The sequence below is a fragment of the Anolis sagrei genome, chromosome 2 (assembly GCF_037176765.1).
Source record: "Anolis sagrei isolate rAnoSag1 chromosome 2, rAnoSag1.mat, whole genome shotgun sequence".
Lineage (NCBI taxonomy): Eukaryota > Metazoa > Chordata > Lepidosauria > Squamata > Dactyloidae > Anolis > Anolis sagrei.
The window spans coordinates 154,646,623-154,768,518 of NC_090022.1; the positions used below are offsets into that span (position 1 = coordinate 154,646,623).

A 121,896-nucleotide genomic window follows, 5' to 3' on the forward strand; every position below is an offset into this window, starting at 1 on the left:
CTTCTCTTTAGCCAGACTGGAGAATGATACATTTGGGATCCAAGTCACATTGGCAACAGCAAGACTTACACACACACACAAAAAACCCATAATACTATCTGGTGAACGCTGCCCATGATTTTAATGATGTTACAAGAGAGGTTCAAAAAGAGCTGCCCTCAAGGCTATAAGAAACATAAAGCTTTAAAATAAAAAGATATAAATGATCCAGCATAATTTAGAAATCAATAGAACTCAGATATAAATGTTCTGGGGGAAAATCGTTTTACACATGTTACTATATAAAACCAGTGCTGTGATACTGTAATCTAGTAGATGAAAACAATCTAGGCAATATGGAGTTATGGTTGACTGGTGCTTCAATTTATGGTTGACTGGTGTTATGGTTGACTGGTGCTTCAGTTTTGAATAATGTTCACCCTCTGAGGATGCTTGCCGTAGAGGAAGGTGAAACTTCAGGAGACAATGCCTCCAGAACATGGCCATATAGCCCAAAAAAACCTACAACAACGCAGTGATTCCGGCCATGAAAGCCATCCACAATACAATATTCTTTCAATACTTTCTCCCGAAGTGATTAGCAGTAAGCAGAACTGATTGCTGATTACTTGCAGGATGGGAACTGTATGGTGTCTACACATTTTACATATGTTAATAGATGAGTGTAGATCCAACTGTCTCCTGTTTTGCTAGTGAAATACCACATTTATTCGAGTATAATGCACCATCAAAAATCATGTGCACCTCAATTTTGATGGAACACATTACAAAAATGGATTTGACCTCAAATGCAATGTGCCTAACAGCACAGTATTGCTGTCGAGTCAGGTGTCCCCCATTCTGTATCTTTGCATTTCATTTTTTCTGCCTAAGTGGGGTATCTTGCATTTGTCCCTCTTGAATCATTTTGTTAGTTTTGGCCCATATCTCTAATCTGTTAAAGTAGTTTTGAATTCTACTCCTGTCTTCTGGAATATTGGCTATCCCTCCCAATAAATCTTAAACAGTTCTGTGTCTAGGTTGGTTCATCGAGTGCTCTGCTATGGCTGACTTCTCTGGTTGAAGTAATCTGCAGTGCCTTTCATGTTCCTTGATTCGTGTTTGGGCAATGCTGCGTTTGGTGGTCCCTATGTAGACTTGTCCACAGCTGCATGGTAGACTCCTGCAGAGGTGAGAGGATCCCTCTTGTCCTTTGCTGAACGGTGGGTCTGTAGATAGTTTTCTTGGTGGGTCTGTAGATAGTTTGTAGGTTGTGTTTCCTCATCAGCTTCCCTATGCGGTCAGTGGTTACTTTGATGTATGGCAAGAACACTTTTCCTCTGGGTGGATCTTTGTCTTTACTCTCATGGTTTGTTCTTGATCTTGCAGCTCTTCTGATGTCTGTGGTAGAGTATCCATTGGCCTGTAAAGCCCAGTTTAAGTGGTTCAAATCATCTTGGAGGAAGTGGGGTTTGCAGATTCTTTTTGCCACCATGGCTCTTGGATGTTTGCTCTGGTGTGTGGCTAGCCTGACCACTGACCTGTCAAAACTTCATCTTGAAATATTTTCTTGCTAGGGAGCCCTTTTTTACACTACACAATTACAGCACTATGATTCCATTTTTAACTGTCATGGAGGAATCCTATGAAATCCTTGGGTAGGAAGTCAGAGAAGTTGTGTCAAATTCTTAGCCAGAGAGCTACCATGGTGAACCAATAAACTACAAACTCACCAGCAGATGTCATGTGCTCAAGCATATTATTATATGCAGTGTTGTTATTTCCAAATATGAATGTTTTTTATTTGGAAGAAGGAATACTGTTTCCTCTATAGGTAAATATGAAAAAGGTCAGTAGAATGCAAATCACAAGACCAGGAGGCAAGTAAGTGTGACTTAACTGAGCTGAGGAGCTCAAGAGCATCTCCACTTCTGCAGTCAAACTAAAATTGCTTTGCACAATGCCTCATGAATTTTTAAAAGTATAATTCTATCTCATTTTTACTCCCTGAAAGGTATTTACAGAACTTATTTCCATTCTCACTCATTGCCTTGCACTAGAAAGATAACCTCTTCTCTTTATCCCTGTCCTTCTTGGTTGGTCATCCAGGAAGTTGATGCTTTTACTATACATACTCTGGCTTATGCATGAGTTTGGAGGCCAAAATTGTGGCTTTTGGTGTGACTCATGGCTTAGGTTATTCAGCAAAGTGGGGGAAATGCCCAGTTACTGTATTCAAAAGGGGATTTATTTATTATTTATTTATTTACAGTATTTCTATTCCGTCCTTCTCACCCCACAGGGGACTCAGGGCAGATTACAATGTACATATACATGGTAAACATTCAATGCCATAGACACACAACACATATAGACAGACAGTCAGAAGTTATTTAACATTCCAATTTTCTCTGGCCACCAGGGGAGCTGTTGCTTTACCATCCATCTATGACAGTGACAAAGTACTTCCTCATTCCCCTCATGCTTTTGCTGGAGATTTTTTTTATGGCCTCGTAAATTAGTTAATTTAGTTAATTAGTTAACTTAGGGATTCATTCCTGGGCTCCCTGTGAATAGTGAAAATCACAGATAATAGTGAACCCTACTAAACGAATACTTTTCAGCTGAAGTATATCATATACTGCAAGATCTACTGCAAAACTGTCTGGAAAGGACATATCTTGTCAAATGCAGGTGAACGAACCTGCAAGAGGCAATCCCATGGACAAAAGAGTTATTGTGCATGTGTCAAATATCAACATGTAATGGGAGAAAATGGAGAGTGTCGACAAAACTGGACAGAGGTGAGTTAAATTACAACACCAGCTTGTCATCTAACCTGCCAACTCTAGTTGACTCAACAGCTTGGTCATTTCTTTGCAGTAAGAGAAATGTTGGAGTAGGACTAGGCATAGAGATACATATTCCCATTTCTACTGAGCCATAAAACTCAATAAGTGGTCTTGGGCTGGTCATTCTCTCCCAACCCAACTTACCACATAAGGTTGTAGCAGTGAAGATAACAGTGAGAAGAAAGAATCCACGTAGCTTCATGAGAGGAAGCCCAGGATATATATGATAAATAAATATATTTGTCTAATGTGCTATAGTCTGGTTGCTATCGACACAATAAATAAATACGTGCTATAGTGGTTTGAGTGCAGGATTCCTTGAAAGCAGGGTTTCCACATAGTCATGGAAAACCACCAGATGACTTTGGGCAAGTCACATTCTCAACCTCAGAGGAGAAGAAAGGCAACAACCTCCTGAACAAATCTCAACAAGAATGCCTAAGGTAGCATTTCTCAATGGGGGGGGGGGCGAGACCCCTCAGGTGGGGTCACGAAGGGGTTTCAGAAGGGTCACCAAAGACCATCAGAAAACACATATTTCTGATGGCCTCGGACAGGCCCCAACTCTGGCAGTCTTCATGAGGAGCTTGAAGATGTGGCTGTTCCAGTGTGCCTTCCCGGAATAATGATCCCATAGCACTTTGTCCTCCAAGCACTTTACATTTTTTTTTAGGTCTGCCCGTATGCCCTTCCACAAACATCACTATCACCTTTTTGTTCATGTCCCAGCATTACTTCCAATTTTAATTTTACATTTAGCCTTCCCACTGTTTTTAATTGTGTGTTGTCTTATTGATAATGTTGTATATTTTATTGTCTATGTTTTTTATTTTAATTGCTTGTATTGTTGTTTATTGCTTGTATTGTTGTATTTGGGCTTGGCCTCATGTAAGCCGCAGCGAGTCCCTTGGGGAGATGGTAGTGGAGTACAAATAAAGTGTAGTTGTTATTATTATTATTATTATTATTATTATTATTAACCCTTTTGGCAGCGAAGGCTGAAGATCTCTCTGCCTGTCCTTCTCTTTCTTTTTGGAAACAGACGGCGAATCCTCTCACCAAATGCCCTCCTCCTGCTGTTATTGGCCTGCCCCCCCCCCCCCACCACCACCACCAGTATTCAATGTTGGCCATGTAGGTAGTGTGCCAAGTTTAGTGCAGATCCGTTGTGGGTTGGGTTCAGAGTGCTCTTTGAGTGAAGGTTAACTGTAAATCTCAGCAACTATAACTCTTAAATGACAAAATCATTTCTCCTTCTAATACCACCAGTATCCACATTCTGGCATATCAGGTATTTGTGCCAAATTTGTTCCAAATCCATTGTAGTTTGGGTTCACAGAGCTCTTCAGATGTAGGAGAACGACATCTCCCCTAAATCACTGTCAATTCCTCCCAAATCCTTCCAGTATTTTTTGGTCATCGGGGTTCTGTGTGGGAAGTTTGGCCCAATTCTAGATTGCAGCTGAACTATAAATCCCAGCAACTACAACTCCCAAATGACAAAATCAACCCCCTTCCCCCAAACCCCACCAGTATTCCAATTTGGGTGTATCGGGTATTTGTGCAAAATTTGATCCAGTGAATGAAAATACATCTTGCATATCAGATATTTACATTACAATTCATAACAGTGGCAAAATTGCAGTTCTAAAGTAGCAATGAAAATAATTTTATGGTTGAGGGTCACCACAACACGAGGAACTGTATTAAGGGGTCGCAGCATTAGGAAGGTTGAGAACCATTGGCCTAAGGTGATAGGGTCATCTTAGGCTCTTCTACACTGTCATATAAAATCCAGATTATCTGCTTTGAACTGGATTATATGACAGTGTAGACTCATATAATCCAGTCCAAACAGAAAATGTGGATTATCTGAATTGATATTCTGGATTATATGGCAGTGTAGTTGGGGCCCCAGGTTGACATAAGATGGAAACAACTTGAAATAAACATTTCATTTGGTTCTTACAGAGGTATGATATTCTAGAATCCAAGTTTCAGACTGAGGCTTATTTTCAGCCTGAAAGATGCCGAATTTGCATTTCCTCCAGGCAGCAGGCTCTCCCCGCTTTCGTGCTTTCACCAACAAAACCTGGGACCTTTCAAACCACCATGATAAATACAGAGAATTATTTATAAATCATTTGAAAATAAACGCTAGGGAAATAATTGCACTGGCTGCTTCACAGTCTTTTCAAATATTACCAACACACCCAAGAGACTTGAGCTTTTGTGCCATTGTGATTCAAAATAACTTCAGTTCAGAGAGCGCTTGGCAGCGACAATGCAGAGTGGGCTTCCCATATGAAAATTAATAGCTGAACATTATGTGTTTCTTTGGCTTTTTTTTTTCCAGAGCCGGATTACATTGAATAATTGCTTCAATGTTCAGACTGACGTGACAAAACTTAAGAAGTATCCTGAACAACAGAGCCCTTGGTACGGTTTTTAAATGAATTCTTCAATCACCTCATAGACTGCGGACTGTAAATACATTACCGGGATGAAATTGGATTACTTAAGGGTAAAGAGGTTTCAGGAATCTGGATGGCATTTAATACCCCAATGGCTGCAAGGGTGGCATTTGCAACAATTCTGTTTGCCTCAGAAGATGTGATGCCAAGACCCAACATCACAAAGCCGAAATTTTCTGTGGATCTGAAACAAAGAACAAAATGAGGGGCCTTCCCAAGCCAGCATTTAAAACCATTTTTTGCACTGCTTTTGTACACTGAACTCTGTTTTCACCGATTGAACTAAGCCGAGTATGTCATCAAAAAATCGACCTCCTTACCAAAAAAAAAAATTAAACCATTATTTCTATTAAATACTAGCCGTTCCCTGCCATGTGTTGCTGTGGCCCAGTCTGTGTATATGTGCTTTGTGTGTGTATATTTTTGTTTATATGTGTATATGTGTATATATGAAGAGGCGGCCCTAGGTAATTTTCAACGGTAAGCAAACAGTATTTGTCCCCCCTAACCAATCACTGATATATATTTTCTGTTCGTCGTGGGAGTTCTGTGTGCGATATTTGGTTCAATTCCATCATTGGTGGAGTTCAGAATGCTCTTTGATTGTAGGTGAACTATAAATCCCAGTAACTACAACTTGCATATGTCAAGGTCTATTTTCCCCAAGAGCGCCTCAAGAGTGCCCCTGGACAAAATCAACTATACTGCAAGTGGTTACTTTGCGTAATGGGTTGAGCCGCCCCTGTATATATGTGTGTTTGCATATACGTGTGTGTGTGGTTTTGCACATGCGTTGTAATGTGGGGTTTTCTTTTGCTTTTTAAGTCTCTTCTGTGTTTTTCAGTGTTTTCATGAGTGACGGGTCATTCATTGGCCTAATATGTGTATTGTGACCAAATTTGGTGTCAATTCGTCCTGTGGTTTTTTAGTTATGTTAATCCCACAAACCAACATTACATTTTTATTTATATAGATTATTTGAGGGTGAATAAGATAACTGTGAAGATTTGAGTGTCTGATCTTGCACAAAAACTCATCTCCAAAACTGCCCAGAGCCAAGAAACTCCTAAAAGATTGAGCTAATTGGTTGCCAAGCCCAAAAAGCCCCACAGAAGTGGAAGGGGAATGTTCCTCAGACAATAGGCTAACCCCAAATTCCATCTTCTGGAGAGTTTCACCATAACTCTGAGCCTTCTCTTATGCCTGGATTCATGGATTTGTTTAATTGATGGTGAATGAACAAGAGGGATCCACATATATGTGCAATGGGGATTGGGATGTAGAATCATGGAGTTGGAAGAGACCTTGTGGGCCATCCAGTCCAACTAAGAAGCAGGAAAATTGCATTCAATGTACCCCTGACAAATGCCCATCCAACCTCTGTTTAAAAGCCTCAAAAGAAGGATCCTCTACCGGAGCAGAGAGTTCCACTGCTGAACAGCTCTCACAGTTAGGAAGTTCTTCCTCATGTTCATGTGGAATCACCTTTCCAGTGCTGCAAGATAAATGAACAAAAGGGGATTCACATATACGTGCAATAGGGATTAAGGTGTGCTAGTAGAGGGCAGTCACAGACATGTTCCAGGGCACCCACAAAGTCTTAACATTATATAGTGCATGTGTTTGTGAAACTATTGGGGTATATACATCTGGGAAGCCAGTCTGGTATTCAGCTAGGAGGAAATCCCCTCAGCAAATAGGAAAAGATCCTCTTTAAAGATGCAATTAAGATCAGGTTCCAGGAGAGCATCCAGATGTTTCGGAAATATCAGATGTAAACTGCTCCTCAATGGGATTTGTATTATTCTGTATGCTTTCCATTCAGCTAACTATATTTACATAAGCCTTCCCGTTGTATCAAAGATGCTCCTTTTGTGGACTCATATAAGCCCATGATACCATTTTGATGGCCAAAAGTGAGGAGGAGCTGAGGAGCCTTCTAACCAAGGTGAAAGAAGAAAGTGCAAAAGCTGGGTTGCAGTTAAACATTAAAAAAAAAAACCAAGATTGTGGCAACCAGACTGATTGATAACATGGAGGCCGTGACAGACTTTGAATTTCTAGGTGCAAAGATTACTGCAGACAAAGACTGCAGCCAGGAAATCAGGAGACATTTACTTCTTGGGAGGAGAGCAATGACCACTCTTGATAAAATAGTGAAGAGTAGAGACATCCCACTGGCAACGAATATCCGCATAAAACAATGGTATTCCCCGTAGTTATCTATAGATGTGAGAGCTGGACCATAAGGAAGGCTAAGTGATGGAAGACAAATGCTTTTGAACTGTGGTGCTGGAGGAAAGTTCTGAGAGTGCCTTGGACTGCGAGAAGATCCAACCAGTCCATACTTCAGGAAATAAAGCCCAACAGCTCATTGGAGGGAAGAATAGTAGAGGCAAAGATGAAGTACTTTGGGCACATAATGAGAAGACAGGAAAGCTTAGAGAAGACACGCCGCTCTGAGTCGCCTTCGGGCTGATATGAGCGGGGTAGAAATAATGCAAATAAATAAATAAGACAATGATGCTGAGAAAAATGGAAGGAAAAAGGAAGAGGGGCCGACCAAGGGCAAGATGGATGGATTGCATTCTTGAAGTGACTAGCCTGACTCTGAAGGAGCTGGGGGTGGCCACAGCCGACAGAGAGCTCTGACATGGGCTGGTCCATGAAGTCACGAAGAGTCGGAAGCAACTGAATGAATAAACAACCACAAACACTTTGCCTCCTGGAAGGACCTTCCTAATGGCTGCAGCTTCAAATGAACAAATAGCAGTTCCTCATTTTTTTTCTGCTACAAAGGGGACTCTGACCACCTCTAATATCACAGGGAGTCCCCAGTCAATGACAGCTTGGATCCTGGTTTGGCCATTTTTATTGGACATAGTGTTCTGTGTGTGAGCTTCTTAATATGTGGGTCCCAACAGCAAATGGGGTCCCCTTGACTCAATATTGGGGCCCTGGAAAGTATTGAAACACTAAAAGTTTCCTGAATATCGCCTAGTGGTTGTTTTAGATATTACACAAAACTGTTGGCAATGGCAACAATGTGCAGGTGGTTGCCGTGGCCTCAGCAGAAGATGCTTCAGGTATACTGTACAAAAATCAGCTTATTTATCAAGCCTTGGAAACGCTGATTTGTAATCAGTAAAAGTTTGATTTGCATACCTTTTTTATACCTTTATACTCAGAGTCACGGAAAAAATTCCTCTGGCCTAAAGGCATCCAGATTAGAAATGTTTAAGAAGCCCTGCTTAGGACACAATCCTCCCTTGTCCACCTTCAACATTTTACCCAATTGCTTTTACCTGAAGTACATTTTATCTCTGCCTATCATATGTTGCTGACTCATTTGCCACAGGCAGTTGAAAGACAGCAGACTACCACCAGAAAAAGAGTGTAAATAAATATGCATGTGGACCTGTGCCCTACAACCTTTGCAGTGAGCTGAGGTATAACTATTCCCTGTGAAAACAGTCTGTTGCTAACAAAGCACAAAAGAGCCAGGAATTTTAAAAATATATATTCCCATTAAGCAATTCACTGCGCTTCAACAGAGAAGCAAGGTCTCAAAACTGTTAGCCAATGATTTTAAAATTGGGCTGGCATTTCTCTCCACCTGCAAACAAGGCAGCATATGGCAGATGCAGTGCTTTGAAGACTTTTCAACCAACCTTTGACAAGGGAGTCCCTGCCAGCAGCGGACACCCCATTTCAGAGCCAACTGAAAAGGCATCACTTCTTAAGCTGCAGGGATTACTAAGGTATTCCTGTTTCACTTGACCAGCTGCCACGTAAATAGCACCTATGAGAGCTTTGTCAAACTATCTATCATTTAGATGAAACATTATCTACACAACCCACAAAAAATGATTTTTCTGTTAAAACCATGTTCATCTCCTTCTTCTGCATTCTTTTAATTGAATTCATTTAGTCCAAGAACCAAATGAATTTAGTTAATGCAGTTTGACACCACTTTAACTGCCATGGCACGATGCTGTGGAATCCTAGAATTTGTACTCTGGTGAGGCACCAGCACTCTTTGCCAGAGAAGGCTAAGTCTATACACACACACACACACATGTACAGGTATGGAAGATTAGATTAAGATATACAAGGGCAGTTAACATAACGGAAAACTGGTACAAGGTATTCTATCGTTGGTACTTAACACCTGTCCAGTTATCCAAATTTTACCAAAAAAAATACAATAATCAATGCTGGAAATGCGGGAAAGAAATAGGAACCTATTTCCAGCTATGGTGGGGATGTAAAATAATAAAGAAATACTGGATTTCAATCCATAAACACACTCAAAAATTATTATGGTCAAATATGACTTGAAACCTGAATATTATTTATTAAATTTAATAAATTTCGAGTTGGGGAAGAACGAGGAGAAGATCTTGTTCTATTTGACAGCTGCGGCGAGAATTTTGGTAGCCCAGACATGGAAAAGAAAAGACTCACCCTTAATAGAAGACTGGCTAGCTAAAACTATAGAATATATGAATATGGACAAACTATCACAATTAATGGAAAATACGAATAAAAGAAACCATATCAAGTGGGAAGCTTTGAAAAAATACTTGCAGGAAGAAATGAAGCTTCAAATTTAACAATAATAAGATGGAAAGGACTATAACAAGAAGTCAGCATATTACGGAAGACTTTTTTTGTTTACTTAAAAGACTATATCTCTGCGGATCGCACTGGAAGTACCCCATTGCACTCCACTTTCCAGTTCTATCCCACTTACCCCTTCTACCAGACCTCTTTTCGCCTTTTCCACTTTCCTCCCCAGTACCAAACTATCCCAACCCATTCACTCCAAGACCCTTTACCCCTATGTTTTTTTTCTTTTTCTTTCCTTTTTTCTTTCTTCTTTCTTTGATAAAATAAACTGTTCACCCTCTTTCACTGTAGAATGGAAAACGTGAATAAAGATAATTTTTAAAAAGTTCTCACTTCCATCCCAAGAATGAGGCATTAAGCACATTCCATCATTGTGCCTTCCACATTTTGAAAAAAAATGTCTCTAGCATCTTTATCCTGAGTGAAACTAAGCACACAAACAAAGAAACAAACAAACATAGATGAAACAGACAAGCAGGTTGCTCACAAAAATGCAATCAAACTGTACAATGTGTCTATTTTGAATCGTCTGTGTGACAAGACAGCAATTATCATGTTTTTAATGTTTTCAAACTTACCAGAGTATGCAAAACTTGGTCTAGCAAATGTATATATTGTCTCTGGAAAAAATTCCTTGCCACTCCACAATAAACAACAAAAAACTGCATTCTGATTTGGTGGGTGAGAACAATTCAAATAGGCTTTACAGCTATGTGTTTCTATATGTCTTTAAGTTGCCTGCCAAACTTTGGAGACTCCTTGAATTCCACAAGGTTTCTTAGGTAAGGAATACTTAGAGGTGGGTTTACCAATTCCTTCCTCTGAAATATAGCCTTCAGCACCTGGTATTTGCTGGCAGTCTCCAAACCAAATTCTAATCATCAATTTCAAACACTGAATGCCATGGGATGACCCCAACGGGTAGAAAATGCAGTATGACTCTGACCCATGATTTCCCCCACTGTCCTCCATCTTCTCTGGCTCAATGTGATGAGGCCCTAAGTCTCTCCTTGCTGTCTTGACCACTGAGCAGCCGCTGCCACATCATAATATGCATCCATACGTTGACATGTTATCTGATTCTGTGTTAGTTGTGATCCTCTACATTACAGGAGTCCTATTTGACTAATGTGTTGAATTCAGAAAGCAGAAATAACAGTTGGAAGGCTGATAAACAGAGTCAAAATAACAGAAGTCAAAATAACAGAAGTCAAATTCACAGAGACAGAAAGTGAGACGAAATCTTCTCGAAAGGGGCACATACATCAAAACAAAAACTATAGGGATGTTAACCCTTTCTTGTGCTATCCAGAGATAGATAGATAGATAGATAGATAGATAGATAGATAGATAGATAGATAGATTGATTGATTTAGGGCTGGGCTTACACTTAAAATATACCTCTTCTGATTTATATACAAATTCAACTTAAGAACAAACTTACACAACCTATCTTGGTTGTACCTGTTCTCGATCCCACCACTATCGCAAACACGGTTGATGGGGATGAGAGACAGGGCCTTCCCAGCAGTGGCCCCCTGCCTATGGAACGCTCCTAGAGATATCAGATTGGCCACCTCCCTCTTGTCTTTTAGAAGGAAAATCAAGACCTGGTTATGGGACCAAGCATTTGATCAGTAAGCAGCAAGTGGAAGAAGACCACACAACTTATGGCAATGAATTGACCCGGACTGTTTTTTTGGATTTCGATTTTAATGGATGTGTCTTAATTAATTGTTTTAATTGTTTTAATTTTTAATATTTTGATTGTACTGTGGTTGTTTTTATGATGGTAGCATCGTACGATGCTTTTGTTAGACCGCCCTGAGTCCCCCTTCGAGGGGTATAAATATAGGAAATAAATAAATAAAATAAATACCTTGGGGACTGCCTGGAGTATAAAAAACTGGCTGCACTTTCTTATTTGTATCTCTATCGTCTGGCTGAAGAGTGGCTGTATCTCACGCTAGAAATCTGGGCAACTTAATAATAAGCTATCATTGTTGAATTACTAGTGGGTGGAGAAATCAATAGGCATCTATTATCAACTTAGACATGGGAAGAATTAAGAATTAAAGGAATCAATCTGTTTTATGAGAAATGTGTTCTTGAGTACGGACAACTAACAGAAAAAAGAAAGGGGGATGCTGAGCCTGTTCAGTAAGATTTGTAAGTACCAGTAGTTCTCAGTATCAGATGAGAACACTAAAGTCATGCAATTGATGATAGCTATTCCAAAGAGAAACGCTATGTAATGTTGGGGTGGGGGGGGGGGGAGGCCTAAACAATCTACTCCATTTCAGCTTATGGTACAAAGCTAAACTTTGAACTGCTGCACTAGACATGATAGTTCCCCGCAATCATGACATGAAGGTTAGTCTCCAAAATTGTAGGCAGGGTTCACCAGCATTATCAAACCAGTTCTAGCAGTTTCTATTTCTACCTGCAGCAGGTCTTTTGTAAAGTGAATGGGCCTTAACCGTCTAGCCAAGAATAACCCCCCAAAAAGTATTTAGCATTGCAACTGGAGTAGCTTGCATCAATTTATTATTGAGGGGAAAATCATTCTCACTGCCACCACTCTACCTTTACCACTGTGAGTTTCACATATAAAAGAGAAATAAGTTTGACGAGGAGTTAGTGAGGGCAGAACAGGTTAGTTGGAAGTGAGCTTTCCCACCAGAAAATGGTTCTTTCCCAGGGTTAAAATTTAATTTGTTTGTTTGTTTGAGAAGGTATATATGTGTGATGTCATTTGCATATTGTGCAGTTGGGTCCTCATACCAGTGTGGATCACAGAGAGAAGTGGGAAGGTTGTAAATGGGTTGAGGGACTGGCACTGTTGGCAGGACCTGGAAGGGCAGGCAGAGGGGCAGTGATAGGCATGGGTGAGAAGATTGTACAAGATGAACTGCAGTTACAAACTCACAGAGAACCCCGTGAAAGAGAAACTTGTGCATACGGGGAGGGGAGCAAAGTGTATATCAGGTTTAGGATCTCATCAGACGGGCAGGGGAAAAATGGGGGAAAGCAGGGGGAAGTGAAGGGAACCCCCTTTTTCATTCCCTATTATCTTTCCCTGTCTTCTGTGATGATATTTGTCAGTGGTATCTCCGCACAGCAAGGCAAGGAAACACATCAATCACAGTCTCCTTTAGGCAATTAACTAATTTATTGTACATCTATTTACATTAGAAGCTAAGCACATTGTAAAACTGCTTCTTCTCCATCCGGCGGCTACATCATGAACACAGAACTCATTGTTATCAATATTAGTCCACACCTCCTACATTCCAGAGTGACATATGACGTATGACGCACTACGCTTTGTCCATGGCTCTCTGCACTAAGATTTATGACCTCTCTAGGAATGCTGATCCCTTCATGGTTCAGTTAACTCTTTCCACACAGGAATTACACTCGGCACATAGCATTGCATTTTCAACATAGAAACACAAATACACACTTTGAAATCGACATTATACATTTTCAAAACACATTAACAGATATTCCATCAGAAGTGGTTTCCTGTCCTTTCCTCACTCCAATTAAAGTCAAGTTACACCCGGGGGGGGGGGGGTGTTATATCAATGGTATATAAAATTATCAAAATGTCAGAAAAAACTTAATGCAAAATACTGGAAATGAAAGAGGTACATTCCACCATATGTGGCGGGGATGCGAGAAAGCTAGGCAATATTGGAAAGAAATTCATAGAATGTCTCAAGAAATCCTTCAAGTAAAACTTCAATAATTTCTACTAGGAATTATTGACTTTAATTTTGATAGAGAGAAGGATATCCTATTTAACTATATAATAGCAGTGGCTAGAATAGTTTTCACCCGATACTGGAAAGGAAAAGAAACCCCAAATTTAAAGGAATGGTTAATTAAGATGTTGAAAGTTAGAAGTATGGACAGCCTAGCACAGCAACGCAGAAATAGACAAGAATTCAGTGGCAGATTGGAATTTAGTAATGAAGTATATGGAACATGAAAAAATGGAAATATGAATATAAACATTAACATTAACAGGAGAAGGGTGGGCAGTCCCTAAGCTTTCTAAGAAGAGGATGGACGTACAAAGAAGAGAGAGAAACAGAAGATAGATCTGGGTTGTTGTAGGTTTTTCCGGGCTATATGGCCATGTTCTTGAGGCAATTTTTCTCCTGACATTTCGCCTGCATCTATGGCAGGCATCCTCAGAGGTAGTGAGGTCTGAAGATAGAAGATAGATCCCATGAAAGAGAAGATGGAAAGCCAATCAACCCCTTATCCTCCCCTTAAACTTCCCTCCCTTTTCTAACCCTATCCCTCCCTTCCCCCTTCGTTTTTAACCCATAAGCATCACCCAGATACTAAATTACCCAACTTACACACCCTTCCCACCCTTTCCCCATCTCTAACTTCCTGAGATACCCTCCCCTTTTTCCTTATCTTACTATTTTATGCTACTATGAAAAACTTTTCCATAAAGATATATTCTTTTTAAAAGTTACACCCAACTCCTTCAAAGGCACTTGGCTTGATTTTTCTGCTCTGCCAAAGCCCCAGTGTTGCTTATGGAACGCAGGATAGTTTCTGTGTTGGCAGCATCCCACCACGCTGCCACCACAGTTTACCGACAAGAGTCCCTCCAGAAGTTGTCCTGCTTCATGTGATGGGCTCTGTGGGACTCAGTTTTGGCAGCATGGAGAAATGGGGAGAAGACACAGTGAAGACCCCCACTTAGCAGGAAAGAAGTAGATTTTCATTCATGACAGTTGGAAATCGGAGTGGCCACATGGCCTAAAATAATGTTAAGGATTGTTGGTTGTCCAATTACACTCAGGTGAGTTTGCCATGAAAAAAATGTGTGGACAGTTATGGCAATCTCACCATGATTTGTGTCATGTATACGGTGTTAGCAGTGTCACTGCTGAGTTAATGTAGACTGTCAAAATAGGGTGTGCAACAGATTTTTTTTTCATCTGTGTAACCAGACATCCTCAAACTGTGGCCCTTCAGCTGTTCATTTCAAATTTTTTAGGCTATTTTGAATGTTGCCATTGAGGAAATCTTTTGTAAGTATTTAATTTAACTGTTGGATGTTCTTGCTGGTATTTCTTTTTTTCGAAATATTTGCTGCACAGCTCTTATAACAATCAGAGAAACAAAAATTAATGACATGTTACATTATAAATAAATGGATTTTGGGGGGTATAGGATGGGGGAAGGGGGGTTGAAAAGGAAGCAGATTGGTATTAGGGGGTTCAATTTCCTGTTCAATTTCCTCTTCTTTTTTTCTTTTCCTTTTCCTATTGTCCTTAATCTTTAATTATTATTCATGCATACTTAAAAATTCAATAAACACAATTTTAAAAATATAAATAAATATTCAAAACAGAAAGGCATCTCTTTGCTATTTCAGTGTTGCAAAACAAAGATAGACCCCTCATATTTTTCAACATGTGATCCTGCATATTTTTAATGCTACAGAATGTACAGGATTTGGGACAGAATGGCTGCGTAAGCATATGTTTATATAAAGCACCCACAGACATATAACGTTAAATTAGAACAAAAATGTGAAGCCCAAAGGAGAGATCAAAGGCTAGACATTATTAAAGTTAATCTTTCCAAAGACAGCTCAGTTATATAAAATTTAACTGAAATTCAGTTTAATGATTCAGAGATTTCAATTTTTTAACAGCATTAAAAAACGCATCCCAGAAATGGAGGCATTGGCTCACGAGATTCAGTCTCAAAAGATTCATCAGCTGATCGAGATCAAAGGCACCCAGATGCACAATGACACACTAGATTGCAAACTGAGCTGTCAGATTCCATGGCATTAAAGCCTATTTTATTCCAATGGGTTTTTTATTGCTTCACTAGCAGAATGCCCAGTGTTATGATGGGCAAGGGCAGGCATATCACTGGAAGCATCCTGGGGACAGGAGTAGTTTTATATGTGAGCTCACTGCAGATAGAGGCACAATAGAGCCTTAACAGATTCATTCAAGGCTTGGGACAATGACCCTTTTTGCACTACATCTCCCATCATCTCACTACCAGTATAGCCATTGCTGCCGCTAAACCCAACACAACAGAGGACCTACGGTAAATCTGCCATTTTTCTCCCAAGTATAAGCCATACCCAGGAGTCAAAGGCTCTTGGATTCGACTCCCAGTACTCTTCAGCTTTTGCCATGCTGGTTGATGGGATTTTCAGTCTAAAATTGTTGGAGCTTCCCAGGGTGTTATGCCTTTGCAGAAACTAAAGTCTAAAACTGTTAAAAGTAGCCTTTGTTTAGAAAGGAAGTAAAATTTGGCTCAGTTTTTCTGTTGCTTTCCTGAGTTCCCTTAGATTCCAAAACAAACAAAGTAGGCAGTTCCAGGTTACAATTATTTAATGTTTGTTTTTTAATGTTTACTAACATTTGTTAGTAGGTTTGTATTTGAGACAGCAATTACTATTATTTATTATTATTTACAGCATTTATATACCGCTTATCTCACTCCTAGGGGGACTCAATGTGATGCAGAAGTTTAAAAGCCAATGGGATTTTGAGCTGTATCAAAAGGAGTATAGTACGGTATCTAGATCAGTGGTTCTCTACCTGTGGGTTCCCAGATATTTTGGCCTTCAACTCCCAGAAATTGTAACAACTGGTAAACTGGCAGGGATTTCTGGGGATTGTAGGCCAAAACACCCGGGGACCCACAGATTGAGAACCACTGATCTAGATTAAGAAAATTCATGGTGCCTCTCTATTCTGCTTTTGTTAGACATCAACTGGAATACTATGCCCAGTTCTGGGCACCACAATTCAAGAGGGATTTTGACAAGCTAGAAGGTTTCCAGAGGAAGGCAACTAAAATGATTAAAGGTCTGGAGACCATGTCTTATGAAGAGCAGCTTCAAGAGCTGGGAATGTTTAGCTTGCAGAGGAGGCATGATTGCCATGTTTAAATATTTGAAAGGCTATCATAAGGAAGAAGGAGCAGACTTATTTTCTGCTGAACTGGAGACTATAACTCGAAACAATGGGTTCAAATGACAGGAAAGGAGATTCCACCTGAACATTAGGAAGAACTTCCTGACCATACAAGCTGTTCAGCAGTGGAACTCTCTGCCCTGGATTATGGCGGAAGCTCCTTCCTTGGAGGCTTTTAAACAGAGGCTGGATGGCCATCTGTCGGGTATACTTTGATTGTGCTTTTCCTGCATGGCAGAATGGGGTTGGACTGCATGGTTCTCTTCCAACTCTATGATTCTATACACGTACATAGGGGGTCTGTGTTCTAGTTAATGAAAACATTAGGTCAGTGTTTCTCAACCTTCCTAATGCCACGACCCCTTAATACAGTTCCTCATATTGTGGTGACCCCAATCATAAAATTATTTTCGTGCTACTTCATAACTGTAGTTTTGCTACTGTTATGAATCATAATGTAAATATCTGATATGCAGGATGCATTTTTATTCACTGGATCAAATTTGGTACAAATGCCTGATACTCCCAAAATTGAATACAGGTGAGATTGGGGGGGGGGGGCTTGATTTTGTCATTTGGAAGTTGTAGTTGTTGGGATTTATAGTTCACCTACAATCAAAGAGCATTCTGAACTCCACCAACAATGGAATTGAACTAAACTTGGCACGCAGAACTCCCACGACCAACAGAAAATACTGGAAGGGTTTGGTGGGCACTGACCTTGAGTTTTGAAGTTGCAGTTCACCTACATTCAGAGAGCACTGTGGACTCAGACAATGATAGATCTGGACCAAACTTGGCATGAATACTCAATATACCCACATGTGAGCACTGGTGGAGTTTGGGGGAAATAGATTTTGACATTTGGGAGTTGCTGGGATGTATAGTTCACATATAATCAAAGAGCATTCTGAACCCCACCAACAATAGAATTAGGCCAAACTTCCCACACGGAACCCTCACAACCAACAGAAAATACTGTATTTTCTGATTGCCTTTGGTGACCCCTCTGACACCCCTTCGTGACCCCCCCCCCCAGGGGTCCAGATCCCCTGATTGAGAAACACAGCATTAGGTAGTCTTCTTAACTCAACCACTTTCAAGGAAGGAAGGAATCATGGCTGAAGGTTAGGAGAGAAGCAGAGAGAGAGATGAATGAATGAATGAAAGGCTTGTGAGACTCTTTATTCCAGTATCAGCAAATGTGCCTGTTTTAGGATGATGAGTTTAAAGAACCAATATAGCAAACAGAAAATAAGTTTAGAATCCTCAACAGGAGGAACAGTTATTAAATACATTTCTGGATAGAAGCAGCCTGATCCTTCCTAAACAAATCTAAAAGAGAAAAGGATAGGAGGGAGAAGTGTTTCATCATGCTTTCCTTCTCAAAGAGCAGGGACAGAGATATGGGAGATTATCACACAAATCTGCATTGGAGGCTCCCTAGAGATGAATAAATCGTTTACTCCTGCAGAACCTCATCCCAAACCAAGCTTCAAATCATGACAAAGTTGTAATAAATGCAAATACCATCGTTTTTCTCCATCTTTCAGCTTCTGAATGCACTTTCAAACAGCTTGAGAAAGCCTATTTTACAATGTAGTAAGAAAAATCCACTTTAGCTACTAGTTTTGAGGGGTGCGATGTTTATTATGTGCTTCCCTTCTTGGTTGCAAAGCAAGGACTTAACCTTTTCACCCCTTAATCATCCCAATCACTTATTTTTTTAAAAGAAATTAATGAAGGAACTGTGATGGTCCTTGCCTACACCACACCTCTACTATGAATTTCCCTGTTAACAACAATATTTTCCAGAACTTACCCCTTATACACTTGTGTTGAATAAACATAATGCAAAAAGTATCTTAATTAATGGGAAGTTGCTGCCAGCTGTGAGAGAAATAAGATTGAACACTGTGAAAGCTACCCACTATATGGCTATCAACCTCCTCCCAGTAGACTTCAATCAAGGAAAAGTTCCATGAGAACCACCATGCCTCTAAATGTTCCTCCAGCAACAGCAAGAATATCCCTGTGGGCAGCAAAATCAGGTATTCCCAAATGGGTGGCTCCCCATGAGGGTCTTCCTCCAGGGACAAACCAAGAATGAGCAACTTGGAAGTCCCTGAACAGACTCAGAAGTGGATTTGGCAGATCAAAAGACAACCTGGTAAAATGGCACTAACTAGAAGAATCCCCCGCCTTGTGCGACTGTGGAGAAGAACAAAAAACTCCACATCTGTATGCATGCTCACAATGTCCTGCCTCATGCACAAAGAACTGTTTAAAACTATAGACACTGCAGTCACTTTTGCCCATTTTTGGTCAAAACGTATTTAACTGCTTGTGCTCCCTTTATTTTATCACTTTTATACTTATTTATTTATGCAGTGATTTTGATACCCTTAAGATTCATACTTCATGCCCAGCTCATCTGGACGACATTGAGGAATCTTAAGCACATTCAAACCAGTCCTTTGGCATCAAGAGGAAGACTTTGTGCCTTCAATATAGGCGATTGGACTGGGGCTGTGAGTGTTTCGACCTCATAGCCATTGAGAAAGAGGGAACTTAGAAGCTACTCAACTGGAAAACTCCTTGGACCCAAGACAACCAGAGACTGTAATGTATATTTTCTTTACCCCTTTTGGAACATTACGTTTAATGCCTCAGAAACTCTTTGTGAACAATAAAACCTATTTCAAGTTATCGATAGTGTCTTGTTGATCCTCGAGAGTTCCAGTTCTCTAAAGGAAGGCAAGAAGCAATCCCCTGGGGAAAAGTTGCCACGTCCTTGTTTTTTCACTAAGTACTATAGATCCCCAGGCAACGACGGCACACCCACTGTGCGTTGGATCTTGGCAATCTTCACAGCTTGTTGCCACTTCTGGTAGGGATTGCACAATACATTGGGTTAATCCCTGGTTTAGCCCTGCATTAAGAAAAGTGAAGTGACGCTCTGGAATTTGTTCAGTTTGAGGTTTTAACACAGTACACACAACAAGATCAGGTCTTACTTGGTCCGGTCTACTGTACACGCAAGCCAATGCTGCCATCCCCCATTCTCTGAGGTTATAAGAGCAGGGAAAGGGGGATACATCAGACCATCACCATCACAAGCCTACTCAATCTTCCTCATCATGTGGGTACCTCTGCTGATGACAGCACAGTGCACCTATGATGGCCAGAAGTTCTCATGGACGGTTGTGGCCATCAAGGAATGGTGACACAAACAGTGAGGTGATAGACCAGTGGCACCAAAGCTCTACTGGACCGTCTGGGACTCCAATTTGATCTACGTTCGGAAGGGTAGATGTAGAATTTCTGCTCCAGTCTGGCCTTGGATTAACCTGCCAGTGTAGATGAGACCTAAATAATGAAGAATGGCTAAAGGGATAGCAGAGAGGGATGAAAGCAAAAAAAATGCTCTTTAAAAAAATGTGTGTTTGGGGAAAGTACATATACTCCTTGGAGGACTTTTATTGTGTTCAAAGTGTTCAGAGCAGAACATTCCACCCGTCCACAGAGGCAGCCATTACAATATAAACACTGTAACAAATGAAAAGGAACAAATGTATATTTAAATGGATTTGGAATTGTTCTTAAAAAGCTCATCCATCAACATTTCTTCCAAACAAGAATCTGTCCTTCACAAACTCTCTTTTTCCCTCCCTCATATTTCAAGCTAGTGCTACTATGATGATTAATTGCAGCACATTACCATAGAGATCTTCTGCTTGGGAAGACATGCGCCTGTTGCATTCGGTTACACAACATCAACCAACTTTTCTTCTTCTATTAGGAAGAGAGAACAAATCAGCTGCTTGGCCTAATGGCTCGCTTGCCTGCCTGCCTTTTTCTTCTGCATTTTAGGTTCATTGAAGGCTTTTAAGCTTTAAAAGGTCACATGGCTCACATTTCCATGCAGATCCAGAAGTTTCCATTGTTGGAAAGAGATTTTAGCAAGGGCACACCCGTATCCACAGTGCTAGAGCCAAAAATGTGACAATAACACTATAAAACATGGTTTTTGTTCCTAGATTATCATTGTCATTTCCTAATTGATTCTATCATCAACTGGAAAACGTTTATTAACTTGCAATAACTTTATTTTTGCAGGACACCCTACAGTACATTTTGCTATAGGTTTTCTATGAATATCTCACCAAGTCTCAACCAGACAATAAGACAATAATGAAGTTATTGTCTTATTACTTACTTAGGTGATCCCTCATTGTCTGAGTAGGATTGTTTTCCAAGATTAGTGTACTGGTGGTGGGTCCGTAGGTAACTTTGGAGCCCTATTCTTGATCCGCATGTTCTTTCTCCTGCAGTGAGGGCATTGGTTTCCAGGTGGAAGGTGGTCCTGGTTGGGATTGGCTTGATGCGCTTTCCTCTTGGCACATTTCTCTCTTTCACCCTCCATTCGTGCCTCTTCAAATTCTACAGCACTGCTGGTCACAGCTGACCTCCAGCTGGAGCTCTCAAGGGCCAGGGCTTCCCAGTTCTCAGTGTCTACGCCAGAGTTTTTTCTGTTCTTGAGTTCGGAGTAGAGCAACTGCTTTGGGAGACAGTGGTCAGGCATCCGGACAACGTGGCCGGTCCAGCGGAGTTGATGGCGGAGAACCATCGCTTCAATGCTGGTTGTCTTTGCTTCTTCCAGCATGCTGATATTTGTCCGCTTGTCTTCCCAAGAGATTTGCAGGACTTTTTGGAGGCAACACTGATGGAATCATACTAGGAGTTGCATGTGACGTCTGTAGATAGTCCACGTCTCACAGGCAGGGTTGGGAGGTCAATAGCTTTATAAACAAGCACCTTGGTATCCCTATGGATGTCCCAGTCCTCAAACACTCTCTGCTTCATTTGGAAAAATGCTGCACTCACGTTAGTCCACTGACCATATCAATAGTAAAGATAAAATGAAAAAGCACACAGACACTAATCACTATCATAAGACTCCTGTAATAGTGAACTAACATACATCAGAACCTGATTAAGTTAAAAGTTAAAAGTAATTAATAATATCATCATTAAAATGTCAGGTAAAATTTCATACCACAACAATTAAAATTGAAGGTTAAAACAAAGATTAAAATAGACCACCTATTACACAATCCAAATCCAGTTCAAATATCTGTGTCACCCCTACAGTTTACCCCAATTGCCTCCAAATATGCAGTTCTCAGCTGTGTTGCTTTATGCAGAAAAAGGGCTGTTTGGTGTGTTATCTTAGCATTCTGGCCAGCCAATAAGAATGTAGTTTTGATATGAGGATCCCTGTGAGTTTTCTGTGTAATCCAAGTCTTGACCAATTAAACATAGTTTGTGACAACCACAAAAACAAAGATTATGGAGTATAACAACTACTTTCAAAGTACCACACAATTAAACAGAAATAACATTTTCATACCAGGAACATAATTTTTTTTTTCAAATTTTGTTGCATAGTGTAATTGTTTCATTCAGAAATACACCCAACATCTGTGATATGGGCAGCGGTTTTTAACTCATTTCTTCAATTCACTTTGCTATCTCAATCACTTTTAGAGTATTTATTATTTATTTATTTATTTCGAGGTTTTATATACTGACCCTCTCACCTTCAAAGAGGGATTCGGACCGGTTCACAACATGTGTTAACATACAAAGAATATACAATAACAACACAATGCCACTTCATAACACGATTAAAATATCAGCACTATACACATTAAAACATTATCATCACAGTTAAAAGAGCCAAATCGTCCGACATTCATCAGTTAGACCAGGGGTCCTCAAACTATGGCCCAGCGGCAGGATATGGCCCTCCAAGGTCATTTACCCGGCCCTCACTCAGGGTCAACCTAAGTCTGAAATGACTTAAAGCACACAACGACAACAACAATCCTATCTCATCAGCCAAAAGCAGGTCCACACTTCCCACTGAAATACTAATAAGTTTATATTTGTTGAAATTGTTCTTCATTTTAATTATTATATTGTTTTTAAGTGTTTTTTGAACTACAAATAAGATATGTACTGTGTTCATAGGATTTCATTATTTTTTTTTCAAATTATAATCCGGCCCTCCAACAGTTTGAGGGACTGTGACCTGGCCCCCTGTTTAAAAAGTTTGAGAACCCCTGAATTAGACCATTTTCATCCCACAAAGCTATTGCCTCAACGATATATGCTTCAGCTATCAGACTTCAAAAATTGTATTTACATTCTGCAAACCAAATAGTAAAGAAGGGTGGGCAACTGCTAACTGCATTGGCCTCCCACAAGACCTTGGAGAGCTCCGCACACAGGGTGTATATACACCCAATTTTTTAATATTATTGAAATATTTTTTAAAGTCACTGAAAACCATTTTCTTCTCCTGTCATGTTTGAGGGCCTTCCTAAGCCCAGGAGAATATATTCTCACAACGAATTAAAGCCAAAATCACCTTTTGCAAAAGAGGTTGTTTCCCTAGCACTGAAATAAAACAGGGCATACTTATACAATGTACATAAATGACAAAATATATGTGTTTTATCAGAGGGCCTTAACAATGGGTTGTAAAATTCATAGTACCAGCTCTGGGAGCGTCTCTCTTTCAAGATCCTTGTAGGCCACAAGGAACTCCTGAAGCCACCATTTAAGGCAACCAGAAGAGATAACACTGGCCAACACACCTTTTGGTGCCCCTAACTTTAGACCTTTTTCTGGGTATATTTGACCTTCTGATTCCAAAAATTGCATTGATTTTCCTCTATCAGTTCTAGTGTTTGAGATACAGAACATATGCCATGTAATAATTTTCACTCTGCTCACTCATTAAAAAACCAAGACTTTTTAATGTAGTGTTCAAATTAATGTATTTTAAGCATGAAGGAAACATAATAAAAATTTGAAAAGCATACTACATGAAAACCTAATTTCATACCAAAAGTACAGATGTATAATACAAATTTTCCAGTCATTCGACATACCATATTTAAGAAACTAGAACTGATATGGTCTATCCAATGCAATTTTCTGATCGGCACCCCAAATAACTTCAGGAACAGTCTCAAAAACCAAGGCCCTAAAATGTTGTTGTTGTTGTTGTTGGACGGTGTAGTCTATCATTCCTAGTTCCTTTTAGAGATATTTGAGTGAGTGCATTTTTGGCTGTTAATGGGTGGAGGTGTTTCCAAGCAAACATTACTGTTTTCTTTTTTTCAGCCGAAAACTATAGTTTTTAACTGAAAATCTTGGAGGGTATAGAATGCCCGAAGTTATAAGGGACCCAAAGCCTAAGTGAAAACCCTCTCTCCCCGCCCCCAGACTTTACACGGGTCTTTGGCTTCATGCTTCAGCTTCCAACCCTACTTTAGATCTTATCAGAGCACATTTCACTGTGTGATGTGGAAGGAAAAGAAAGATTTCAGCATAGAGGTGCTATTTCTGATGGTAGCCCCACTTTCTGCCATCTTGCTCTTTCATTTTCAAAAACCACAAAAGGAAGCAAGCAATGGAGGTAATATCCCTGATATTTAAACAACGTGGCTTAAAAAACAAAATACATCCCTGGAGTTGAGAGACGGATGAAATCCATTATAAAAGAGCAAAGGGCAAATACAAAGTGGCTTTCGTTTTGCTTTGGTATAGTTTACCTTTCAATGTACACAAAGCCAAAAAAAACATTAAGGCTTTCAGCAAAAAAAGAGGGGATTATCTGGGTCAAAACATAACTTAGAGTGCTGTACTATGCTTCCGAGCACATCATGTGCCAGCCTATAGCAAGAGGAGAAATAAAGTAAGTCTTCAGACATAAGCTGACCTTTTGATCTGGTTACATTATAGATGCATGAGGAACAAAATTTCCCTTGGATGAGTTCCTTATGCAGCATCTAATTGAGTCTCCTCTTCCTGAATGCATTTTCCTTCCTCTGTGTGCATATGTTTCCCTCTCTTATCTCCAAAAATAAAATACAGTCAATCCTCCACATTTGCTGGGATTAGGTGTGCAAGATTCCTCCAAAAGTGGGAAGACTTAGATATGCCTAGAGAAGTGTTGTCTCTAAGTACCTCTAAGTCCTCCACCATGACTTCATTTTAAACTTCCAGGTGAAGTTGATCCTAAAGTCACATTGTAGGATGTAGAGATTCCTAGAAAGAATTTTTCAGTCAAATCCACAAATAATTAATAATAATAATAATAATAATAATAATAATCAACTTTATTTATACCCCTCCACCATCTCCCCAAAGGAGACTCGGGGCGGCTTACATGAGGCCAAGCCCAGTAATGTATTACAACAGAATAAAACCAAAAACACAGGGGGGAAAATCACAATAAAATAAATAAAACATAAGAATACAATAAAACAGTTCAGAAATACAGTGAGAGATAAATCACAATCACAATGAACTGGCCACATGTACAAGATAAAATGATAAAACCTCAGGATGAGATAGAAATGAAACAGAAATAATAATCATCATCATCATCATCATCATCATCGTCGTCATCTTTATTTGTACCCTGCCACCATCTCCTCATGTAAGCTGGACTCAGGGCAGCTTACATGAGGCCAAGCCCAACAACACAATACAATAAATGAAATCAAAACACAAACAACAGCATAATAAATTACATAAAACATAAACCATAAGAATACAGCAAACAGTATAAAATTACAATAAAATCATTCATAACACAGAACAGTGAACAGAATAAGGCTAAAAACACAGGGTGAGGTAACAATGGAGTAGATTATTTGTTAGGGAAAAACTCTTCCAGGATGGGGTGAAGAAGGAGCTTCATACAGAGAGGGAGGAGATATGCACTAAAGACTGATGTTGAGGATTAATAGCAATTAGAGATTGTATGGTTAATCTCCAAAAGCGCAGCGGAAGAGCCAAGTTTTGAGATTCTTCTTAAAACTCTCTAATGTGGGGGCTCACCTAATCTCACTGGACAATGTATTCCATAGTCAGGGGGCCACTGAGGAAAAGACTCTCTCCCTCGTACCCACAAGGTGGGCCTGAGATAATGGGAAAAAAGCCTCTCCCAAGAATCGGAGGGATCGGGCAGGTTCATGAAGGGAGGGAGGTCACAAACCATTAAGGGCTTTATAGGTGATGACCTGTACCTTGAATTGGGACTGGAAAATAAATGGCAGCCAATGGAGCTCCTTAAACAGGGGGGCTGACTGCTCCTGTAATTTGCCTCCGTTTTTAATCTGGCTGCCAAACGTTGGACAAGTTGTAGTTTCTGGGCCGTCTTCAAGGCTGGCCCCACATAGAGCACATTGCAGTAATCCAATCTAGAAGTAACGAAGGCATGGACCACCGTGGTCAAGTCTGACTACACGAGGTATGGTCGCAGTTGTCGCACAAGTTTTAATTGTGCGAAGGCCTTTCTGGCCACCACCAACACCTGTGCATCAAGTCTTAGCAATGAGTCCAGGAGGACTTGTGACTTCAGGGGGAGTGCAACCTTGTCCAGCACAGGTTGCCACTCAATACCCCGATCAGGTGAGCGACTGACCTGGAGGACCTCTGTCTTGTCAGGATTAATCTTCAGCTTGTTCATTCTCATCCAGATCGACACAGAAACCAGGCACTGATCCAGTATCCGAGGGGCTTCCTTGGAATATAGTGGAAAAGAGTAGTGGAGTTGGGTGTCATCTGCGTAGAGATGGCACCCTACTCCAAAACTCCGGATGACCTCTTCCAGCGGTTTCATGTAGATGTTAAATAGCATGGGGGACAAAATAGATCCTTGCAGGACCCCACAGGTCAACGGCCCAGGGTCTGAGCAGGTGTCCCCCTGCTTCACCAACTGGGAACGACCCTCTAGGAAGGACCGGAGTCACAGTAAAACCGTACCCCCAAGTCCCATCCCAGAGAGTCTTCCCAGAAGGATACCATGGTCGATGGTATTGAAAGCCGCTGAGATGTCCAAGAGAACCAGCAGGGCCACCCTCCCCCTGTCCAGCTCCCTGCGGAGGTCATCCCCCAAGGCGACCAAAGCCATCTCGGTACTGTGCCCAGGTTTGAAGCCAGACTGTGAACGATCCAGGAAAAAAATATGTATGAGGGAGAAACTCATTGGAAACAGAGTAGTGGAGACAGGCCTTCAAACAGGCAGGGGGAAGTACAGTATGGGCACAAACATTTTGGGGGAGCGAACAAAAGGAGATGTAATGTCACTCTCCAAAGGCGCAATGGAAGAGCCAGGTTTTGAGATCCTTCTGGAAGGTAGCTAGAGTAAGTGCTTGCCTAATCTCACCAGGCAGTGATAATCAGATCTTCAAAATCAAACCTGCAAATGTGGAGAGCCGACTGTACTAATTTCCTTTCAGAACATCATTCGATTCCTTTTCCCCAAGACAGAAAATTCTTTTAATAGATTTTGCACCTAGCTCAAGTATTTTTCAGGAGAATAAGGATGAAGGAGAAAGCCCTCTTCTTTAATTGCTCACCCTACTTAAACCTTGATGGCTAAGTTACTTGAGAAGGTTTTTTTTCCACTATTGCTTTAGGCATCACTGTGAGAATGACAGACCTGAGCTCTTTTAATGTGGCTCCATAGCTAGCTAAACACTAGGTCATGAGTGGGGGAAACTTCAATCCTCCAGATATTGTCAACGGTCCAGATTTGTTAAGGCTGAGAGGAACTGGGGCTCAGAAACATTTGGAAATCACAGCTTCCAAAGCAACAAAACTGACTTGTCAAATGGATCAAAATGTGTTTCTATTCAAAAGTAAGCTCTAGTGAACTCTACGGTGCTTAGGAACCTGGGCCCATCTTGTCTCCTGCATATGTCATCAGTTGGGGACCCCTGGCCAATGTTGTCCAGACCCAAAGATGCAGATGGAGGTTGTTGTTCATTCGTTCAGTCGTCTCCGACTCTTCATGACCTCATGGACCAGCCCACACCAGAGCTCCCTGTCGGCCGTCACCACCCCCAGCTCCTTCAAGGTCAGTCCAGTCACTTCAAGGATGCCATCCATCCATCTTGCCCTTGGTCAGATGGAGGAGATAACACAAAATCCTCACAAAGGATTTCCTTAGTGAAGAATTCCCAAGTCTGCAATGTATTATGAACTTAAGCCTAAACAGCCTTAAAAGTTTTCAGAAAAGGGTTGGCTCATGGTGCTGTAAATCATGGCTGTGCATTAGCTCTATCTTTCTTGCTCTCTATGGATGAAAAAGAATTAATTGGAAAGGGGAACTTTGCAGATCACTTGCTAAAAGCTCATTTTAGCACATGCTGCAAGAGAATGCTAAACTCTTGCGGGACAACACTGTGTTCTTATCCCCTTTCTACTTTTGGAAGCCTACCAAAAAATGAAATACAGAAGCCAACTGGAAAAATGAACTAATCTCATAGAGATCCACACAAATCACATTAAATTACATTTTAAGCATATGGGGGAGGGGGAGGAACCATATGGGAATAAAGTGGCAGATTCATTAAAGGCAATTCAGTCACCTGGGAAGCCAAGAAATGTTCCTAACTAGTACTGAAGAACAAGACTGGGAGGGGACCTTTAGGAAACATTTGTACATTACATGCCATGCCATTTTGCACAGACTTTTTACACCCACACACAAAGAAGGGCAAGAAGGATGTTGTTTTATCATCGCCTGTTCTACATTTTGGAGCTCTCCCTGGTCTCTCTACGGGAGAATGTGGATAATTGTTCTTTTCAATTGGAAATGTTTTTTGGACGTTTGAACAACTCCAACTGATCTACAGGTTTCATTTACAGTATGGCGCTTCTATCCTCCTAAGCACAATAGTGAATTGTCTCTGCCTCTATTCCCACACACCTTCCTTTTGTATTATTGTTGCATCTGCAAAAAAGGGGGGTCTAAATAACCTACAAACACCAGATCTGGTCTAATCTTGGAAATTAAGTAGGATCAGCCCTCATTAGTACTTGGATGGAAGATTACATATTAATCCCAGGTTCTGTAGGCTACATTTCAAAGAGAGAACCTGGCAAAACAACCTCTGAAAATTCCTTGACTAAGAAAATCTGACAAAATTCCAGGGTAAGGACAGCTTCCTTGGCTTTAGGTGGAAACGAGTAGTAGAGTTGGGTGTCATCTGCATATAGCTGGTACCTTACTCCAAAACTCTGGATGGCCTCTCCTAGTGGTTTCATATATATGTTAAACAGCATGGGGTTCCGGAGAAAATAAAATCTGAGCTCTCCCTAGAAGCCAAGATGAATAAACTGAGACTGTCTTATTTTGGACATATCATGAGAAGACATGACTCACAAAAAGGTGATACTTTTTATTATTTTTTATTTTTATTTTAATTTTTAAAAAGAGAGAGAATACACACACAGGTGCGCGCACACAGGCGCACACACATATATATACATATAAAGAGAAGAGAAGGGAAAAGAAATAGATATACAAAAAAGAAAAGAAAAGGTACGGGGGAGTGTATGGGGGGGGGGGGCAGTGGGAAAGGGGTGGCGGGCAAGTGAAGGTAAAGAGTGTAAATAAAAGGCAAGGAAAAGGGGAGAAAGAGAAAAAGGACCAAAAAAGAAAGAAAAATAGAAAAAGAGATTTCACTTCCGAGGTTCTTTTTTTCTTTTTCTTCTTTCCTCACTGTCCCTCTCTTCTTTCCTTCTTTTCTCCCCCTCTTCTTTACTCTCTGTTGGGTGGTGATAAATGCTTGATAAGATAGAAGGCAATAAGAAAAGAGGAAGATCCATTATAGAGGCATAGACTCTGTGGGATCTGAGCAAGGCTGTTGGTGAGGGGATGACATGGTGATCATTTCTTCATAAGTCAAAATCAACTGGATGGCAATTAATAACAACAATATTAAGCTTGGGCAGTTTGACCAAGCAGCATTGATGGGTAAAGAAAGTACTAGGTCTGTGTATGTAAAGCAGTGGTTCTCAACCTGTGGGTCCCCAGATGTTTTGGTCTTCAACTCCCAGAAATCCTAACAGCTGGTAAAATGGAGGCAAGCAAGAAGAAAAACAAGGTTGTCATACCACCACTTGGCAAAATGAGTTGGTCACCCTTGAGTGTAGATGCGGAGAGGTAAGGGAGGGACAGCGACAGCAGCCACACTGGCTTTCTTCTTTCATTCCTTACCTTCTGTTGAAGAACAGATCTATGAATTTCCATTAAGCCTGTCCTTTGACAAAAGCATACCTTAGCCCAGTGGTTCTCAACCTGGGGTCCCCAGATGTTTTTGGCCTTCAACTCCCAGGAAACCTAACAACTGGTAAACTGGCTGGGATTTCTGGGAGTTGTAGGCCAAAAACATCTGGGGACCCCAGGTTGAGAACCATTGCCTTAGCCTCTTAGAAGTACAGTCAACACACTGTATCCATGGATTCTGTATCCACAGATTCAACTGTCCGTGACTTGAAAATATTTCCACCCAAATTTCCAAAAAAGGGAAATCTTGATTTTGTCATTTTATATAAGGGACACCATGTTACTACTCAACGATATATAATGGGACATAAGCATCTCTGGCAGGTCCCGGAAACCACCCTCAGTGGATACCAAGATCTCACTGTATGAGCATATCATTTGGCCAAGGCACATATATTGTTGGGAGATCATAACATGCTTTGGATACAGAAGACCTTCCAATTGAGGAAAGACAAAAAGGGTAGAAGATTTGGTAGTTGCAACTCCCCCTCACCACCACCCTTCCTCCAAAGCTAGCAAAGTACTCAATTATGCAAAACAAATCTTCAAGCAGAAATTATTCAAAGTAAAAAAAAAATCACAGAGAAAAAAAATCCAGAGTTTTTCGTCTATTAAAATGGGTTGCCATGGTAGAGGATATTGTTTTGTCCAATAGAGATAGGAAGTGACGGTGAGGGCACAGCTCTTAAGAGCTCAAGGGCAAAGCATGACTCAAGACCAACAATTAAAACAATACTTTCTCTGTTCGCAGCAGTTACTCTAAGTGCATATGGTCCAGTCTGGATGCTTCGTAAAAGCCTGAAGCATAACCTGGCAATCTTAGCCACTAATTAGGATGGTTTTTCAGAATAGGAGTAGAAGAAATCATCATGGATAAAACTCCCAATAGCAACTAATCACAATAGCTAAATATACCACTTTCAGTCTCAAAAACAGTATGGTTCTCTGATTACCACTAACTAGGGACCATGTGTGGGAGGAGATATTATCCTGCTTCTGGGGAACAGAATGCCAGACTAGATGAGCAGGAACCAGGCTGTCTGGCTTTATGTCGGGGAGAGCAGTTTAGGGCTTGCCTGATTTGCCCCCTGGGGCTGCAACGCCCACCATGCACGGCAACAACCATTAGGGGAAAAAGACTTAAAGCAACCACTTTCCTTGTTGTAAATGGCTTGCAGCATGCTGCAGCTGAATTTCATAGCAAACCATTTTAAGTCATGGAAAGCAAGCAAAATGTACTTTTTACTGTTTATTTTACTAGACAGTTATAGCAGGTGTAAACATACCACTTTAACTGCAGTAGTTTTGTCCTATGGATTCCTGGAATTTATATTTTGGTAAGGATCTTAAAATGGCCTCCTTGAAAAGGCTAGTACACACTCATAGAATCAGAGAGTTGGAAGAGACCTCCTGGGCCACCCAGTCCAACCCCGTCAAGAAGCAGGAAAACCACGTTCAAATCACCCCCAATAGATGGCCATCCAGCCTCTCCAAAGAAAGAGCCTCCACCACACTCTGGAGCAAAGAGTTCCTCTGCTGAACAGCTCTCACTGTTAGGAAGTTCTTCCTAATGTTCAGGTGGAATCTTCAAGTCTCTTGAAATAAAGTACCCTACAAAGCCCTGAACGGTTTGGGACCCGCCTACCTGTGTGACCGCATTTCCATCTATGAACCTACGTGATCTCTTAGATCTTCCGGAGAGGCCCTTCTCTCGTTCCCGTCCCCATCACAAGTGCGACTAGTGGGGACGAGGGAGAGGGCCTTATATGGCAGTGTAGAAGTGTGTGCAACTTGACCCAAGTCATCCAGTGGCGAAGCAGGGATTTCATCCCTGTTCTCCAGAGAGTTTTAGTCCAACATTCAAAACAATATGCCATGTTGACACATTCAGGACAAAAATCATGCTTTCAAAGCTCTAATGTGTTCTGATGCCATTTAGTCATAACAAATGGTTCACCAATCAAATTCATCTACTCATTTTGAACCCTCTTCGCTTGTCAACAATTGTTATCATGTATCAACCCTCAGGGGAACGTGCTTGCTCCATCCATGTTCAACATTTGCACAAATGACCAGCTATTGCCAGAAAGGACAGAGAGTTTCATCTATGCTGATGATCATGCCATTACCACTCAAGCAGGGAGCTTTGAGATGGTTGAACAGAAGCTCTCTGAAGCTCTAGGTGCTCTTACTGCCTATTACAGGGAAAACCAACTGATCCCTAATCCATCTAAAACACAGACATGTGCTTTTCATCTTAAGAACAGACAAGCATCCTGAGCTCTGAGGATTACCCGGGAAGGAATCCCACTGGAGCATTGCAACACACCCAAATACTTGGGAGTCACTCTGGACTGTGCTCTTACCTACAAGAAGCACTGCCTGAATATCAAGCAAAAGTGGGTGCTAGAAACAATATCATACAAAAGTTGACTGGCACAACCTGAAGATCACAACCAGACACAGTGAAGACATCTGCCCTTGTGCTATGCTACTCTGCTGCTGAGTATGCATGCCCAGTGTGGAACACATCTCACCACGCTAAAACAGTAGATGTGGCTCTTAATGAAATATGCCGCATTATCACGGGGTGTCTGCGCCTACACCACTGGAGAAATTACATTGTTTAGCTGGTATTGCACCACCTGACATCCGCTGGGAAGTAGCAACCAATAGTGAAAGAACCAAGGCAGTGACATCTCCGGCCCACCCCGTTTGGGTATCAGCCAGTATGCCAATGACTTAAATCAAGAAATAGTTTTCTAAGGATGGAAAAATGTTTTTCTCAATTGCCATCTTGTAGTCTACTTTGAAAAATGCAGGGAAATTTATTGAAGCTAAATCAGCATTAAGATGTCATAGAATAGAAATTACACCCTTCCTTGTTCAGTTAATTTAATTGGGTGTGATTCAGAGTCACTAAAATAGCTTGATTTGTGGGTGACTGCAGACGTACAGACAAAGCAGAATTGCATGCAGGAAAAAAAAAACATTCCGTGCTTCTGTACAATTTTACAATCTAATAATGAAGCAAGACAAAAGAAAACATCTTAGAAGCGGAAAGGATAATGCATCTAGATTTAAAGATGCCGGGTATTGAATTCCACGTATCTTTATTATATAGCTTGCCATAGCAGACCAAGCATGTCCTCTAATCCCAGGCCAAGTGGGTATTATCAGTAGCCTAATGGCGCCACCATTTGGTGAAATTGAGCATTGTTATACTATCAAGGTCTGGATGCAGAGATTCCTAAAAACCATGTTGTGTCCAATCACATGCATCCACCTTTCTGTGCCAGTTGGAAGTGTCCCAGATGGATCTTTTCTGCTTGTTCATACAATAAGGTAAGGATACCTTAGGAAACTCGGAACCACCAAAACTATCAGGAGCTGTAGTCCTATCTCTCGGCTCTGACTGTTCACACCAAATGCTATGATAGGGCAATATAGTAACACTCTCTACGTGGGGTTGCCTTTGAAGACTGCTCAGAAGCTCCACTGGCTGCCAGTTTGCTACCGGGCACAATTCAAAGTGCTGGCGTTAGCCTATAAAGCCCTAAACGGTTCTGGCCCTACTTACCTCTCCGAACGCATCTCCTCCTATAAACCAGCTATGACACTAAGATAATCTGGGGAGACCCTGCTCTCTGTCCCGCCTGCATCACAGGCGCGCTTGGCGGGGACAAGAGTCAGGGCCTTCTCAGTGGTGGCCCCTCGGCTGTGGAATGCTCTGTGTGCAGATATCAGATCGGCCCCATCCCTGCTGGTGTTTCGGAGGAAAGTGAAGACCTGCCTGTTTGAACAAGCATTTGATTGAACAGTGTAATTGAACATAGGAATACGGAATAATGGATGATGAGACTGGATTCTGATTTTACTGTTGAGGCATTAATGATTGTTATACGGATGTTTAATGATTTATGTTACAATTGTTTTTAATTGCCCTATACTTGTCTCATGATGTTTTGTATTGATGTTGTTCACCACTTTGAGTCGCCTGAGGGCTGAGAAAAGCGGTATATAAATAAAGTAAATAAATAAGTAAATAAATAATAGTAGGCCCTTGGTATCTGCTGAAGTTTGGTTCCAGGACCCTCATGGATACTTAAATCTGTAGTTGCTCAAGCCCCATTGTATGCAATGGCGTAATAAAACAGAGTCCGTTGTACAAAATTGCTTTGGGAATTTTTTAATGGAATGTTTTCAATCTGTGGATGATTACATCTGTGGGTACAGAATCTGTGGATGTGGAGGATTGGTTGTCTTACTGAGCCACCTTTCAGTTTAGGGCTTAGCAGATTAAGATCTTGGAGCTCCATAGGCTACCTTTGTGGAGTCCAATCACTGGGACCACCTTTTTTTTTTTTTTTGCCTCTTCTGCATGTTTCCTGAAAATTTGATCTACCTTTTGAATGATCTAGAGCAGCGGTACTTCACAGGGGGTCCACACTCCACCCTGCATATTAAGCTCGTGGCCTGGGAAGCCCCACAGCCTGCGTAGGCCCCCCACTGTGGCCGCACAGGATATGGGGCCTCCCCAAAGCAATTTGTACTAGAGTTTCATCACACACAGCAGGGCCAACTCCTATTTTGGGCAAATTGAGACAGTTGTCTCGGGCAGTAGATGAGGCAGTAGATGAGAGAGAGTGGCATCCATGCATTGGAGGGAAGAATTGTGTATCATGCAGCTTGGCATACAAAGGCCCACGAAGCTAGCCTGCAATGTTGAAGGAACTCTTATCTGCTAGCTCATAGACACAGATCTATGAAGTTAGCCTACGGTGTTGAAGGAAGCCTTATCTGCCAGCTCTGTTGACCTTTTACATGAAATGTGCATGAAGATTGGCTTGTTCTTCCCCTCAGGAAAGGAAATGTCTTGTACAACTTTCCTAAAAAGTAATTTTGGTTAGCAACAGTGCAGAACGCCTATTACGGTATTCCTTAACCTGGGCATCGGGATCCCTGGGAGGGGGTTGCAAGGGGGTGTCAGAGGGGTTGCCAAAGACTATCAGAAAACACAGTATTTTCTGTTGGTCATGGAGGTTCTGTGTGGGAAGTTTGACCCAATTCTATTGTTGGTGGGGTTCAGAATGATTGTAGGTGAACTATACATCCCAGCAACCACAACTCTCAAATGTCAAGGTCTATTTTCCCCAAACTCCACCAGTATTCACAATTGAGCATATTGAGTATTTGTGCCAAGTTTGGTCCAGATCCATCACCGTACTCTCTGAATGTAGGTGAACTACAACTCCAAAACTCAAGGTCAATGCCCACCAAACCCTTCCGGTATTTTCTGTGGGTCATGGGAGTTCTGTGTGCCAAGTTTGGTTCAATTCCATCGTTGGTGGAGTTCACAATGGTCTGAGTTCACAACTACAAAATCACCCCCACCCCAACACCCCCCATCCTACCAGTATTCAAATTTGGACTATCCGATATTTGTGCCAAATTTGGTCCAGTGAATGAAAATACATCCTGCATATCAGATATTTACATGACAATTCATAACAGTAGCAAAATTACAGTTATGAAGTAGCAACGAAAATAATGTTATGGTTGGGGGTCACCCCAACATGAGGAACTGTATAAGGAAGGTTGGGGACCACTGACCTAGTAGTTCCCAATGCCTCAAAAACTATATTCCACTATGTTTCTTGTAGTCAGTCACATTAAGTTGCAATTTTTTCAGGTCAGGGTTCCAAAATCATTCAGTACATTGTCCTTCTCTGAGCTGTCATCTATATAAATAAAAATGTAATGTTCGTTTGTGATATTCACAGAACTCAAAAACCACTGGGGGAATTGACACCAAATTTGGACACGGTACACCTAACAACCCAATGTATGTTCTTCACTCAAAAAAATTGATGTTGTCATTTGGAAGTTGTAGTTGCTGGGATTTATAATTCACCTACAATGAAAGAGCATTCTGAACCCCACCAACGATGGAATTGAACCAAAATTGGCACACAGTTCTCCCATAACTAACAGAAAATACTGGAAGGGTTTGGTGGGCAGTGTCCTTTGGTTTTGGAGTTGTAGTTGACCTATATCCAGAGAGCACTGTGGACTCAAACAATTGTGGATCTGGACTCTACACGAATACTCAATATGCCCAAATGTAAACACTGGTGGAGTTTGGGGAAAATAGAATCTTGACATTTGGGAGTTGTAGTTGCTGGGATTTATAGTTCACCTACAATCACAGAGCATTCTGAACCTCACCAATGATGGAATTGAACCAAACTAAACACACAGTTCTCCCATGACCAACTGAAAATACTGGAAGGGTTTGGTGGACAGTGTCCTTTAGTTTTGGAGTTGTAGTTCGCCTACATCCAGCGATCATTGTGGACTCAAACAATGATGGATCTGGACCAAACTCTACATGAATACTCAATATGCCCAAATGTGAACACTGGTGGAGTTTGGGGGAAATAGAATCTTGACATTTGGGAGTTGTAGTTGCTGGGATTTATAGTTCACCAACAATCAAAGAGCATTCTAAACCCCACCAACAATAGAAATGGGCCAAACCTCCCATACAAAATCCCCATGTGGGCCACAGCAACACATGGCAGGGGACGGCTAGTGGTAAATAAACTTCTGGTTCTAGCAACCATTAGTGTGGGTCTTTCTGACTTATATCTGGATTTTGCTCTCACTTCTCAAGCTCTGAGGTTTGCTCATAGCCCAGCATCACAATAATGGCCATGCTGGCTGTGGGATTCTGGAGAATGGAGCTCCAACACATAACGCCTCTGAGTTCTAGCTGAGCTGTGCAAGACCTGGGTAGGAGTCGGGGTCCAGTAGCATGACTTCACAAGGCAATTGGAGGACAGGATAAATTGATGCTTCCTTTACATTTGGAAGGTACACTGACTCAACGGGCCAGAAAACCTTATCAAATAATTTGTTGGGAGACATCAGGAGTGTTGAAGTACACTAACATTTGGAGAACCAGACAGTTTTCATGCTTGTCTCAGAGTTCAGAGCTTGAACGTAAGGAGTTACAATCTGATGACTTTGGAGGTTAAGTAGGGTTGACTTTGATATGTTCTGAAAGCACTCTAACAGGAGCCATGTTGCTTCATTAGTTATAATGAGTCCCTTTCTAGCGATTTTGAAAAATCCATTTTGACCAGCTTTGTGCCATTCTCTTCTCAAGCTTAAGATTTTATTTTTCCTACTGCAACACGAAACCAAAGTAATGGGGGAAAGAAGGAATAGCATAACAAGGAAGACAACCGTTTTTCATCATTATAATGAATGACCATGAGCACCAATGTGGAGCAATGCTTTGAGTACTGGAGACTAGGACTCTGGGAGATGAGACTACAAATCCCCATTTGACCATAGAAACCACAGAAATGGAAATCCGCCTCTGAATAAATCTTGCTAAAGCTAAGAAAACTTTAGGATAGGCTCACTTTAGGATCCCTGTAAGCCAGCAACAACTTGAAGGCACACAGCAATGGTGAGTAACTGGAAAGGGAAACTTTTAAAACAAGTTAAAGAACTTTCTGAGCTCTGTTTAAAATCCTTTTTACTCTTCTGTACAAGACAGAGCAAGATGGGGAGATGCTGGTGACTGCAGTTCTGACAACCTTGTGTTCTGTGGAGAGAGAAGGAAGATGTCTTTATCTTGGCATGTTTTTTTTTCGTGTCAGAAACGACTTGAGAAACTGCACGTTGCTACTGGTGTGAAAGAATTGGCCATCTGCAAGCACGTTGCCCAGGGGACGCCCAGCTGTTTTGATGTTTTACCATCTTTGTGGGATGCTTCTCTCATGTCCCCGCAATGGAGAGCTGGAGCTGACAAAGGGAGCTCACCCACTCCCCTCCCTGGATTTGAACCTCCGACCTGTTGGTCTTCACTCCTGCCAGCACAAGGGTTTAACCCATTGTGCCACCGGGGGCTCCCATCTCTGCAGGTGAGGGTCACTAGAGCTTCTACACCAGCAGTTCTCAACCTTCCTAATGCCGCGACCCCTTAATACAGTTCCTCATGTTGTGATGACCCCCCAACCATAACATTATTCTCCTTGCTACTTCATAACTGTAATTTTGCTACTGTTATGAATTGTAATGTAAACATTTGATATACAGGATGTATTTTCATTCACTGGACCAAATTTGGCACAAATACCCAATATGCACCGGGACTGTGGAGCAACTGACTGGGTGTCAGTTGCATTAAGATCACTACTGACCGAAGGTCATGCGTTCGAAGCCAGCCCAGGTCGGAGTGAGCTTCCAACCAATTTTGTGTAGTTTGTTGTCGACCTTTGCAACCCGAAAGACAACTGCATCTGTCAAGTAGGAAATTTAGGTACCACTTTGTGGGGAAGCTAATTTAACTAATTTATGAGGCCATAAAATGTCTCCAACAAGCATGTGGGGAATGAGGAAGTAATTCATCAGTGTCGCAGATGGATGGTGAAGTGACAGCTCCCCTGGTGGCCAGAAAAAGTTAGAATGTTAAATAGCCTCTGACTGTCTGTCTATATGTGTCGTGTGTCTATGGCATTGAATGTTTGCCATGTATATGTACATTGTAATCCACCCCGAGTTCTCTGTGGAGTGAGAAGGGTGGAATATAAATACTTTAAATAAATAAATAAATATGCCCAAATTTGAATACTGGTGGAGTTAAGTGGGGGGGGGGGGAGTTGATTTTGTCATTTGGGAGTTGTAGTTGCTGGGATTTATAATTCACCTACAGTCAAAGAGCTTTCTGAACTCCACCAACGATGGAATTGAACCAAACTTGGCACACAGAGCTCCCATGACCAACAGAAAATACTGGAAGAACCTGGTGGCATTGACCTTGAGTTTGGGAGTTATAGTTTGCCTACATCCAAAGAGCACTGTTACTGTGAACTCAAACAATGATGGCTCTGGACCATACTTGGCATGAATACTCAATATGCCCAAACATGAACAGTGGTGGAGTTGGGGAAAATAGACTTTGACATTTGAGTGTTGTTTTTGCTAGGATTTATAGTTCACCAACGATCAAATTGCACTCTGTACCCCACCAATGATAGAATTGAGTTTGAAATGATCTAATGCCAAATAAGCGTCCTTTGCATGCAGTGCTGGAATCTCAAGGATCTGGGAGAAAAACAGAAGTAGACCCCACATGCCTGAAGTCTCTCTTCCCATAAAGCAACAGCACCACTTACTGGCAGTATATAAAATAGCAAAACAGAATTCCAAAGGCTTGGAAGGTGAATGTGGGTTTGATTTAATTTAGGTCCCTTCCACATCACTGTATAAAATCCACATTGACCTGGATTATATGACAGTGTGGACTCAGATAACCCAGGTCAAAGCAGATATTGTGCATTATCTGCCTTGATATTCTGGGTTATATGGCTGTGTGGAAGGGCCCTTAGTTTTTTAATGTATTCTGCACTTTTCCCCACTTCAGATATCTTAACAGCCATATGCTTGGTTGAAGGGAAATCTATTAGCAAATTAAAAACACACACATCTTCAACTTGAAAGTATTCTCACAAGATCAACTCTTCTAGGTGATTACCAATCCTTTTCAGTAGTTAGTTCATCTCTAAACAAAGGCATGAGTTTATTCACTCAAGTTCCCCCCAAAAGAAAACACACATACTAGGTAGTTAAATTTTTGTATTGATTTTCAGAATGGTTTGCAGACAATGTACAATGGATTAAATTCAACCTCCCATGGGTACAATTCTATTTACAAGACCTCCGGTGCAAAGCGTTAAACCAGTGGTTCTCAACTTTCCTAATGTCACGACCCCTTAATACAGTTCCTCATGTTGTGGTGACCCCCAACCATAGCATTATTTTCGTTCCTACTTCATAACTATAACTTTGCAACTGTTATGAATTGTAATGTAAATATCTGATATGCAGGATGTATTTTCATTCACTGGACCAAATTGGGCACAAATTCCCAATACACCCACATTTGAATACTGATAGGGTGGGGTACGGATTGATTTTTTGTGGTTGCTGGGATTTATAGTTAACCTACAAACAAAGAGCATTCTGAACTCCACCAACGATGGAATTGAACCATACTTGGCACACAGAACTCCCATGACCAACAGAAAATATTGGAAGGGTTTGGTAGGCATTGAACTTGCATTTAGGAGTTGTAGTTCACCTGCAACCAGAGAGCCCTATGGACTCAAACAATGATGGATATAGACCAAACTAGACATGGATACTCAATAGGTCCAAATGTGAACACTCACCCATATTGTGTTTTTAGTAGTTATATTTGTATTTTTAATGTACCAAACATGCCAGGTTTGTCTGGAAATGTGACACTATTTCCTGTGCTGGTCAATGACCAAAATAAATATTTTGAATTTGCATTTGAACACTGGTAGAGTTTGGGGAAAACAGGCCTTGACATTTGGGAGTTGTAGTTGCTGGGATTTATAGTTCACCTACAATTAAAGCGTATTCTGAACCCCACCAAAGATAGAATTGGGCCAAACTTCCCATACAAAACCCCCATGACCAACAGAAAATACTGTGTTTTCTGATGGTCTTTGGTGACCCCTCTGACACCCCCTCACAACCCCCCCCCCCCCCCCGGGGCCCCGACCCCCAGAAACACTGCGTTAAACCTTTGTGCTGGTAGGACTTGTCAAATAACAGATTGGCGGTTCAAATCCGGGGAACAGGGTCAAGCTCTAGCTTCTCATTCGGGGATATGAGAGAAGCCTCCCACAGGTTGGTAAAGCATCAATCATATGGGCGTTCCCTGGGCAACATCCTTGCAGACAGCCAATTCTCTAACACCAGAAGCAATGTGCAGTTTCTCAAGTTGCTTCTGACATGAAAAAACTTTCCATAATAAAAGTAACTACAAACATTATTTTTAAAATGAAATACTAAATAACTTTCCACAATTGGTCATGCTGATAAAGGACTATAGAAAATGCAGCCATATCTGGAAGTCAACAGGTTTGGGAAGTGTGACATAAAACAATGGTTGCAGAATTTAAGAATGTACTTGGAACTCTTAAAAGGTCTCGGGGGAGGAGGAGAGAGAGAAAGAGAGAGATTGAGAGACAGAGAGACAGACAGAGAGAGAGAGAAAGGGAGAGCGAGCAAGGGAGAGAGATAATTTTCACCATCTCCCAAAAGACAACATGAAAGCTTCTCAAGCAGAGTTCCACACAGCATAAAACAAGTCCCAATGACATGTACAGATCTGTCAAAGCTGTGAGTGTTACAAGACCTGGCTCTGAATTTGTGGCACAGTTTCCTTTGAACTTGTGACTAGAGGAGGATCTCTCACATTTCCCTATGGAATATAAGGCCTCCCTATTTGATGATGATGATGAAGATGATGATGAAGATGATGATGATGATGATGATGATTATTATTATTATTATTATTTGAAACACAACAAGATGAGTCCACAGCAGACACTCTGCTGGCTCTTGTATTGGATCACATGTGAGACACTTCCCAAGTGTCTAGGACTGTGTGATGTATCGGCAAATTAGGTGTGCAGATCCCAGTAAGGTGGCCTTTTGCAGTTGACCGATGGTAATTTTGTCAGCGTCAATTGTGTTTAAGTGCAGACCAAAGTCTTTAGGCACTGCACCCAATGTGCCGATTACAACTGGGATCACCTTTACTGGCTGGTGCCAGTGTCTTTGCAATTCGATCTTTAAATCCTAATATCATGTCAGCTTTTCCAGTTGTTTCTCTTCAATCCTGCTGTCACCTGGGATCGCAACATTGATGATCCATACTTTGGTTTTTAACACAATCGTGAGGTATGAAGTATTGTGCTCCAAAACTCTGTCAATTCGGAAGTCCCAGAGTAGTCTGAAGTGTTCATTCTCTGTAACTTTTTCCGGCTTGTGATCCCACCAGTTCTTTGTCACAGGTAGATGGTATTTGTGGCACAAGTTCCAATGAATCATCTGAGCAACAGTGTTATGCCTCTGCTTGTAGTCTGTCTGTGCGATCTTCTTGCAGCAGCTGAGGATGTGATCTATTGTTTCATCTGCTTCCTTGCAGAGTCTACATTTGGGATCTGTCGCCGACTTTTCAATTCTGGCTTTGATGGCATTGGTTCTAATGGCTTGTTCTTGGGCTGCCAGAATCAGGCCCTTCGGCTCCTTTTTTCAAAGTTTCATTTGTGAGCCACTGCCATGTTTTCTCTTTGTCAATTTGGCTCTCAATTTTTCCCAGGAATTGTCCATGGAGAGCCTTTATTCACCGGTTTTCTCTTCTGCTCTGCATTGTATTTTTATGGTATTTACTCTTTGTCTTTTGCACTTGAAGCAGTTTACTACTATTGACTTCAATCGATGTTGGTCCTTGACTGCCTTTCACATAATCTGCCAGTGCATGTTTCTCTTCTTCTACCATTTGTTTTACTTGCAGAAGCTCTCTACCTCCTGATTTTCTGGGCAGGTAAAGTCTGTCGACATCACTACGCGGGTGTAATGAGTAGTTGATTGTCATCAGTTTTCTTGTTTTTCTGCTTGTGTCCAGTTCACAATTCCAGCAGTCTATCTGATGATGGGGATGTCCCAGGTGTTGATAGTCTTGGTCATACGTTTGCCAATAAATTTGCTCTTCAAAATCTTTCTTACCCTTTGGACATATTCTTTGGTGACCACATTTTTCACATGCCCATGTTATTATTATGATTATTATGATTATTATGATTATTATGATTTTACTGACACAAAAGCACAGTATGCCACAGCAAACGAGATCTATATGCTGGATTTCGTATCACAAAATCACAAGTCAAACACTTCCCAAGCGTCTAGAACTGTGTGATGTATTTTCGAATGATCCACGCAGATCCAAGTAAGGTGGCCTTTTGCAATTGACATCATCATCATTATTATTATTATTATTATTATTATTATTATTATTATTATTATTTCTTACCCACCTCTCCTCGTGACTCAAGGCAGGCTACAACATAGTTAAAACACAACCATTGTAAGCATTCTATAAAATACACATGTTAATATGTATATATGTATTTCTATACAATACACATATAAAAATGTAATTAAAACACAGGATGCAAATTTAAAATTCATGATTAAAACTAGCAGGGTAGGCCTGCCAGAAGATATAGGTCTTCAGATGTGTATAAGTTCTGTCAGCACATTTAGCTGTTAGATCTCTTCTGGCAAGTCGTTTCACAGTCTAGGGGCAGCCAATGAAAAGGTTCTCTGGGTGACAATTGCCAATAGGGTTCTGGCAGGCTAGAATAGCGGCACTCCAGAGGATCTAAGTGTTCAGGATGGATTGTATGGAAGAAGGCAATCTTATAGGTAACCTGGACCATGTATTTGTGCCAGTTGCTGCTGGGATGAGGGTTTTATGTATATTATTAGGGTTATATTTTATTGTCTTCAACTTTGATAGTATACCTTTCATGTTATTCCCTTTGGTGGAAAGGACGTTATAACACACATTATTACGTAATAATAATATAATAATAATAAGCTTTATTTATATCCCACCCCCTCTCCAACTGGACTCGGGGCAGCTTAAAAAAATAAATACAAGACCAAAACAAGAATAAAAACATAATACATAATGACAGAAATCAAAGCACATAGCAAACTAAAAATAGCAATATCATAGTAAAATACACAGATACAGTTTTTGCTGTATTTAAAAACATATTGTGCACTAGGGAAAAACCAGTTCAAGACAGTTGGTGTTTGCACAGCTTTAAAAAACCACCATCATGATAAGTTATAATTAGCTTTTCCAAACGCAAGTTCCACGTCCATGTTTTCGATTCTTTCCTGAAGGTAGCTAGAGAGGGGGGCTGTCCGATTTCTTTGGGAAGGGCATTCCAGACCCGGGGAGCCACTACCAAGAAGGTCCTTTCCCGCGTTCCTACCAGCCATGCTTGTGAGGGTGGTGGGACCTTGAAAAAGGCTTCCCCAGAGGACTTAAGGCCCAAATGGGTTCATAAGGGGAGATGTGATTACGTAAATAGGTCGGACCCAAACCATAGGGGGCTTGAATTGAGTAGTTTTGCAACTTCCATATTCACCTGGGAGCTGCTATGATGTTACAACATATGGGCATTTACTGCACAATAGTAACAAGTGGACTCTATTGTGCCATGGCCCAATGTGAAATGATCTCTGATGCAATTCCGATTTTCACAGGAAAAAAGTGCCCAATGCTCAGTGGAGCAATCTTGGAAGTCACTGCCAGATATTTGCAAGTCATTATCAGAGTTTCAGGAGCTGGTGGCGCAGTGGATTAAAGTGCTGAGCTGCTGAATTTGCTGACCGAATGGTTGCAGGTTCGAATCCGTGAGTTTCAATGCAATATGATCATGAATCCACAATGTTATAAAATATGCACTGTAATGCAGAATCACAGCCAAAGTTTTTAGAGGTTGAGGTTGTCTTTAGAGGTTGAACGAAACACTTTCAGCAAAACAGCAAAAGCTACAGAAAAACAGCAACTTAAAGAAATTATAGAATTTTAAAAAGTAAATTTTTAACTACAATTCCAAGTATCTCCCAGTCAGGATGGCCAAGTTTCTTTTTCCAGGACCTGGCCTTCCAGTATCAAAGGAAATACACAAAAGTCTGGTGGCCAATTTGTGTCACACTGGCTCTTGTGTGTAAATTGGCAGGATGAAAGAAACTGTCCTATACAAAGGACAAAATCTCAAAACAGCCTCATCTACAGATATGATTTCAATTTCTTTCAAATTATTTTGTTTTTAACAGACTTTTAAACTTAATTATTTAGTTTGCTTTTAATTGTTTTAAAATAATGTTTATTATTCTGGTAGCTTTAAATGTCAGATTGGTTTTATTGCATGCATCATGGGATAACTGGATAGAAGGAAAGATATAAATATTGAAAGGAGGGAAGACAAATCAGAACAGTAAAGTGGCTCGAATGTGCCAGAACTGCTGAAAATTGGCACCAGACTGAGGAAAACACGCACAATCAAGTTCTCCTCCTTCACTTTAGTGCTTGGCATTATAGCCACTCTCTAGACTGTTGAGATGTTTGAAATTGTTTTCTAATGTACAATACTATCGATTCAAGCTTTATGGTTTCACTTACCCACACTCCAAAAATTATTTCCCATCCACCCCAGAAGTGTTTGTGGGCCTCTCTAGATATTCCAGTGAGAGCCTATGGTATGTTTCCAACCCAAGCATAGTCAAAATATATAGGTATCCACTAGGCTTGGTTGATCCAAAAAAATGGTTCAAAACTCGTTTCGGATGTAGGGGGCACTGGTGGTTCAATCCTAAAGTCAATTCCGATTTTCACAGGAAAAAAAAATTCAAAACGTTTTGAAACTTCCGAGACTTCCAAATCTTTTGGTTAATGGTTTGAAAGTGTTATTTCCTGTTTCATTGGGTGGTCTTTACTTTGAAAGTAGTTGAGCTGAGGCCAGGGACCAGAAGCAGGGAAAAGCAAATTCCTTCCTTTTCTGGTTTAAAACTGGCTTCTTTGGCTTGAGTCGAGGCCAGAGACCAAAAGCGGAGAAAAGCAAGTGGAGGAAATTCCTTCCTTCTCGGGTTTAAAACTGGCTTCTCTGGCTTTAAAAATGGCTTCTCTGGCTTGAGTCGAGGCCGGGGACCAAAAGCGGAGAAAAGCAAACAGAGGAAATTCCTCCCTTCTCTGGTTTAAAACTGGCTTCTCTGGCTTTAAAAGTGGCTTCTCTGGCTTGAGCCGAGGATAGGAAATTCCTTTTCCGGTTTAAAAGTGGCTTCTCTGGCTTGAGCCGAGGCCAGGGACCAGAAGCAGGGAAAAGCTGAATAATTTCCGAATCACTTCCTGAGTTGTAACAAAAATGGCGGAAAAAGCTTCAGAAGGGCAAAGGGACTTCCGTTTTTTAAAAAAGCTTCAATATCCCTTCAAAAAGGTAATTTTAACAAAATTATTATGAGCAACAAGTTATCCTAACCAACACGACTCTATCCATGCCTAATATCCACAGTGGGTCTTGGAAAGTATACCCTGCAGATATGGGGGTTGACCTATATTGTTGTTTAATTGTGCAGGCCCAACCTAGGTCATGTTGATTTATCCTTCCTCAGGCCTGGTATGTGCTCCCTGATGAATAAGCCCACCCCCTGGATATTCCTCATCTAAGAAAACCTCTTTATGAAATTCATGGGGTTGCCATGTCAATGGATGACTTGAAGACACAGATCATGGAAAGGTTGTGGAAGAGGTTATGTGTGCAATAAAGGAAATGTGTGACAAGGGAGTGACAGGACCATGGGCATTAAGGAGAAAATGAGAAATATTACAACACAAGCTTGCAGATTTACTCCGTTTGCATAATTTATATAGATTGCAAAATTCAGGTGCACTCAGCAAGAAATGTAAGCATCATTCATTTTTCTCAGGAAGTCAGTCTCTGGCTGTTTGGGATCTCGAATTGTTTTGGTACATTGAGGATGAATTGTGGAAACCAACACAATACAAACAGCTGCATGGGCCTTCACAATTTCTACATTAAAAAATGATTCTGCACTGCAGTGCTTTGAGGTGTTGTTTTTAAACACAGGATCTCCTTCAGTTAAAGCTTATGGTGGCATTAAGAGACTGGCCATTAAAATAAAAGGTGAGCCAGAATCTTCACAGACAGCAATTATTTTTACATTGCAAACCAAAAAGACCTACCTCACTGTAGAAAACTGGACTGAAGTCCTTGTTAGCATCGTAGCCTAATGTTAACAGCTTAGAAGTGTTAACAGCAGTGTCCTTAAAGAGTTGACTTGTATTTCTGATCTTCTTGGGTACTTTTCTGTTTGAGGATGGGAACAGGTATCATGGCTAGGAACAGATGAAGGAATGAATTGTTCTCTTCCCATGCCAGTTGTAGTCTTCACAGCTATTGGGGGGGGGGGCGCAAGATGGGTCATGCTTGTACACTGTAATGGTCGTTGCCCAACTTGCCTCACCTTGAGGGTTCATCCTAGCCAAAGCTCCATTTATGTCCAGCAACTGGGATTTAATTTCCAGCTGTGGGAAATTGCATAATTTGTCTGTGTGTTATTCGTCTGGAGGCTCAGTTCTAGTATTGACCATAAGGGGATGCTGGCCTCCATCAGCAAAAAAACTGGAATTCTCTGTATTATGATATCCCATTCTCCTCCAGGGGTAGGACAGAGGTGAAGGTTGCCATCTTGGTGGTATTGGGCTTCAAACTTCTCATGCAAAATAATAATAATAAAGGAGTAGCCTTATAAGGTCTCTGTTCACATCATGGTGCCAGAACATCCTCACTATGTATTTGTATGCCCTATTCATAGAGGGCCTCCATGAGGCCAAGTTTTCTGCTAGCTTTTCCAAGTACCCATAGTTTCTCAAGAGCAGCGTTTAAAAAGCCATGTGCGAATCTGGAGCCACTCCAGATTTGGTCTGGTTGGTAGACTGTCAACTGCCAGACTAACTATTTTGAAGTACCATGGCCATGTGGATGCTTTGGTTCTCAGCTTTCTCAGCAGCCTGGTTAGGAGGACTGTTTTAATTTGACAAGAACCAGGTTTGACATATATGTCCCCCTTTCTTTGCCTCACTTTGACCTTACCCTCCACTTGCATGTAAACTTTGGTACTCAAGAGGATATCTAAATAAATGAAGGTGTGATGGCTAGAATGTCTGCTAACAGTTTATTTTTGCAGCATACATATCCAAGACATTTACATTATAGAATAACGTTTTAGTTCTTAGCCAGTCATTGTAAATGGTCTCCTCAGGCACTGAAATGCTAAGGCAGTAGTGGAGTATTGATCAATATTTCAACTAGTAGTCTTTCCACTTAAGGGTAAGTGTACATGGACCCATCTCATTCAGCTAGCCTGCTGCAATGCAACCTGAGCCCCGCCACATGCACAATGGAGGGCCTTCTTGTGGCAACACCAGAGGCACTCCAAGTGGCCAGCTACTGGTCAAAGGACATTTAATCAACTACCAAGCTTGCAAACTTTGTGGTTTGTTTGTTTGTTTAAAAATGCAATGCAACTGTCTGGTCTGCCCCTGACACAATAAATAAATAAATTCAGCTAGCCATTACTATTTGGTATCAAACCAATATAAGAATATGTGCTAACCTGTATTGAAAATTGAAAAACGGAAAAGAACCGACAGGGTTTTTTTGGCTTTTATTACAAGCATATAATATTAATTGGCAGAACACTGAATACAAGCTTCACTATCATAAAATCAAAACATTAAGCAATAACCCCCCAAAGGCTTATTCAGACAAAAACTTGCCACCAAAAGTACAAAAGTTACACAGCAACACAAAGCATTAAAAAAAACTTTTAATGTAAACTTTCAAATGAAACCAAGCCAAAAACATGATTTTTTTTTAATACGGCAAGAATGTTCAGTAATGTTATTATGCCATATAGTGAGGATAAAGGCTTAAACAGCTGCACTGGCTTATTGTTCCATAACCCTAAATGTATCTGTTGCAAATGAATTGTATTCCTGACCTTTGTCCTGTCATTTGGCTGTTATAATTTGAAACAGGACTTTTCTGCAGCAACCCATACCCAGTGCATCTTGCTTGATTTTCCTCGTACAATAAATAGGCTTGTTCGTGTAAAGCATAATGAGGCTGCATATGCATCTTTGATAGGTTCAGTGTTCATGGATATCAACAGAAATCTAGACAGATGCATTTGGCCACATTACACAGTCAGCAACAGACCAAGGCATCTACCAAACCCTGATCTGGGAACCCAGTTATTCAGTTAAGAACATCTAAACACTGGGATAAAGGGTAAAAGAGAGGCAGCCAAGACAGAGAGCCCTTAATATTTCTCCTACCATATTTTCTTTGCAATCTCCCATCCCCATTCAAAACAGAGTAAGGAGGGAGGTGATTGTGAAGTGCCTCTCACGTCTTCCAATGCAAAATGCTATCCTTCAGAGCCAGGTCTGCTGCCAATTGTGTAGATACAGCCTTTCTAAGCCATACTCAGCTTGCGCTTAGCAAAGATGAAAGAACTTCAAGCTCGAATGACATCTGCCAATTTTAGGGTTAGAAACAAATTCCTGGAGAATGTGTATTCTGCCGTCACTTTCCACTACCATAGGAAAGTGTGGTTCCAAGCCAACTGTGTGTATTTTAAGAAAAATGTTGTGTTCCCTGTGCACATTTTGACTACAAGGTGAATATATCCACTTGCAATTCTGACATGCAATGGTCTGCTAGTGTGCCCCATCTTTTCACATTTTAAATCTGAGGTCACACACATACACACAAATATATGAGAAGTTAAGGTATCGTGTGAAGTGTTTAAAACCAGAGCAATTACCTGAGGAAATACAGAAACACGGTTTTTCTGTCAAATACAGTTTTAACCGTTTGCAGGAAATGCATTTCTTACCTACTGGTTAAAGTATAAAGTTATCAAAGAGTCATAGTCTAGATGTACAAACGGGTTGGCTTTCTCCTGTTGCATTTAAACATACAGCTCAGTTTCAAATAACTGCAAATAGGCTAAGTTTGCAAATAGATTTGTCATCCATTGGAAAAGAAACAGGAGTGTGAATCTCCCAAGACTGATTAGATTGTTATGAAAACAGTAAGAGCCGGGCAGGGTTTCAAAGGCCCAAATAGTGTAGAGGAAACAAAAATTAGCACCATCATAGTTTGTAGTCTGATATTTTTAAAACTATTTGTACTTTTCTTCCCCCGGAGGTTAAATGTTTGCATCTGGAGCATTGCACAACCACTAAGAAATAAATATTTCCAGGTTTAATGGTATACAAAGAGAGAGAAATACCAGACATACCAATGGCACACACATACATTTCTGATAGGCTGCAAGCCTTGCCAATTACATTTCACATTTAAGAGTTCTTGCCAAACCATCTTTAAAATATTGCTGACAGGTAATCCTTGCACACAGACAGAACTCCCAAATGTCATTCTTTAAAATAACATTTTAAAAAACCAGGAAGGTGGGAAGGGGGAAATGTGGTTAGTAGATGCTACATTTATCATTTAAAATGTATGCCTAACAAAAGCATGTTTCAAACCTATTGCACAAAAAGCATAAAGTAATGCTCTTTATCCATACAAAATAAAAACATACCAAAAAAATCGATCAAGGCCAAACTAAATGTTGCCCTATATAAGTAGCTGCCACCAAATGCAAAAATGGTTGCATGTTCACCTTTACTCTAGTATATCTTACCCAGGTCTCATGTTATATCATCCTCAATGTTTCTGTTCCTCAACAGCGTTTGCCACAGGAAGAGGATAAAGAGATGCAAAATGTCAGGACATCAAACCAGAGATAATTTACAGTGTGGGGCAGAGAGCTAGACACATGACTTTTAGTAACAGCCACTCATGTAGTGCAACATCTGATTTGGCCTTCACAAAAAAAAAAAGAAGCTTGTAAAAAACATCTCACAATTTCATTTTATATGCCCATAAATAAAGCTGGACCATAGAAACAAAAAATACTTAGATGGTAAAAAGTATGATAGAAGGCTTAAAATAGAATAAATAATTTTATAAAGTTAACTTTCAACCCCCCAACCTTATTTAAAATTCAATATTATATATTCTGATTTCTCTATTTTAAAAGAAAATTATATCAAGCGAGACCATAAACCTGTGTTGTTATGCTCACCTCTTTGTTGCTGAGGATAATGCAACAAGACAATTTTACTGCATTTATTTACCAGCGGTAAGCAGTCCAAAAGAAAAAGAAACCAAGAAATAAAAAAATTTAAAAAATGACTTCACAGTTATTTTATATATCATTTTAATCAACCAACACAAACTCAGTGGCGACCGGAGGAGGCCCAAGCCACTTGAGTGGAATACGATTTGAAGACCTTAAGCCAGAAAGATCAACAGAATGCTTTGCCAACATAACCATTGTGAAACCTGTCCCTTAAAAACTTCACAGAAGAGAGACAATTTCTATCACAAGGATCTGCTCTGTTGGTATTCACTGTAGGTTTTTTTTTCCTGATAAGACAAGCCAGCTAGGTCTTTGAAACAAACACACCTCAAGGGACACAGTTTCCATAGAAAAAGAAGTATTCTGAGAAGCTGTTTTGAAAAAGAAAGAAAAAAAACCAAGTATTTTCTGTCAAGGATGTTTTCATCAGGTTGTTATAAAAGCAGAGATAAATACTCATTTAAGAGCAACAAAGCCAGCAGGGGTGACAAGTGCTGGCTTTGGTTTCAATGCACCTGACTAGATATATATTTAAATATATTTATATAGCACCGTATCAAATTCAAGTGATTCAAAAATTTGCTAGAAACTTAGCAATACAGATTCTGTAGACTGTTGCAGTCAAGAGTTGCGGGGTTGTAGTCTGCATCATGATACTATTTAATCCCTCAGCCCAAGGTACACAGGATGCTGTCTGTATTCAGTATTTCAAGATGGCATTGATCGTACAGTTCATCTGTGTATCTAGTCTGAGGTAGAATGGATAGTTGGATATGGGCATTAAGCACTTCAAATGCTCAACTGAACCAAGGGAGTATTAGACAGGGTCACCAAGTTTAAGGCTCACTAAGACGTGTTAGCCAGGATGTTTGCACATAGCACCACGCGGCCGGTGAACTGGGGCAGAAGCAATCCTTACATTTAAGACTCTGCGACTAAATGTGTTCCGTAGAGCTCCAAATTCTATGACGCTGCAGTTTTTCATTAAACTTTTTTTTTAAGATACTTTCTGAACATTACTTTCTCCTGACATAAACCACCATTTATTATAAAAAGATGATGTAAGAGCTAGAAATATTTTAAGGGCACTTTCTAGTGGAACACTGTCCAGCACATACCGTGCTGAAATGAATGGGATCACAACAGTGCAATTGCACTAATCACATTCATTGAGAAATCACTGTCCCATAAAAGATGGGTAAACACCCGAGGCATTTAATGTACTATTTCCAACTTCCATTAATTTCACCAGGACAGTCCAGAGCACCCTATGTCTGTGTTTCCCCCTTGAATGTTCATCCCAACATTTTGAACTTGCTGCTATTTGGCCCTCCGCTTGACTTCCTCAATTTTCACTTATTTACGTTTGCCTGTATGGAATTAAACATAAAGAAGTCACAGAACTCACCTTGGACACAAATGCTACCAGCGGACACATGTGCTGACAGGAGGAGCCAGAGAAGCAAGCTTAAAGGGTGGTGACACTTGGGAAAGGGTTGATAATGATTCTTTACTCTTGGAGATGCAATGGGAAAAAAGGACTAAGAAGAGAAACCCTTGTATAAGGGAAAAATAAAACACAAGTGTATGTAAGGGTACATGCAGCAGTGAGTGGGCCTATGCACATTCTTGGCTGTAGTTCATGCTGGACCAAATAATAGATTAAATAAAGGAAAGGGGGTGTTGTAGAACTTTTGAAGAACTAATCCCTTTTTAAAAAATCTCAAATTGCTTAAAGTAAAACAGCATTTATCTCTTTAAGTTATTTAGTCCTCTGTTGGATGACCACTTAAAAAGCTCAGGCTTGGTCATGTGTCCCTAGAAAGCTGGATTTTTATTATTATTATTATTAATACCGCTTTTCGATTGGAGATAAGGCTGAGAATTCAGATCCTAAATAAATAATCAGGCAAACATAAAATTATAATTCAGGGAAACCTAGAAAACAGCAGAAAGGTCAACCTGTTAATGCACATCACAGAAAGTGTGGTGCAGCATTAGCATAGTGTGTTTTTCAAAGGAACACTACTGGAATTCAGGTGATTAAGGCTGCCTCCAACATATTTCATTTACTGAAAGGCAAATTCCCCAATCTAATAGCTCCCTCAGCTCTGTAAGCCGCATATATCCTAAATGAAGGTTCCTTCTTAATGCTCAGCACTTTTATGTGAGCTGATAAAAACTGCAACAGAACAGAATGAGCTAAAACTCTTCCAATAACCTCAGTCAGATGAACCTGCAGAAGAATACAAGAGCATAATCCAGAATAGCGTCATGCAGCAAAATCACTGCCAACTATTAGATCTTTGTCAATGTAAATATTCTACAGAGGGCTAACTAACAGACAAGAAGGCTATGAGGTATAACAAACAGAAAACCTTGCAAAAATATGCCACATCTAAGTTGTGAAGCAATCTAACCGTTGTTTGGTGACAAACAATCTTAAACAATATCTTAATCTTAAACAATCTTCTTCACATCTTAAGTCTATTTTATATCTTTGCAAGATGATGACCATGAACTAAGGTTCACATGAGAAGCCATGAAGCGTTTTCAGTGTCTGTAAACTTCATGCTGGTAGCGTCCTCTCAAATTACAATTTCCATTTTTGTTTTTTGGTAGAAAAAAAGTATAAATATTTTTCTATCCAGAAAGTTAGGTTAATGCATCCCTCAGAGAAAGATTCAAGATGGCTGACCGGGCGAGCACAGCTTTTTTCAGGAATGGATTCTGCTGGTCTGTGTCTTGGGTGAACTGTGTGATGCACTAAGAAGGTGCCCAATGATAGTCTCTGCAAAAAACTGTCCAGAAGGACAAAACAGTTCTTACAGCAAGTCCATTTTGGGTCTGTAATGTAACAGTAGAGGTGCTTTCTGAAAGATAAAATAACATTCCTGGTTGAGGAAATCGCTATTTCAATCACGGCAGTTTAGAGAAGATAAGAAACATAGGACAGTGCATGTATTAAACATGACAATAACTTAAAAACTACTGATGGCCAATGTCTTTAGTATGAGAAGCAAAATTATTTGTAACCTGGAGTACCCCCACAATGTTTATATCTCCAAAGTATCTGTCTGGGAACAGGTCTGAACTCTCCAGCCTGGAAATTGGCAAGTACTCTGCCACTTTATGCCCAACATGAAGATAAAGAAAAAACTTCACATTATCACAATGTGTCTGGAGACTCTTCTCCATTTTCACTAGGTAGAAGATGTGCCAAGTTACACAACCCAGAAAAATTCACACAGGCAAGGAGATATGACAGTCCCAAGAAACCAAAGCCAATGCAGTCCTTGGGCCATCAACTGGTTATCCCTGATAAGAATGACAAAATAAAAATCTAAAACTCAAGCTAAGATGTAAAGTTCATCAATCAATCAGCAATGTTGCCAATTAGTTTCTGGACAAAATAAAAAGTATTGGTTTTGACCTTTAAAGCCCTACGTGGTTTGGGTCCAGGTTACCTACTGGATCACCTTCTCCCATACAATCCACAGCTTAAGACACTGAGGCCCTCTGGGAGGTGTCTACTCCAGCCTCCAGAAACCGACTAGCCACCATCACTCAGAGGACCTTTTCATTGGCCACCCAAAGAAGAGTGTGGGATGACCTGCCAGAGCCCCAACAACTAAATCAACTGTTGAAATTTAAGACACAGCCGAAGACCCATCTCTTCCAGCAGGCCTGCCCGGTCGATTCTAAGTTCAGAGTGTTAATCTGCACTTCATCAGTGGATTTTAACATATTTTAAGTCTGTGTATCTTGTTGTATGCATTTTAATAATATTTTAACAATGATGTAACCCACCTCGAGCCGCAGGGAGAGGTGATAATATATTATTATTATTATTATTATTATTATTATTATTATTATTATTTTACTTACCTTAAATCTCCATCTTGTAACAACTACAAATTTGAGAGTGTGGTCCTTGCCCAGAATTTCTTCATTGCATAATATATCCAGCTAACAAAAACAAAAAGTATTTAGTTCTTTGATCAAACAGTTCAGTTTAACACTTCCACATTATGACATGATTAAGAAAAAATGGCAGCCTAAAGACAAAATTGTTGATATCACCAAATTCCCTTGCAGGCAAAGTACACGTGTCTCCTCAAAGAATCCTACAAGGTTCCTATGGATACAAATCAGAAATCTTTTAAAGTACAGTAAACTCATCAAGAGTGAAACCTCCAAATAACAGGAGGACTTAATATAACAAAGCTGGCAGATACACAATACTTATATCCTACCACAGAAGTAGCAGTTGTATGGAGTAAGACTTCCAGACTTAAATGGGGTTGTTCAGACTTGCTTCGGGATTTGTAGAACTTTAGTTTCACTCTTTTCTGCTGATGTGCAGAAAAAATAATTGTTTGCTTGCGATCTGTCTACAATAGGTGCATGTCTTCATCTTTATGGAAAATAATACCTGCACCTGTTTTTTTTTATTTTATTAAACTGAGTTATATGCTCATAGCATGCCTGCTGAAATGATCTTGGAAAAAAGGAATGAGGGAATGACTTATTAAAACACTTGAGTATTAGTGGGTTTACAGATAGGGTTGAGTATGAAAAAAGGAACCAATAAAGATTTAACTGCATATAGGATAAACACTACACGGCTCCCTTCTAGGTATCCAACACAGCAAGAACAAAAAGACACTCACCGAACAAACACAGTACAATAATCATTTGTGACAAAATTCATAATTAGTTCTCTGATGCTTAGCTTTGAACTAGTTTGAAAATAGTTGTCTAGATTTTTGATTACTATTATCCTCAACAATGCAATGTATGGTCCCAAAATACTCTGCATTTCAGACATCTTGTCTAACTGAAAGCTATTTGTACCTTTATCTACTATTTTTGCTGCAGTAGTTAATTCTACCTGACCTGGATTATACTGGCAGGTCACAACCCGAAGGTGCTGCACTACAATGTGCAAGAGTTAAATCATCCTGTAGTCCCCTTCTCAAAATAGTGACAGGAGTCACTTCTCCACACCATTTTATGAGGGACTTTATAGGGGGAAACAGAAATATCTGGGCTTATGGAGGGGTGGGAGTGGCCTTGGAGGGCTGGGGAAAGTGGCCCTTACCCTCTCATGCAGTTGTTTTACATTGCCCTATCTCCCAGTGTTTTGAAAATTTAATCCTTGAATTTGGCCCTGCCCATGATGATCATTCTTAATGTCGTAATGTTTTGACTTTTTATTGTTGTGTCACTTGTATACATTGGTTTTGTATTTTAGGTTATTTTTTATTTTTGTTGTGTTTTTGTGTTATATTTTGTATATTGTATTGATGGGTGTGGCCTCATATAAGCTGCCCCGAGTCCCCTTGGGGAGATGGTGGTAGGGTATAAATAAATTATTATTATTATTCACCTCAGTTCTAACGGAAAGGTATCTTACTTCCACTATTAAAGGTACATCTGACCAAGGAGTGCCCTCTCTTCTCGGCACACCAACCCAGCTGAGTTGCTCTGCCGAGAGGAGAAGCTGCATGCCTTCCTCTTCTTCCCTCTCAGCACATTTGCTGCACTTCCCACCCTAGGCTTATACTCGAGTCAATAAGTTTCCCATTTTTTTGTGGTAAAATTGGGTGCCTCGGCTTATATTTGGGTCAGCTTATAATCGAGTATATACGGTAGTACTGCAATATAATAACAAGTATTATCATCATCATCATCATCATGCAAATTAGTAACCTTTGAGATCTAATTTAAAGTTCATATCTCATTTCATTCCAATCCATAAAACTCATCCTTAAAAATGAGTGTTACTAGTAGAATGCCAGATGGCTTACTGAAACCAGATAAGACCTTTTTAAAAAATACATAGGTTATCAAATTAGTCGGATGAAAAATAGGGGGCACAAAACAGAACACCAATCCATAAAATACAAACAGATTGTGTGATTATGTCCAGGAATTATTTCAATTAATGGCAAAGAATTTTTCAGTGGACACACATTATGACAGAGATTATTTTTGAACCATATGCTTTGAAACTCTGTTTGTGTGTGTTGGTGATCACAAATCCTCTGGACTCTAATACAAAATAAAACACTTGACATCAAGCAGTTGGTGTGCTGTAGTTTTTTTTCAAAGCAGGTTTCTTCAGATACAGAGAAAAGCCTGAAGGTACCATGCTTGTTTAGAAGATTTCAGTAGTTGGGGGGAATTACTACCACCTACTCGAGGTCCCCTCACAACCACGTGAGGCACAACCAGAAATGCTTCAACTGGAAACTGAAGATGAAGGAAGCACAGAAAGGTACATTTTTATTCTTATAGATTGTTTCACTGAGTGACAATATATAGCAGGCTAACAATATTTTATTAAAAACAACAACTGACACCTTTAAGGGGATGTTTAATGCACAATCATTTCCTATTAGGTGGGTAGTAAACTATTGAAATTTCAGAAGAAAAAGAAAACCAACAAAATCGTTAAAAGCCTCAGTGAACATTTTTCTTTAGAAAATGTTTTTGAGTGAGTTTAGTCTCATGAATTACCTCATTAAATGAAGAAAGATTAAGTTTTTTGGCAATGAACTTCTTTAGATGCAAGACTGTAGCTTGTGCAGAGCAGCGAATCCATTTTCTCTTTAGTCCACGTAATTTGCTGCTGTTGCATTCCAAGCAGATGCTTACCTTTAGAAGAAAGTAAATAGCCAATATTTGTTAAAATGCACCCCCTTTGAGTCCTCCATTTGCAACAGCAAAATCAGAATGAAGAGCAGTGTGCACTAAACAAGGGTTTGTTTTATGTAAAAAGCAGAACACTATCTTTGAACACAAAACTAAAGACTCAATCTCTGACACCTTTAGTAACAAAAGGGGGGAGGGGGTGAGAGAGGTCTCTCTACCTTGAGACTAGTGCAAGGAAGCATACACACACTAGATGAATGAATAGACTAATGGCAGTATAATGAATCATCCTGTGTTCCTATGGTAAACACTTCCACATGGCTAAGACACAAACTGATGTTTACTGCATAACTATAGTATGTAATTTGAACTCCCCACAATCCCTTCAAAACTATATAGTTTCCTACAATGATTGTGGTCTATAGTAAGTTCAGCTGATCCCTCAACTGAAGTTTCAGGTTCTTTCAAAGAAACTAAAGAATTGTATTGTCGAAGGCTTTCACAACCAGAATCACCTGGGTATTGTGTGGTTTCTAGCAGCAATTCCTCCTGACATTTCATCTACATCTGTGGCTGGCATCTTCAGAGAATCCACAGATGTAGGTGAAATGTCAAGAGAAAATGCTGCTAGAATATGACCATACAACCCGGAAACTACACAACACCCCAACTAAAGAGTTGTCCATGCTGGAAGCTACCTATCAATTCTAGGGCCATTTCCCCCAATAGTTCCTGACAATCTGGATCTAAAGAATCTCTTATACTGCCTTTTTAGCACCTTCTGTGATCCATGAATGTAAAAAGATGAATAACAACTGAAAGTTATACATGTCATGGTATTAGTTATGCCCAATTCCAAATATCATAGAGATCACTTCACATAGTAGCTACTTCAAACCCTAATATTACCAACTGGACACTCAAACAAAAATAGAAAGTATTTCATCTTATTAATAAAAAGTGTAAAAAAAAAACTATTTGGAGATAAATACTTTAAATAAATAAATAAATAAATCATTTTTGAAAAGTGTAAATTAGAGGTGGAGTAGCAAATTCCCTCTGGCGGCTACATTTTCGTGGCTGCTGAAGCCAGATTTCAAACGAGCTGGCAAGAACAAATTATACACATAGAAAAAGGCCTAAGAAAGAAAACCTACTACTCCAAGGCAAACAAAGAGCACACACATATACAATGCTTCTATTTAGGAAGGGAGTGCAGAACTTTTGTCCTATTAAGGCCCACATGATCATTTGCTTTGAATTAAAGCATAAGGTCGCATGTGACTGACTGTTCCCACCTTAAGGGATGGAATGAAAAATGCCTAAAATTATTGACCACAAAAATTTTCCATAGGTACCCACACTAGAAGGACTGCCACCTCCAAGGTGTCACATTCAATAAGCATCATGAGTTTTTCAAAACACATGACATGAATGTATGTCTTAAAAACAAATAACCCCATGGTGCCACTTCCAAAAACGTACACTTTGGGGGGAAAAAAACAATATTATCTCTGAACTCATCCTGCCACTCATGCTGTTGTTGCTGTTGTTGTTGTTAAGAATTCAAATGTCATTTTTATTACCTGTTCATCACTTCTGTGATAATCATTATCTTCTTCCTGTTTCTCTTCTGACGTTTCCTTGTTTGTATTCTCGTCTGCTTTTGTTTCCCCTTATGAAAAAAGCACAGAGCATCTGTGATGAAGTGGAAGTCTCTAAAGATACAAATTCACGTATGAAATAAAATGCAATCAAAACCCACAGCTCTTTAAAGGAGTCAGCTACATAGATTTCAAATCAAAAGCATAATATTGAGGATAATGCAAGCTAAACTGGTGAGATGCATTATGCCGGAGGTATTTTGCAAGAAACTTAGTGTCATAGAATCCAAACTTTGGGAGGATTACTAATTTATGGAGTTAAATAATTTTGCATAAACCACCAACAAATCAACTGGGTTTTCACTGTTTTTAATGTACAACAGTTAATCTGATGTGTTTAAGTATAACCCACTAAATCCATGGCAGTTGTAGGCAGATGCATCTAAAGGGTGCCAGGTGCAGTAAGACTGATATAATCTGTTTACTAGCAAACTACCAAAGCTCACATTTCTCTTTCCAACATGCTTTCATGGCTATTCCTTTTCACAACACCCACCATATTTCAAAATATGGCTGAAAGCTATACAGCAGTTTTCAAGCTGAAAGCTATGCAACACATAACTAATTTCCTGATTTGAACTGAAACATATGGACAATTAACATTTCTCTAAGAACAAGATAAGTAGACACCCCAAGATAAATCAAGGTTTCTTTTCCCATAAATCTCATGCACTTCCCACCTCTACAGATGCACAGTGCACACCTGAGTCATATGAAGAATGGACAAAAGGTCCCTTATCTGCTAAAACAAAGGCTGTATTAAAGATTCTCTCTCATGTACCAAAGCATCTTACTTTTCCTGCAAGCAAGGGAAGACACAGGCATCTGGCGTGAGCAGCTAGGAAGACTCCAGCAAGAATTCGAGGTTTTTCAGCTTTTCACAACAGGGTACAGAGGACTACTGAGCACCCTGTCATTCTCATGACTTGTGGAGGTACACATCAGAGACAAAACCTATACTATAAGTTTGTCACCCCTTGTCCAGTTCATTAAAAATCAATTATCAGTTTGGACTCTATATAATTAATATTTAAAGATTCAATATACTGAAATCCAACTCCAATATTCTGGTTATTATTTTATAAGAAAAATCAATTAAAAAAATCTTGCAACTTAGAGTATGACAAAGCTGATTATGAGACAAAGTTATGCTGATTTATCTCCTTGTCAAGCTTCTTGCAACATTGGTATTGGGCTTTGACAGACTGCTATGGCAGAACTCAATTCAATCAATCCCTCACACACAGTCAATTTTAGGATTAGGCCTGGCATTTATTTTAGAGCTTCCTCATATGGAAAAGTTTTGTTGAAGTGACACAACCAGTTATTGGTATGGTTCTCAATAATGCAAGATCACATTCCTAGCCAGTGGGACACAATCAACTTGGTTTGATGGGTAGGAAGTTCCTACGCACATAATATACGGCAAAGATTTGATTTCACAAAATGGCCTGCAGAGTAACACATGAAGTAAACTGCGAAAGGAACCTGCCTTTTCTAAACTTTTTTCATGTGTGTAAACTGCAAGTCACTTCTGGTGTGAGACAATTGGCCGTCTGCAAGAAGTACACCCAGGGGACACCCAGATATTTTACCATCCTGTGGGAGGCTTCTCTCATGTCCCCGCATGAGAAGCTGGAGCATTCCAATAGCCAACCTTTCGTCAGCAGTCCTGCCAACACAAGGGGGCTCATTGCACCACCGGGGGCTCTGACATCTAAATTGATGTCAGAGCTCTACATAGTTATACTGAATAACGAATACCACCGGCACAAAAAAAAACCTCTCACACAAGCAATAGCAGTGACATTAGGATACCACTTGTCTTCTTTAACTAGTTATAGGATCTTCACTCTGTAGTCAAAGAGAGATTGCCTCCGCTGAAGCAGGCTCTTCCCACAATATGTCACTTAAGTATTACAGCATTCCTTCTGGAATTGCAAGGAGACAAACATTGCTGGAATTTGCTTTGCTGCTGCAGTTCTCAGCACTGGGTTATTGACAACGAGGTCTATTACATGAGAGTCATTTCATCATTTCATTGGCAAGAGCTATCATTCTGAGACAGACTCACTGAGGCTCCAAAAACTCAAAACCACTTATTGATCCAGAAACCTTTGTCAAACCTGGCTTCTGCGAAGACTGAATGTCTACACCTAACAATATATGCCTATGAAAATGGTGGGGCCAATTCCTATACTACAGAAGCAGAAGGCCAAGAACTAGTAATGGAGAGGGAAATTATGAAGATTGTGATAAAGATAAATTTTGTTACAAGTACACAGCTCAGGAGGTTTTTAAATATAGTATCAAGCAGATAATCATGTATTCATAGTGAAGAAGAATTTTCACCACAAACAGAGGTGTATATTTTGTTTAATAAACAAAACATAGGACAAGGTTGGGGATTTTGTGACCCTCCAAATACTGCTTAATTGCAGTTCCAAGTTTTCTTCACCAGTAGCTAAGCTTGCTGGGTACTGATTGGAAACACAACGCCCACTCTTGATACAGAGTGATCAAAAAACACCACCAAAACATTCCAATTGACAAGAAACAAAATATGTTATCTTTCAGGAACATAATAATTCAGTGATACAGAAAACACAAGCAGTATCTACTTACCATTCCGATGGGCTTCTAAATGTTGCTTGGCTGAGCACATCTCCCCTTTGATGTCACCCGGCACTTCCATGCCCAGTTTGTGGTAAAAATCCCTCTGCTTTTTCATTTCCGCTGTTTAATATTTCAAAATAGTGTCTTTAGCTAAGATCAGATGTATCAACTCAAAGAAACAAATCTCTTAATTCTTTCAGAAAATGTATCAAGAGCACCCCCTAATGTCCAGCTGCTTTTCTGTAGTCATCTCATTATGAGACTTTGTTCTCCACCTTTATGAACTTCTAAAAGCTCTTTGGATCTTGTTTTAAAATACTTTCATTCTGTTTTGCATATCTGATAAGCTGCACATAGCAAGTCTAAGAACTGGGGGGGGGGGGGGGGGACTTAACATTTTTGTAAATATTTTATCCTCGACATAATGTTTGGAATGCAATTGTGTAATATATCTTTAGAGCAAATAAGCCTAAATATTAGGTTTTGTAGAAGGTTCTCTTTTTATCAAAAATGCATCACAATGGAAAAAATTGCAGAACTTATATTTAGTAGCAATTCTCTAGATTCAGGAAGTATACTGATAAATTATAAAAATATTTGCATCAAAAGATTTGTTTCTAATATGTATTCAATTGATTACTATGAACCACTTGTATAATAAGGATAACATCTGGACATTTTCTGAAGATTTATGTAGTTTAACGTTTACAGGATAAATATTAAGAATGTCCTACATTTCTCCCTGGAATTTTAAAAGTTTTAAGAATTGTATAAACATCAGAACTTCCCATAACTGTAATACTGTGTTATATTCAGCACCATGTGAGCCATCAGGCATTATGAATGTTTTTATGAACCAAATACACATTATGTTGGTCCGTATTCAGAGCAACAAGATCACATCTCCTTAGGAGGAAGAGATAAACATTATTCCCTCAATAAACTCATCTCTTCAAAAAGTGATCTGTAGCACAGGGAAAGGGGTTTGGCAGAGGGTTGGAACATCACCATCAGTGTATATTATAAGCATATTCCAAAGCAACCAAAACCTGACACTATGTTGTACTATTCATTGTTACTTATAATAATATAAAAAGTAGAACTATGTCTCCACAACTACACATTGAAGTGTTGAAATGAGGAATGAGCATTTATTAATAGAGCATAATATTAACCTACCAGCTTGAAGATCTGGAACAAGTTTGTAAACAATATCTTGCATTGTTCTGTCATGACTGGAAAATGTTAAAAAGACAGGTTAAAGAGCTGCCACAAAGAATTCCTGTGCTGAAACTTTATTATCAGTACTGAATAACATCTACCTGAAGCCACTGGGAGAAATTATCAGGAGTTTTGGGTTTCAGTATCATCTGTATGCAGATGATACCCAACTCTACTATTCCTTTTCACCTGATGTCAAGGAAGCAGTTCTGCACCTGTACTGCTATCTGGGGGCGGTGATGGACTGGATGAGGGTGAACAAGCTGAAACTCAATCCAGACAAGACTGAGGTGCTACTAGTGTCTCAGAAAATGGACCAGGGAACGGCATTTCAACCTGAGCTGAATGGGATTAAACGCCCCCTGAAATCTCAGGTCCACAGTTTGAAGGTCATCCTAGACTCCACTTTAAACCTGGAAGTCTAGATAGCAGTGGTGACTAGGTCGGCCTTTGCACAGCTAAATCTTGTGCACCAACTGCGCCAGTTCCTGGAGACATCAGACTTGGCCAGAGTGGTACATGCTATGGTTACATCCAGATTGGACTATTCCCATATGTTCTACATAGGTCTGGCCTTTAAAAGTATCCAGAAATTACAGTTCGTACAAAGAGCTGCGGCCAGGCTTCTAACGAGATAGGCATACTACGCGTATCTTGAAGCAGCATCACTGGCTGCCTGTCCATTTCCAGGCTCAATTCATTGTGCTGGTTACCATATACGGCTTCGGTCCGAACTACCTGGAACACTGTGTCCCCCAATACATACCAGGGTGTGCACTGAGATGTAATGGGGAGACACACATTGCCGCACGAGCCCCTACTGGTATGTGTTTACGCATTACCAGAGAAGGTGCCTTCTCATGTGCAGCACCAGCCCCCTGGAACTCCCTCCCAGAAGAATTAAGAGTGGTACCATTCGTACTAAGCTTTCGTAGGGGGGTCAAGACCTTTCTATTCAAGAAGGCTTTTATTGAAACACAGTAAAATATCTGGGAATTTCAAAATCTGTGTATAGTGGGGAATCTATGGAGGAGGAGATCACATATTTTATTTATTTATTTTATTGATCTCTGGCTGTTGTTTTGCCATGACTTTATTGTTGTACATATATTTTAACTGTTGGAATTTATTTGTTTTTATGCCGTGAACCACCTTGAGTAATTGGAGAAAGGCAGGATAGACATTTCCTAAATTAATCAGTAACAACAATAACAACAATAACAACAACAACAACAACAACAATAATAATAATAAATGAAGACAAAAACTTATAAAAATGTAGCTTTAACAGGACAAATGGGTAGTGTTTAAATCAATTTTATTGGGCTGAACAATCGTGATGAGAAATAACTTCTATGCATGCACTTATGAATCATCCGCTGTTTAGCAAGTAATTCCTAGCAGACCTCTATGCATATTACCTTTAACAGTATACTTACCCAATATATTGTAGTGGATGGCTCTGGTGTATAACTATCCTGCACGTGGGACAGGTATTATTTTCCTCCAAATATTTTACCAAGCAACTCCTGCAGACTGTTTACAGAAATATTTATAGTTAATATGATTCCAACAAAAAGGAAATGTTTTTACTCACCATTCAATTACTTGCAAAATTGCTTCATCAATTGCTAAATTAAATCCTATGTTTCAATGTATTCCATTTCAAATTTTAATGAGCACAGCAATACTTAACCGATACTCTAGCTTAATTTCTAGCACTCTCATCCCTTTTCATCTGAGATATGAATTCCTCTTCAGATTATGCCACCACATTGGTAAGATCTGAGAAATGTTAATATAAATCCTTAGAAAATGAAAAGTTGTTTTAAAAAAGCTGATGTGAGTTTGACTGGAACTCTACTTAAAATTAAGAAGAGTCATTCACTTGGTGGCAATCTCTTCAATGCAAAAAACCAACTTAAATTTGCTGTCTGATTATGAAAGAGCAATACCATTCTAAATTTATAGTCAATCTGAGATAATATTCAACAGTTCGCTATAATTGGTTTAGGGCTATATGTAGTCACAACCAAGATGGTTTTTTAAACTGTTAGATTCTGATAATAAACAACAAGCTAAAGGCTATTCAATTTCATTATGTTAACACTTCATTCATGCTTTGATAAACATTTAATAAATGTTTTTATAATTGCTAACAATTTTGACCCTAACTCAAACACTGCCTCCTTCCATAATTGGAAATACTGCAACCCCTTTAAAAAGTTCATAGTACTGAAGTCTGGCTACCACAATTCAATGGGGTAATATATACCTCACAAAATTATACACATTTTAGAATATAAGGTGCACCCCAGTCAAAAGCACATCTTGGGATGCTATTTCATGACAGCTTTGATAAAACACCTCAAGCCTACAAAGAAGCTTGAGGATGGGGGTGCAAAGAAAATGAGAACCAGTTGGCAAAAAACCAAAACAACCCCACATATTGCCTAACTTTCCTATTGCATCATGAACCAAAATATCAGAGTGAAGGTATTCATGAAAGTATTTATTATTTGCCAGTTTAGAGCAGATCAACCATTGTCTCATAGTGAACAGGGATAGGCAGTAAGGGAATGTGCATAAGCCATAGAGAGAATAGGGAAAGTGGACTGCAATTCACATCAGTACTAGCAAGCTCATCCAAAGGTAATGGAAACTGAGATTCAAGAATATTTGGTGGATATCATATTCCACATCCCATCACTGATTTAAACATATTTCTTTACTACTACATACGAAGTCTTCGCATCTTGGTGGCAAAGAGAAGACTTGTATCCATAAGAGAGCTAGCTCCTGGCTTAGATAGATCCTTCCTGGGGTTCTTCTCACAGAAAGTAACATGGGATCAACCAACTGATAGATTTTACATATATAGGCAGTTCCCAGATTCTGTAGGTTCTTTGTTAGGTTAAATTTATATGCAAGTCAAAACAGGTACATTTGTATCTAAGTCAGAACAGGCGCTGCTGGCTGGCGCGTGAGGAGAATGCCATAATCCCCAGGGTGTAATGAGCAATGGCAAAAAGTGCAACCTTTGTAATTTGACCAAAAATGTGAATTACAGTTGCTGCTTACTTAGGGCCCTTTCACACAGCCATATAACCCAGAATATCAAGGCAGATAATCCACAATATCTGTTTTGAATTAGGTTATCTGAGTCCACACTGCCATATAATCCAGTTCAATGTGGATTTTATACAGCTGTGTGGAGGGGGCTTCCACCAATGGAAAGAAAAACCAGAGAAATGGGTAGCCCTTCCCTCAAGGAGCCTCTCCTGTTTATCCTGCCTAAACTTCCTTAGTGCACAACGAATGCAGCTTGATGTCGCTTTAACTGCCCTAGCTCAATGCTAAGGAATCCGGGAGGCTGTAGATTTATACGGTTTTTAGCATTTTCTGCCAAAGAACACTGCTGTCTCACCAAACTACAAATCCCAGGTTGTATAGCACTGAGCCACAGTAATTAAAGTGGTATCAGAGAGAAGGAAAAGAAATTGGGGGCAGGGGGAGAGCATACAGATACCAAGGAAAGGAAAGAGGTGACGAAAGATACAGTCACGCTTTGGCTCAGCACTAAGGATTTGTGGGAGGGAGGGATGGAGAGAAGTCTATTCATAACTAGTAGTCGTACGTTGAGTCGGATGTTAATAACTGGCGAACTGCCTGTAGTATGAATTTTTCCACATTTATGATCTATCCCTAGGTGGGAACCAGAGGAGAAATGGTGCCCACTATTTCGCTCAGCCAAACATGACAAAGCCAGAACAAGAGAACAGAGGGGAAATACACGACGCAAGGCAGACCACATTTATATTCGAATGCCAGACTTAAATTGAAACTAACATTGTTATGTACTAAGATTCATTTACACAAATCAATCTTAACAAAAATAAATAAGGTCCAAATCCAATGCACTTCAAATTACTCAGTTATTGGACACAGTTGTTTTCATACTCACAGGTATGTAAGCATTCCGTTACAGTGGTAGCGTCAATAAGATAACCATTGCAAAGACGGCAGGTTATATGGGCATTGATGTCCCAAAGCTTAATCTTCCTTGTCAGCATCTTTGGTGTCTGTAAGAAAATTGGTTAATTTAGATATTTGACTCCCACAATAAACCTGTGAAATAGTAAAAGACAAGTGTTCTTGCTAACAAGATATTCATTAACAGGAGAATCCAGAATAATGAAGGCATGTAACTACGCAACCTGAAATCTAACTACAAAATAAACTCCATATTTAGTGTTTTGGACCTAATCCAGCACAATTACTTTGCAACAACATTTGCAGCGTTCTATGCAACCAGATTTAAACAAAGATTAGTTCTCAAAAATAGCAGATTAAGTGAATGAACTGTATCACTTCAGACAGTAGGTGGAAGCGGTGATGTAAACTGTAACCGCTTCCAGAAAATGTTTGCGCTGCTATCATTTTTGACACAAAATGTATCATTTTCGAAATCTGACTTTTCAGATGACTATATAAATGCACCTGAGTTAAGTTTCAAGTGCTTTCCGGGGGTTTTCTGACACTAAGAATGTATGAATGTATGTTCTATTGGCGTGCTTAGAAATATTTTAGAAATATTTAGAAATGTAATTAAGAAGCAAAACTTTAAATACACATAGTTAAAACTACAAGGAATGCCCCTTATTTCTCTTTCCAGAACAATATACCAGTAGAATTCCTTGTTCCATCTAAGGGGAAAATTGGGATTGTGGACTATTTTGATCTATTTAAATAAGATGAAAGATTGATATGCTGTTTTCCAGAAAAGCTTCTAAAAAGGTTCCAAATTCAAAACAAAAAACCAAACCTTCATGTAGGCCAAGAGCCTACATGAAGATTTTTTCTTATCCACCCCAGATCACCATTTTACAGTTGTAGCCCTCCACCCCATGCCAATGTACACACACAGAGACCATCACCCAGCCATTCAGTGACAGAAAGAGGGTAGCTGGATTAGGAAAGCACCTTGCTACACACCAAGAATCAGAAGCAGACTGAAGACATCATTTGCTAAGATATGCCAGAGTCAAGATGATACAATCATTGTGTATCTAAGTATGAGGATATGGCCAAACACAGCTATGATCTTGACCCTCTGCAACTGCCACTGAATGGATGGGATGGTTGGTGGGGGGGGGGGGGCTGCAGTAATTAACCAATAAGCCAGAGGAACAGGACTTTGTAATTGTTAAGAGAAGAAAATATAAACTTTGGACTTATGCTGAAACAGTACACTTTAGAAACAGGTTCACCACAAATTTTGCCTTTTGTAAGAATGAGGCCAAAAATCCAGTTTTTTCAAAGGTCAATTCAAATAAGTTTTGAAATGCCTACATATTACTCCCACAACACAGTAAGCAAACATAATCCCAGTATAATTTCTAGCATATAAAACATTTTGTTTTAGTGTAAGAGTATTGTATTAATCATGCAATAAATGAATAGAAATTGACCTTCACTTATGTACCATGTAAATACTATTTATTTATTTATTTGCGACATTTATGTCGCCCTTCTCACCCTGAAGGGGACTCAGAGCGGCTTACAAGATATATATACATACAATATATAATATTATTAGCATAGTACAATATCAGTATTATATATTACTATATTGTACTATACCATTGTATTGTAATGTTATTAGTAATATTACATGTAATATAAAATATATAATTATAATATATTATTAGTAGTATTATATTGCATTACACTATAATATTATAAATATTATATGGATATAAAATATATTATATTTATATTATTAGCATAGCACAGGAGACAATACTAAATACTAAACACATTCTAAAATCTGGTATGTTCCACTAGTTTAGAAAATAACCTACATGTGATCACTTTCAGCCAAAATCCTCTTCCCTAAAGATGGGGAGTAGGGGTGGGGATGAGATTTTGAGAGAGAGAGAGAGAGAGAGCAGATGCCATGATCCCATGCAATCTAGTCCATTCCTGTATATCCACATACAATTGTTTGGTCAAAGAACATTCAGAAGGCATTTAGCAATGCAATAAAAAGAGACATACTGCTCAAAATGTAATTTAAAAATAACCTAACATTATGCACTATAGACTAACTAATGCAATCTGTTTTTTCCCAAATAAGCTGTATTAGTATAAAAAATAGCTCCATCTATTTGTGATCACAATCCCATGCTATTAACCAATCTTCATTATCCTTTGCTCTTCTGAATCATACTGGTTGTCATTAGCTCATTCTCTTTCAAAAGATGAAACAATTACAGACAACTACAGAACTAACTAAATAAAAAAAAATCTTGAGTCTGACATCTCAGCAAGATGTTGCAAGATGCTAAGTCCTCACCTACTCAATCCATTTTGTCCCACGAATATGTTTCTATAAAATTATGTCAAGGGGAAGGTATACTAAATTAGTATCATGTTCTTTTTTATTAAATAATTTTATTTTAATATTATAATGCAGCTTAATACAGCTACAATACACATATACAAACATGCACACATACACATACATCAACAAACCACCACCTACATTGCAGATACCCCTCATCTACCCCAGTCCTCTTTGGCTTCTGTCACTAATTCTCGTAGAGTTTATGTTAACTATCATGTTCTTGAGTTTCTGCTGCAGGTTGTCCACAAAGACACCAGTGCTCCCTCAGAGAAATATTCTGAATTCTCTTAATAGAGCCATAGAGGGGGCACGTAGTATTTGGTTCTCTGGGTTAGTATGCTCTAATGTGTATGGCAGAAGTGAGCTCTCTAACTTTCAGTAATGAATGAAAGGGAAATTATTATTATATTATCATCATCATCATCATCATCATCATCATGCTTATTTATACCCTGCTTTTTCTCTCCACAAGGAGACTCAAAGAGGCTTACAATTTAAAATCTACAAATATACAAGCATCAAAACAGGATTAAATATAGCAATATTTTAAAAATCAGTTTACTTTGGGTAGTAGTGACGTCCAACAAGAATTTATACAAATCTCAATCCAGAACATGATACTTCACCAAAATCAAGACTTTATTTTCTTACAGAATTAAAAAATATAGTGCCACAAATATCAACTTAATGACTGATTTACTCAGATGTTTTTCAGGAAGATCAGAATAATAGATTTAGGCTTGTATCGCCAAAAATTTAGTATGCATACTTTCACTGAGGAAAAGTTTCTAAATCTGAGATATCCTGAGAACCCAAGTTTTGAAGTGGGGAAGGATCTGATAAATAAAATAGAAGAGTTTCTCAAGACATGTAAGCAACCAAACAGAAAAATATTGGGCTAGATCCAAACAAACAGAATTGCTTCCTGCAAGAGGAACCATTCTTTCCTTCCACTGTGGAGATGATTTTTGTTGAATTCTAACTTTCTGAGCAGTCCCTGAGCAAATCAAAAATATTGTGGAAAATAATGCTGAGAGCTGGGAGCGCGGCTGTCTGTGGGGAAAAAAAATTCCATGCCGGCTAGAAGAAGCAGTTTACTAAAAGGTTAAATGACAGGTAGAAATAAAGTATTCAATCTTCAACATTTCAGAAAAACAGATTAGGTATGACACGTATTTTTTTAATTAAAAAAAATATCAAAACCTACATGTCTATGTTTTATGATTATTTTGTATGTTTTTGTGTCAGTAATTGCAATGTTTTACCTATGCAGGAACCATCCTGAGGCCCCTTGGGGAGATAGAGGGGTATACAAATAAAAGTTTGTTCCTATATTATAGGAGGAGGATAGAACAGTGGCTCACATTTTTTTCACTCAGAAAATTTGCACCAGCAAAAAAATGTATTAAATAATCCAAACTGTAGGAAATGCTCTTTTTTAACCATCTGTTATAATAGTCTCTTACACAGCAGGTGTCAACAAATTAAGGCACTTTTCCGTAACTACAGAGACCCTTTAGCTCAGAAATCATTGCAATTAATTCTCATTTTGGAATATAAATCATAATTTGGCTGCAGTAAGATAATTAGTGTATTTGCGTCTCCTCGACTATATTAAGATGATTGTTCACAAATCACATTCCTCCTCTTTTGTTGCACATATATGCAATTCAGTAAAAGGAACTAGCATTTTTCAAACAGAAGAACAGTTTCTTGCATTAAAGAAAAGAAGAAAAAAACTGAATTTTTTACAATCCCCATTCCTTTTACAGCGGCTTTCTACAAAGTACACTGGAAATTATTGAAAGTACACCATATCAATGTTTCAATGTTCAATAGAAAAGCCACACATCTATCAATACAAAGCAGTTTTCGTAAAATAGATCCTCAACTTTTCACAGAATTAACAGCTAATCAACATCTGACTGACTTGACAAAGCAGCACACACACACACACATTTTCACCTATTACTAAACTCAGCAACCACTATTCCCAGCATTCTCCTTCTGTACTAGTGAGATTGTTAAGGGAAAGAAGGGAAAATATACAGCTAAGTAGATAACCTCCCCAGAATTCTTTCCCATTTTCTTAACTTGTCTGCAAAATTCACTTCTTTTCTTCAATGGAGGACACTTTCTAAAAATACATAAACATTGTACCGCAGATCTGAGAAAACTAGTTCCCAGAGGTAAAGCTGAACAATTGTATGTAATCCTCAAAATATACAACATAATCCTAGCTAATTTGCAAAAACAGATAAATCAGGTGCTTCAGGGAAAAGCGGTACCACCAGCAGTTTGAAATAACAAGGCTGGCAGTCTATGTCTCTGTAATTCCACGCATGGGGAGTCCGACACAGAATCTCTCCCTCCCTCTCCTTCCTTCCACTATATCTGTGCATTCCCAGGCTTATTCCCAGCTATAGTAGACTAGGGAATGGGATGAAGGCTAAGGAACTGGGATGGGGGAGTATCTCCTCTGCATGAAAACCATCTTTTTAAATCAGTTCATTATAAAGGTATTCTATGTTCTTCCTTGAAGAGAAAGTATTATGGATGGGAAAAATGGAGAAACAGAGATTTGATATTAATGAAGAAACAGAGATTTGATCCATATCAGTAGAAACAGAATCCCCAGACCTACATTAAACTGTTAAGGGGGCGGGGAGCTTGATCACAGCACTTGCCCACAGACACCAAAGCATCTTATGTTTCTTGAAATAGCTATCATTTAGCCCCAGCCAGTGTGTTCCCAAACACAGAACCAGATAGATATATTCTTAAAAAGTTGTTAGGAATGGGATTTTTCTACTTTGGTTCACTCATAGTCCTCTCTACTGGGACAACCCACACTTTCAATCCCCCACCCACCCACCCACCCCCCACCCCCAGGCCATACTACATTCCAAATTTGCAATTTTCTTCTAAAACTCTGCTCCATCCAGAATAAAACAAGAAACATTTAGTATAAATAAAAAAATACTTCTATAGTCTATTAATCGGTATGAATTGTTATAAAATCTAAAAATCTCCCACTGTTAAAAAGGTACATTTTTGGAAGAAACCCACGTTTCCTCTATTTTTAACAATCCTGATCAAAGATTTTGTATACTACTAAGCACACTGTGTACATAGTACAGTATTCAACAAGCCAGATGGCAGCAGATACTTTATAAATTTGTGTTGCATGCAGTAAATGTTGTGAGTGTGGTTGCCAAGGTATTCTTCACATAACTAATTGCTATTGGGTTTTTTAAAAAAGAAAAATTGTGATGTCCTGAAATTCAAATATGGGCAGAAGCCACATGTGCTCTTGATTCTCAAGCTGTGTCTCCAAGAAAGAATATGATATAGTTTTAAAACTCTTATAAGCTGAGCAACCAGCACAAAGTGTGTGCGTGTGAGTACATCTCACCTCTATGAGATGCCTGTTAGCTATTCCAGTACTCTCCTCAAAAGTAGCATTCTACATTTACAATGGAATAGCATCCAATTACAAAAGAGAAAATTGAGGGGTGCACACAGAAGCCCACAAGAAGGCAGGGTGGATTTAACCTAATTCCTGTTCATTGAAAAATCACACCTCCTCTTAACAGCATATTGAGTGAACCTTCTGGTTACATTTTAGTGCAGCAGAACAGTAGAAGAGTGTCATTATGTAAATCAATCAGGTATTTCTTGCTCATCATCTCTAACACTCATGAATACTAAACTCTGTAAATGTGACATAATAGTAAAAACTTTTCTATCACATTTAAAAAGTTTAAGCATGAAGAACAAAAAACCCACAAATTCCTTATATAAAAAAATAATTTCCCTAGTTCCAAACACAAGGATGAGTAAAGTTGAAATGTGTGATGTCATTTCAATAGATTTTGGAATCTCCATTACCATTTTATGTATAGAAAAACATCAAATTATCCCAGATAAAACAGAAGAATTTCTACACGTAAAACCCACAATATTTAAAATAGTGATCTTATTCTTGCATGTCTACACAACTGTCTTGCCTTAACTAAGCCACCATAAATCAAGATTATACTGAATCTAGTACAAATCTAATGTTACAACTCGTTATATGCAAGTGGGTTACAACAGCAATTTTCATATATAACCAAGCATTTCTCGAGCGAGGATTAACATTCATTTAAAATTTCCACCACATCTCTAGAAGCAACAGTTTTTCAAAACCATTTTTTATTTTCAGTCTCCATTTTCTCTCTTTGATATGTCTAAAGCAAGTTGTACAATTCCATTAGGGAAGTGTTCTCTTCCAAATACTTCTGATACCTTTCACGGTCAATAGACAAGATGGTTTTGTTGTGAAATACATACCTCTTAAAACTGCATTTCTTTTCAGAGTCTGCCATCCAGAAACCTTAAACGACAGAAAAAACAAACAATCTGAGAGTTAATACTACAACTGCCACAACAAATCTTAGTGAATTCAGTCTTTTAAGTAAATGTCTAAATACACATGTGGGGTGAGGCTGCCATTGGAATGATGTGTATTTTGCTAGAGTTAGGAAAGAAATGTTAGATATACTGAACCAATACAGTAACTGAACACAAATTTAGGAATCATTTTCCCCAATTGTTTCTAGGGCAAGACTGGCTATGATTTGCCAGTTCCCTCTACAGCTATTCTATGAATTGTGTACACAAACATGGGACCTCCTGAAACCATGATATATATAGTTCTCAGCTCTTTCATACCTATTACTATTATTTTGCAACAACCAAGGTCCAAACCTCTTCCACTATTATAAACATTTAGAAAGTGTATCCATTTATTATATAGAACATGAACAAACAATTTTTGCACTGATGACAAAAAAGAGATTACCACGAAAGAAACTACTCCAGGTTTCCTTTAGCTATGCACTAACTCCTACAGTAAAGTATACTAATAATACAATATTTATATTCAGAATAGGTTCTAATGAAATACAAAATGGAAAACCTTCAGAATATTTTATTATCCTTTTAAATTAGAAAAAAAATAGAATATTCTGCAACGTGACCAAGCTGAAATCTTCCCATCAACAACACTCTGAGTTGACCAGGACTGTGGTGCAGCCGGCTGGGAGTCAGCTGCATAAAGATCACTACTGACCAAAAGGCCATAAGTTCGAAGCCAGCCCGGGTCGGAGTGAGCTCCTGGCCATTTGTGTAGCTTACTGTTGACCGTTGCAGCCCGAAAGACAGTTGCATCTATCAAGTAGGAAATTTAGGTACTGCTTATGCAGGGAGGCTAAATTAACTAATTTACGACACCATAAAATCTCCAGCAAGCAAGCAAAAGAATGAGGAAGTACTCTATCAGCATCAAAAATGGATGGTGAAGCAACAGTTCCCCTGATGGCCAGAATATCCTCATGAAGCTAGAATGTTAAATAGCCTCTGTGTCTAAATAATCTATATATGTCGTGTGTCTATGGCATTGAATGTCTGCCATGTATATGTATATTGTAATCCGCCCTGAGTCCCCTGTGGGATGAGAAGGGTGGAATATAAATACTAGGCCTGGGTAACAATGGAAAAATTTGTTTCTAAAATCGATTCTTTTTTGGGGGGGTTTGCGTTTCGATATTTAAAAGAATTCCGAAATTTTTCTTTTAAAAAGTTCAATATTCACGAAATTTCGTAAATGTTAAAAAAATTACGAAACATTAATGAAACAAATACTAAACAATAACGAATCGATTCGTTAATGGCGGACGCGACCGCGCAATACGCTAAAAAACCTCCAAATGGGACAGGGGGAACTTCTGAAGCTTCCCTCTCTCTCTGTTGTTGACTGTTGGTGTGATATTATAATTTTTTTCACTAATTAAACAAAAAACAACTATAAAACTTGCCCCAGACATGCGGAAATAATAACGAAACGACCTCAAACCGATAACGAAACGAATACATAACGAATCCGAAGCATTTACGAGACGAATTTAAAAATTCATTTCGTTTTTAAGTTGCTCCAGAATGGTTCGTTATCGCTTCGTTATTAAAAAAAAATAACGAATTTTTAACGAATTACGAATTAACGAAACGAAACCGCCCAGCCTAATAAATACTGTAAATCAATAAATAAATAAGAAGTTTCAGTTTATCTTTTTGGGTCAGAAGTGGAATCAATTTTGTTACTGTTGTTTGTTTTCTAGTTGTTTACCGCCTAAATTCAATCCTAAGGCAAATCACTGGGTTTTCTCGGGCTTAGTATGACTCGCCTGAGGTCATTGCGTGGATTTCCATGGCTGAATGGGAAATCGAACCCTGATCTCCAGAATCTCAAACCATGATACCATACCAATGCCTTTACACATTTCTTCTCCAAACAGAAAAGCACTGCTGAATTGCCCCTATATTCACTGACTTAAACATTGGGTAATGTTTTGGTGTGTAACTGGACACATTTAGCGCAGTAAAAAAACCCAAATGTAAAACAGGAAATAGGTTTTTTGTACATTTAGCAATATGGGTTCCTATCAGGAATAAGGTGATTTTGTAAAACACATGGATGAGGAAAAGAAAAAGAAACAGGGGGAAATTAATAATGACTGTTCTTCTTCTTGTTGTTGTTATTTATAGTATTTGCATCCCACTTTCTCTCTCTCAAGGAGACTCCAAATGACTGTTTGCATTCTGTCTTTATATATTTATATTAATAGCATATTACTGAAACAACCAAATAATTCTCCCATCTCTAACGAAAGAGAATATGTCCATGAAAACATGTTTTGTGTTTCAGCTCCAACTGTGTTGTGAAAGACATTCAACTATTTACAGAATTCTGGTTTACCACAGCTACAGTTTTGTTGGACTGCTATAAAGTACTGTTTTTCACCACTAGACAGTATAATGACATGTACCATGCCATACATTTTGTCACATCTGATTCAATCCACTGTGCCACCACATCAGAGGGACAGTGCCAATGCATTTTAGTCAATGTATCAGAGATAGTGTCTGTCTAGCTTTCTATAATGCCTGCAACAAGGTCATGCAAAATAATACATGGTGCTGAGCAGATCAGGGAGAATGGGCTTCTTTGTACTTGCCATCTGGCTTCTCATCCAGTAGGGTAGAAAACCTTTTTTAAAAATTGCATCACACTTCCTTTTGTCCTTGAAACATACACATAAATATATACCACATGAATGGCTCAAACATTATGTATCACACATTTACACTCACCAAAAGAGACAAGAAAAACCAAATTATGTTGTACGTATGTCAAACACTTGAAATAACAACAGAAAGTGGCAATCAAAACGACAAGGCCTGAAGAACTTTCCCCATGTGAAAAGGCTAAAAAGTAGTCAAGGTTCTTCCAATGCTCATTAGTTTGTGTAACACAAATACATTTACACAGATGAAGTTGTTACACTTATGTTTGAGCACTCTTTTAAATAAACATTTTATGCTACTAGACTAAATTCTAGTAACTTTATTTCTAAAATCACTGTCAATCAATTAGTAGCTACTCTAAAAGATAACTAGCTATCTGATACTCATCTTAGAGGGTTTCATTTCTATTGTAATTCATGTTATACACTTGTTAAATATAAAAAATTTAAAATGTTTTAAGACTGAAGAGACAACTACAAGTGACAAATTAAGCATCGTTCATTCAAACACTCATTATTACATAATCATGTGTCATTTCTTTCACCTTCTCCCCAGCTTCATTTAGTGAACAGATGGTGCCAAGGGAATGAATCAGAGCTGTCTAGCTAATGAAGTTGTGCAGAGAAGTCCAACTTCATTCGCTGCTAAAGCTGCAAAGTCGACATGCAATGAGAGAGGAGAAACACAATACTCCAGTCCATTCTTGCCTCCGCCACAGCCTTCCCCATGCCACACTATGCAAGCCACTGAACTTAATTTGACTGCTGACCTCAGCTTACATCTGTCACTTTTCAAAGGGAGAGAAGAAACAAGTTCACGGTTGATCTGAATTGATATGATCACAACAGTTATGAATCTAAAGATCTTTGATACTTCCTATGCTTCAAAGCTATAATGGGAAGAAACAGCAGGTGAGACAACATTTTGATTTGATTAAAAATTGAATTACTATGTTTCTTGACAGACTGGGAGTAGGCTAAACTCAAGATAGGCAAACAGTATTGAAGAATTATAGAAGAGGTTACATTATCTGAAACATAACTGACTTATGATTTTACAAAACAGAGAAAGATGTATCAGTGGGAACCCCAATTCTAAATTCAAATGCAGAATCCAAATAACTTATTTAGTTGTTGTGATAGAAATGTCCGAGTTTCAGAAATAGGCTTCCACATCATTTATATAAATCAAACGGGATAGTCTGCCTCTTATGCTTTTTAGATCCTTCTTTTCCACTCAAACCTATTCTACATTCCTGATAAGGGACCTCCAGAGGTTTGTGCACTGGGCTACAACTCTAGAAACAAGGATTCAAACCCTTGGCCATGAAACCTGACAGGTGACCTTGAGCAAGTCATACTCTCTCATCCTCGCAGGAAGGTAATGGCAAACCTCCTCTGAACCAATCTTGATAAGCTCGCCCTGGGACTATTATAGGTAGGAAACAACTCAAAGATATACAGTAACAATAAGTGGCCTCCACCACCAAGATGCATCACCATCAATAGAGTAAAGGTAGAGAAGAAAGGCAGCACAATGCTGAAAGCAATGACAGTCCTTGCACTGCAACATGAAAACTATTTTGAAAATCTAAGTCAATTCGGCTTTCTAAAATTACCAGGTCTATTTTTGAAATATAATTTTCATCACTCAAAGTGTCCTACTTACACTCCAAAAAAATCCCAAAAGGGTAATTAGACAAACATGAAGCTCACAGAGCCATCACACAACAACAAAAGTAGCCATAGAAGAGAAAATGTTAAATGGATTTTAAAAAGAGGAACAAAGTGTCTACAGGAAATGACCTTAAACTATTTGTAAACCTTTATTTAGACTTCTAGTAACAGGAGACGGAATGCACACATACCTATGAAACAAAGCAGAATAGCACCAATAACAAAACATTTTAACAATGGTCCTGTACCGGGATTGTAATGCATCTGGCTGAGTGTCAGGTGCATTAAGATCACTCTGACCAAAAAGTCATGAGTTCGAAGCCAGCCCAGGTTGGAGTGGGTTTCTAACCAATTGTGTAGCCTGTTGTCGACCTTTGCAACCCAAAAGACAGTTGCATCTGTCAAGTAGGAAAATTAGGTACCACCTTAAAGTGTGGGGAGGCTAAATTAACTAATTTATGAGGCCATTAAAAAGACTCCAGCAAAGCACTCCAGCAAAAAAGCATGCGGGGAATGCGGAAGTACTTCATCAGTGTCGTAGATGGACAATGAAAGCGACAGCTCCCCTGGCAGCCAGAAAAAGTTAAATAGCCTCTGTGTATGTCTGTATATGTTGTATGTCAAAATTGGCATTGAATTTTTGCCATATAGGTGTACACTGTAATCTGCCCTGAGTCCCCTGCAGGGTGAGAAGGGCGGAATATAAATGCTGCAAATAAATAAATAAATAATAAATATGTACACACAAGTAGTTGGTATAATATGCAAAGCCCAAACCCCATGGAGTCTTAAAAACCATCATAACTGCTTGAAAAAGACTTGCTTTACTGCGACCAGCTGTAAACCACAGGCAACACACTTACTTATTTCACCCTGGAACATATAACTTTCAATCCAATCCAGTCCAGAATATGACATATAACTTCACTTATTAATCATATTTTGAATCAACTTTTTTTAGAGTAACTAGGAAATGTTTCTCCTTGACATTAAGTCAAGCCGAGTCCAACTTTGGGGGGAGGTGCTCATCTCCATTTCTAAGCCAAAGAGCCAGCGTTGTCCATAGACGTCTCCAAGGTCATGTGGCCAGCATGACTACATGAAGCACTGTTACCTTTCCACCAGAGTGGTACCTACTGATCTACTCATATTTGCATGTTTTCCAACTGCTAGGTTGGTAGAAGCTGGGGCTAACAGTGGGAGCTCACACCGCTCACCGGATTTGAACCGTCGACCTTTTGGTCAGCAAGTTCAGCAGCTCAGTGGTTTAACTCGCTGCACTATCCGGGGCCCCTTAGAGTAACTAGAAGTACAATATATGGTATCTCAACAGCAAGGTGTAAACAAGCAAATCCATTTCAGAATGCCACTCCAATTTGATCATATTTACACCTAGAGAACTGTTATACTCATATTAAGAAGTTTTTGCCCATTTACTGCTTCTCACCAATACCTTCACATTATGTCCCATCTTATGATAGCTACCTATGGCTCATTCTTGATGTAGGCTGGAATTTCTAGTGTGTCACTTAACAAATCAGTAGTAGAGGCTGGAAAATACACTTTTATGAACTACAATCACCACAATCCCCCAGACAACAAGACCAGGGCCCACGCTTGCTGGGAATTTCAGGAACTATAGTCTTTTAAAAATCAGTTTCTTGGTTAATAGTTGATATGGGAAGGAATAGTTGCTTATTTTGGTCTCTGAGGCTGCAATCCCCCATGCCAGAAATATTAGTGGTCAATGTTTTTTTTTTAGCCACCACGGCTAAAAAAAAAAAGCCACCATCCACCCGTAAAAAACTAAAGATGTGGATGTTCCATTGTGCTTTTGATTAATCAGTTCTCTAGACAATTTTGGCCCCTCCAGCCACAACTCAATATCCAATTCCCAATATCTGGTTCTTGCACTTTACACCATTGTCCCTGCCCTATAGTTGTATTGCTCTAATTAATTTGGCCCTTCTAGTCCAAGCTTATCATCTGGCTTCTGCACTTTCCCACCAGCCCTGCCCTTGCAACTGTATTTCACAAGCCCCTGCCTCGCTCCTTAGCTCAGTATACGACCATTATGTTAGGCTATTAGTTGTTCATTGACAGAAATGTTTTCATGATATATGATGTTTGTAAATTTTTACTGTGTTATATTTTAATCTGTGTTTCACCGGGCTTGTCCCCATGTAAGCCTCCCTGAGTCCCTTCAGAGAGATGGTGTCGGGATACAAAAATAAAGTTGTTGTTGTTGTTGTTGTTGTTGTTGTATGTTCCCAGGTCCTCTCTAAAAAGCTTTTTTGCTTCAAGATGCACCCTAGGTGTAGATAATTTTACCATGTTTCTGCCTCACACTAAGCCCATGGGAGACCTTTGACCAGAAAGAAGTTACCTGACTTCAAGGCCCTTCATGTTGGAATGCAAGAGTCTCCCCCTTGGGTTGGAAATAGCCCAGAAAAAGCCAAAATAGAGAAAAACTGCCCTTCTCCATTTCATCTAAGGCCATTGGGGACCATTTGGGAGCCAATAATCTGAACACCGCTGAAAACAGACCTGGGAGTTGGCACTACTTCACTTGGTGGACTTACTCCAAATGATTTGCTAACATGCACATGACCATACTATCAATCTAACTCTCAAATGCTATTAGTTGCTGTAGTTGGTCACAAACTCACTGTGCATATAAATTCAGTGTTCCTCTTATGAAGGGACCATGTGTTGATAGAAAAAGAGCACATGCTTTCACAGTTCCGGGCATGTCCTCTGAAATGTTTTTTAAGACACAAGATTGTGAAAAACCAACTGCAGATGAGAATTAGAGGAGATCATATTTAGACATGTGAACCAAACGGTATAAAGGCAGCTTGATATGAAGTTATTTCAAATATTCAATATAAATAACCAACAAGTTGATAGGCATATGAAAAAAAAACTTTATCTGGGAGACTTTAAACAGCAAGTTTCAACTTTTCATTGCAGAAATCATTCTGAAAACATAAGTAGCCACAAAGCCAGCCGCATAAGTACATATCTTCTGGTAGGCTTACCTAGTCATCTTTCAATCATTCGTTTTAAATGTACATTCTACTGTGACTACATGTTGAGTTTTGTACCCTGTGTTTGGTGTATTTTTTATATTACTGTGTTTTATCTATGCACTAGCCATCCCCTCCCATGCATTTCTGTGGCCCACTCTGTGTATATGTGTTTTGTATGTGTATATGTGTGTGTATATGTTTGTGTATATGTGTATATTGTGTGTTTGTGTATATATATGTTGTTTTGCGTTGTAATTTATTTTTTTGCTTTTTTGGCTTTTTACGTCCCTTCCGTTGAGTTTTTCTGTGTTTTTATGAGTGATTGTCACTCATTGGCCTGATAGGTGTATTGTGTCCACATTTGGTGTCAATTCGCCCAGTGGTTTTTGAGTTATCCCACAAACAAACATTACATTTTTATTTATATTGATTTTATTGTATGCATTTGATGTTCATATAGTCTGACTTTGTTGTACCCTGCCTCATGCCATTAAGAGAGGCAGGTAACAAACTATTATTATTATCATCATCATCGTCGTCGTCGTCGTCGTTGTTGCAGTTACTATTATTTCTAAAATACTTCTATTTTATTTGTCATCCATTACCATCTTTGTCTTTGGCTGACCTCTTGAGTACCTGTTTAGGCTACCTCCTTTACATCCTGTCTTTGCGCCATCCTGTACTTCCAAGTGTGATGAGTCCTATATGACAGCACTATATTTAGAGTAACATGCTGTACACTTGGCATAATTAACATGGGCAAGGAGGACCTACTTTCTAAGCAGGTCTTTCAAAGAGATTGCTACTTTAAGCAGTGATCTGAAAACACCAATAGTACAGCAAGTCAATTCTGTGGGTTCAAGCTAGCATGGCCAGAGTATGTGAAGAATGACAGATCATGTATGAAAAACAATAGTAGTAGGAATAAAATAAATAGAAGATGAAAGACTCAAACTGTATCAACCTTGATTTCAGCTAAAACAAGTAAAAATTACCACCAAATGAGAAAAATGTAAACAATCACTAAGTTCAATTCCAACAGGCATCCAGAACTGGAAACTACAGTTTAGGTGTACGGATATGCAGAATATTGGAAATTGATATATGAATAATAACACTGTGTGTGTGTGTGTGTGTGTGTATTTGTATACCGCCCTATCTCCCTACAGGGACTCAGGGTGGTTTCCAACATGCAAGGCAAAACATTCAATTGCCAGAAAGAAACCATACACACAATTATATAAAAAAAAATACATTAGATAATATAACAAACCTAATTAAACTTGACAAAGTAACAACAACCAAACATCATAAAATGCAAAAGAAATCTGATAAAAGTCATTAAAGATAAAAAATATTTTTTAAAATATTCATGAAGTATATATGAATGCATTTGATGTCATCTGCAGACATGCACTGTTGCGAAACGTCCACTGTTTGAAATACAGACATTAAATATCCCAAATTGCTTGAATGCGATCTTGCGAGTCTGGAAAGCTGTATTACACATTCTTCTAACAAGTTGGATTATTGCAAATAGCAAACCACCATTTAATGTTGAAGGTAACTATCCAGGACAGGGAAAGGGAATCTTCAATCCCAAGGCTGAATTTAGCTTGTAGTCCCCTCCAGATCATGCTCTAATTTCACTGCAATCTCTTTATGTCTCCTGATGCCTACTTACAGAGCTGCCAAGTGTTTATCTTTTTCTTTCTTGCCCATCCACGGCACACAAATTTCCAATGCAATCTCCCACACTTCCTGCATTCCAGGAAATGCATCTGCTTGGATGGCTGCATCAGAGAGCCTTCGTCCATAATGGTGCTGTTGCTGCCACCGCTACTTCCACTGGCTGCTCCAGTGGAGGGTTTTTCTCAATCTCCAAACAGCCTTCCTTCAAGCCCATTAGAGCTGCTTTCTCTAATTCCCAAGGTGAAAAGACTGAGGGAAAGAAAGAACTGAAGGAACTTTCCTAGAGGGCATATGCTTCTTAAAAGAGCAATGCATTCAACACTTCTTAAAAGGGGAATGCCACTGCTGGAAGGCCATAACCATTTGGGCATAGAGAACATACTTGGGATGATCTCTCTGGAAAGGTGCGTGTACACTGTAGAAATACTGTACCTTGGCACAAATTTACTATGGCACAATGCTATGAAATCATGGGAGTTGTAGTTTTACAAGGCCTTTAGTATTCTCTGCCAAATATCCTTGAGTTGATGTGAGGATAAAATGAAGAGGATGAGTACCACATGTGCATTTTAATTGCCCTGGAAGAAAACTAGGAAATAACTGTAAGGAAGATGAGCGTGGCAATGGAAACCCTTACACCAAGTTAATACAGACATATCATATTCATCTGTGGAGTACTGTTCAGGACTATTGACTAGAATAAGATCTAAAAGTGAGTTCTGAGACTCACCTAAAGAAAACAGTCTGGAAAAGATGGAGCAAACTATATCTAAGAAAGTTTTTGGCCCTCAATAGCCACTGTTTAGAGATAAAATCCAAAAATTCTCAAGAACAGAGCAGATCCTGTACTGAGCAAAAGGCTGGACTAGATGGCCCATGAGGCTCCTTCCAACTCTATGTTTCTATGGCTCTATGAAAGGGGCAGTTGCTGTAACCTTGGTTTCTCTGTATCTAGAACACAATCCGCAAGAAGCACAAATCGTGTTTAGTTTAAGTTTTGTTTAGCATCTCTTCCTGTCAAACTTATATCTACAATCTAATCCTGTCAGTAGGCATGCATGAAAAACACAGAATACTTTGAGAGCAGCAAATAATTAAGGGAATACAGTTTTAAAGCATTTCAAACACATCTTTTTCTCTATCTCATAAATCATTTCTATTTAAAAGGTAAATGTTGTCCCCTGACATTAAGTCCAGTCATGTCTGACTCTGGGGTGTGGTGCTCATCTCCATTTCTAAGCCGAATAGCTGGCGTTGTCCATAGACACCTCCAAGGTCATGTGGCTGGCATAACTGCATGGAGCACCGTTACCTTCCCGTCGGAGCGGTACCTATTGATCTACTAACATTTGCATGTTTTCAAACTGCTAGGTTGGCAGAAGCTAGGGCTGACAGCGGAAGCTCACACCACTCCCTGGAATCGAACCAGCGACCTTTCAGTCAACAAGCTCAGAAGCTCTGCGCTTTAACCCACTGTGCCACCGAGGACCCATTTCTATTTACTGGAGGCAAAAGGTGGGGTGAGTGGCAAAATCTTCCAATCTGCCAGTTAATACAACTGTTTGCTGTCACCTCTGCTCACAGTTTTAGTTGAGCTTCACTGAGATATCAAACATTCTTCACATCAAAAACTGATAGTCTTTTATACAGATTAATCCATATAAGATTCATTTTCTGTCACAACAATGCCAGCCTAGATTAATTTCTAAAGAGGTGATCTATAATAATAAAAGAGAGTGTATCTGTGTTTTTCTCAGGGTCATAGCTCCCAGAATATGAAACCCAGACATATGAAACTTGGCATGTTACTAAGAAAAGCCTTGGGACAAGCAAATGGGACCTATTAGTTTTTTAAACATACTACTGTACTAATTTAAAATAATATGTTTCTATGTTTGAAACCCACAAGACAATTTTCAATCACTACATGCAAAACTCCCTTAACAAGATATGGCAATACCATATAAAAACAGGGATAAGTAATCTGAGGTCTAGAGCTCAAAGATAATCCCTAACAGCTCTGGGGCAGACCATCTCACAAATGGAGGGGCTTTTTTGTTTTGGTTCTTTTTTTTTTCTTTTTTTCTTTTTTTTTGGTCATGTCAGGAGCGACTTGAGAAACTGCAAATTGCTTCTGGTGTGAGAGAATTGGCCTTCTGAAAGGACATTGCTCAGGGGACGCCCGGATTTTTTTGATGTGTTACCATCCTTGTGGGAGGATGGTAACACATGTCCCCGCATGAGGAGCTGGAGCTGATAGAGGAAGCTCATCTGCGCTCTCCCCAGATTTGAACCTGTGACCTGTCGGTCTTCAGTCCTGCCGGAACAGGGGTTTAACAAATGGAGTAGGAAGATTTCTATCTCGGAAGAACTTAAGGCAGGCATGGGGAAATTTTGGCCATCCAAGTGGACTTCAACTCCCAGATATCCCAGCCAGCTTATCGGCTGTTAGGTATTGTAGGAGTTGAAATCCAAAACACCTGGAGGGTCAAAGTTTGCCCAAGCCTGACTTAAGGGATCAATTATGACTGTGGCATGCATGCCTACAGCTCTCATCATACCATCTTCAGGCATGTGGGACAAGCAGAGTTTTCAGTTCTTACAGTTGTGTAGCTTTGCTTAAAGGTTTTGATTTATTCATCTAAGGCAGGTATGGGCAAACCCAGGCCCGGGGGCTGGATGCGGCTCCTTGGGCTCTTTTCTCAGGCCCTCCTCTCTCACACCATCCTATCCTTCTCTTTGCTTTCTTCCCTTCCACCCTTTCATCCCCCCTTTCTTCCTTTTGTCTTTCCTTCCTTCTCACTTTCCTCCCTCTCCTCTTTCTCCCTTCTCTTCCACCCTTTCATCCTTCCTTCCTTCTTTTCTCTCTCTTTTCTCCTTCCTTCCTTCCCCTTTTCCTTTTTTCCTTTATACTTCCTTCCTTCCCTCCTTCCCTTCCACCCTTTCATCCTTCCCTTTTGTCTTTCCTTCTTTCCCTCTTTCCTCCCTCCTTCCCCCTTTCACTCTTTCTACTTTCATCCTTCCCTTTCTCCCTTCCTTTCATCCTTCCTTCCACCCATCAGTGGGCAGCCAGTCCTCGTAGTAGGGCGTGCTAGCATGAGGCCCACAAGTTAGAAAGTTTGCCCATGCCTAATCTAAGGCCATTCCACCCTGTACACAGATTATTACTTTTCCTAGTAATAAAAGGACTGGGTTCAAACAACAGTTATGTGTGGAATGCTGCTGCATGATACAGTGATTCCTTTTTACACTGGAAACCTAATGGAGTAAAGTAGAATAACATAAGCACCAGCAAACAAACTCTGCTTGGGGGCAATGTGATTTAACCATGTATAAGCGCAGAAAAGAATTCAGCCTCTACCGTTCATGAAATCCACTCTTGTATAGCTTCACCCAGGATAATTTCTACAAGGCCAAGCTACTATCTGTTATGGTTCTTCATGCTGCTTACCAGACAGACCCACTGCATTCTGACATCTTTTTTCCAAGTGCAATGCTAATAAAACCTCTGACAAAGCCATTCTGATAATAAATAAAAGTCCACATTGGATAATGACTCAATAAGAACATAATCCTGAAATATGCTTTTAAGCACTGTGCTGTCTCTTCCTTCTTTCAAAATTAGCATTTTAGAGTGCACCCAACAAAATATAGCAAACTATGGCTTGATACTACTCTTAACAGCAGCAATCTATGGCACAGAAGAGAGCTGTGTGCATGAATTCGAGGACTATGTGGGCACATGCATATCAGAATCTAGTTTGATCCACTCTGACCTGCTCATTTCTAGCTCAGTGTATGACTTTCTAGTGTTGTGTTTTAAAAGCCATTTTAAGTGTATTTATTATATTTTAATTCTGTGTTTACCACACTGTTACCATTTAATTGTTTTTAAACTTTTGTATTGTACTTTTTAAACTTGTCTAGTGTGGGATTGTTAGCAGCCTTGAGTCCCCACAGGGAGAAAGGCAGGGTACAAACAGTGAATGCAGTGGATCTATCTGGTAATAGCTTCTGTGTCTGTCTATATATGTTGTGTGTTTATGGAATTGAATGTTTGCCATGTATATGCACATTGTAATCCACCCTGAGCCCCTTGTGGAGTGAGAAGGGCAGAATATAAATACTGTAAATAAATAAAGATGATGATGATGATGATGATGATGATGATGATAATAGAAAGTTGTCCTGAAATGAAGAGAGAGCATAGCATGCACAATGCCTTAATTTGCAGTGAAGTCAAGAACCAGGGTGGATCAAGAATTCTTAAGAACAGGCCTTTTAATTTGTTTGGTCCGTTACAATATCCTTGAAAGGCTTCTCACATGAAGAACTTCTAACAAATATAGAGAATCTCAGAATCAACTGCTTGCAATCAAGACAGTAAATAAAGAGTTCTGAAAAAACTTACAATAGAGGTTTATGATTGAAAATTTCTTATTCCTAGCAGTTCGAGATGAACATAAGAGGTTCCAACAGGATGGACCAAAAGCTCACACAGCAAGGGCCAAAGGGAAGAATAACTTCGCATGATGTGACATAATCTAGCCATCATAATCTCCAGATCTGAGAGCTCCTGATATCTTCCTAGGGGTTATCTCAAAAAAATTATGTTAACGAGCCTTAGGTAAAGAACCGGATTTGGGCCAAAATCAGACTACTGGTACCTGAAACACTAAGAGATGTGATGGAAAATGTCTTAGAAAGGGCAAGTTTGTGTAAAGCAAAAAATTGATGCCATTTACAAAGTATGATTTCCCACATGTAATGTACATTTATTTTCTATAGATACTGTATATATCAGGCATGGGCAAACTTCGGCTCTCCGGGTGTTTGGCTCTCCCACAATCCCTAACAGCTGGTAAACTGTTACCAAAACAACCTGGAGGGTCGAAGTTTGCCCATGAGAGAGTCGAGTATATGGCTGGAAAAAAAATCTGGAAAAAAAAGCCCCGAGTCGCCTTCGGGCTGAGAGGGGCGGTCAATAAATGCAAGTAATAAATAAATAATAAATAAATAAATTCCTGCCTTTGAAATATATTTACAGCTCCTGGCATTTGTTGGAGGTCTCCCATCTATGTACTAGCCAGGGCTGACTCTGCTTAACTTCCAAGATCATAAAGGATCTGGTGTCTTAAGGCTTTTAGGCCTTGATCTTCCCCAGTTATATTTTTAAATGTACCCTATAAACTCAGCAAGACAACAGAATGCTTCTTCTGGTGTGGTTCTGTAAAGTGGGGCTTCTTAGATATTTAATGTATGGAACCGGTCTATTTCCCCCAAATGTACCTGGAATCAAAACCATACTTGAATCCATTGGTTAGAATTGGTTCTTTCTTTCCTGGAAATCTACTACAGACTGGAAGCTAATGATTGCTCACACCACCAGACCATAGAGCAGCACTTCAAACAGCACAGCTTGAGAGAATCTTGAAGACTCGCATAAACATTTAGCAAAAAAAATTATGCCAAAAATAATGCCGAAGAGATCTCAAAGCACTTCTTCAAAACAAACGTCATATCTGTGAAGGTAACATGATTCCGAAGCACAACACTGCTCACAATTCAAAGTGAAAAATTCCAGGGATCTTCCTTCTTTATCGAGTATCTGCTCACAGAAGACTTTTACTGGGCTGTTCTTACTTCATTACTTCTTCATTTTTCAACTGCATTTTAACACAGTGGGTCGCACCTACCAATCCTGTCAAATCACCACGTGTCACAGCTGACACCTCAACCTGAAGTTATTTCTCCAGTTGCAGCTCCTCAGATCCCCCCCCTCCCGCCCCCCCACCCCACCCCACCTGAAGCAGAAAGAACAAAAATGCATCGCTGTCACAGCAGCCAGTAAACAGGGGAACTTTGAGGATATGTTCCAAGCTTTGTCGTTGGGGGGATTTAACTGCATGCTCCATGACTAAGCTAAACCTGTTCTACAAGTGAATTATGTAAACGTAAAGACTAAAAACAGAAAAGAAACACTGAACAGGAAACTGCAAGTGGCTTCAGTTTCTTGAAGCTGTCAGAATAGGAAGCATTGCTACGCAAGCTTTTTTTCTCAAGCACCTTAAATTAAGAAATATGACAATGACTCTCATGTAACTAGGATTTTTTAATTATATAGGCTGGTCTTGCAGAAGAGTACAAAAAAGGTACAGTTCCTTCTATTTTGTTACACTGATTCACACCTGTAGAGATGACTGCAGCCTGATGTGTATGTAGAACCTTTCTGGTTCAATTGCAAGTAGTTCCTGTTATGGGTCACTTGGCAGAACATAAGAAAGACCTTTGACTGAGACTCTAAAGAGGTACTTTAAGTCAGACTGGATAGCACTGGGAAGGACCTTAAAACCCTAAAGGATTAGAACATACAGTACCTGATCTTAGAAGCTAAGCTAGTTAGCACTTGGATGGGAGAATGTCAACAAATATCAGTTGTTGTAGGCTTTATTTCAGAAAAATCAATTGGCAAAGATGCCTCTAAGTATTCATTGCCTAAGAAAACCCTATAAAATGCACAGGGTCACCATAAATTGACAGAAAACTTGAAGACATATGCACACATATATAAAACATGGGACTGACTGGACAAAAGATCTGCTCTAGTATAAAGTAGCTTTCTATGTTACATCACAATGTGGCTGAGATAATGGGTTTAAATTCCAGACAAAAATTATTCATAATGTTACACTGGCTAACTGAATGGTTGATCAACATTTCAAAAGTAGAGAAAGGGTCTTCAGTACCTTCTGCTATTTGGTTTTCCCATATCTAGGCTCTATCAAGCTGAGGCACGTCAAATGATGCTTATACAACACAAGACTTCAAGTGGCACTGCTCAAGTCCATCCTAGAAAAAATACTGTGTTCACCACCCGTCTGTTTATTATGCTAGCCAAAGGCTATAACAAATAAACAAAAAAATATACGAAGCATAATATATATAAAAATACAAACGGCACACAATGATTTTACAAATAGCAACAACTGCTACCAAGTTAATACAAAGGATCTCAAAACTTCAAAATTACAGCCGAATGTTTAAGTTGCCAACAAGTAAATCAAATAGATACTTTGAGTCTATGTGACAATTTGTGGCAATTTTATCTTACTCTCTTTCAAATCCTTTTTGTACCTAAAAAGAGCCACCCTATGTACTGCATAGCCATTGGTTTCATTCAAAAGAAATTGAAACTGATTTTACAAGAATTTCCACTGTCATATTTCAGCAAGGGTGTCAAAAATCTCTCTCTCAAGTGACAAGTTAGCAAACAGTGGACAATGTCTTTCTTCCTCCTGACAATGACAACAAATACAAATGAAGCTTGTTTGACCCAAAAATAGTGGGACTATCGCTTCTCTCAATTTGAAAACTATGCTTCTATAAATGCAGGCTAAAATAGCATTTGCTTTTATTGCTATTTTACTGCTGGGTCATGTTCAACTTATGATCAACCATGATCCCAAGATCCTGTTCATCCATAGTGCTACCGAGTTGCATATGCCTCATCCTTTAAATAGGCATTTGGTTTTTACGGTTTAAATGTAGATCTTTGCACTATAGCTAATTTTCTAGTTTATCTAGGTCTTTTTGAATTATTTTCCCATCTTCAAATTGTTAGCCATCTCTACAGTTTATGTCACCTAAAAATTTGATCATCATTCCCTCTATTATTCAATGATAAAAATACTGAAAAGTAATGGCCCCAGGACAAATCTCCAAAGCACTCCACTCAAGTCCTCCTTCCAGTATAAAGTGCAGCCTTTGATGACAATTCTCCAAGCACAGTTTTCTAACCAATTATAGCTCTATCCAACAGTGTTCCTATCTATTCTACATTTAATCAATTCACTAATCAAAATATTATAGATGACCTTATCAGATGCTTTGCTGAAACCCAGATATATGGGATTCACAGCATGCTTAACATTTATTAAACTAGTCACCTCATTGGAAAAAATATAATTAATAATGGGAGGAGGATCTGTTCTTGATAAATCCATACTTGCTCCTACTGATACCTTTTTTGACAAATTCCTATATAATCTGTTCCAATATTTTCCTGATATTCAGATTGGCTAGTCTGTACTTTCCTGGATTTTCTTCTTTGGCTGTGTGTTTTGGTTTTTTTTTTTGTTTTTTGTTTTTTTTTTGCCCTTTTCCCATTTTCTGACCACTAATTCTCCAATTTTTCTTTTAAAATGTTGGCAAGGGGTTCAGTGTACATCAGAAAGTTCCTTCAAAACTCTTGGATGCAGTACATCTGGCCCTGCAGATCTGAACTTGTTTAATTTAGCTAGATGAATCCAAACTCCCTGTCAATCTTGATTAGCAATCCCGATGTATTGGCCAAGGCCTCTGCGTCTGCATGGAAGCACCCAGCTCTCTTTTTGGGAGAAAACTGAAGCAATTCTGCTTTCCGTTGTTGTGATCTGTTAGCATTTTACTATCTGCACAGAACAGCAACCCCACTGTCTCATTGGTCTTTCTCTTGTCAGATATATCTCAAAACCCCTTGCTTACCTAGCTAGCCTCAGCTCATATATACCATTCCTGCAATTTTGGGCAATTATTATTTATTACAGTGATATACCCCCTTTTCTCCAATGAACTCAAAGTGGTGCACATGGCTCTACTCTTAAACATTTTATCCCTAGAACCTTCTGAGATCAGACTAAAATACAGTCATTGGCCAAATTCAAACACCAAGCTTCATTGCTCAGTGTGGACTTTAAGCTGGACTCCAGCACTCTATTTTACCATACTCTGAATGCCCAGAATTAAGAGTTGTTTTCAAAGAACAATTAAAAAAACTTAGAACTATACTTTTGTTTTTACAGTAGCATTGTTTATTAAATAAGAGAAACCCCAATCTATGAAATAAACCAATTCTGGGCATGTTCTATTTGCAAATAGTGGCCCAGACTGACTTTTATTTTGAAAGTTAATATAAACTTTCCAAAAAAAATTCAATATGTAAAGTTTTAGAAGAAAAGGTACACATTGGTTTGTCTGGGTTGCAGGATTAAAGCAATGAAACCATCACAAAGGGCATCAAAAGCAGGAAAGAAACAGAACTAAACAACAAAGCAGAACCTCAATGTTGCCTCCTTAGATTCTTAACTGCAGTTTCTAGATTTGCAAAAAGGAAAGGAGAGTGTTAGAAAGGCTGGATCTACACTGCCATATAATGGAGATTGGAACTGCATTATATGATCAATGTAGACTTATATAATGTAGTTTAACTGCATTATATGGGTCTACGCTGGCCATATAATGCAGTTCCAAATTGCATTATATGGCAGTGTAGATCAAGTCAAAGACAATGGCTATTCTATTCCAGCTTCCCTGTCATCCTTATTACTGAGGACCAAACCCTGATAGGCATAAGAAAATTTTATCCTCAGAGCTATGGTAATCATCAATCTTATACTAATAAAGTTATCTAAAAACCAATTTGACTGTTTCATCTAGTCGGTAAATTTGGCCTGAACACTTAACAAACACTTGAAATTCACTGCAAGAGTTTTAGGATGTCACAAGTCAAACTTAATCCAGTTAAAATCTAGCTATATTTAATTATAGTTGTAAATGTTCAAAATCCCCTAGCCTCTACTTTTTACTATTTCAGCTTTAAGAAAAGTCACAATACTGAATATGTGGCACTAAAATTGCTATGGAAAGAATGCCTTTAGGACAGAATTACGACTTCACAGGGAAAAGCTCCTGGATTAAACAACTTATTGAAAACCTCAAGAGCAGCCAAACTCAAAGTCAGAGAATCTTACAATGAATTCTCCAAGGTTAACTTGCATATTGAATAAAGTGAAGAAGATTTTACCCAAGGGTTCCAAGCAATAAATGCAGGCATCGTGGTGCTTTCTATATTCAACTAAAATAATTATTTGGAAAGTGACTAAGGCCATGTAAATAAGGCTTTCCTCATAGATATGTGGTAGCACAGATGGGGGTCTCCCATTTTCACCAAACACTGTCTGCTGAACATTAGCATTCAAACTGGAACAAGAAGATAAGACTCACTCCATCTTACTGTAAGCTCCCATTTCAATTGAAGTTCATTTTGAGAGAGAAAAGAAGGAAGTTCCCTGGCCAGATAGTGATTTGCTAAATCCTCAATGCTGTGAGAATGAAAGTAGAAATGACACACCTATTGGTTGAGATTGTGTTCTTTTACTTACACTAAGAAGAAAACAGTGGCAAGAATGTCCTCAAGAATAAAAAAAACTACCAACAGTAGCAGCTGTTGTAATTCGGCCATTGATTGTACCTAATGTCAATGAGGAAGTGGATCATGGGATTTCTGGGCCTGCTAACCCTGTGATCCAGCATGAGATTTTAAGTCCTGAAATTGAGCATTCTGTGTCTCCTGCAGTTAGAGAAAGCAAAGGTCACATTCCAGGGAGGGGCCCAGACAAGTCTTTATCTAGGCAAGTGAGATCAGAGGATGAATTGCCAGAGAGGGCAATGAGCTGATAGATAGGAGACTTAGTTTTCGCAAACTCCAAACTAATTCACAAACTCGGCAAAGGACACTGCACTTGTTAGAGAAAACGCCATTATCAGTTTGCCAGGTGAAAAGGAATGATTATATGGCTTTATTAGAGAGACAAAGGGATTTTTCAGCAGTCTGGTCAACGTTGGAGTTGAAGCAACATCTCTTGTCAAGTCCTAGTCAAGCCTGCTAAGGGAATTCTAGTTTCATGTTTCCCATTTGTTCATGTTCCATGCTTCCAAGTTTAAAGGCTTCTTCTTTTGCATTCCTGATTTTTATGCAACTCTTGTACATTGACTCTTACAGACTATTTCATATATTTGGATTTAGATGTTTTTATTATTTTGTTGAACTACTTGTTATATATTCTTCAATAAACTGCTTTGTTGATTTACACTGGACTGGAGTGTGGTAGTTAAGTACAGAGGTGCTTGCTGTCCTGGAATTCAACAGCAGCAAAGAAAAAAGAAATAGTGGCAAAGGTGATGGCTGATAGAGGTAGCAAGCATCAATCTGTCTAATTCTTGAATTGGGAGGGGGGAGCCAAGAAGCTCTGGGAAGCATGACTTTGCAAGTCACCTTTGACAGGGCAGATGATTGTCCAAACCACCACCATGCCTCAGTTTCATGGATATCCACTCCCCTGAGGGATTCAAAGAAAAGGTAGCTCAGAATTATCTGTCTTTCTCTCCCCTAGATACCACTACTACAAACACCATGAGTATTAAAAAAAACCTATTCATGTAAAAGGCTACAACACAGTTTGCCACCATAAGATCCTGGTCACTAACTAACTACTGCCTTCAAAAGCAAGCTCCTATTTATGCCAGCTGAAGCCTCCAACCTGTACACAGAGCACATTGCAGTAAGCTTATCCTCAAAGCAATAAAGATAGTAGGTCTGGTAGAAAATGTTTGAAGACATCACACCTAGAAATCCTTGTCACTTATTTTTAGGAATACCCTCACTCCACCCCTCAGCAAGGGACTAGAGGGGCATAACCCTTCAAAGAACAGAGTTCAGATCCTCCCTAATTCACAAGACCTGCTACTTTTCAGTAGTGCAGTGCTCGTTAGATTTATTTTTACAGTAAATAAATAACTCAAACAAATTCAACATTTAAGTTAAAAAGGTGAAAGGGACAACTCTTACAGCTCAAAAATAACTTCATTTTAGCAATACTATCTATCTTCAGTCTCCAGGCACTGAAATGGCCTAATCTGGGTCAAATGTGTGAGGCATGGGACCCTTCAGAAGACAAAATTTCATGTGCCTGTTGAAAACAAGGAAAACTGAATGGCACCTCTACAAATTATTAAGTCCACATATTCCAATTTACAAAGGCTCTAGGTCTAGGTACACCTCAGTTAACAAAGTAAGTGCGTTTCTGAGCATTACTTCTTCAATAGAAAGTGATACCAGAGTTTGAAAAACCATAGAAAAAATTGGTTGCTGCCTCAAAAAAAAAAAAAGAGTAGGCTGTTTTATTTGAAACTAACAATGTACATGTATGAAAGATCTTGCATAAGTGAACAAAAACATTCTGAACCTTCGGAAGATCAGCAGAAAACTTTTACCAAAATGCATCCAAAAACAATTTTATGTTCTTTCACCAGTTTCTATTTTTCTAACAGTTTCCATTTAGGGTGCCAAGCTTATAGATCTTTGGTTTTTTTGGTTTTTGTTTGTTTTTCAAAACATGCTGGGTGCACCTGAGAAGTAGGCTTATGAGCTCTCCTTTCTATTTACTATTCACACTTAGTGGAGGGTATCTGCTGTTCTGGAGGCATTGTCTACATAACATGACCACAGCAGTAAGATACATACAACAGAAACTGCTACCATAGACTCCTATTCCTTCCTGCTCAAGTTTTACTGCATTACAATATTATTAGACATATTGCTGTAATCTGACACTGAAAGTCTGTGGTTAACCAGCCCTGTTTCACTATCCTCCCAATGCTGGTGCTGCTAAAAAATCTTACAGCCACATAGAGGATGAAAGGAAAAGGACTAAGTGAATGTAGAAAAGGTTTGTAAAAGGAGGGTCTTTGTCTGGACTCTCGGGCAATGTCAGCTGGACACAATAAATGAGGTGCAACAGCAGTGATCTAAGAAGATGGAGAGACATCAATGATGATCTCACATATCTTTGGAGTGTCTAGTTAAGAAAGATGTTAGAAAAGGATCATCACTATGGTATGCAATTCCAAGATTAAATTACCGATTGTCATATAAAGTGCATTTATTATTCTATTCTTATTCAGACTTTTTACCAATATTTATCTTTAAACGATTTAAAGCAGAAGATAAAGAAACATTGTTTGAGGCTGCAGAACAATAAATAAATATTCTGGATTTTTCATCTTGGAAAAATCACCTTTTCAGCATGCAATATTTGTATAAAATATATGTGATTTAATATGAAACACAAGAGGAAAAAGAATAGGATTTCAGACAAACATGCAATGTAAAGTGCAGCTTCGGAGGGGAAAATGAAAGGCGATAAGAGTTCAATGAATTAATCAGCCAGAGTTAAGAAAGAGGATTTTTTAAAATATGTCTGCTGCCTGTTATGCCTCTTGGCTAACATGCAGCTGAAAGTCTCTGTCATGTCCAGGCTGTAGAACTGCTGCTGGCCAAACACTGAATCAGGGCAGAAAGCAATTATACTACCATCTCCTCTGCATATCTCTGCCTTCACAATGTCTTCTCTTCTCCTAGTGCACCTACACCAGGTATGGGCAAACTCTGGCCCTCCATGTGCTTAGGGCTTCAACTCCCACAATTCCTAACAGCTGGTAAGTTGGGTGGGATTTCTGGGAGTTGAAGTCCAAAACATCTGGAGCGCCAAAGTTTGCCCGTATCTGATGTACACTGTGAAATTGTTGGGTTTCATCCCTGAACTGCACAAGTATTTGTGTCATCAAGTTTCCAGACATCAATTAGTAGCTAGCCTTGAGGCAGGGGCAAGCTCAGTGATTCCTTTCCTTACTTTCCAATGCATGTTTCCTAAAGGGCTTTGTCTTAGTCTTTACTGCTAGCCACTGTATCCTCTCCCTTTTGATGACGTAGTAATGGAATTCTGTGAAGGAACTTCCTTTTTAAGTTTAAATTGCCTCAGGAAGGCTATGCAATCTCCACCATGCTTCTGCTTTCTTTCTCCCTGTGAGGACACATTTTGCCTCTCTGCAGGCAAAATGTAACTGAATGATTTTTTTTACTTTAATAATAATATAATTTTTTATTTATATCCCGTCCCCTCTCCCCAAAGGAACTCTGAGAGGCTTACAACAAATAATACAAAAATATGAGCAATAAATGATAAATAACAATAACCAATTATCATTTAGTGCAATTTAAAATACCATAAATATTTATAACAATTTAAAAGCAATTATCATATAAAAACAATCTAAGTATATATCGCCGTTTAACCAGCTATTCCTGCTATCTAGGTAACCAGGGTTATAATTAACAGTATCGTGGTCATTCCAAATCCTGTCTGATGGCTTCTAATACAGTGTAGCCATTTTCAAAGGCTTGGTTAAATAGCCAAGTTTTTAGCTCCTTCCTAAAAGTTAACAAGGTGGGTGCTTGTCTTATTTCCTTGGGGAGAGCATTCAAGAGCCAGGGGGCCACTATCGAGAAGGTCCTCTCCCTCGTCCCCAGCAACCTTGCTTGTGAGGGAGGTGGGATCGAGAGGAGGGACTCCCCAGCTGATGTTAATGTTTGGACAGGTTCATTAGGGAGGTATGTGGTCACGTAGACAATACTTTAATAATTATCTTGAACCTAGTTTGACTCTGCAATCCTCAGCCATTCTAAAGGTTAAAAGGCTTTTCCTGCTCACCACACATAAGTTGCTGCTGGTTATGAAGTTTACTCATGATACAATGCTAACTGAGGGTTATTTTTGAGCCCAACAGCTCAGATTCTCCAACAGAAATTAATGCAGTTTGACACCACTTTTAACTGCCATGGCTCAGTGCGATGGAATCATGGTAGAGGTAATTTTACAAGATATTCAGCCTTCTCTGCCAGAAAGTGCCAATGCCTCACCAAACTACAAATAGCAAATTCCACAGCATTGTGCCATGGCAGTTAAAGTGGTGTCAAACCGCATTAACACCACAGTGTAGATGCAACCTCAAGCTCTTTATCCACTTTCCCTCTCCTTGGCAGGTGGGGGTAGAACATAAAACCAAAACCTTTTGGTCCCCTGTGATAACTCCTCTGAGACAAAAAGAGTTGCAATTCAAAGTTAAATTGTGTAAAAGATCACTTGATGAAAGCCAAATAAAATTTTACTTAAGGAAGTGTTTGACCCACACATTCTTCCAAATAGGATAGCCACAGTATTTATCACTGAACTGTTCATTTGATGACCAACGAAGAATTCAGTGCCCCCAATACGATCAAGTAAATTATGGGTTTGGTCCATTCTGGTAGGGTAGTCAAAATCTATGTAGTTTATTGGTTTTATAGACATAATTGCAAGTCTGTACGGGGAGCTTTCTAATTAAGTGAATGATTTCCTAATAGCACTGCTAGTTGACTAAAATGGAGATAAGTAGGTTTCTTACAGAAAACGGATAAAATCATGCTACTGAAATCGCCAGAATGCTAACCATGGAAAATCTTATTTGCATATAATAAGATAAATATTATGCTTTCAATTTACAGTTGATTTATCAACTTTAAGTTAATATGATCCAAATTAATCTTTACAGATACAGTGTCCTGGCCAACAACCTCTGAGTACTCTTTGCCCAAGAAAATCGTATGAAAAAAATCATGAGGTTGCCATAAGTAGACAGGTATGTACACTCATAAACTAAGTACTTTAAACTGTTACTTCAAGTTCTTACAATGCATTTAAATAAAAGCATTCTGGGAGGAGAAAAACTAGAAAATCCAAAATATTGTTAAATTATGCCACACATTTAAAACAGATTAGTTTGACAACAGGAAATCTAATTCAAAAAAGGCTAGGTATAATCTAGAAAACAGTTAAGATCAATGCCATAAATGAAATTAACCATTTTACAACACTGCAACTTAAGACCTTTTAAGTCACGGTGATTTCAGCTGCAGAAAGTTAAATGTTGTTTAACTTGGCCCGTGAACGTTAACCCAACTTGATTTAATTTTTTTTAGTATTTCAAAAAGGAACTCCTTCTAACCAATGTTATACCCAGATAAATCTTTTAAAATATTAAAACTTTTTTTAAAAAAAATGATTTTAGATTGGATTGTGCTACAATCCTAACCAACAGAATGTGCAGCAAAATGATACACTGTGTAACTCCCCCCCCCCAACAAAAAAAAAACCAGCATGGTGTAGTGGTGTACACTATGTAATGGACCACGACTGCAGCCCCTCTTGGCCATAGAAACCTAGTCAAGTCACACTCTCTCAGTGCACCAAAGACAATCTACCTCAAATAAATTATACCAAGAAATTCCCATAAGAGATTTGCCCTAAGCGTCACTATAAGTCAGAAATACTTGAAAGTCTATATAAATAAAAATGTAATGTTTGTTTGTGAGATTAACATAATTCTAAAACTACTGGGCGAATTGACACCAAATTTGGACACAATACACCTATCAGGCCAACAAGTGACCAACACTCATAAAAACACTGAAAAACACAGCAGAAGGGACTTAAAAGCTAAAAAGGCAAAAAGACACTTCAGCACAGGTGCAAAAATGACTCCACCTGGCAAACACCACACACAAAATCATATCCAAACTCTCTTCTGGACTACAGCTCCCAGCATCCCCAAGACCAGGCCCTTTAAGGAGAGGAGGAAGATCCAAATGCACTGTTTCCAAGATGCAAGCTTTCTTCTCCTTGAATTTCTTTGAGAGCATCCCAATCCCTACATATTTCCAATTTCCTATTCCTTGACTGCAACTCCCAGCAATCTTCCAGATAGATAAAGTAGATAGGTTAGACAGAGATAGATAGGTAGGTAAACAGATCGATCAGGAGGACTGCTAGGAGTTGCAGTCCAAGAATAGGTAGAGAAGGAAGAAAGGGGAGAAAGAGGAAGGGGAAAAGGGTGGGGGGAGAAAGGGAAGAGAAAGAGAAAGAGAAGAAAAGAGAGAATGAAAGGAAAAAAGGAAGGGAGGGAGGGAGGGAGGGAGGGGGGAGGGAGGAAAGAAGGAGGGAGCGAGGGAAGGTTGGCCACAGTAACGCATGGCGGGTACAGCTAGTACATAATAAAAATACCTCCTCCCTCCCTTGCTCCAAGTACAGGGCTCCAACCAGCATGGCTTATGAAAAGAGAAAAAAATAAATATTATCTATTTCCATTCAGCCCCTGAAACTTTTACTGTGTATCATAGTACTAGAGAGTTCAGGGTTGAGGCTAGCTGCCAGCTCAGAATATAAGTATTTTATGGATATCCAGGTCTGGCAACAGGAGAGTATTTTTTTCTTGACTCTTTCCTCATGAAATGTGCCCACAAGCCATAAGGCACAAAGATTTCCTAATCGCACACACATCCTCTATACCTATCCCCCTGCCGTTTCCAGATTTCTCATAATAAGCTGACTCCACTCCACCTCACTCCTGCTTTAAATTCCTCCTCTTCCCTTCCCCCTTCTCTGTTTCTCAGCAGACTTCCTAATATTCCAGGTCTCATCTGCTCTCAGACATAAAATGACATACACAAACTGTCAGTCAAATGTCTAATTCTTTAAAGGCTTTTTTTCTCAATCACACAACAGAGAAGAAATATGCTAAAAGAAGCTAATGGAGAAATGCAGAATTTGAGCGTAGCTGTGACTGAGCAGCACACACGCACTAAGCAAACAAGAGAGCAGGAATTTCTGTCTTTGACTGTTAGTATGCACTCCAAAGTTCTTGCTCCACAAATGAGGTACTGATTATATCTTTTAAACAGTCAAATGCCCTATGTCCTACTTTGAGTAAGGCCTTTCTAGAACAACCCCAGGAACCTGCATCAGAAAACATATTGTAAAGTTCCACCAGAACTTCCAAACTCAACCTCAGTGAGGTTTGCCCATTGCACAAAGGAGGTAGAAAATTCTGACCTCCTCAGTGACAAATTGGACTTGTGCCTGCGTAAGCCACTAACAGGACACCAGCCTTTATGTTGAAATGTTTTTGCTAGTACAGTTGGTAAACTGTGAAGTGAGAATAATAGTCATTCACCCATAGAAAATGATATACAATTACCTAAAAACCCTATTTCAATCAGAGCTGCTCAACTAGTTTACTAGTTTAATTAAGCATGCACATTTGTTGTATTTCACAGGAATGCAGTAAGAAACATTAATGTAAGTATAACATGAGTGCTGTGATCTCCACTACATGTTGAGAAAAGTTAACAGGTACAATATTCTGCATGCCAGGAAATGGCTACCAGTTAAATACCTAATTGTCTCACAGCAGCAAACTTTTTCCAGAGAAGGTGTAAGAATGCAAAAGAGTAAGCAAAAATCATTTTGGCCACTTTTAGAAAACACAAAATAATTTCTTCCTGCTCATTACAAAAGATATATATATGACTGCTACCATAAGATACACTATCTAGCATCAACTGACTAAAGATAGACTTCCTTCTGTATAGACATAAACAGATCACACTGGAAAGTTAGAACACGAAACAACAACAAAATGGACCTTTTTTCAACTCTGTATTTAAGGAGCTGTCATAAAAAAACATAACATGATGGCATCATGCTGTGCATTGCTCCACAATACTAGGTGCTTGGAAATATGCATGGGAGAAGGAAAACGGAAAATGAATTTTCCACAAGTATGTAATATTGTGGAAAACAGGGGAAACTTAATACTGGGTTTGTATTTTCAGCAGTACTTCTATATTCATGATAACATTTTGCTCTGATCAAAGCCTACAACAAACTTAATTTCAGTTTTCCTCCTCTCCCTTAATGCTGAGGCTCACTAGCTTCAAGCAACACATACTGCTTCTGAAAATGAATTTTTAGCCTTTTCATAAACTAAATAATGCCTAGGTTTACTCAATATCAATCCAGAATAATCTCCAGTATTAGCAGACTACCTATCTGAGTAAATACACAACATTAGCAGGAAATCTAAACAAATTTCATTCCCTGTGATGCTCTGAACCAAACATTTCACACCTAATTAGGAATATGTCAAAAGCACGAGAGATTGTTGTGCCATGTCCCTGTTAACACACCACTGTTACCTACTGCCAAATACACAGCTGGTACATTTATGAAGACATTCACTCCATCATGCAAATATTCTGTTGAAATATGTCATGTGCCAATACTAATCATTCATTCAATAACTCAGCCAATTTAACTGACCTCATAAATTTCTGATGGAACAAAAAAAAGTGCCGGTAGAACCCAGAACTTTATACAATTCACAAGCCCTATCTGTAAATGAAACTTAAGCATCATTACTAATGTAAAATTAGTAAATGAATATTCAGTTATTAAGTTTTCTCGCTGTTCTCCATGCAGAGTTGTACATTGTGCTGGGCTCCACTTCACACAAATTTAAGTCTGAACAGTGTCAAGAACCTTTTTAGCAACATTCATCCAACAGGTAGCTTAATTTGTCACACCCCCAAAAAATAAGCCCTGGAATTGGGAACACATGATATACAATCCCACTGGTGTCTAACGCATATGCATGTTCCACAAAGGAAGGGATTGGACATTTTTGGTCCAATATATGTACAATGTCTACATTCAGTTCTAAGTTCCAGAAACAGAACTGTGCATGCAATGACATTGCAAATATAGATGTATACTCTCAACCAATACATACACCTCCACCTCTGCTGACACTGCTGGCTGTGCATTCCACTGTGAAACACATTCCATGCAGAGGTCACCCAGCACAATGTACAACTCTGCATGGAGAGATTTATGCAATGCAATCTCACTGTAAGATCTTGATTATGGAGTCTCTTTACAAGCCCTCCCTCTCATAGAATTCAAATTATATGCCAAATTATTAATGCACTTGCAAACTAGTCAATATGATTGTTTGGCACATTTCCAGGTTGCCACACATTCAGTCCACAACAGTATAACAGTAAAATTCTGGAAACAAGTCACTTTCATCTTTGGAAACTAGGGGGCATAAAATGAACTCCAAGCATTTAAGGTAGTTCTGAATACACAACAATGAAGTTATATTGCTCATCAGAAAACTGCTAAAATTAGTTCATCTATATAAATAAAAAGGTAATGCTCGTTTGTGGGATTAAAAGAACTCAAAAACCACTGGACAACTTGACACCAAATTTGAACACAAGACACCTATCAGGCCAACATGTGACCATCACTCATTGTGCTGTCGCACGCTGGTCCTGTGCATATGACTGTAGACAGGACATAAATTCTGTCTGCCCAACAGGATGCCGGGGCTGCCTCAGATTAAAGGCCCTTGGACCTCCCCAAAACAAAGTTCTGTAGGGGCTTAAAGTAAGTCCAACAAAGTTCTTTATTGATGAAAAACAAACAGGTACTTTAAAGCATTCTTAACAGTCTATAAGCTCTTGCAATCTTGTTCACTGGGAACAGGCACTATCTTCATAACTGTATAATAACTAATGGGGAAATCCTTAACTTCCAATCTGGGCAGTCTGTACTTGCCTCTGTTGGCGTGGAGCCCCTGCACCCGGTACCAACTGCGTCTGGCTTCCATGAGCGACCCTTACCAAGCAGAGCTTTGTAGACTTCCAGGGGAAAAGAAGGAATTCAGGTTGCTGTGATGGCTGGCTGAAGTCCTTCAGCAAAGGAGCTGTAAGGTTGCAAAATCCACAGCCAAGCTGTGGGGCCTTTTCTCCCCGGCCAAGCTGTAGGCTGTAGGCTGTATATCTCCCCGGACAAGCCGTAGAAGACAAAGCTTTCTACAGGAGCTCTTGGCTTCATGTCCTGTATGGAAAGCTGCTCTGTGTGGACTGAACCCAAACTGCCTCCTATTCCTTCCAAAAACTCAAAAAGGGACGGGACCAGGGAACCTAACTACAATTGACAAGTGGTTTGCCCTATGATTGCAAACTATAACAGGAAGCCACCCTGCTGCAAAATCCCAAGCCTGGGATTGCAAACAAACATTTAATTCAAAGCAAATAAAATTGGAGCTCCTGGAACAGCTGTTCTAGAACACTCATAAAAACACTGATAAACACAGCAGAAGGGACTTTAAAAGCCAACCCCCCCAAAAAAAATTACATTACAACGCATGCGCAAAACCATATATATATATATATATATATATATACACACACACACACACACACACACACGCAAACACATATATATACAGAACACATATACACACACAAAACACATATACACAAACTGGGCCACAGCAATGCATGGCAGGGGACGGCTAGTACTAGATAAAATAATTGACTCAAGTCATTTGCTCATATCACAGCACTGAGAAAGACAAGATATACAACACAAACATACTTGATCTTGCAATAGAAATCAGGCCAAAACAACATGTTTCCAAGATCAGGTAACCGAAACTTTGAGAAATATGCCATTTTCAACTGTGGAAGGGATGTGCATGCCATTCTTGTTATTGATGTTGTTGTTGGTGGTGGTGTGTGTCTTCAAGGTGTTTCTGACGCCGGCATATGGAACCCTAAGGTAAAGCTATCAAGGGTTTTCTTGGCAGAATTTGTACAGAAGCATTTTGTCCCTCTGAGTCTGAGAGTGTGACTTGCCCAAGATCACCAAGTGAATTTCCATGACTGAGTCAGGGACTTGAACCCTGATCTCCAGCAACTTAGTCCAACAGTCAATCTACTACACAACACTGGCTCTCATGTCATTCCCACATCCACTAGCAGCTGCTTTTCATTCAGTTATCATTCAGTTTATATTGCACTTGTCACAGGGAAGCAGATAACGGACGAGTTAAGAGTTATTCCTACCTGCCACTTCTATCTTGCAATTACATCTTCACCACACAATTTTTCAGCTTTTTGACAGAGAGCAAACTTCTGAACTGAGATCTCCCTGGAATATTCAGTCAGGTATGAAGGTAACTACTGCAAAACCTCTTTCTCTCTAAAAAAAAAACTTGGGATACAGCCCTAAAATTAAGTTTCCATCAGGAAAATTCATAGTAGTTTCGATATTGATAAGATGTTTTTGATGAACTAATGTGAATCCAGTGTTTCAAATTGAAGGTAAATGTTATTCTCAAAAGACCCCCGTCACTGCCAAGGATGGGAAACGGAATGTCAATGGACAAAGTAAGAGAGGTTTGTGTGTGGATGGGCTACACCCCTCCCGCCGACAGAGCCAAAGAAGACACGAACACAGAGCTGGGTAGAAAATGGCCACAACTTGTCTATTGATTACAGGAACTAAGGGGTTGGCTGTCAGGCATGGGTTCTGGATCATGATCGGTCAGCCCGCTGCTGACTAATGCCGCTATACATGTCAGGGTCCTACTGGCACAATACCCGGCTGAGTTACTCGGCACCCCTGGGAATCACTAGGCGCCCCCCCCCCCTCATCCACTAGGTGGGGAAGGAAGCCAGATCCAGGGCCCATGCCACACGCCAACCAGAGTTGTGACGAGTTAACAATAACCAAACCAATGGTAACAAAATATAAACACCAAACAAGCATGCAGGGCAGGTGGGAAGGCAAGTAGAAACAGGCACGGTGCCTGTGGGTACCCACAGCAGCCATATAAGGGCTACTATGTGAAGGAGGAGGCTGGCCCTGGCCAATCAGAGGGCCAGGCAGGGCTGATCGCTGGTTGGCCAGCCAGCCAACAGGCGGGAAAAATTCCCACAGCATAGGGGTCTTCTGGGAAGAAAAAGTCCCCTGCTACCATCATGGCCGGTGGGAGAACACCCTTGCCACAACAGTCCATCACTCAGTAAGTCGGGACAATGCATTTAAAGATGGGCTTTAAGCCAACCTTTACAAATGTGGCACAAACAAAGAGAACTGGGAAGTCCAGGCTCTCGAGCATTCAGACTGGAGGTCAGTTATCACCAAGAGTGTTGTGGATTTTGAAGAGGCATAAATAGAAGGTGAAAGGGAGAAATGTGCTAAGAGGAAGGCGTGTCAAGCAAACTCTTGTTAGGACTGCCTTCCATCAGTAAATGTATATCCTCACTGAGAAAAACCATGCAGATCCAGAATAGGCCTCTACAGTCATTTTCACACCCACCATCAAGACTCTACACTTGGAAGACAATCATACATGGACACGAGTGACAGCCTATGATAACGATGATAGATATTGACAAAAAGTAGCTCTCTTTAAAAAAAAAGTTCATTTTGTAAAAATCCTTGTTTAACTTTGGTCCTAGAAATGGTGTAAACATTAGTAAACTAAGTTTACAGTGCAAAGCCAGAAAAAGTAGTTTACAAACTCCTTCTAAGCAGCTTCGATGGGAGATCTGAGAACTGCATGTAAGCTGTGATCCTCACATACTCCAGGACAACACACTTTTGCTTTCTGAAATTACACATACAAAATATGCCAAAACAATTCAATAACTCCTTAAGACTAATTATTTACTTAAGAGGTTTATAACTAACTTTTGAAACAAAACTTTTCCTAATCTGGAGTTTAGATTTGCATGCTTAATGATACAATGCTTTGCTTTACAGTTCTGTACAAGAAGAAATTGAGTTTCTATAGAGACTGAGATTTCAAAAGCCAGCTTTTCATCTAGTAATAAAATAAAAGTCTTGCAAAGCTTTACTGTCCATGGTCACAGGGAATAAAACCCACAAGTAACCTTTCTGCAAGAACAGCATACCAAGGAACTCGTCACACGGCTGGCGGTGGCCGGTGGTGGCGCTCGTCTTCAGAGTGAGGCGTGGGGTTTTTATGTCACCAACCAGTAAAGCAATCACATGGAGGAAAGCAAGGAGCACACATACTGCATGCCATTTTCCCCATGGAGCTGGCAACACAAGAGGCTCCCTGTGTTGCCAGGTCCATGCCAGCTCCATGGAGGGAAGCTGCGCGCACTACTCGTGCTCCTTGCTTCTGTGCATGTGAGTGTCCTGCTGGCCGGCAAGGCAAGACAGGGACACCATGCCTCACCCTGAAGAGGAATGCCAGCATTGCCGGCCAAGTGATGAGGTCCTAGGATTTCTCCTACTATGTTCAGAAGAATTACTAAAACCCCAAGAGCAATGCAATTAATCTCACACTAGGCCTATGCTCATATTACATAGATACCATTTCTATGGTTCATACACAACACGGACCAGTTTCCTACATCTGACAAATCTAAGTTAAAGCCACATAATTATACATCATCATTTGCTCTTAGACTTACTCACTGGAGGCACTACATACACAGGTTAGTCATACTGTCTCCTTTCACAGATGATGATGAAAACTCAGATAATTTAGCTGCTTACGTTATCAGCTAGTATGGGAAACATGCTCAATTCTATCTGTCACACCTCAGCAATGAGTGAATCAACCCCTCTTTCAAAGACAACCACATTCCCCAAGGTTGAAATTAAGAAACTAAAAACCAAAGTTATGAACCAAATCAAAGTGTGAATCCAGCTGGTAAGGCCTTCCATACAGACAATGTCATCTGTAAGGGTACATCATCAACTAGAATCACTTCAAATAGCAACACACACACCATAACAGCTCAAAAACAGCCTGCTGCTTGCTAGAGATAAAAAGTTCATATGGGCTATCTTTTAATAATGTGTTTATCCTTATATCCTGTTGTATCATGGGAGAAAAAAGTGCTTTATTTTCACAATCAGCATTTGTTCCATTTGAAGGATTGGTACCCAGAATTCACATAGTTGTCATGTATGTAAATAACCTGTCTAAAGTGCACAATGCAATCTATAGGTCTTTTACTTTACAAATCACCAATGTATTTTACATGGTCTGTTTTTTTAATAAGCCATGATTATAAAAATGTCTCAAACTGAACACTTCACTTAAAACATTCATACACCTCTACTTTCTGTGATCTTAACTTGAGAACTGAAATCCCTTATTATATGGCATATGTGCAATTTTCTAAGGATAAAACAGTAGTTTGCTTCAGTTCTGAATTAAGAATCATTGCTATCAAGTGCAGCCCTGAAGATAAGTAGGATGTTCTCCTGAGTTTTACCAAGCCACCTGTTGGTATGAACCTATGCATATGCAGATTTAGCAAGCGACTCACCCACAAGGAATGTTCCTGATCCCAGGTGTGGCTATTTGCAGGCAATGGATGTTAAAAGTAGTTCCAAAAGAAAAACATAACCTTTTCCGTATTTGATTTTAGTATGCTATTTTCCAAGTGAAGTTATATCTCTCTGATACTACTTTTCTAAAAGGGATACCCTGGAAGTGGAGAACTAAGAATGCAGAGGTCAGCATCAAGGTGGCTATGCTTTCCTGTCACACAAAGGAAGGCAGCTCTTTTCAAGAACAGGAGGAAGATTAATACAAAATTGAGTCTTTCAGTAAACAGCCTCAAGCATTATGTTATAAAGCAGTGGCTTAGAGTCAATGACATGGGATTGCTAAACATGAATTTTTTTCCACTTCTATATAATACTCAGTACACACAGCACAGATTGCAGTTACAGATTCCTAACATATAGATTAGACCTTCATAGTCTTACTGTGAACTTATGTAAATGCCACTCCAATCAACCCTAAGATCCAGCAATGAAAAGAGAGGAAAGAGATCTGTTCAGCTAGTTATCAGGAAACAAGAAGGATGATGTTTCCACCCCTTCTCTCCAGCAAGTGAGACTGCAACCTTGAAAAGCAGGATCCCTGTCACAAGTCTTTTTTTCAGGCTTCTTCACTGATAGGGGAAGAGTGGAAAGACCGACCTCTCTGTGCCCCAACAACCAGCTGAAAGGAACTTCTTTAACCAGTGGCTGGCTCTCAAGGGAATGGGGAGAGGGCAACATCCGTTAGTTACATCTCATTAACTAGGTAACCCATCTAGAAACCAGACATATGTTTACGCACTTGAAGATTAGCTTCTCAGTCATTCTTCTCAGTTCCTATTGTAGGCTCAAGTACACAGACTGATGCATTGTCTCAGGTTTTTTTAAAATCAAACACTAGCAAATTGAACTTATTTCAAGTAATATCAATGGCTAGGTCAAGCATTTAGATGCATCTGAAGTGGTAGGCAGCTGTTAAACACAGCAATGTGTGACAGCTGGCATGACAGCTATATCCTACAATATCATACCACAGTATAATGTTTTCATGATAATTTAATTGAGGCATGGGAACAATGTGGTCCTCCAGATGTTGTTGAACAGCAATTCCCGGCATTCCTCAAACAGGCTAGGCTAGGATTGCTGGGAGGGCCACTTAATATATTACTAATTGACACACATCATTTAGTGTTTTTAAAGTTTCAAAATATACTAAATATTCACAGTTGATACTATTTGTTCTTCAATATGCCCAACCCAATGTGAGCCCATTTATAAAAAGGGTGGAACAAACCACTGGAGATTATGGCACACTTGGACAAGAAAACATATTCAGACAGCCTATAGAAATTTATTTTATCAATGTGCATGCATGCATAAGCACAATCTCATGCAACCTGTCAACAGATTATGACTCCATGAATTTCACCTGGTTTTCTTAGGCAAGGAATATTCGGAGGTCATTTTGCTAATTCTTTCCATTGAAAAAACAGTCTCTGGAAATCTTGTGAAAAGTTCTAACCAGAGTTGACCTGCCTAGCTTCCAAGATCAGAGAGGATCTAATGCCTTTAGGGTTAGGGTCCCCAAACAAAGGCCTGCTGACCTAATGCGGTCCTCTAAAGTGATTTACCTGGGCCCCAACCTAAACTTTAGATTTAGGGTCACCCTACGTCTGAAACAACTTGAAGGCACACAACAACAACAATCCCAATCAATTTGACTACCTCATCAGCCAAAAGCAGGCCCACACATCCCACTGAAATACTGGCACATTTACGTTGGTGAAAATTGTTCTTTATTTTAAATATTATATTGTTCTTCCATGTTTTTTCACTACCAATAAGTTATGTGCAGTGTGCATAGAAATTCATTCATGGGGGTTATTTATTTTCAAACTATAGTCCAACCTCCAACGGTTTGGGGGACTGTGAACCAGCCCTTACCTTAAAAAGTTTGAGGACACCTGCTATAGGATATTTAGACCCAATGATTAATATATAAAATTTAAAAATAAAAAGAACCAGGCATATACATCTGCCAACTTCACAGATCATTAGCCTGAGACAAAACTACCCTGAAGCATCAGGGACATAGATAACATCTATATCCTAGAGTACAGTGGAGTGGCATCTCCTTATACCTTGCTCTTGACTTTGGGCATATTGCTGTAAAAGCTGTCAAGTGTCAAATCTCAGGCCTCTACATTCAAGACAATCCTACATGGAAAACATTTCCACAGAGGGACCAAGATGCAATGTGTGTATATCCATGCACATGGAAATAAATGTACAGTATAGTCATGTATACAACTATATATATTGCAGTGAACTTTTCTGCATGGCTGCCCCAACTCAAAACCAAAGTATTAAGTGGTATCAGACCATTGTGTATACAGACACTGCATCTTTTGCCCTTACTTTGGGATACTTTTGCCTCTAGGATGACAGGCCAGGGAATTGGCAAGAATGCAGACTTGATTCTATGCACATATGTAGTTTTAGACTCTTTATTTTAATTATTTTAAAATAAGTCTCTATTTATTAACTACTTTTATGTAAACATTTGAAACACTGAGTAATACAAATGCCTTATCTATTCCAAGATTTACAAGCTATCTCATGTTTAGAAGTGTTTTCTGTGTGTGTGTTTGTTTTAAAGTATCACTTTTAAAGTGAGTTTTAATATCTGAATATTCTGGGAAGATAACAATTGTACTTCGTTGAATAGCAATCATTTTATATTTACAGCTACTACAGTTTAACACCAAAGTTTTGCTTCCAGTGGTTTATATTAAATTCAAAATTGGCCAAAATATTATGGGAGATGACAATATTATGGGAGATGACCACGTCAAGCTGAAATATGTATGAACACCCTTTCTTTTATTTGGAATACATTACATACTAAGCAATTATTTTTGAAAAAACTTCTCAAAGTTCCAAAAATATAATTAGAGTTTCCCTCCCAACTCATTCATAGGTGCTGTTAGAAAGTTGGCCTTAACTTTGAAAACAGGAATAAAAAAAATGCAGTCTTCTCATAGGGAGTCTGAAATGACACTGTCCATAGTTCTACCATTTAATTCGACATAAAGTGTAAGTCAACTCTTATTCCTGAGGAAGCATTCAAGCATTACTTCCCCACTACCAGCAACAGCCTGAAGTGGTGGAAGTCCAGGAAAGTTTTTTAAGGTCAGGTTATAAGATTATCTGTTGGGAGGACGTAAAAATGAGATACTTAAAAGAAATGGGAAAATGACATTCTAAACAGCAGAGCTTGTGCGGGTTTTATTTTAATTTTACCTGTTAATTTACCCACACATAAACACTATATGGATGTGAGCAATAGAAAAACATGTGACATAAAATTACAATATCATTTAAAATATGGAATTACGGGATTGTTGTCATTCCAAATTTTAGGGATAAGTTTTGCAAAAATGGGCATAATTATTTCATTGAAAGTTAGAAAAAATAAAATAGCACTTTAATATTTCTATTCAAGCTAATTGTCTCCCTGTTTCAACATTTCAGTGTGCCTTGACAAACAAAGTAGATGTGTAGTCCTAGGCTTGACTTTTCCAACAGAAAATTTTATACCAGAGGCAGAAATGACATAGGAAAGAATAGGAACAGGTTCCTACACCACAAAAAAGAAATAGTAGTTCAACATGTTTATATTTAACTTTATATTCTTTATAAAGTTTATATTTATTTGAATATAATTTTATATTTATTTGAATATAACTTTTTATTCAAAACTAGCATTACCCGCATGTGAAATGAAAAAACCAGGTTAGGTAAGCCTTGTAAATGGAAACAAAATATTTTAAATCTTTTAGAAGCCACTGGAAAGCCTCTTCCAAAATGTATCTCAGGATGATGGTTTTTTTCTCAAGATCCTTCAGTTTTCTTATGATTTCTATAGATCTATGCTTTTTCAATATGCCAGAGTAGCTAATGAGGCAACCTAATCCTCTTTCCCTTTTCTTTCTTTTTTCCTCAGTAAGTGGTTCTGGAGACAGCTGTTTACCTTGCCTATTGTACGTACATACACACTGTTACAAAATAATAACCTAGAATAGAATCTCATTCTTTTTTGGACCATATTTTGTCTCATTGTTTATTGCAGACATACCACTGCAGCCCAACACTGAAAGCCGGTATTTCTTCAGCCCTGATTTTATCATACTCCCAATGTCATGCTGCAAAAAAGTCCAGTTAGACAGTAGACAAGAAGGGGGGAGGTGGAATTCCATAAAAAGACTTTGTAAAAGATGGGGGCTTTTTTGTAAGAGGTTTTGTTAACTGAGGTATGGCTATATTCTCACGTTGAACAAGACTGCTTCACAGAAAAGCAATGTCCCTGAACTCCAATCCTATGAACAAGCAAGTAGAAAAACAGCTCCATTATTTAAGACAAGGATAGTTACACTAGGAAGATGCCACATGTCAGCTCTCAAGACAATGTGCCAGAAGAGAAACGTAATATGAAAACTATACTAACAATTAGTCCCTATAAGTGCCTTTCACAGACAAAACGTAAACAGAAATGAAGTCTGATAGAAATGGGCTAGACGCAACATTAAGAAGGCCTAGGCTATGTAACACATCGCCCAGTGTCTAGATACCATACAGTCATCTAAATCCGAACAAGGCTATATGTCTGAACTGGAACTGGTTGTAATGGGAGTTCGGTTCATATACAGCATTAGAGTACAGAACTTCCCTTATCTATGACAGATGTCCCTATGGCCACTAGAGTACAAACCATTCTCTGTACTCTTCAAAGCTAGTCAATATTCAAACACCCATATGGAGCACCTAGAATCATAGAATCATAGAATCATAGAATCAAAGAGTTGGAAGAGACCTCATGGGCCATCCAGTCCAACCCCCTGCCAAGAAGCAGGAATATTGCATTCAAATCACCCCTGACAGATGGCCATCCAGCCTCTGCTTAAAAGCTTCCAAGGAAGGAGCCTCCACCACACTCCGGGGCAGAGAGTTCCACTGCTGAACGGCTCTCACAGTCAGGAAGTTCTTCCTAATGTTCAGATGGAATCTCCTTTCTTGTAGTTTGAAGCCATTGTTCCGTGTCCTAGTCTCCAAGGAAGCAGAAAACAAGCTTGCTCCCTCCTCCCTGTGGCTTCCTCTCACATATTTATACCTCGTGCAACAATGAGAACCAGCATGACAATCAAATTTTAAAGCACTTATAATTTAGTTTCACTAGCTAAGAATATATACTTTAATGCCATCTACTAGCCACAATGCCCAAGTAGGATTTCTATGTTGAAAATGTGACAGAGCCTTACATAAGTAAATTAAGCCTTCTTTGGAAGTATACTGCATTTATCTTCAAGCAGACAAAAATACCTGAAAATTAAGTTAGCATAAAACTTGCAATGGTTTCAAAAAGCATTTCCACACTACTATCTGAGACTTAAACAATGAAATTTGACTGCTTTGAGCTCCTTGATTCTAGTCAGAAAAGAATTCCAGAGATCTTCTTTTGCATCAGACAGTGAGCACAAGTGGATGAGTGTACCACATACAGGTGAGGAGCCTTAATTTTTTTTACAGCCTTATCAGAAGTTTCTCAATCAGAAAAAGATTGAGAAACTCGGTTTAAGAATACTCGGTTGAACATCCTCACATGTCTGTCTATGCCAGGGAGAAGTGGCCTTGAGCTGCCTTTCAAGCAACTCAAGGCCACTTCTCCCTGGCATAGACATACATATGAGGATGTTCAACCGAGTATTCTCACAGTGTGTAATAGATCAGAACACCCAACCTGGCCAGTATTCCACATGAATTACCTTACTTTCTAGACCAAGGGCCTGAATACTTTGAAATGTATAGAGGAAACAATAGACAAGCTGGGCCATGTAGACAGAGCACAAAGTTTGAAAAGTCCTCAATTGGGTAATTTCTTATATCGCTGCAATATAGATTAAATTTAGTTGCAAGACTGTATCTGACCCTTTTTACCAAACACTTAAGACCACATTACAAGATTCCAAAAAGCTACGCCAAAGTCTCCTTCATATATACTGTAGAACTTATTTTCTATATCTACTGTATAAGATGCTATGGTATTGCAAATTAAAAACAAAAACTAAATGAGTTATCAAATACTTAAGCCCTTTTGGCCCACCTTGTAAATGTGAATGTCATTCTACTTCTAATGATAAAATTACCTTACGACGAACAACAACTATCAGCAATTACTACATGGTAAATCTTTCAGTCAAACAAATCATCACAGGTCACAAGTGAAATAAAACTTGCAAATCAGGTGTAAGGGAAAGGTAGAATTAGTACTAGTGTATTAGTAGGAAGAATTTAAAGCTACTAAAAATTGCTTTTCATGAAACTACTAAACATAAGATTTATTTATATGTTCCTTTTATAAAGATGTCAAACTTTATATTGCTGCTTATCCCTAAAATGTATATTTAAGTCAATGCATAAGCCAATATGTATGTTTAATTTTAATGTATTGACTTAAAATACACATTTTAGGGATAAGCAGCAATATAGTTTGGCAATTCATTAAAAAGAACATATTAAAACAAAAATTATTCTTAGTAGTTTCTCAACAAAGTTCACATTTTCTGTACGACAATACATTTATTATATGAAATATATATCAGTATTTATAGAAGGATGTGGAACAATTTATCTAAAGCATATGAAACACAGAGTACACATGTAATTAGTTGTGAAAATGTGTATTTACCACAATAGTGCAAAATTTAAATGTCAACATAAAAGGATTTTTTCCATTTCAAGAATGAAATGGCAATAACATTTTGTCTTTTCAGCAACCACATCCCATAACTAGAAAACAAACTCTCCAGCTTACAACACACACAGTGAGTTACTCTCAGGTAAACCATGTTACCACCACATTAAGTTAATTTGGTTGCAAGGTGCTCTTTTTAGGGCCCTTCCATACAGCCATGTGAGAACCCAGAATATCAAGGCAGAATAACCTACAATATCTGCTTTGAAGTGGGTTATCTGAGTCCAGACTGCCATACATCCCAGTTCAAAGCAGATAATGTGGGATTTTATTTAGCTGTGTAGAAGGAGCCTTAGAAAAAAACAGAACCAGTCAAAACAGTTTCTGAAACAAAGTTCATTAGTTATTCTCACCTCTGTGTTTTATCACTTTCTCTCATGGCTCCCCCCCCCCCCCCCCCAGCCAAGAGAAATGGTAAAAACCAGTCCACTATACAAGAGCATTTAGCTGATTCTTAGAAGTGAGTTTTCTTCAGGGTAAATTCTGAGAATTATGAACTCAAGAGTTACAGAATTCAGAATGTTACAACACAGAGAAACCTGAGGCCATGAACACTTTTCCAAGTCCCCACAGTTCCAATGTGGGCAAAGCTGCAAGTTAGTCAATACTCCAAATGAGCCAAGACTCAATAAAAACACTTCTCCCCCTCTTTTAAAAGTGCATACATACACAAAACCCAACTTGTGGCAGGCAATACTGAGGTAAACACCATGTGAGAACTCTTTTAGCTTGGGAAGTGTTAGGTTTTTAATGTTATTTTCATATGTGGGATTTCTCTGGGATTATATGTCAGCAATTGTTTGTTTTACAAAGGCATTGAATGTTTGCCGTTGTTATGTTGGAATCCACCCTTAGTCCCCTTGGGGAAATAGGGTGGAATACAAATAAATGTATTATTATTTTATTGACATTATTATTATTATTATTATTATTATTATTATTATAGGTGGGGAATTGAGGCAACATTTAATCCTAGCTTTTCAAGACAAGGCAGTTGGGAGTCCTTAAGTCTTAAAGGAGAGAGTCCTAAAGTCTTTTTAAGGACACTTTCTTACCTTGCCCTGAATTAAATATTGCCTTGATCCTGATCCCACCCTCACCTCCCAAGTTAAAGAGTCAGGTGGAGGATAGAGGCATTTCTGGAAGAGACAATGTTGGAATTCGTCCTGAGTCCCCTCTGGGAGACAGGGCGGAATACAAATAAAGTTTTATTGTTATTACTACAGGTGGGGAACTGAGGCAACATTTAATCCTAGCTTTCCAAGACAAGGCAGGTGGAAGTTCTTAAAAGTCTCCAAGGAGAGAGTCCCAAAGTCCTTTAAGGACTCCTTCCTACCTTGCCTTGAAAAGTAAGGATTAAATATTGTTTGATCCCCATACTTCCCAAGTTAAAAGAGTTAGGTAGAGGACGAGGAGGCATTCCTAGAAGGGATAATATTGGAATCCGCCTTGAGTCCCCTGGGGAGACAGGGCAGGATACAAATAAAGTTTTTATCATCATCATCATCATCATCATCATAGGTGGAGAATTGAGGAACAATTTAATCCTACCTTTTCAAGACAAGGCAGGAGGAAGTCCTTAAAAGTCTTAAAGGAGAGAGTCCCAAAGTCCTTTAAGGACTCCTTCCTACTTTGCCCTGAAAAGCAAGGATTAAATATTGCTTGATCCTCACACTTCCCAAGTTAAAGAGTCAGGTGGAGGATAGGGAGGCATTCCTAGAAGAGACAATATTGGAATCCGCCTTGAGTCCCCTTGGGGAGACAGGGCAGAATACAAATAAAGTTTTCATTATTATTATTATTATTATTATTATTATTATTGTCATCATCATCATTATAGGTGGGGAATTAAGGCAACCTTTAATCCTAGCTTTTCAAGACAAGGCAGGAGGGAGTTCTTAAAGTCTTAAAGGAGAGAGTCCTAAAGTCTTTTTAAGGATTTTTCTTACCTTGCCTTTAAAAGCAAGAATTAAATATTGCCTTGATCCTGATCCCACCCTCACCTCCCAAGTTAAAGAGTCAGGTGGAGGATAGAGAGGCATTCCTGGAAGAGACAATGTTGGAATTCGCCCTGAGTCCCCTCTGGGAGTCAGGGCGGAATACAAATAAAGTTTTATTGTTATTATTATAGGTGAGGCATCAAGACAACATTTAATCCCAGCTTTCCAAGACAAGGCAGGAGGAAGTCCTTAAAAGTCTTAAAGGAGAGAGCCCTAAAGTCCTTTAAGGACTCCTTTCTACTTTGCCTTGAAAAACAAGGATTAAATATTGCTTGATCCCCACACTTCACAAGTTAAAAGAGTCAGGTGGAGGATAGGGAAGCATTCCTAGAAGAGACAATATTGGAATCCGCCTTGAGTCCCCTCAGGGAGACAAGGCAGAATACAAATAAGTATATTATTATTATTATTATTATTATTATTATTATTATTATCTTCATCATCATTATAGGTGGGGAACTGAGGCAACATTTAATCTTAGCTTTTCAAGACAAGGCAGGAGGGAGTCCTTAAAGTCTTAAAGGAGAGACGCCTAAAGTCTTTTTAAGGACTATGTATTGTCGAAGGCTTTCATGGCCGGAATCACTGGGTTGTTGAAGGTTTTTTCGGGCTATATGGCCATGTTCTAGAGTCATTCTCTCCTGACATTTCGCCTGCATCTATGGCAAGCATCCTCAGAGGTAGGGGGTCTGTTGGAACTCTTTTTAAGGACTCTTTATTGCCTTGCCTTGAAAATCAAGAATTAACTATTACCTTGATCCTGATCCCACCCTAACCTCCCAAGTTAAAGAGTCAGGTGGAGGACAGGGAGGCATTCCTAGAAGAGACAATATTGGAATCTGCCTTGAGTCCCCTCTGGGAGATAGGGCAGAACACAAATAAAGTGTTATTGTTATTATTATAGGTGAGGAATCAAGACAACATTTAATCCTAGCTTTCCAAGACAAGGCAGGAGGAAGTCCTTAAAAGTCTTAAAGAAGAGAGCCCAAAGTCCTATAAGGACTCCTTCCTACCTTGCCTTGAAAAGCAAGGATTGAATATTGCTTGATCCCCATATTTCCCAAGTTAAACGAGTCAGGTGGAGGACAGGGAGGCATTCCTAGAAGGGACAATATTGGAATCCGCCTTGAGTCCCCTCGGGGAGACAGGGCGGAATACAAATAAAGTTTTATTGTTGCTATTATCATCATCATTATTATTATTATAGGTGGGGAACTGAAGCAACATTTAATCTTAGCTTTTCAAGACAAGGCAGTTGGGAGTCCTTAAGTCTTAAAGGAGAGAGTCCTAAAGTCCTTTTAAGGACTCTTTCCTTGAAAAGCAAGAATTAAATATTGCCTTCATCCTGATCCCACCCTCACCTCCCAAGTTAAAGAGTCAGGTGGAGGATAGAGAGGCATTCCTGAAAGAGACAATGTTGGAATCCGCCCTGAGTCCCCTCTGGGAGACAGGGCGGAATACAAATAAAGTTTTATTGTTATTTTTATAGGTGAGGAATCAAGACAACATTTAATCCTAGCTTTCCAGGACAAGGCAGGAGGAAGTCCTTAAAAGTCTTAAAGGAGAGAGTCCCAAAGTCCCTTAAGGACTCCTTCCTACTTTGCCCTGAAAAGCAAGGATTAAATATTGCTTGAGCCTCACACTTCCCAAGTTAAAAGAGTCAGGTGGAGGATAGGGAGGCATTCCTAGAAGAGACAATATTGGAATCCGCCTTGAGTCCCCTTGGGGAGACAGGGCAGAATACAAATAAAGTTTTCATTATTATTATTATTATTATTATCATTATTATTATTGTCATCATCATTATAGGTGGGGAATTAAGGCAACATTTAATCCTAGCTTTTCAAGACAAGGCAGGAGGACGCTCTTAAAAGTCTTAAAGGAGAGAGTCCTAAAGTCTTTTTAAGGACACTTTCTTACCTTGCCCTGACTCTTTAACTTGGGAGGTGATGGTGGGATCAGGATCAAGGCAATATTTAATTCTTGCTTTTCAAGACAAGGCAGGAGGGAGTTCTTAAAGTCTTAAAGGAGAGACTCCTAAAGTCTTTTTCAGGACTCTTTCCTACCTTGCCTTGAAAAGCAAGAATTAAATATTGCCTTGATCCTGATCCCACCCTCACCTCCCAAGTTAAAGAGTCAGGTGGAGGATAGGGAGGCATTCCTGGAAGAAGAGACAAGAGCACCCCAAAACCTTGAGCTGGAGGAGGAGAAATTCACTGAAGTAGGATTGCAAGCTTCTTCTTTTTCCTGTGTCTCAAGGAAGAGGGAGGAAAGTCTCCAACTGAGGCTCAGGGACCCCCTTTCCCCTTGAGGGGATTGTCAGCAGCAATCACAGAAAGTTAGAGTCAGAGAGGGAGGGAGACCCAGAGGCACCCTTCCAACCCATAGTCATACCCCTCCATGTCTTAGATACCTGAGAGGAAGGGGAAAGGGGGTGTCGGCCCACTGGGCTCCCTCCCAAGCAAAAAGGCCCCCCATTTTACCTCACAGGTTCACCCCCAGCGCCTCAGCCGCCACCCAGGAGGTGGAGGGGGCGCCTCAGGAGCACCTCCTCCTTCCTTCCCCTTCTGCTCCTTCCACCCACCACCCTCTTTGGCCCAAAGGCAGGCAGAAAGGAGGGGGAGAGGGAGAGAGGGGGGGAGGGAGGCCTCGGTGGTGGGTCTGAAGGGAAGGCGGCGAGGAGAAGGAGGAGGAGGAGGAGAAGACACTGACCTGGCTGGGAGAGGAGGAGGAGGAGGAAGCAGAAGCAGCAGCGAGGACGGCGCCGGCCACGCGGGTGGGTGGGTGACTGAGAGAGGGAGAGGAGAGCCCGCTTCCCCCTCACACTCGGAGGGAGGGGGCAATTCCGGAAGGGGAGATGTATTCCCCCCTTTTTCCCTTTAATTCTTCCTGTCTCGAAATAAATAAATAACCATCCTTCAAGACCCCGAAGAAGGTGAAGGGAAGGGGGAGAAATTATTCCGGTCGGGAGTTAGTACAACAAAGAGGCGGAAATAGCCGAGCGGAGCCGAGCGCGCCCGAGCGGGGGCGCCGCGAGCCCCGGAGCATGCGCGGTGGGGACGAGCCGAGCCAACCCGGCCTCCTCCTCCTCCCTCTCCCTCTCCCCCTCCTCCCCTTTTTCAACCCTCTCCCCACCATCACCTCAGGGAGAGAGAGAGAGATTGAGATGGAGGGAGGAGGTGCCTAACTGGGGCAGTTGACGTCCAGAAAGGGGCAAAAGTCCCCAGGAAGGAAAGAAAGAAAGGCGTCCTCTGCCCGGCCCCCTCCCTCGTCGCGCGCACACACTCACTCACTCACGCGCACACACCCCTCTCGCGCCCCCTCCGTTCCCAAGGCAACGGCCCGCAGCTCCTGGCCCAGGTGCCTCTCCCAATAGTCTCCCCACGCGCCCTCTGCGAGAGGGTCTCACCAATGGCTGAGCCTGAGGCCTCTGCTGACCCCCTCGACCTTGTCAGCCCTCGCGCTGGCCCCAGGGAAGGCTAAGGGGTGAGGGGGAAATCTCCTCAGGAAATCACCCTCCTGTTTACTTACCCCAAGGTGGTCCATGAATTCAGCAAGGAGGGATTTCAGGTATTCACATATAGCTTGGGTACCACGTCTAGAGAAATGGGTTCACATGTTCAGGTGGAACTTGCTCACCGTGAGAGATGTTCAACAGTGGAACTCACTGTAGAGACATGGATGACCTTGGCCTCACAACACAAGCAAATCAAATCATTTATTTCAGTCATTGACCAGCACAGGAAATAGAGTCACATTTTCATAGAATCATAGAATCAAAGAGTTGGAAGAGACCTCATGGGCCATCCAGTCCAACCCCCTGTCAAGAAGAAGGAATATTGCATTCAAAGCACCCCTGACAGATGGCCATCCAGCCTCTGTTTAAAAGCTTCCAAAGAAGGAGCCTCCACCTCACTCCGGGGCAGAGAGTTCCGCTGCTGAACGGCTCTCACAGTCAGGAAGTTCTTCCTCATGTTCAGATGGAATCTCCTTTCTTGTAGTTTGAAGCCATTGTTCCGCGTCCTAGTCTCCAAGGAAGCAGAAAACAAGCTTGCTCCCTCCTCCCTGTGGCTTCCTCTCACATATTTATACATAGTTATCATATCTCCTCTCAGTCTTCTCTCCTTCAGGCTAAACATGCCCAGCTCCTTAAGCCGCTCCTCATAGGGCTTGTTCTCCAGACCCTTGATCATTTTAGTCGCCCTCCTCTGGACACATTCCAGCTTGTCAATATCTCTCTTGAATTGTGGTGCCCAGAATTGGACACAATATTCCAGATGTGGTCTAACCAAAGCAGAACAGAGGGGTAGCATTACTTCCCTAGATCTAGACACTATGCTCCTATTGATACAGGCCAAAATCCCATTGGCTTTTTTTGCCGCCACATCACATTGTTGGCTCATGTTTAACTTGTCCACAAGGACTCCAAGATCTTTTTCACACGTACTGCTCTCGAGCCAGGCATTGTCCCCCATTCTATATCTTTGCATTTCGTTTTTCCTGCCAAAGTGGAGTATCTTGCATTTGTCACTGTTGAACTTCATTTTGTTAGTTTTGGCCCATCTCTCTAATCTGTCAAGATCGTTTTGAATCCTGCTCCTGTCATCTGGAGTATTGGCTATCCCTCCCAATTTGGTGTCGTCTGCAAACTTGATGATCCTGCCTTCTAGCCCTTCATCTAAGTCATTAATAAAGATGTTGAACAGGACCGGGCCCAGGACGGAACCCTGCGGCACTCCGCTCGTCACTTCTTTCCAAGATGAAGAGGAAGCATTAGTGAGCACCCTCTGGGTTCGTCCATTTAACCAATTACAGATCCACCTCACCATAGTTTTGCCTAGCCCACATTGGACTAGTTTCCTTGCCAGAAGGTCATGGGGGACCTTGTCGAAGGCCTTACTGAAATCCACGGCATTCCCCGCATCTACCCAGCTTGTAACTCTATCGAAAAAAGAGATCAGTTTAGTCTGGCATGACTTGTTTTTGATAAATCCATGTTGACTATTAGCGATGACCGCATTTGTTTCTAAGTGTTTGCAGACCACTTAATCTTTTCCAGAATCTTGCCTGGTATCGACGTGAGGCTGACCGGACGGTAGTTGTTTGGGTCATCCTTTCATACAAACTTGGTATGTTTGGTACATTAAAAATATAAATATAACTACTGAAACACAATATGGGTGAGGGAGCGGAAAGGAAGGGGAAACAGGGTAAAAACATACAATGCCCAGATCCATCACCAAATTGTAGATTCCGAGAAGAAGATTACTGGACACACAGTTAACTTTTGGGACTAGTCACCCCCTGACGGATTTTGTATGCTGCTGCACAGAACTTTGCAACATTGTAGGTTGTAGCTGAATTAATATCTGAAAGTAGCATGGAGGTATAAAATTGTCCTGAATGGCCTAGGTGCTTGTATATCAGAGGTAAGATAAGCCTGGTATGTATATCCCTGTAGAACGGGCACTGAAGGAGCACAAGGAGCACATGTT

General features: G+C 39.6%; 1 protein-coding gene across 2 annotated transcripts; it reads right to left on the bottom strand.

Annotated features, from left to right (window-relative positions):
* Positions 1–48,224: 48,224 nt before the first annotated feature.
* On the bottom strand, positions 48,225–119,434 carry PCGF3 (polycomb group ring finger 3). 2 transcript variants are annotated; one of them, XM_060763723.2, is made up of 10 exons: positions 119,114–119,434; positions 73,697–73,739; positions 66,917–67,034; positions 64,392–64,488; positions 62,911–62,966; positions 61,741–61,851; positions 59,038–59,126; positions 57,317–57,454; positions 54,680–54,760; positions 48,225–53,664 (listed from the first exon to the last, which is right to left on the bottom strand). In XM_060763723.2, exons 3-10 carry the CDS (start codon positions 67,023–67,025, stop codon positions 53,617–53,619), a joined length of 729 nt encoding a protein of 242 aa, XP_060619706.1. In that variant the 5' UTR covers positions 67,026–67,034; positions 73,697–73,739; positions 119,114–119,434; the 3' UTR covers positions 48,225–53,616. The 2 variants fall into 2 exon arrangements, with proteins under 2 accessions (XP_060619706.1, XP_060619707.1); XM_060763724.2 differs by lacking the exon at positions 119,114–119,434 and adding an exon at positions 82,882–83,146.
* Positions 119,435–121,896: the final 2,462 nt, after the last annotated feature.

What these genes read in the sequence shown, in the direction of transcription:
- PCGF3 (XM_060763723.2), bottom strand. Translation starts at nt 67,025, where the DNA reads ATGCTGACAAGGAAGATTAAGCTTTGGGACATCAATGCCCATATAACC. An exon ending in TGTTCCAGATCTTCAAGCTG is followed by an intron (nt 61,852 to 62,910) that starts GTAGGTTAATAT and finishes AATATTAAACAG; the next exon opens with CGGAAATGAAAAAGCAGAGG. An exon ending in TTTAGAAGCCCATCGGAATG is followed by an intron (nt 59,127 to 61,740) that starts GTAAGTAGATAC and finishes TTTTTTCATAAG; the next exon opens with GGGAAACAAAAGCAGACGAG.